The following is a 143,440-nucleotide window of genomic DNA, read 5'->3' as shown; positions in this document are numbered from 1 at the left end:
GGTCTTCCGTGGTACTACAGAGCATTTAGTTTGGCCATTTGGTATTGTAAATACCGGTGTGTTTTTCACATCAACAAATTTCTAAGGTTTTTGCTCCAATAGCTTTTATTTACCGGTATATGAATTATGAGAACAAACACAGTCTAATTTCATCTTAAATAGACACATTAAAATTTGTGACAAAGAAGAAATTTTCAAATTACTCCGCATGTTTAATTATTTAATCTTTTTGCACTCAAACATTTTCATATTTCCGGCATTAAAAATTTAACAAGCAGGAAAATATTTGACATTTTACTTCATTTAAGAAGAACCGTTCACGGTATCTCAGTCGGTAGAGCGCTCGCTTCGTGATCGGTAGGTCGTGAGTTCGTATCTCGGCCGCGACTGACCTAGTCGTTAAAATGGGTAGCAACTGTTCCTTCGCCATGCGCTTTGAAGTGAAAGTTGCGGGTCCTTCGGATGAGACCTTAAAAACCGAGGCCCCGTGTCAGCGGCAGGCGTTGGCACGATAAAGATCCCTCACTGCTCAATGGCCCTGAGTGCCGAGTAAAGGTCAAAATTTGAAGCCCTTCAATTCACCGGCATACGGTGACGTCTCTATATGAGTGAAAAATTCTCGAGAGGGACGTTAAACAATACACCATCAATCAATCAATCATTTAAGAAGAATGGTTAAAAATATTGCAGATATTCAGAAAAGAAGTTAATTTAATAGATAATGTATGACCAGTATAACACGCTTTACTGCACAAAATAACTCTGAGGGCAGGCTGCAAGTAAAAAAAAAAGGAATAAAATTTTCTGGTCTTTTGACTGCTCAGGCATTAAATAATTGTTTTATTACCTAATTCCATTTTCACTTTTTAGTGTTTTTAGTGTTTACAATATATAACATAATGTTTCCGTACCATTATATATTCAAATCATTGTAAATAAATACCTAAATGTGGTGCATCTGTAATATAATTAAAGTAACTTTCATTATATAAAATATCCTACCATTGAAATCTTTTTTTTTTTAAATCATTATCAAAAGATCAAATAAAATGATTGTTTACCACTGCCGTCTTACCGGTACTCCTATAAGTAAGAGCCTCGGTTAACGTCCATATGCTTCTTATATGCCTCGGCGCCAAATCAAAAGTATCTCGTCATGAACCTCTTGCAGAACACATACGAAATAGATCAAAATATTAAATATCTAATAAAACAAAATTCATTTGATTAGGTAATAAATATTTATTACCTAATCAAATGAATTTTGTTGTTTTATTAGAGATAATAAAACAAAAAAATCATTTGATTAGTTAATAAATATTTGATTGGCTTGACTTCATGATCAAGAATATGTTCCCTATGTTTCATAATTGAAATAAATACATCACAAAAGCAATACCTTAAATTTTCTCCATAGCAAAATGAACCTAACAAAAAGCGGGCAAATCAAACAACTGACAGAATAATTTCTGTTACCCTCCCCTTAGATTTTATTTGTTAAAGACATTCTTACAAAATGAACAGATATTCTTCGATTTGGTACTTTTCTTTATTGATTCCTTTATCCTCAGAAAGTGTATATACATGTATATATTCCATATTTTCTTGTTAGCAAAGCTTATGGCTAGGAGATAGGATAAGCTTCCATTTATACCTTTCTCTTGGGATAATTTCGGATGGAAAAGCAAGTAAGTTTATATGTAAATAATTATTTGCATTAAAAATAAAAATCCTTTAAACATTCAAAACTTGTGATTCTAAAATTTAATTTTTAGACGAAATGTACTTTCGGCAGACAAAAATAAACATAAACCATGTTGATACGTCGTTGTCGGTTTGGTCTGGAATCTCTTCTAGCCTAGCTGAGTGTAGTGTGCGGTGTGTTGACAAACATAACTGTGTTTCCTTCTTGTACAATTTAACTTAGGCATCTTATAAGCTTTTTGACGTAATTCACAATACTAATGGAAGTGTGGGAGTCGGAGATGTCGTTTATTACACGCGGGAAAGTAAAAGCACTCGTTTGGGTACGTAAAACCTTGGAATTGGAATATTTTTTAAATGTATCATTACATGTACTTTTATTATGATTATAATATTGCTCGACAAAATCAGGTAAACTAATTGCGCGAAGAAATGATGACCGTTATAATACTAAAATTCATATTTGGTTATAGATGTAGTTCAGCCATATGGACAAAAACCATCTTCAAGCAATCACTTAATGGTGACTTAATGGTGTCTAATAAGTGGCTTACAGAAGTTATTCCTTTGAGCCACCATCAAGCCGCAGCTGCTTAATGTCCAAATTCCTTGAACTTCCATTAAGCTACCTTTAAGTTGCAGCTTAATGGTGACTTGATGTCCAAACATAATTAAGTTATCTTAACGCATCCTTTATCAAGTATTTAACTAAAACTAATTTGTTATGGGTAAATTTTGTTGGCATATCATTTATACAAAATTTTGTTCAATTCTAAATTTTGTCCCGTTAGTTCTAATATCTTTGTCAATGCGTATGAACTCGGACACTGAAAACAGCTTAAGGTTCATAAACCTTCTGCTCACTCATATGAAATTTTTAACTTTTATAATTTTCCAAAGAAAATGTATATACTGAATAAAATACCAACAATATTATAGCATGGGTTGCGGGGCAAAATTTGACAAAATAGGCACTCAAACTTGACAAATTTATAAAGGAATAATGGACATTTGTGTCATTAAGAGTTATTTCTCTTATCAGAGTATCAATGTACCTTAAAATCAATTTATGTAATCCACAATAGTTTTACTCTGTTTGATAAGAAGAAACAAAAATATGATTGTGTAAATAGAAAATATAAAAACACAAAATTTCATGTATGTTAACATATACTGCAGAGTCAGAAAAAAATGAACAATTGTATGATTAATTTGTTCCAATAGGTATCAAAGTGGGTATACAAATTCGCCACATTATTGTGTTTGAAATTTATACGTGGGGTAATTTATGCATAACGGGCTTCGACTGTTATGCAAATTAACCCATGTTTCCACGTATCGTTGATGCCCTGGTATACCCAACAAAGTAGACAATGAATCAATAAATCTTTTTTGTGATAACTGGAATAAAATTTATAATTTGAAAAACTTAAACCGTGTTGTATTTTCACCTGCAAATAAACTAAAAAATGATGTCACTTCAAAGCAATCTGGATGACACATAAAATTCACTCCTCAGTGTAATAGAAAAACGATAAAATGTTCTATTTGGTTTAGATATAGATAAATATCAGTTTAACTGACATGTACGAGAGATAAAATAACAATTTCATTAAGATGGTTGTATATACTATGATCGACAAGGTCAATATATAAGAGGTTTGTTTACTAATCACTACATTTTTGTGGGTGTTTAATAAATTTTCGTTGTTTTCGAGGTATGAAGAGATCTACGAATACATGACCAACACGAAATGTAAAATTTCACATGCGTTACTACACAACAATTTTCCAACAACGAAATTAAATCCCAACAAACCAACATCTTTTTCTCAAACCTCTAAAATTCGATCTAATGAAAGTATGTGATTTTAATGTACATGTATATTATTAATATTTGTATATTTCTGGAAATTCCAAACTTAAGAAACTATGAATGTAACTATGAAGACTACACATTTTAAAAAATCACTTTGCTTTTTTTATACCGAAGATATTGTTTAGGTGCAAAAAAGCAAAATATCGTATATGATAAAGATGTTGACAATGAAATCCAAAAGAGAACCCAGTTGCAAACTAATATTCATGTGAAAATAAACAAACTTAAGGTATACGTGTCATATTCCCTTGCTTGTGCCGACCTTGCTCAAAACGTTCACTCTGCATGTTGAATGGAGTCCTACTGAACATTGTAATACAACAACTTCTCCATCTATTTCTTCATTCAATATCTTCTATTCCATTGATTTTATTATCCATAATCTTCTATTCCATTGATCATTTGTAAAGAAAGAAATCAGGACAACTGATAAATGTTTCTATGGTGTACGCTGGTGAAGTGCGATTTACAGAATTGAACAAAATAAGTAATTATCGCTTGTAAATTACGACTACCTAGTAAATCAAAGTCTTATTCTCTCAAAATAGCGTTTGTTAACATGATAAAAAGAAACTAAAGAAAGATATAATATGGAAAGGCAATTTAAAATTTGAATTTGAAAATAAAATGAATTTGGAAATGGTTATAAATAAGGAATGTTTATGGGATAAAAGAAGTCACTCAGGTGATCTATTGCTATCCGTTTTCGTCCGTCGTCGTGCGTCGTGTGTTAACATTTGAACATTTTCAGCTTCTTTTCTGAAACCACTGAGCCAATTTCAACCAAATTTGGTATACAGCATCTATGGGTGAAGGAAAACAGATATTTTGATTTTTATGGTCCCCGCCCCCCCCCCTGGGGCCTGCAGATTGGGGCCAAAACCATTAAAATTAATGAAATCTTTAAAAACATTCTTCTTTACTTCTGGACATCAAGCAGTCAAACTGTTGGTATGAATGTAATGTCCATTAAATCCTCTACCAAAATAGTGAAATTCATGGCCCCATGGTCAGGGGTTCTAGTGCTAGGGCGGGGCTATATTGATTATGTAGTGAAAATGCATCAATTCTTTGAAAATCTTCTATCCTCCTAGATATTGAATATAAACTATGTACATAGTTATGATGATCAATAATGCCTCTTCAAAACTTGTGAATTTTATGGCCCAAGGGTCAGGGATTCTGCTGTTAGGGCGGGGCTCTATTGATTATAAATTGAAAATGCATTAATTCTTGGAAAATCTTCTTCTTTGCATCTGGGTTTTAATTAAAATAACTAAGTACATAGTTATAATGAGCAAGAGTGCCTCTACCAAAATTATGACTTTTATGGCCCCAGGATCAGGGGTTCTGGTGTTAGGGCGGGGCTCAATTGATTATATAGTAAAAATGCATACATGTATATTCTTTGAAAATCTTCTTTTCTGCTCTTTGATACATTACATCTTTGAAAATATTATTCTCTACTCCTGGGTAATAATTAAGCAGATGAACTACCTATACAGCTGTATAGTTATGATATGAAAGGGCTCTTCTTCCAGAATTGTGAATTTCAAGGCCCCAGGGTTAGGGATACCATAAAAGGGTGGGGGAGGGCTGTACTTATATACTGAAAATGAATTGTTTGAAATCTTCTCCTTAGTATTTATCAAACGTTTTTGATAAGCAGGTGTGCCTTTTCAAAAATTGTGCAATGCATGGTCTTAGGGACAGGGGTTCATGTGTGGTAGGGGCACTTCTGATTATTCCTGAATATTGCTGATTAGTTGAAAAGCATTTTTGTTCCCCAACCCTGCCTATGGGTATTAAGTAACCAAAGTAAGCAATTGCTATGTGTATAGTTATTATTAGCAATGGTGCCTCTTCCAAAATTGTGAACGCCATAGCATCTAGCTTAAAACATGAACCAAAGTCAACACTTGAAAGTTGTTGCATGATGCTCAGATGACCTATAAGGCCCTGGGCATCTTGTTGTTGAAAAAATAATTCAACAGTCTACTATATACAGATGGTGAAGCTTGTCCAGGTGATTTCTTATGGTACAATAATATATGTCTGACTCTGCTTCATCAGAAAAGTCTGGATTGGTCTGACGCAATGGTAAGATCACTTCTTTATGGTCTTTGATCAGTGAGGGATCTTGTATGCCAGCACCAACTTCAAAACGGGACCTCAGCTCAGTTTATATGGTCTCATCCGAAAACCGGTTTTCGCGTTTTGTATATTACACAGAGATTTGAAATTCGCGACGTAAGATAAACTACTTCTGCGACTCTAGCGTAAACGCTCTGACAACTGCGCCACCCAAATTATTATAAACATGTACGTAAGGAAAATCAATATTTTTGAACAAAATATGCATAATTCTATCAAAACTTAATTTAAAAATTTACTTTCAGATTTAGGTCGAGACTGAAAAAAGGAAAAAAAAGTTCAATAATCTATATGTTCTGTTGGAGAACATACACCAGAAATATTGCTGAGCTACCCATGTCTTTTTATATTATAAAGAGGGGATTAAAAAAAATAAAATATTAAATCACATCTTTTCTAAAATTTAAAGATATACATTAATCCATTGATTTATATACATTGTTCTTCAAATGTGAGCCGCGAGGTAAACATGCATTTCCAGTAAGATGAATATATCATTATTTCAGATTAATGTTTAAAATCAAAGCAATCCCTATCATACATGTATCTATTAAATGCAGTTACGTTTTCCGCAAACTCCACGGTCAATATATGATCAAAGTTAGCAAATACTGGTACCATCTATTGTTAATTCGAATGTTGACTGACTTTTTCAATAACACTATACATAGGCCAATGCATGCATTTTCATGCTTCATGGTCATCGAATTTTTACATTTGTCCGATTATGATAAGGAACTCAAGGGGTGACCGATCGGCAAGGGATGCTTATCCATCCATGGCACTTCTCTCTTGTTATTAGAGATCTGTGTTTGTTCCAATGAACTTTTAAGCTTGGTTACAGTTTGTTCTGTTCATATTTTACTTTATTCACCAGTAAGATCAATTTTGGCATGAAAACAAAACAAATACGGATTTTATCATTAGATAATGCCAAAGCACATGTCCTTAAATGTTAGATATAGTCAAGCCCTTTGTTAAAAAGTATGCTAGAACAATATTTTGTTGTAAGTATTTTAAGAATCATGGAAATTAAAAAGTCATACATGTAAAGATTTTTGAAGTATAACCATGTTTCCTTCTTATCTTCCATAGTACCAGAATCTTGTCAGGATATCGCCTGCAGTACAGGATTAACGACGGATGGCGAGTACTGGATTTATTTTCAAGCAACGAGCAGAAAAAGGGTGAAGATATTTTGTTACAACATGGCATCTAATCCATCTGAATATATAACTTTGGGGAATCTCAATTCCTTTATTCAACACGATCAATCGAACTGGCCATTTATGTGGCAACAGTGTCAATCTAGTTACACACTACCTTTACAGAGGGTAAATTTCAACAAAGTTGGAATAAAAATTCAGGTACATGAAGTTATAACAATGCTCTGCTTCCGTTTCTGATAATCGTCACATAAATTCAGTTGATGTTAATTTATGTTTGCTTACGTCTTTACATCAAGGGTACATCAAAAATTTCAAAAATGATATTCTTTGAAATCAGAATTCAAAAAGCAAATCAAACAATCTAATTTAGTGTAAGTTATTTTCTCTATATAGAATATGGAAGTCAATGGATTGGACTACACCTTTACATTGCTGACTGGCACGCCTACGATACCGTATGGAGAAATTACAGATTGCAATGGTGAAGCATTTCGGAGTCCCTGTCCACATTTCGCAAGTGCAACCATCAACACTAAAGGAACAGGGCTGGTTATTGACCCCTCTGTAAGATTTCGTTTTCAAACATCTTAACAATTAAAATAAATTTAATATTTACGTCTTGTTTAGTCAAAATATTTTTGAAATAAATTCCAATGCTGCAAATCACAGACCCTTATATATAGTTACAAAAGCATGAGTTTTTTGAAATTTAAAACAAAAAAAAAATTGAAATTGAAGATTTACAAACTTTAAGCTTGATGTAAATTGATATTCTACATGTTCCTTTCATTTTTCCTTTTTTTGCAGTTAACATGGGAAACTCTTGATGGCAGTTACCCGGAGATGAGAGATTTTAAAAAATCAACAGATTCCGAGATTTCCTTTACCTGTGCAGAATGGTGTGCAACGTGTGGACCAAAGTCAGGACCCATTACATTTCAAGTGTCAAACGAATTTAGTTAGCATTTTCCCTCATTTTTATTTTCAAATCATTTTAAAATTAACGACAAACCCTTTGGATAGTTACTGTTATAATGATAAATTTATTATATACCCCCTTATAACTAGCTAAATATTGCAAAATAAAACTTTAGAGATCAATTGTTTGATATTTATCCATTAAACAAAGCACAAAAACAAAGGGACTTTTTAACGTGCAAGAAAAATAACGTCATGTTTTTGCGTGTTACGTCATCAGTTTCAGAGAGTGGTGATATGGATTCAGAAAACCACAGTGTGGTGATCCGGAAAGTCGGATCACGACGTCACGTGATTGCGTAAATTCAACAGTAAAATTGAGTGATACACGTTAGGTATATAATAAAAAGGGATATTGATACTCCGATACGAGAGATAACTTTTAATGACACAAATGTCTATTATTCCTTTATAAATCTGTCAAGTTTAAGTGCCTTTTTTGTCAAATTTTGCCCCGCAAATCATGCTATAATTGTTTGTATTTTATTCAGCATATACATTTCCTTTGGAAATTCATAAAAGTTAAAGAAAACTTTCATATGAGTTAGCAGAGGGTTAATGTACCATAATATTCCTTAACAGGATAGACTTTTTGTGAATAATCTGCTTTTTCTAGTTAGTCAACTAAAGCAATATAAATGAAAGGGGTTTTTTCCCCTCTCTTTTCAGTATCAGCTGCAGATGCTCAAGCCGTGGTCTGTCATAACTAAACGTTTACATACACTTCTCTATCGCTGATGAAGACTGATCAATCCAGGAATAACATGTATGGATGTCTGTAACAACGAATCCACCGCTTTATTATACCCCCGCTCCGAAGGAGAGGGGGCCCTTACCAAAGTAAAATTATTGCAGCAATATTGCCGCTATATAACGGCAACATTGCAGCAACACATTTTTGTCACCAGAAACAAGCTCTTTGGGTTAGTGAAATATCACCGCTAGCTGCAACAACTTCTGGAGATATTCTGGCAATACTGCCAGAAAAAAACTTTCTGGCAGTACTGCCAGAATGTCTTCAAAAGATCTAGGATTACCCATTAGGCATTTGTGAGCATGCTCAGTCATTTTCTTCCTCTGTTTAAATAAAATGGAGGGAATGCAAAGGCAAGCATGTTTTGCTTCATTATTGAATGGTATCTAGTTAATCGGAGTTGTTAACTGTGTACAATAGGATTAGACATGATGACTAGTAAGACTGAATAATGTGGAATAGCTAGAAAAAAAAGAATTTCAGCAGGCATGGCCTTTTGAAAGAATTATAGGAATGTCTATACTCTGTTTTCATCGTATATATATCAGATTTGGTAAGTCAAAACCATATTCTTTTTTAGATGAATGATTCTATGAAGATATAATAGGAAAAATTATATGCATTTCAACTAGTGCTTGTGATGCATGTATAATATAGCTTGTATGTATATATATATCATACCATTGTTGCAGGAAAAGATGAATTCATGTTATCAATTAAATGCATGAACATACATGTATATAATTAATTCATTGCATAAATTTGAATACTTCCAAGAAAATAATGATTCTATATATATATATATATATATGTTGGAAATGACAAACAAGCTATATATTACACATTATACTGATTGGCATTTGGGGATATGTGATTGGCAGCTAATTAAGGTTATTTGAAAAATAATGCAGAGTTGCTGGACATTTTCACAGTGGCATATTAATATTTTTATATACACATATTGTGTGCCCAAATTGATAGATTGGGGGTGCATATTGTTTTTGTTCTGTCTGTAAACTTTAACCTTTGCAATAAGTGATATCTTTTGAAATAATGAGAGTTAGAGACTTCATATTTGGTATGCGTTCTCCACTTATTAAGTCCTTTCAAATGACATCAAGGTCAATGACCTTGTGACCTTGACTGTGACCCATATGCTAAAAATAGTTTTTTTATTGAAATTTCGTCATAATTTAAGAACCATGAGAAATAGAGACTATATATTTAGTATGCATACTCAACTAATTTAGGTCCTTAAAATGACACCAAGATCTTTGACCTTGTAACCTTGACTGTGATCCATATGCTTAAAATAGATTTTTTGAACATTAGACATAACTTTTTGAACCATGAAAGATGGTGACTTCATATTTGGTATGCATTCTCCACTAATTATGCTCTTTCAAAGACACTAAGGTCAATGACTCTGTATGCTAAAAATAGCCTTTTTAAACCTCCACCATAGATTTTGAACCATAAAAGATAGAGACTTCATATTTAGTATGCATATTCCACTAATTAAGTTCTTTCAAATGACACCAAGATCAATGACCTTGTGACTTTGACTGTGACCTATATGCTAAAAATGGTTTTACAAACTTTGTTGCCGTGTTTCAAAAACACATCAATGTTCCCCAGCACAGTTTGTTAATTGTTAGATTGATAGATAATTATTTCTATTAAATACCAATTTAGATTTAGTGTTGCCCTAATATTGCTGCAGCAAAACCTAAAATAATACATGTACTGCAATTACTTTGCAGCATTATTGCAATGGTTTATCAATAGACGATATTTATTTTCATTCCTAAGCCGTAGGCTAATCAGATTTCTGTTTTGCATTCTTCACAAGACATTTGAGCATGATAAATATTAATTGTCTTCATATTTTATTGTTATGGTTAATTCCATAGTACGTAAATAAATGAGGGCATAGATCCAACACATCCCTTTATGTTTCAATGTTTCACTGGAAAAGATGTTGACGAAAAAATCACAACTAGATTTTACAGTATTATAATCATAATGAGCTTGATATCCTGTCTTTAAATTTCATTTTTATTGCAATACTACAATGTATTCATAAAGAAATATATCATTATCATCTGCATATTAAATATTACTGGTTGTCATGAGATGTTAATTCTTTCAAGGCACTTGATCCCTCTATTTTCAGAGGTCTGGGGCCCGTTTCACAAAAGAACTTACGACTAAGACCAAAAACTTTAGATTGTTGTAATATTTTGCAAAATTAATATTTCTCTTTGAAATTGTTTGTGTAATAATATCATACCACATTCCTCTAAAAAGTTTGAAATAATTTTCGATATAATGTTTATTAAAATGTTATATGAAGAATTAAATTTGTCTTAAGTCGTAAGTCCTTTTGTAAAACTGGTCCCTGCATTGCGCCTACACATACGTTGTATTGTAGCAAGTAAATGGAATATCTAGAATACTCTTCGTAAATTATCTTCACGTTTTGAGGTTAGAATTTTTTATGAAGAATGTGATTGCTAGTAAAGCAATACTTTAAATTTTCTTCATAGCAAAATAGACCGAACAAAAAGTGAGCATAAGCTGCTGACAGAACAATTTCTATTTGCCCTCTCCTATATTTTGTTTGTAAAACACATTATTATAACAGAAATAAGTTTTAAAGAATGAATCCGAGATTTTCGTGCCATTTGAAGATTTCAAGAGAGTCATTGTTTACAGGAAAACGTTTTAAAGTGTTTTGGACAAAATTTACTTCGTACGTACCACTCTGAATGAAGGATACTCTTTGATTTGGAACTTGTGTTTATTGATTCTTTTATCCTCAGTTAATGTGTATAAATTTATGATTTTCTTGTAATCAAAGCCTATTGCCAGGAGATGGAATATGCTTCGATTAGGCTTCCATTTATGTCTTTCTTTGGTGATAATTTCGGATGGAAAAGCAAGTAAGTTTAAAGATGAATAATTTATATGAATACAAAAATAAAAATCCTTTGTTTAAAACTTAATTGTGATTTTAAAAATCATTTTAGACGAAATGTACTTTCGGCAGACAAAAATAAAAATAGACCATGTTGAAACGTCGTTGTCGGTTTGGTCTGGTATCTCCTCTAGCCTAGCTGAGTGTAGTGTGCGGTGTTTTGACCAAAGTAACTGTGTTTCCTTGCTGTACAATTTTACTGAGGCATCTTGTAAGCTTTTTGACGTAATTTACAACACTGATGGAAGTGTGGGCGTCGGAGATGTCGTTTATTACACGTTGCAAAGCGGAGGCACTCTTTTGGGTACGTACAACCTTCGAATTGGAACACTAGTATTTTTTAATGTATAATTACATGTATTTTTATTATCATTATACTTAAGACAAAATCAGCTAAACTAATTGCGTGAAGATATGATGACCATTATAATACTGTAATTCATATTTGGTTATATATAGAGTTCATCCAAAGGGGTAAAGACCATCTTTAAACAATATTACTTAATGGTGACTTCATGGTGGCTAAAAGGTGGCTTATAGAAGTTTATTCCTTTAAGCCACCATTAAGCTGATGCTACTGGGTGCTTAATGTCCAAATTCATGTAGCTTGATGGTGACTAATGTCCAAATTAAACTATCTTAACGCACCCTTTATCAAGTCTTAAAACTAATTTGTTATGGGTAAAGTTGTTGACATGTCATTTTCACAAAATTTTGTTCTATTTTAAAAAATTTTGTCTCGTTATTTCTAATATTTTTGTCAATGCTTTTGAACTCTGGTACTGAGAACAGCTTAAAGTCATTTATGTAAATCCACCGACAATAGTTTTAGAAAATGATTGTGTAAAAAAAAAAATTCAAAAGACACAAAATTTTATGCTTATAAAAATATACTGCAGAATCGGAAAAAAAATGAACAATTGAAAGATATGATTAATTATGTTTAAGGAGGAATGCCCACAACCTTTTATTTTATAGATCTCTGAGTCAACCTTTTTAAACAATGCTTTCAGCATTGAAAGGTCGACATTAGCTTTTAATTATTTTACATGATTTTTTTTTTTTTTTTTTTTTGTATTTTTCAAAGAAAATTTAAAAAAAAGAATATTTACTTCCTTAAATGGGTATCAAAGTGAGTACAAAAATTCGCCACATTATTGTGTTTGAAATTTATACATGTGATAATTTATGCATAACAGGCTTTGACCGTTATGCAAATTATCCCAAATATCGTTGATGCGCTGGCATACCCAACAACCTAGAACAGTGATTCATTAAATCTTTCTCATGATAACTAGAATTAAATTTATACTATTAAAAACTTGTACCAATTTGTATGTTCATCTGCAAGTGAACTGACGAATGATGTCACTTCAAAGCAGTCTGGATGAAAAGTTTAATTCACTCCTGTAACAGAAAAACGATAAAATGTCATGTTGGGTAAGACCTAGATAAATATTGGTTTTATTGACATGTACGAGTGATAAAATGTCAATTTCATTATGATGGCTGTATATACATTTGTAAATATGATTGACGCGGTCAATGAACGAATTTAAGAGAATTTTTTATATTGTTAATATTTGTATATTTCTGACAATTCCAATCGTAAGGAATTATGAACGTATGAGGACGTCAAATCAGAAGAATTCCTTTGCTTTTTTTTTACCGAGGATATATTGTTTAGGTTCAAAAAAAGAGCAAAATACCGTATATATGATAAAAATGTTTACTATCATATCCAAAGGAGAACCCAGTAGGAAACTAATATACATATCAAAATGAATAATGGTATTTATTATATAGTCTATTTATAGTCCCTATATAATCTATATAAACGCAAACAGTTCATAACACTACATATTCACCGGATTTTAGGCCGTATTCACCGGAGGGTCAATGCGCGTGCAACGGCATTGTGACGTCACAATGAAAACATCAAACAACGTTGTAAACAATTGTTGCAACGGCAGCAGCGAGCTACGTATCTGATCAGGAAAACAATTATTCAAACCTATTTCAGAATTATTTTTTAACATTTAGACGTCTTACACATAGCGAAACTCGGAAAGGAAAACACGGAGGTTACAAACAGTAATCTGGAGACTTTTTTAATTTTCAACAATGGAAGATCGCAAATGAAAATAGTGTCGTCATACAGCCTTCGATGTCTTATCTATTCAAATCCGGACTATATAATAAAACAATTATGGACTCTTTTGGTGTTGAATATGGTTTATTCACCAGAAAAATATCCATATTGACCACGGCTTCGCCTCGGTCGATATGAATAAAATTTTATGTTTCATAAAATGTTTTATATACAATCTTTTTTACATTGTGTTTGACTTGTTTAAATTAAAATTGCAGTTATTGAATTTTATGTACTGGGGTCGACTGGATCGGGATCGAACTCATGTTTGGATCGGGTTCGGCTTGATCGGGATCGAGTGCTCAATTAATTCAATTTTGCAGAAACACGAGGTGAAGTCAATTTACCGCCACCTCCATCCTCCTCCCATATAATACAAGAAAACATTGATGTAACCATCAATTGTCGCCCGGGAAGTATATAAAGTAAACAATGAAATTGAGTCTTGATCATCAAACCGCTTCGATATGTATGAAAAGGCATGCGTCTAATTGATGGAGACGATAGCTGCGAATATTTTGAAAACTTCTAGTCGGATAAAAATCAAACCAAAACGATATCATTTTAAACTTGATCAATTCCTCAGGTAAATGTTGACTGCATAAATATAAATTGAAGTTAGACACATGCATCACCTATAATCAAAAATGTATTAATTTTCAATTTTAAAATATAAAACACGAACTGTGCAGAGTACGTTTTTATGCGAGAAGTAAAATTCGATGTTCTGAAAAAAGGGACCTGTCGTTTTTCTATAGTAAATGATAAACAACTTTATATATTAAATATGAAAACATATATATATTTTGACAGATTCATTTTATGAAGTAAATATATTATGTATCTCGTAATTTATAAACAGAAAGAACTTCTGATTAACAATCTTTTCAATATTTAGAAAACCTTTAATTCTTAATAACTACTCCCACCCCAATCCCCATGCACAAACAATCAAACTTATATGTATAGAGCAGCCCGGTCCTCCGGGCTGCAATAAATATCTGAAAAGGAAATTTTTGATTGTTGAATTTTTGTTGTATAGATTTTTCCTCATTGTATAAGATCAAGCATTTAGCATGCTGTGTGGCCTCTTTGTTCACGCCACCTTCTTGTTACACAAACTTGGTAATCATTATATAACAATAGCTGGGATAAGCACTAAGTCGCAATATATCATATCTAAGTTGAAACTATTCATTATTTGGCCTTATCCCAGCTATAATTTACATGATTGTGTGTAATATTGTATATTTATGTGCTTTTGTTCACTTTCGTCATTTATCTGGTCAATAAATGACATTTTCACTCAACTCAAGTTCTCGTGTCTTCTCTAGTGTTTCAAGCAACAAGAACAAGCTACGGAAAGGCTTTTCATATTATGAGATTTACTTTTATTAGTGGAAAAGTTGTGGATATAAACATTTTTCTGGTGAATAACAAACCATATTCAACACCAAAAGAGTCCATAATTGTATAGTATTGTATATATGCCGAATACAGTTCTGTAATAAAAATATCAGACAGTTTGAGGCCCGTTAGGGCCGAAAACTGTCTGATATCTTTTATTTACGGATTTAGCTACACTGAAGAATGTATTTGAAAGAATTTGAAATGGAGAGTGGGGAAAAAATTTTTATTCATTAAAACAAACACGGAGATTAAAGCAGTGCAACGAATTATCAGGGTGCGTCAATTTACCCAGTTGGAACCCAAATCGAAATAAAATGAACCCAAATGGAATATTATATATATATTATATCGTATTCTCAAGGTTTTACTTATTTAAAACATAGAAAATCATGAAATTAAAACAAAAAGAGAATATTTTAATATCATTATTTTCTTCAATTATATTTTTTAAAATGCGTTTTACTTCTATTTAGTAATAAATAATTGAATACAAAACTGAAGTATTTGATAGTTTCTATGGCCGTAGGAACGGATGGGGGGAAGCCATGCCCCCGTCTCTACCCCCAAATAATTTTGGCGGTATATTGAATATACTATCAAACCTTCATGTTTCAAAATACAATATTAGAGATTAATAATATAAAAAAATCATTTTTAACTGTAAGTTCATTTATTTTCCTCATTTTAAATAAGTATTAAAATACGATAATACATATCTAATATTCCATTTGATGTTCATTTGGGTCCATTTGGGTCCATTTGTGTTTCCATATGGGTCCATTTGTGTCCTTTTGGGTAAATCGACGCGCCGAATTATCATACAGACAATCTAGTGAATGATGAATTTGGAATGAAATGCCGATATGAAAAATATCCACTGAAAATTAAGCAGATGCTAAAGGTACACTTCCATTTCATTTTTTTATGTTAAGCGTCTACGTATACCTTTGTTTTTGATGTTCCATTACAGAAAAACAAACAAAAACAATAATCTAGGAGTTTTGAGGAAGGCGTTGAAAATCTTCAAATTTCTTTCAAAAGTTGCCAATCTGTCAATTAAGTATTAATTATCATATACTAGGCTTAGCTACCTTGATTTTGCATCTAGGCATTTTTTTTCTGTGAGAAAAATGAAATCAAATTGTCGAAAATTTGTGTTTTATTATGAATTTATTTTTGGGGCTTTGAAATTTTATGCACTTTTCTGGTGACCCCCAGTGTGTCCAATCTTTTTCAAAAACCAGAAAAAGGGGTTGAAACACTTCCCCAATTTTAATAGGTTAATTTGAAGTTTACCCGGTTTTTTTGTGGGTTTTTTTTTTTTGTTTATTGTTATTTGCATTATTTGGTTTGCCGTTTGTTCTTCTACCTGTCACAGTATATTCGGTGTAATTGAAAGTTTAATTTCTTTATTTGGCAATTCTGTAAGATCAATGTTTCTAAATCTTCATTCTATGTGAGAAATTATTAAATTATTAAATTTCTGTTAATTTAGTATCACACTTTCTATTTATTCTGTTCAGTAGCAGTCCAATTTTGAAGGATATCAGTACTGAGACAGTCAGATATTACGATTGATATCAGACTGCTCACTATAATGTCGGACTGCCACAGGTAATTTTTTAGACTCCAAAAACAAAGAAAGGACATCACAGCAATGTTTTAAACGTATCATATTCCCTTGCTTGCGCCAACCTTTCTCAACACTTTCAATCTGTATGTTGAATTGATATCGGATCCTGAATAATTACATCCTAATGGACATTGGAATACACGAATTCCTGAATTTATTTCTTCATCCATTACCTTCTATTCCATTGATTTTAAGTTTATGATCAGTTGTAAAGAAAGAAATCAGGGGCGCTAATAAATGTTTCTGTGGAGTACTCTGAAGTGCAATTTACAGAATGGCGTATATGAAAGCCCAGAAGGCTTATTCGAGATTCAAGTTTCGAAATACGAGATTCGAAATTCGAGATTCGAAATTCAAGATCCAAACTAACCAATCAAAAGCGGGTTCAACATTTGATTACTTCCTTTTGTTATGTTTTTACTATCAAGAAATCGTTGAATATATTTATAACAAATGGGTCATTTGCTAAAATGATAATGCAAGAAAAAAGTTTTATGTATTAAAACGAAATAAAAATAAAACCTGGATTACATTTTGAAAAATACATATATGATTTTATTTTTCTCATTAAACAAAATAGTAAATACATATATATGGAATATTATATGGTCTTATCGTTGACTTGCAGAACTTGCAGAACAAGTAGGCCGACTATGTTTTTTTAATCAGATCATTGCTTAGGGAAAATATTGTATTTGATTATAATTAAATATGAAATACTAGTATTATGAATCAGACTGCACAGTAATTGAAGGGTATATATTTCATTACATTTATAAAGGGTACATTTGTGCAGTGAGACTTGACTGCTGAATCGAACTGTAGCGTTACAAGGTTAAAGTATATTTCAGTCTTTGGTCATAACGGTATGGTCAGAGACTAAAATTTAAAAGCATAACGCTATAGTTCTGCATCTAATTTAAACTCATCTACTATTGATATAAGATAAAATAAATTCCAAATTTATTTTAATTCATATTGCAAATCTGTGTTGTATATAAATAATTTTTAATTAATTCAAGAAATCAAAGCCTTAGATGAAGATAAAAACTTAATTTTTATGTATTTCCTCTATCAGGAAAACGAACGCGATTTTTGTTTTTCAATACTACGTCGCCTTCCAAGTTTTACAAAGTAACATTTTCAGTGTTTGGAAAATAGGCAGATGGGGTTGGTAGGGGTGGGGTTATTGTTAAATTTTAGACACTTGACACTTACTTATAACTTTATTTTTATGTCGTCAACAAAGTAGACAATACAAAAATATATATACTCCTGATACGCCATAATATAAATTGAAGTATATCTTGCTGATCAAAAATCCAATGATTATTTAAATTTCCTTTAAATATATATAACACTCTTTCTTGCATTGTAATTAAAATCAAATGACTCATTTGTTATTAATATATTAAACGATTTCTTGATATTAAAATCATAATAAAGGGGAGTAATTAAATGTTGAACCCGCCTTTGATTGGTTAATCTGGATCTCGAAACTCGAATTTCGTATTTCGAACCTCGAATCTCGAATGAGCCTTCTGGGCTTTCGTAATTGAACAAAAAAAATATTATCGCTAATTAATTACGACCAAGTAGTAAATCGTAGTCTATTCTCTCAAAATAGCGTAACTTAACATGATAAAAAGAAACTAAAGAAATGGAATGGCAATTTAAAATCTGAATGCGATATATTATGAATTTTAAATGTTTAGGACTGTAAATGATAAAAGAAATAATAGAAAATGAAAGCTATAAATATGTTAGATATTTTTCATTAAAATACATTTTGCAATATCTTTGTTGAAAAAAAGTAATTCAACACTCGAAGAAAATCTTCGTAAAGCAGTTGTCGTGATAGTAATCTTTCAGTTTACTGGCTAAGATAGTGAGTTGAAGGGTGGGGTCGTATACATACTTAGATATAGATACCTAGTGAAATATACTTATCAATTCTAGATTTACTAACATATATACCCAATACCTAAAACTACTTTAACGGTAGTGATTGTATAGACAGTAAATTTTTCTAGTCTTCTTTGTGACTTAAACTAGTTTTTAAACCAGTTTTTGTTTACAGTGAACAGTCCTTTACTATATACAGGTGGTGATGCTTGTCCAGATGATTTCTTATGGTACCACAATGTATGTCTGACTTTGCCTCAACAGAAGAGTCTGGATTGGTCTGACGCAGTGGTAAGATCACTTCGGTATAAATCACAAAACATTGCTTTGAGTACATGGTACTCAAATAATAGTGTTTGCAAATGAAACTTTATGAATCAATAGAGTTAAATGCTATCTCAAAGAATTTAAAAACTTTTTTTTTCTTATATTAATTACAAAATATTAAATAAGAGACCCAGGGGTACTTACTCATGTACGCTAACCATTCTGAATTTCATTCAGGCCTGGGGGCCATAAAATTAGACCAGCTCACTTTTGATCTCAGTCTCACTTTCCCGCTTTATATTCTTTTGGTAAAAGTGAGATTGAGATCAAAAGTGAGCTCGTCTAAGTTTTATGTCCCCCAGGCCAGATGTACATAGGTCTGACTGTCTATGAAACATACCTTTAGAAACTTTTCACTCATACTGAATTGCTACCATTTGCCGATGGAGGGCAGCAAATTAATAATTGTACTCGGCACGTTGGGGTTTTGATCAGTGAGAGATACTGTAATTGCAAGCACCAACTTCAAAACAGGACTTCGGTTTATATGGTCTCATCCGAAAAAACGGTTTTCGCGTAATATATATCACACAGAGATTTAATCCGCGACGTATGGATAAACTACTAGCTTACACTGCGACTCTGGGGCAAACGCTCTAACAACTGCGCCACTATAACGAATTATGAACATGCACGTAAAGAAATTCAAACCATATACGTAGGTTTTATGGGCTCAGTGACTTTTTTAAAATAACAATTTCTCCAAATTTTGTTTTCTTGTCTTCTTAAATTATTTCCTCTCCAAAAAAGGGCTTTCATTTAAATAGACCTGCATTTCCATAGCCAATGAAGCATATGAAGATAGTGAACAGTATCCAAGATATCCAAATTCAAAAGTCCATAAAACAATACAAGCAAACCCGGACCTCCACATCATCAAAGGTGGTCTCAGGTGCCATGGAGGAGTGAGCATCCCAATTCTTTCCCAATTAAGCGCTTGGTAATTTTGATGTGAGTATTGTCTTTTGGATGAGACCTTAAAAACCGCGGCCCTGTGTCACTGATAGCGTTGATCCGAACCTCCATTGCTCAATGACCCGAGTGTCTAGTAAAGGTCTAATTGATGTCCAATCACAGCTATACGGTGATACATGTATCTGTACATATGTGAAAATTCTCGAATGGGGCGTAAAACAATATACAACCAATTTTGTCCTACTTCAAACAGCAGTTTAAAGTAGATATCCATTTTTCCTATAGCAGAGTTGTCTGAGACTTTGTGACATTCAACGTCTCAACTATTGCTGAAAACAGGCTCCAATTTTATTTCATTTATCTTTGATATTTCACAAATTAACAGTGTTGAAAAGGGTCCTAAGTTGACCTTGTTGTTTGATGGGAATATATATATATTTTAATTAGGAGAAATGTCAAGACATCGGAGGATCACTTTCTACAATACACAATGCTGGCAAACAGCAAATTCTGGAAAATTTCATCTCCGAACACTTTAAAGGTACGAAAAATTCTCTTCTCTGTTTCTCAATAATAAGATGTCGTCGGTGAAGACTTGCATTTTACAGAGTGATGTTTATCTTCTTCAGGATCCAACGAGAACATTAATCTACCTCCTAAATACAGATATCATTACTTAGATGACTACCTCACATTTCATTCTTTTATAATAAAAGAAAAACGCATAAAATTTGAAGTAATGGGATGTAACGACGCACATTTAATCCTCTCAGAAAGCAGAACTGATTCTGTAAACGCCTATGAAATTGTAATAGGGGGCTGGAAAAACAACCAATCCGTCATACGTATAGACAAACAAGGACAAGCAATGGCCAACGCTTCCCACAGTCCACTATCTTGCAATACATTCAAACCGTTCTGGGTGAGTTGGGAAAACGGAACAATTGAGACTGGAGAGGGTAAAGAAATCGGTAATGGCAAATTTATGAAGTGGACAGACCCAAAGCCACACACTGTTAACTTCATAGGAATTTCTTCTTGGCACACTGCAGAAGCGCATTGGAAATTCAACAAAGGTATTTTCCTTCCCATCTTGGAGTAGTTCTTGTACTTGATGTTTCTAAACATATGATAAAATGATACGCATATTTTACATGATATGGTTAATATATTATAGATCCATATAACGCCACATTTTGGCTCGGTGGTACAGATTTAGAACACAGCAGGCATTATACAAATTGGCTCGCAGATGAACCTAAGTACCCCATCTCTGATGGACATTGTATTCACCTGTCACTCGATAGAGACTTCCGATGGGCTACAGACAACTGCACGCTGAAAAGAAATTTTATTTGCGAATTCGATACAAGTTTGGTTTCGACAAACGCAGATTCTGGTTAAAAAGTAGAAATATGATTACACAAGATGTATATTAATAAAATCATTTTGTTGGCTTTATCTTTTGTATTTGTATTCATATTTATTTTAAATCATCATGCATGCAAAGAAGAAGTAACAAAAAAATTGGTCCAAAAATTGGAACTTTAAAATATCAATCTTTGACACCGGGAAACAATAATATACCCGAACTTTCTCTGAAAAGTGCGAGTAAAAATCTTAATTACACCGCATAGACAAGAGGACACGGACTTATCATATATCTTTAACTCACTCGATGAATCATAACTTCATTGCCATATTTTCTGGAATGAAGCTGAAATTATATGCTCTCTTCTATCATTCTAGCTGGTTTTATCAACGAAATATAGCATGTATAATACTTTGGCAATCAAAGACAACTTAAGCTGCATTCTATTTTAAATCTTTTTACCTGGGGCCCGTTTTACTAAAGAACTAACACCCAAGACCAACATTTAATTCTGCTTATAACTTTTTATCTTACATTAATCTAAATGGTTTTATTCTTCCTGAAAGAAATTGAAAATGATATTTTATGCTAACAATTTTAAAAAGAATACAATCAATATTGTTAAATATTATAAACAATCTAATGGTTTGGTCTTATTCGTTCGTTCTATTGTAAAACGGGCCCCTGGTACATAACATATACAAGAACTGTGAAAAGATTTTAAAAACTATCAGGGGTCAAAATGTCATTTTTGTCCCACGCTTTTGAGAAAGCGAGGGGACATTAAATCTAATTCGTCTTTCCGTCGGTCAGTCTGTCCGTCCGTCACAAAAACTTTAACCTTGTCAATAACTTCTGATTTAGTGGACCTATGAATTTCATATTTCACATATATATTTCTTGTAACAAGACTTTTCTTTGGGTACCACTAAATTTGACCTTTTGATCCTGACCTTTTTTGGCCCACTTTTACAAAAAAGTTTGAAAGTTTCACTTTGGCCATAAATTTTGAACAGTAGATACTTTTTGTGGAAAGACTCCTAGGATACAAATAACTTTGACCTTGGTAATTTCTGTACTTATGAAAACAAGAGGCCCATGGGCCACATCGCTCACCTGAGTAACTTGGGTGATGCAGTTCTTTACCAGATTTCCCCTCTTGCTATACCTATCGTACCCCACTACCCTCTTCCCTTTTATGATTTTAATACTTTAGAATCTACACTACCCCAGGATGCTACGACATTAAATTCAGCTTTCCAGTCTCAGTGGTTCTTGAGAAGAAGATTTTTAAAGATTTGTTCTATATATTTCTATGTAAAACTTGGATTTCCTATTGTGGCCCCGCCCTACCCCCGGGGGTCATGATTTTAACAATTTAATATCTACACTATCCAAGGATGCTTCCATATAAGTTTCAGCTTTCCTGGCCCAGTGGTTTTTGAGAAGAAGATTCTTAAAGATTTTTCCTTAATATATCTGTGTAAAACTTGGATTCCCTATTGTGGCCCCGCCCTTCATCCGGGGGTCATGATTTTTACAATTTAATATCTACACTATCCAAGGATGCTTCCATATAAGTTTCAGCTTTCCTAGCTCAGCTGTTCTTGAGAAGAAGATTTTTAAAGATTTGTTCTATATATTTCTATGTAAAAATTGGATTCCCTATTGTGGCCCTGTCCAAACCCTGGGGGTCATGATTTTAACAATTTGATATCTACACTACCCAAGGATGCTTCCATATGAGTTTCAGCTTTTGAGGATCAGTGGTTCTTGAGAAGAAGATTTTTTTAATGGCCCCACTCTATTTTTGTCTTTTCTTGATTATCTCCCCTTGCAAGGGGACTTGGCCCTTCATTTTCACAATTTAAACTCCCCTTCACCCAAGGATGCTTTGTACCAAGTTTGATGTGAAAATGTGAAAAGTTTACAGACGGACGGACGACGGACAAAATGTGATCAGAAAAGCTCACTTGAGCCTTCGGCTCAGGTGAGCTAAAAACTTTATCCTTGGCCAAAACGTTTTAACGGTAAAGACTACGGCTTTCATACTTCACATTTGTGATCCTTGTGAAAAGACCTTTTTTGGCTACCAAAAGCTTTGACCCTTTGACCTTCGAGTTTGACCTACTTTTAAAAAACAAGCCTTGACCATCAATTTTTATAGGTTAAGGCTAGGGCTTTCATACTTCACATATTTAATCCTTGTGATAAAACCTTTCACTGGAATAAAAAACTCCGACTCTTTTAACTTGATCTTGGAGTTTGCTTTACATTTTAAAAATCTTAACCTTGGCCATTAACTTTTGAACAGTAAGGGCTAATTTTGCACTCTCTCTCTCTCTCTCTTAGGAGCTTCCAAGCCATGTAGTATATATACAATTAACTACTCAAGTCATTAGATAAGCGATAAAATTTCGTCATCTCTTCTGCCGAATTTGACAATGGAGCCGCTCGCTTAACAATGTTACAGATAAATTTAACCATGGCGCCCGCCATGATGAATACTTTGTGGAAAACCCTAAAACTTCTTTTGAATGATAATCAGACACGATATGATAGACAAGAGTATTACAATATGGCAATTGATTTCATCGTTGAAATGATTATTTCACCCCATCTAACAAGAATCCGTTGTTCACAGGGTCTCATTCTCTGATTGTTTTTAGTAAAATTGCAACCATCGTAATATCATTTATATGATGAATTACTGATAAAACAGTTTCTCAAAAAAAAAATTATTTATTTAAAACAGTTTCATTGGAAAATTTGTACATTAAAATAAATCACAAGTAAAATGTTGAAATCAACATGTATTAAATTTCCATTTTCAGGGGAACATCCTTTCTGCATGGTATCAGATATTAAATCTATACAGTAAATGTTATCAAATATTTATATTAAAAGGATAAACAAAGTGAAGCGAATATCAAATATATTGCTTTTACGTTTGAATTTCAAAATAACAAATCAAAACCCATCATAATCAATTATATTCATGAGTAGGGGTTTTCCAACAATCTGTTAGAATTCCCATGGGTACTTATTGTGACCCTTTTATGAGCAAATCTGTCTCTGTATTCAATTGAAACATACCGTATTTACCTCACACCCTACAGGAAAACGACGTTTTATCAATAGACAACATTTACTTTAATTTCTAAGCGCTAGGCTGATCCCACCTCTGATGTTTCAGAGCTTTGTTCTCCTCCTGTTTTGTATTGTTAAAAAGACTTTTGGGTATGATTAATATTCGTTATCTTCATATTTAATTGATTCTGTTAATCCCACTGTACGTGAATAAACAAAGTATATTATATAATATACATGTATATAGGCACAGATCCAACTTATCCCTTTATATTATACATAAGTTGAAGAGAGGAAATTAAATTCACCATGATTATCATTCAGGCAGTAAAGTCTAGTTGTCAGTTTTTCATCAACATCTTTTCAAATAAAATGTTGAAATATAAAGGGATGTGTCGGATCGATGCCTATATACATGTATATTATATATGATGGGATATGTTTCGATTAGGCTTCCATGTATGTCTTTCTTTGGTGATAATTTCGGATGGTTAAGCAAGTAAGTTTAGATATGAATAATTATATGCACAAAAAATTAAAATCTTTATTCAAAACTTAACTGTGATTTTAAAAAAAATATTTTAAGACGAAATGTACTTTAGGAAGACAAAAATAAAAATAGACCATGTTGATACGTCGTTGTCGGTTTGGTCTGGAATCTCCTCTAGCCTTGCTGAGTGTAGTCTGCAGTGTTTTGAGAACAGTAACTGTGTTTCCTTCTTATACAATTTTACTGAGGCATCTTGTAAACTTTTTGACGTAATTTACAACCCTGATGGAAGTGTGGGCGTTGGAGATGTCGGTTATTACACGCTGGAAAGTGGAAGCACTTTCGGGTACGTAAAACCTTGGAATTAGACTAAAGAACTACGAACGATAGTATAGTTCTCCCGCCTACCTTAGAGTCAATTTTTAAAAGTTAATATATTTGAATGGTTTTTAGCTCTACTGGTCAAAGACCAGAAGAGCTTATTCGATAGTTAGGTGCCTGTCGTCCGTCCATCAGTCTGTCTGTCTGTAAACAATTTTCAAAATGCTACTCCTCCTACAGTTTTGGTCTGATTTCAAAATAACTTGGCAATCAAGTAGACTACACTAAGATAAATAATTCAGTACATTCACAATTAATAAATAGTTTTAAATACATGTATTTTTATTATCATTATAATATAGCAAGACAAAATCAGTGAAATTTTAAACTAATCGTGTGGAAAAATGGGAGGGACAGTCATGATGACAGTTATGATATTTAATAATATCATCAAAATTAAGAAACAACCAAAAAATGTCAACACATAGTATAATTAACAAAACAAAACCACAGGGGTCAGAAACATGCTAAATTTAAATTTAGGTAATGGCTAAACATACAAAAAGAGATGTGTATATATAGTCATTACGAAAATTCAAATTTAGCATGTTACTGGCCCTGTGTACCAAACCACAAATTTTCGTGTATGGGAGGTTAATTTTCGTTGCTTTCGAGGTATGAAGAGACCCACACTTTATGTCCATCACGGAATGTAAAATGTTACATACATAACTACTAAAAAGTTCTCCACTCACGAAATCAAATCCCCATGCACCAAGTTTTTTTTTCTCAAACCACGAAAATTTGACCCCCCCAAAAATATGTGATTTTACAGTTAACTCATTTACATGTATCACAGCAAATTAAGATTATTACTAAAAAAAGTTTTTTACATCCCTTTTAATGTCTCAACTCTTTAAAAAAAGATTGTCAAATTGATTAATTAAGCTTGAATGATATTATAAGTAAAACAAGTAAAGCTTTTTAAAAAAGCTTAGTACCGTCTTTAGCAACAACCTTAAACAGTTAACTAATCTACATCTTTCAAGTTTTATAATTCTTTTGAATTTCTTGATCTCGTATTTCTACATTAGATTTTTACTGGTATTAGCCCTACCGCGGTTGTCGCTCGGTCATCTCCGTAAACTGACTGAGACCTTCGGCAAACCCCGGCCGATCCGTTAAATGTTACCTTCTTCAAACAAATAAAGGGAAAAGAATAAATGCAAATTGTAAAGCCAGCAAGCAATAAAACTCAAATCTTATTTGCAACTTGATGAAAATAAAGAGACCTGTTTAGTTATTGCTATTAAAAATATTATTATTTAGAATTAGTTACTGCTGATTTTGCTGTTCGTTTTGTCATTTTTTTAAGATTGGGAATAGGACACAGACTACCAATTATTTTGCTATACATTCCTTTATACTATAAAAAATGATTAAAAAAATTACACCGGCTCAACTTACCTGAAACTTGGCACAGAGTAAGAAGAATTCAAGTCCAAAAATTTTTCAGACTCTCAGGAAAATTCATCGCATGCAGTTCCTGCTAAGGCATCGCAAATAACCCCTACCCTGCTTTTTTCACTTTCTCTTCGGGGAAAGGGTAAATATGGGCCTCTTTACACCCTTCCTACTACGCGCGCAAGTGCAAAATTTCACATATTAACAATTTTATATTTTTTGTCAAACCCTCTCCTTTCCATCTATACCCAAAAATAACATCAGTCCACCCCATAAACACCCCAAAGAATTTTTAAGAAAAAACCTCTATTTTTAAACTGGAACTACTTGAGTGGTCAATGAAATGGGGGTAAAATTAGTAGTCTGTAACCTAATAAGGACACAAACCTTGTCTGATTTTGCTGAAATTTGACATGCTGGAGTCTTTTGTATCTACAAAATGGCCGGTGAAGTTTCATTGAAATTGATGATTCCTAAGCAGAGTTATGGCCCTTTAATTGATGTGCTGGAACACCTTAAATCAGAGGGTAAAATAAGCATTAGGCACACAGTTCTCAGATTTGAAATGCTCACAGCTCACATGCATGACAGTTATTTTCTTTCCTTATATTTTTGTATACTAGATATATATGTCCTACACAAATTTCAAGAACAAAACTTAACCTATTGCATAAGTAAATATTTTAAACAATTTTTCAAAAAAATACCTTCAAAAAGCATAAAATTCTTGGAAATATTAAAAATAAAAATATTTAGCACATTTTAATTTTAGTAAAACAAATATTAAAAAATTCTACAATATATAGGCTATAAAAAATTAGTATAAAAGTTAAGGGAAAGAGATTAATACCTTTGTTATAAGCAGATTATCCAACCTGGTCAATTCAGCCTCTGTCAGGAAGTGGTACTTACTACTCTAATTGGATTATCCCTGGTCATATTAAGACTTCTTTGATGGGTATTTCTTGTAACAATATGCATTATTAGATAATAAATACCAAAAATTCTGTGAAATTTTGGATTTTATAATTCTGAATTTACAAGAAAAGGAATTTATATATGCATTTTACCTACATACATTCTTCAGGCTGCTGTAGAGAAAGGGGAGGCAACTCTGCACTGTAAAGGTACCAAAAAAAAAACAAAATGATTAAAAAGCATGTCTATATACTTTCAATGGTTCAGCACAGAAAATATACCATGCCTGTGTCACCTATAATCACTCCTGGAGATGCTTGGAAGCTAAAACAGGGGGGGGGGGGGGGTAGAGAAGGTTCTATTAAAATGGAGTACATAAATTCTGTCTGTCTTGTGTATCACTATTTCTGCACAGTGTTTATCCAAAATCTTGAAAACACATGTCCTTGTCAAAAAATGATGATTTTGTCTGATATGCGACCACTGACAATGATGTCCAAGAGGCCACAAGAGTAGAAGAAGTCAGTAGGACCAAACATCCCATATGAAATGTTGAGCACCTTACTGACCTCCCCTGTCTTGGACAATCACAGATCAGTGCCAGCAATCAGACAGCAGATATTCAATTCCAAAAGAAGAAGGAAAAAGAGAAAGTTTCAGAGAGTACACATTGATTGGCAAGAGATGATGATGACAGATGAAAACAGTGTAAAAAAGAAATCAAACACACACACAAAAAAAAAATAATACAAACTTAAGAGTCAGTTGACTATATACCTTTAACTTGGCTGTTGTGAACTGTAATATTGTTGACAGCTGTATCTTGTTTTCTGAATGGTCATTGTCTCTGCTACTGGTACAAAATTGTTCACTTCTGACTGGCAACTGGCCTGATTTTTTATGAAGCCACCCATCCAGGCTATAACTGCTTGCAATCCCACATCAGTCAGCTAGAAATGAGCCACTGAAAAAAAATAAATTTTTAAGAATTTCAACTTTAGTTCACATTCATAATTAATAAGTAATTGTGTCAAATTAATAAGTAACTGTGTCAACTATAATTACAGACACCAAGTAGCCTAAGTTTTGAGAAATTAGGCATTACTTTCCTATTAACAACAGTGTAATCTGAGCTATCAAATGTTTAAAACATACCTTGGTTTTTGAACTCCATTTGGCATTTAAAATAGAAGGATAGGTGAGGAATGGGTTTTATGTCACCTACAACATTATATATAGAATCAAAATTCATATTGCATAAATGTTTGACACACATCAATTGCACACATTACGTCATCCCTTTGACAAGCTGAGAGCAGGTGCCCCCCTCCCCCTTTTCAATTATTTAAATCCATTTAACTTCTCCAAAATACAAATTTTTCCATAAAATTTGTCAACAATTTGCATAATTAGTTCCAAATTATCCAAAAAGTGCCAGTAAATTGATTAACGTGAGATTTGACCTTTGACCTCATAGGACACAGACTACCAATTATTTTGCTATACATTCCTTTATACTATAAAAAATGATTAAAAAAATTACACCAGCTCAACTTACCTGAAACTTGGCACAGAGTAAGAAGAATTCAAGTCCAAACATTTTTCAGACTCTCAGGAAAATTCATCGCATGCAGTTCCTGCTAAGGCATCGCAAATAACCCCTACCCTGCTTTTTTCACTTTCTCTTCGGGGAAAGGGTAAATATGGGCCTCTTTACACCCTTCCTACTACGCGCGCAAGTGCAAAATTTCACATATTAACAATTTTATATTTTTTGTCAAACCCTCTCCTTTCCATCTATACCCAAAAATAACATCATTCCACCCCATAAACACCCCAAAGAATTTTTAAGAAAAAACCTCTATTTTTAAACTGGAACTACTTGAGTGGTCAATGAAATGGGGGTAAAATTAGTAGTCTGTAACCAATATTGAAAAATTGTTAAGTCGTACGAAAATTAGACCATCAGAAAGTTGTCTCCCTTGCCTTGAACAGCATTTCAACCAATGAAATAATTGAAAATTTTCTCATCATGCAATTTCTACCAATCACAGAAGACAGGAAGTGCATAGTCCGAAGACTGTAAAAAACTTCAACTATATAATACCGTCTTCCAAGGAAGACGGTAATAACTCCATGATATCTATATCTTTATTGTGATAAATGACATTTAATGTATCATTTAAAGAACACTGATACCAATCTGCATGTTCACCTGCAAATGAACTGACAAATGATCTGACATCACTTCAAAGCAGTCTGGATGAAACACAAAATTCATTCCTGGAGTAAAAAACGATAAAATGACAATATGGGTAAGACCTAGATAAGTATAGGTTTTATTTACATGTACAGATGTAATAGGAGCGATAAAATGTCTATTTCATTAAAATGGCTTTATATAAAATGACTGACGCAGTTGATGAACGAATTGAAGAAAATTGCTTTTATTGTTAATTATAATATTGGTATATTTCTCGCAATTCCAGATCTTCAGAAATTATGAACGTAAGAAGTTTGCTTTAACTTTGTTTCAATCGAGAGAGAGAGAGAGAGAGAATGGTAAAAGCACCATTATGCATACTCTTTAGACATATCAAGTCTTCCAAAATATTGCATTTGTCATTCACAGATCTAAAATATAAATTCCAGCTATTTTATACTGAGGACATTGTAAAGCAGCAAAAAATAATGTAAAATACCGTGTATAAAAAATGTTCACTAATCATCAAATCTAAAAAGAGGACCCTGTAGCAAACTAATTTTCATGAAAATCAACAAAGGTATGTATGCCATATATCCCTGTGCTTGTGTCGACCTTGCTCAACACTTTCTTTACCAAGCAGTCAATCTGTATGTAGTATTTGAATGTCGGATCCCGAATAATTTTAACCTACTGGACATTGAAATACAACAACTCCTCAGTCTATTTCTTCCTCCATTACCTTCTATTCCATGATATCCTTGGAAGCGCTTCTTAATAGTAAACCTCTAAATACTTAATGAAAAGAAAACCCCAAAAATCATATTAGAAAAGAAAAATCCCAAAATTGTTTTTAAAGTTCATATAACATAGCTTGTTAACGTATATCTACATAAATTTTTGTTTAGATATATAACTCATTGATCTCCAAAGACGGAAAAATTGTTTCCCCTCCCACTACCCCAAGGTTTATATAATTTTTTTTTTTTTTTTTTTGCAGTACCCAGGTCTTGCCTGGATCTTGTCCATTTTTCTGGATTAAAGAAGAATGGGGAATACTGGATATATCCCGAAGCATTAAATGGACAACGAGTCAAGATCTATTGCCACAATGTGCAGTTATTTCCATCTGAATACATAACTTTGAAAAATCCAAACTATTTCATTCAACATGATCAATCAAACTGGCATTTGAAGTTTATACAATGCCAATCAACAATCAAGCCACCTTAAAGAGGGTCGATTTTTCAAAAGTAAAAATAAATATTCAGGTACATATATATTTAAGTGTCAGCAAAAGTAGTATACAATTGAAAGCTATGTTTAAAAATACTAAACATGACATAGGAATTAGTTTTTGTCTCCAATCGGTTCTTATTAGACCCTTCTATGTATGTATAAAAATAACAGCATGAGTTGAAAAAAAGCGGAAAAAATATTCAGCTTAGTTCATTTAATAATATGGAAATTTACTTTGTATTCTACTATGTTGGAGTCAATGCATTGCAATACCTTGATTTATATTGATAATCTAGAATATGGAAATATATTGCAATGATTACACATTCACCTCGGTGACTGGTTCACCCACGATTGAGTACGGACAAAGCACTGACTGCAATGGCGAATCTTTTCGGAACCCCTGCCCACGCTTCTCAGAAGCTGTCATCAACTCTATGGGGACAGGGCTGATCGTGGATCCTACTGTAAGACCTGATTTTAATTTTAATTTTATTAATGTTGCGAAACAACGCCACAGATATAATTTTATATAGTATAATCACGAGAAACTTGTTAATTCATATTCAAATGTTTCAACTACATGTACATTAATGTATCTGTAGATACCATATACTTATTGAGGAATTCCTAGATAACATAATTATGAATTAATGTATCTACAGATAAAATGGGGTAAAATAAGTGGCTGGTGGGCAGAAGTGAAAAATTTGGATCGGTCAACAGATGGTTCTCAGATATCGTTTGTGTGTACTGGATGGTGCGGCGAGTGTGGCCCAACATCTGGACCAATCACACTACAGCCGTCAAAAGAATTCAGTAAGATATGTATTCAATCAATGCCTTTTTATTAGAAGTTGAAATGTTCCTTTTCCTCAAATCTATAATATATTTATTGTAGTATAACAAAGAGAAATATTTGGTGAAAATGGAAATTATAGCTGTAATCTGATAATTGTTTCTAAATTGCATGCTTTTACTTCATGAATATTTTTTTTCAGTTTCAGCGACAGAGGCGAAAGCTTTCGTCTGTAATTTCAGTTTGTAATTTGATTCTGCTATAGCCCTTCCCATTATAAGCATTATTCAAACAATATGACAGAAGGTATGCAAAAACAACTTTTTTGTATACATGTACTTGAAGTAAATAAATATTTAAACATGTTAGTGTTTTTAAGGAATTCTTTATTTCTTAAGGTTAGGTTAGGAAGCGTTTTCTGTTGCTTCAGAGATATTTATTTATCTCTATAACTATGTTCTATACCCAAACTGGACTGTAACTGTCTTGCCTGACATGTATTCGATGTCCATCATGCTTATAATTTTTAAAAAATATTTTTTTCTTGAGCAAAATTTGGAACCAACATTCAAGTTTTTAAAAGTCAACTTTTGACGTGAAGGTAATGGGGTAAAAAATCATTAAGGTATTTTTTGAAAAGTATTGTCACAGGTAATGCATAATACAAATATATGAAAGCCTGTCCTCCTTGTAAAAAAAATTCTACAATATAGATTTTCTCAAGCTTCAAGGTTAAGTTCGTAGCTGAGGTCAAAAATCACAGTAGATTTGATAACGTCTTGCCAAATGTAGTGTATATTTTAAGAAAGCCCCTCCACTTCAAAACAAGAACAACGAACAAGGTTTGTTTTAAGATTAATGTTAAATGGTACTATTTACAGGTAGTTTTACGCAAGTTTCAAGGTCAACATCACGCAGTTAGTATTTTGTATATACGAGGGTTGTCGAAAAAGTTCGTGGACATTTAAGTTTTTGTTAAAATAAATAGTTCTATCTCTCTAATATATATCAAAATATATCTCATGAAAATCCAAGTCAGGTAGATTTTATTTTTATTGATGTAACTTTATATTTTTGTAAAAATCGGGGTCTTGAAAGGCCGCGGATAGTGCGCACGGACCAGTCAGACGTTACACTAATTTCATTATAACGTCAAACATTTAGATAAATTTTTAATACATGTTCATGGACACACTCTATTTTTTCTTTATTATGTCACACTGCAAAATGCTAGCAATAATCTTTAAGTATAGATTACAATTTGTTTAATTATTAAAATTTACAACAATACACACTGATTTTCAAGCGTCATCAATATAATTGCGCTAGATTTATAAGAACGTCATGAATAGAAATATCCATTTTCATTAAAAAGAACCATGTTTTTAAATCCTTGTTGTGTCTTCGAATTTGTACGCACCGTTGAAAAATCACATATACCAAATTCTAAAATCAATAAACAAAATTTAATCAAACAACTTTGAGTTGTCTCAACAAATATTTTGTCTTTGACTTCGTTTTAGCCGTATAAAAACATTTTTTTAAATCACATGCTGTCTCGTTCGGACGACCGACCTTGCTTTTTCTGTCGTGTTTTGACACATATTTGTCAGGGTTTTGTTTAGTATTTTCACTGTCTATTTAGTAACCGATACTTAAGATGTCAAAAATGATTACAGTATAGCCTCTTTATTTCTGTTACATATATACTCAACAAAAAAAGAAACGCATATTGTTTTACTCATCAAAGAAATTTTGAAAAAGTATATGGAACAACTATATCTTTTTTATCATTGGATACATGAGACCTATTTAATGGACAACTTTTAAAACCTAAGAGTTTAATTACTAAGTATTTCCCTTGATTGATCATGTTTATGAAAATAGTGTTTTACATGATTTCCTGTAAATCGGAGGTCTATTTTCATTGATATTTTGGATTTAGAGAAACAATAAACATTCCTATTAAACCCATATTTAAAATTTGATTGCAATGTTGATGCTGCAATGTCACGCCTAAACAAAGATGAATGCAACCGAGCTAGTTGGAGCTACGTAACAGAAAGACACAACTGCATTTGGTATACATCAATCGTCTTTTCAGCGATCAAACGTACGTTTCAAGCAGCTAGGAACACAGATGATAGACCAAGTGCTTCTGGAAGGACTGTGAGGGGCAGGTTCATGCATTCGTACACGGTGTCCGTATTTTGGAAATCCACTAGCGCTGAGACATAGCAAAAGACATTTGGAGGCGACGACAATGACTTCAACTTAACTTTTCAATGCGCAACATAGGACATGTTTAATTTTTATCACAACACACTCTAGGATTACTTTTAAAATATAGGGTTTAAACTGAAAACTTAGATTACAATCTCCCGTCTCTCTCCCACTCTCCCATTCTCTCTCTCCATCTCTTCCCACTATCTCTCTCTCCCATTCTCCCCACTATCTCTCTTTCCACTCTCTCTCTCTCTCCACTCTCCCCACTCCCTTTCTCTCTCATTCCTCTCTCTCTCTTCACTTTTCCACTCTGTCCCATTCTCTCCCACTCCCTCCCACTCTCCACTCCCTCTCTCCCAACTCTCTCCCTCCCTCTCCCCACTCTCTCTCCCAATCTCCCTCTCTCTCTCTCCACTCTCTCCCTCTCTCTCTCCCACTCCCTCTCTCCCACTCCCTCTCTCTCCCACTCCTCTCTCTCCCTCTCTCCACTCCCTCTCCCTCCCTCTCTCTCCCACTCTCCTCTCTCTCTCTCCTCACTCTCCCCTCCCTCTCTCCCCACTCCCTCTCTCTCCTCTCTCCCCTCTCCCTCTCTCCCCCACTCTCTCTCTACTCTCCTCTCTCTCTCCCACTCCCAACTCTCTCTCCCCTCCCTCTCTCCCACTCTCCCCTCCTCTCCTCCCTCTCCTCCCCCTCTCTCTCCCACTCCTCTCTCTCTCTCTCTCCCTCCTCTCTCTCTCCCACTCTCTCTCCCACTCTCCCCACTCCCTCTCTCTCCCCACTCTCTCCCCACTCCCTTTCGCTCACCCACTCTCTCTCCCACTCCCTCTCTCCATCCCCACTCTCTCCCCACTCCTCTCTCTCTCTCTCCACTCTCCCCACTCCTCTCTCTCCCACTCTCTCTCCCCACTCCTCTCTCTCTCCCACTCTCCAAACTCCCTCTCTCTCTCTCCCATTCCCTCTCTCTCCCACTCTCCCTCTCCCTCTCTCCCACTCTCACTCTCCCCTCTCTCTCTCGCCCACTCTCCCCACTCCCTCTCTCTCCCCACTCCTCTCTCCCCTCTCTCTCTCTCTCCTCTCTCTCCCTCTCTCCCAACTCCCTCTCTCTCCCCACTCTCTCATCTCCCTTCTCCCCACTCCCCTCTGTTCCACTCTCCCACTCCCTCTCTCTCCCCACTCTCTCTCCACTCTCTCTCTCTCCCTCTCTCTCCCTCTCTCTCTCTCCTCTCTTCTCTCTCACTCTCTCTCCCCACTCCTCTCTCTCCCCCTCTCTCCACTCTCCCCACTCCCTCTCTCTTCCTCTCTCCTCTCTTCCCACTCTCCCCACTCCCTCTCTCCCCACTCCCTCTCTCACCCACACTACCAACTCCCTCTCCCCATTCCCTCTCTCCCCACTCCACTCTCTCCCACTCTCCAACTCTCTCCCCACTCCCTCTCTCTTCCACTCCGTCTTTCTCACCCACTCTCTCCCCACTCCCTCCCTTTCTCACTCCCCACTCTCTCTCCCACTCTCCCCTCTCCCTCCCTCTCTCCCACTCCTCTCTCTCCCACTCTTCCCACTCCCTCTCTCTCCTGTCTCTCCCACTTTCCCCACTCCCATCTCTCTCCCCATTCCCTCTCTCTCCCACTCTCCCTACTCCCTCTCTCTCCCACTCCTCTCTGCCCACTCCCTCTCTCTCCCACTCCTCACTCTCCCCACTCCTCTCTCTCCCACTCTCCCGACTCCCTCTCTCTCCCCACTCCTGTCTCTCCCACTCTCCCCACTCCTCTCTCTCCCACTCTACCAACTCCCTCTCTCTCCCACTCTACCAACTCCCTTTCTCCCCATTCCCTCTGTTCCACTCTCCCCACTCCCTCTCTCCCACTCCTCTCTCCGACTCTCCCCACTCCCTCTCTCTGCCACTCTCTCCACTCCCTTTCTCCCACTCCTCTCTCTCCCCACTCCTCTCTCTCCCACTCCACGAACTCCCTCTCCCCCCATTCCCTCTCTTCCACTCTCCCCACTCCCTCTCTCCCCACTCCCTCTCTCTCCCACTCTACCAACTCCCTCTCCCCATTCCCTCTCTGTTCCAGTCTCCCCACTCTTCTCCCTCCCACTCTCCCCACTCCTCTCTCTCCCACTCTACCAACTCCCTCTCTCCCACTCCTCTCTCTCCCACTCTCCCCACTCCCTCTCTCTCCTGTCTCTCCCACTTTCCTCACTCCCTCTCTCTCCCCATTCCCTCTCTCTCTCTCCCCACTTCCTCTCTCTCTCCCTCTCTCTCCCCACTCCCTTCCTCTCCCTCCATCCACCTCCTCTCTCTCTCTCTCTCTCTCTCTCTCCCACTCTCCCCACTCCCTCTCCCACTCCTCTCTCCCCACTCCTCTCCTTCCCATGCTCCCCGCTCCCTCTCTCCTACTCTCCCCACTCCTTTCTCTCCCACTTCACTCCCTCTCTCTCCCCACTCCTCTCTCACCCCACTCCTCTCTCTCCCCACTATCCTCCCCTCTCTCTCCCACTCTCCTCTCTCCCCACCCCTTCTCTCTCTCCTACTCTCTATCTCCCTCCCATTCTCCCCACTCCCCTTTTCTCTACCACTGCCTCCACTCCCTCTCTCCTATTCTTTCTCCCCTACTCCCCACTCTCACTTATCTAAAATAATATTAATTTAAAAAAAACTATCAAGAAATCATTATGAATGTTTTATTTTTATCAATTTACTTCAAGTTTTACCTTTTAGCAGAATTGTATATTTTTGGGAAAAAATAATGTATTTTTAAATTATAAGGGGAATAAATTTAATCATCACAAAAATACTGCTTCCCTATTTGCAATTTGCTTGAATAACAATATTTATATGCATAGAAGCTTTAGAAGAATTAATTGATGTCCTTGGCTTCTTTTTCTATATCATCTTCCATAATGAACTTTTCCAGGGATACACAATTCTAGACAGAATTTGAATTTCCAATATAGTAAATTACGTCAATAGTTTACTCACATGTATCATTTGAATTGAACTCAAGATATTTCACTGATTTCAGAACTTTACTTTTCACACCCCAAAATGTATTGTATCACTTTGATTAACATCACAAATATCATATACAGGATAAATAGAATTTTTAGCAAGGATTTTATTTTGGCATTATTAGCGAGGGTGCTGAGATAATTAAAATTAAATATCGCTAAAAATTAATTGCGTTTTATTTCAAATAGCTACTTTGATGTGCATTTTAAAATCGCTAAATTAACATCTCGCTAAAAATAAATTTCCAGATTTTAAGAACAAATCGCTAAATTTGTATCTTGCTAAAATTTCCACTTATACAGTAATTGATTTAATATGATAGACTGTTTGCTTTGAATATACCTGCTAGAATGTCAAAAAAAACATCTAAAAAATCAAAATGAAATATACTTGAAAAAAAGAGGCCCAGTGCCCACATTGCTCACCAAAGCACTTTGGCTAAGAAAAAGCAGAAATCAGTTTAGTAATGAAAAGTTTAGATATTTAAAGTGGTTCAGGGAGGTATGATTTGAAGAAACTTAAAATCTCCACTTCTTTTGAATTAATATGATGGCTTTGCTGCTTTGCTGTTCTTAAGATGAAAATTTTTATCGATATATCCTTTATAAGCTCACCTGAGCTGAAAGCTCAATTGAGCTATTCTGGTGGTCTGTCTCTGTCTAGCTGTCAGTCCATCTGTAAACCTTTCACATTTTCGACTTCTTCTCCAGAACTACTGGGCCAACTTCAACCAAACTTGCCACAAAGTAATCTTTTGTAAAGGGGATTCAAGTTTGTTCAAATAAAGGGCTACACCTTTATTCAAGGTGAGATAATCAAGAAATAGTGAAAATTTGGTGGCATGTTTTAAAAATCTTATTCTCAAGAACCACTGGGTAGGGAAAGATGAAACTAATTTGGAAACATCCTTAGATAGTGTAGATTCATAAGTTTGTTCAAATCATGACCCCTGGGGGTTGGGTGGGGTGAGTTTTACATAGGAATATATAGGGAAAATCTTGAAAGATCTTCTTCTCAGAACAATAAAGCAATGGTTGGTCATATTTATATAGAAGCATCCACAGGTAGTGAAAATTCAAGTTTATTTGAATTATGACCCCCTGGGGTTAGGTAGGGTCACAATGAATGACCAAAGTTTTACATAGGAATATATATGAAAAATCTTTTAAAATCTTCTCAAGAAGATTGATCATGATTTATATAGAAGCATCCTCAGGTTGTGTAGATTCAAGTTTGTTCAAATCATGGCCCCTGGGTGTAGGGTGAGGCCGCAATGGACAACCAAAGTTTTACTTAGGAATATAAGGAAAAAATCCTTAAACTTTTCTTCTCAAGAACAACAAAGCCATGATTGGTTTATATGCATGTTTATAGGGAAGTATCCTCAGGTAGTGTAGATTCAGGTTTGTTCAAATCATGACCCCCGGGCGTAGGGCGGGGCCACAATGGACGACCAAAGTTTTACATAGAGGAAAAATCATTAAAAAAAATTTCTTCTCAAGAACAACAAAGCCATGATTGGTCATATTTAATTATAAGTATCTTCAGATTCACATTCGTTTAAATCATAAATCCCAAGGGTAGGGTGGGGCCAAAATAAAAGTTCAAACTTATAGGAAAAAAGCCACAGTAAGTCAAAGAAATAAGTAAGCACTCTTTGTAGATTAAAGTTAATTCAAATCATTCCCCTTCTGCCTTTAAGGGGTAAGTTGGGACCACATGTATTTAAGCTTTTCAAATCTGGAATGATTATTTCTTTTTTCCTAGCCACAGTGCTCAGGTGAGTGATGTGGCCCATGGGCTTCTTGTATTCCTTTAATTTGTAAAACTATGATCCCCTTGTATGGCCTCTCTATTCTCACGAAGGGTTATGATTTGAGCAATTTTAAAATACTATAACATTATCATCTGCTTTTATATTATGGTACTTTGATACCCAATTGTGCACAACTCTACCCCTGGGGGTCATGATTTGAATGAAAAAAACTTGAATCGACACTATCTGAGGATGCTTCCAAATCGGTATGTCTAATCATGACTTTGCTGTTCTTGAGAAAAAAAAATTAAACATTTTTCCGTTATGTTTTCAATGTATAACTTTGTTCCCCCCTTGTAGCCCCATCCTACCCCCTAGGGTTATGATTTGAACAAATTTTGAATCTACACTTGACAATGATTACACATAAGTTTCATATTTTCAAGCACAACTGTTCTTGAGAAAAAGATTTTTAAATGATGCTATTAACTTTTCATAAAATCATAATAATCTCCCCTTGGAGGAAGAAGAATCATTTGGAAAAAAAAACTGTCAGTGAGCTTAAGGGGGCTGACTGGGGTTTTATTGCATGAAAACTGCAATAGCGAAACTCTTTAATTTTATACTATATAAAACTTACATTGACTAAAGTGTACATGCCAAGTTTGGGGAAAATCTACTGTCCAGGTATTTATAAGTGACTGTCTCAAAATACAGGTACATTTTTTTTGGCACTTTTTAGCAAATTATACAAGTACTACAATAGCCTTTTTTGCTCAAACTATAATATATGATGAGTAACATTATGTTTTACATTATATGTAAGGAACACAAAATTCTACCATTTGTTAAGAGAGGGGACATCTCAAAATACCAAAAATCAAGGAATTTTCCTGTTCTTATAGAGTACTACAAAATATGACAAACACAAAGGATTTATACAAAAAAAAAATAATAAAAATAAAGGGAAGATTCTCAAAATTCTATGATTTAAATTTCAGGAGCATGTATTCATTACTATTTCTTTTATAACATTTTTATTACCCCTTTTTTAAGAGTTTCACATTATCGTAGCGTCGAAAACACAATTTAACGACGCCAATCTACCTATCAGTTGGAAAATCATTTTGAAAATCAGACATGTCAGATGAATGAAATTGAAATTAAATTTCAATTTAACCTATAATTTCTTAATTTTTTTCATTTTTTTAATTCAGTGAAAAAATTGCTTATAAACAGTTAACAAGCTTTAATTTACTAGGTCGGCATATATTGTGCAATGGAAACTACAGTCGAGCCCCTTAAAAAGAAATTCAGATGCAGAACGGTTATGCCATTAATGAACAGAATAATCAAAATCACCAATGTAAGCAATAGAATTTCAGAGAAGCTATTATATAAATAAATGTCACAGGTGAAAAAATATTATAATAAAAAGCAAATTAACTCAAAGAATTGTGGTCCCTGTTTTTCAGGTGGGATTCAATTATTTATGGATATTCTATGTATCAAATATGATTGCTTTATCATATGTAAGTCTAAAGCATCTAATTTGGATATAAATAATTTTCTTTCATTTTCTTTGAAAAAATGCAAAAAAAAAAATCATATTTAATAATTAAGAGCGAATACAGTAATACTCGGTTATAGCGAAGTCCTTGGGACCTGTGAATTTAATTCACTATATCCGTAATTCGTTATATCCATAATTCGTTATATCCGTATAACGAATTCGTTTAACCATTATAGCGAATTCGCAATATGCATGTTTTCCTTCAAGTATTACTACCAAATATGTTAGGAAAGCAAATATTGCAAAACATATCTTCGATAACTAAGGTTTTCTTTTGAATTGAATGGTATTTACAAATGCTAAAAGGAAATAAAGTTTAAGTTCAATTTATCATTTTTTTTATAATCTTTAAAGTCCGTTATAAAAGATGTAAATTTTATTATATTTCACCTCAAGGGGACTCAAAATCGGTTCGCTATACCCGTAAATTCGTTATATCAGAGTTCGTTATAACCGTAAAATTTTACAAAGATTTGTTAAGAATTTTGCCGGGGACCCAAAAAACTTCGCTATATCCGTGAATTCGCTATATCCGTGTTCGTACTAAACGAGTTTTACTGTATTGGTCTTTCAATGTTGAAATCATTGTTTAAAAACTAGGATGACTCTGAGATGTGTAAAGTGACATTCTTCCTTAATAACTTACTCTGAAAAGGGCAATAACTCTAGTTCACTTCAATTTGGTCTAAATTTTGGATACACAATTGAGAGAAACAACAATTGAAAGATGTTCAAAAGGCAATGGCAACAAAATGAATGTAACATACACAATAAAATTAAATACAGTGAGTGAAATGAAAATTAAATATGAGCAGATGAAATAATAAAATATTGGCAGTCTTATTCAAATCTACTCTCTATATAGTGAGCAGGTATAAGGGAGATATTCTCTACTCAGTGCCAAAAATTTCAGTATACATGTACTTTGATATTCACTGCAAATATAAACTAATGACAGACAGACAGACACATGTAATCTATATATACCCTTACTGTTGTCACACACCTACTTTATTTCACTTGATCAACATGCAAACATATCTTAAGACCTATCATAATACATGTGAATATACATGTGACTAAGTAGGGCAAGGGGGGTGGGGTGGGGGGACATTACCTGTACCTATTATGTACATTCTCCCACAGCTACCACAGCTCTGTCAACATCTGTTCAGTCCAGTCAGCAGTTGTCAAATAATATACATATGTATCATGCAGTGCAGTGCAAAGGTGTTAGTATAAGAATCTGAAATTTATAAAACTATACCTGTATATCAATTACCAATACCATAAGGACAGGGCACAAATGTTTTGTTTTCAATTAACATGTTGGTCACTCTGTATAAAGAAGATAATACAAAACCGACAGATAGACGAATGTACAAACAGGCATATCCAAATTGCCATAGCAATATATACCCTCCCACTTGTCAGGCAGGGGCATAAAATTCTTAACTATATACTGCTTAAGTAAACAAGTGTTGTATGGTAGACTTTCTTACCAATCACTGGTGGAATAATTCCGATTGAATCACAACAGAGTCAATGCACAGAGAAATCACAATATAAAAATCACAGTTCACAGTGTTGATCACTATTGTACTTAGGCTAAGGTCAGCCAGCACAAAACTCTCACTGTTGACAGTTAAAACATATTGTAGCTCTCACAAGGAGGAAGGTAGAGGTTGACCATCATTCGTCAGCTAACTGCTTTATCCTGTGTTAAGGCACCATCCATCATCAGCAACCAACTAGAGCACCAAATGTAGTAGTGGTCTTGTGTGAAGAATATAATACATGCATAATAATGGGTCCATTGCAGTGTTGATATGGGTGGATTCAGATGTAGTGGTCACAATAACCCTATAATAGGAATAAACAATATTAGGCATAAACAAGATGTGTTTGTGAAACAACTGATGCTCCCACGTAATAGATAATGGTGAGGATTGATGTTTCTCAGATGCAAGTCAAACTCCATAGGCCAAGGTCAAAAGATTAAAATTGTTAATATCCAAATGGAGGTCTTGTCACTTAGAACATACCTGTGAAATATGAAAGCCATAAGTGCTAACTGTTCAAAAGTTATGACCAAGGTTAAAGTTTTCAAAACTCAAGGTCAAACTCTTAGGTCAAAGTCAAAAATATCTATACCCATTGAAGGTTTAGTCAAATATTAATTAATACACATGTTAACCTAGCACCAACTCGGGGCTTGATATTCCTTAAATCCAGGTCTTGCAATTGAACATTAACTCTTTTTCCAAAATTTCGATAAAATACACCTGATTTATAGGCAAATTGACTTTTTCTCTGCTTTTTATCATACGAAAACTTAAATTTTAAAAATTTCAGGATTTATTAATGTGTGAATAGGGAACAAGCCTTCAAAGTATCACTTTTTTAACTGTAAAACAAACAAACAAGCAAATTCAAAGAATTGTGGTCCCCCGCTTTCGGTGTCTTTGAGGGTGGGATGTCATTTGTTATGACATATTGTGGCAAATCTTGTCATAGGTAATGCACATGTCAGATATGAAAGCCCCATCTCTTCTTAATCAAATGTTAAAAGGAAGTGAACCTGATGACCCTATATGGCAAAATAGCGATCGAAGATTCAACTTTTCTTAAATGCAAATTAAATTATATATATATATATATTGGTAGTTTCTTAAGAAAGATCTTGCCACAAGTATTACATATGTGAAGTATGAAAGCCTTGCCTGAACCGTTCAAAAGTTATAGCCAAGGTTAAACTTTTTAAAAAGTAGGTCAAACTCCAAGGTCAAAGGGTCAAAGTTCTTTATATCCAATGAAAGGAAAACACGAGGCAGCTCCTGTGAAATATGAAAGCTGTAGAATTTACAGTTTGTATGTTATGGCCAAGGTTAAAGGTTTTTTTACAAAGTGGGCCAAACTTTAAGGTCAAGGTCAAAAGGTCAAATACTTTTATACCTGTTGAGAATCTAATCACTATGAATAAAATTATATGAAGTATGAAAGCCTAAGCACCAATTGCTCATAAGATATGACCAAGGTTAAAGTTTTTTAGCTCACCTGAGCCGAAGGCTCAAGTGAGCTTTTCTGATCACATTTTGTCCACCGCCCCTCTGTCTGTCTGTAAACTTTTCACATTTTCGACTTCTTCTCAAGAATCGCTGGGCCAATTTCAACCAAACTTGCCACAAAGTATCCTTGGGTGAAGGGGATTCAAGTTTGTTCAAATGAAGGGCCACGCCCTCATTCAAGGGGAGATAATTGGGAATTAATGAAAATTTAGTGGCATATTTTAAAAATCTTCTTCTCAAGAACCACTGTGCCAGGAAAGATGAAACTTATGGGGAAACATCCTCAGGTAGTGTAGATTCAAGTTTGTTCAAATCAGGACCCCCGGGGTAGGGCGGGGCCAAAATGGCCGACCAAAGTTTTACATAGAAATATATAGGAAAATTCTTTAAAAATCTTCTTCTCAAGAATGACAAAGCCATAATTCATCATATTTATATGGAAGCATGCTCAGGTAGTGTAGATTCAAGTTTGTTCAAATCATGACCCCGGGGGGTAGGGCGGGCAAAAATGGCCGACCAAACTTTTACATAGAAATATATAGGAAAATTCTTTAAAAATCTTCTTCTCAAGAATGACAAAGCCATAATTCATCATATTTATATGGAAGCATGCTCAAGTAGTGTAGATTCAAATTTGTTCAAATCATGACCCCCAGGGGTAGGGCCGGGCCAAAATGGCCGACCAAAGTTTTTAAAGATATATATAGGAAAATTCTTAAAAAATCATTTTCTAAAAAATAGCAAATCAATGATTGGTCGTGGGACTACTTTTGGATTTAAACTTTACAATAAAAAGCCATTTTCTACTTTTTCCTACCCTTAGTGCTCAGGTGAGCGGTGTGGCCCATGGGCCTCTTGTTTTTTTGTTAAAGTTGGTCAAAATCTATAGTCATGATCAAGAGTTCGAATTTGGTGGTACCCAAGGAAAGGTCATGTCACAAGGAATACAATGAATACACCTGTGAAATAAGAAAAACTTATAGTCCCATCCAATAAACAATTATGGGTAAAGTTAGTTTTTGTCGACAAAGACAAACAGATAAATGGACGGATAGAACAAAAACTATATACCACTGCTTCTTGATTACAGGGGCATAAATATTAACAATAAACTTACAAGGTAATATGCATATTACAAGGATGATAGCTCTTGCTATCTCCTTTCATTTTGAATTAATTTACAACTTATTTCCCTTGATTGCCAAAAAGTATATTTTTTAAAGACATTAATTTTGAAAATTAGTATTATTCATATATAATATTACGTAATATACACATTTCAATGCAACTGTTTCACATTACATTTACATATGATAAAAACATTATAATTCACATGAATATCCAATAATCACCTGTCTCTCTGGCGGATTTAGAGGGGGACAAGCCCCCCTTCTTTGTATCCAAAATATTAATGAGATTTTCTGTGGCTGTGGCCTACCCCGACCCCAAACTGCCCCCCCCCCTTAAGATTCTTTTGTTCCGTCACTGTGAGGTAAACTCAATAAAGCTGCATGAATATGTCTGGTATACTATACATACATACATATACATACATACCAATAAACTGTCAGGTTTCAGGTTTGTCAGGATGGTTCTAATATGACAGACTTCATAATAGATACAGTAAGCTGAACATATACACTAATTAGAGCTTTCCTCAAAGAAACCTGTCTTTTTGATGAACAAAGGCAGTTCACCAATAGCGGGGAAAATTCTAAAGTAAGCCTATTGGTTCTTCAAACCACATGACATGTATCACATGTCTGAATTTGGCCAAATACGTAAAATAGCCATAGGCATTATATACCGATTGAAAGAGTAATGATCATTCAATAGCACAAGAGAATAGGGCAATACCGGAATGTGTATCCAATTGTGTTTCAACTCAAATCAATGGCGGATTTAGAGGAGCCAAGACCCCCCCCCCCATTTTTGTGTCCAAAAAACTGTTAAGTTCAATCTAAAAAAGTTATCTTTTAAATTTTTATATCAACCCAGTGATAATATTTTATTGAACAAAAACTAAAATTCCCATTTCGCCTTAGTACTTTGTAACTTTTTCTTAAACAGCGGTAGCACGCGATTTTCCCGCATCTGATGGTCATTTTTCGACTATTCATCCATTTGAAGGGACCGTTGACTTTAGATAAAACATTCATTGTTATGTTTCATATGAATCATATCAAACGTAACCTATCAAATTTGACCACAAGGTCTTCTTTATATCTTGACAATTACATCAAATATGCATTTTCCCAACTCTTCGAGAGCTATTTTATGTTTGCGTAGAAAATATCCAGAAAGCTATCTTTGTTGTTATGACAGCTATACTTTTTCCGAGTATTTATAGCATTTAGTGCAGTTGGTAAAATATTTTTTATTGATGATACATTGTTTTTACAGCAGTATTGTGCAGTATTTTCTTCCCCAGACTCCTCAACATTACATTTCAGCATTGGCCGAGTCATCTTTTGGAATATGACTGGTGGTGTTATGTGCATGCAAGGTTTTTTCATCCATATGAACAAGGAACACAAGTTTTTTCCTCAAAATTTTTTAAACAAAATCTTTGCTTCATTCTTTTAGAATTTCAGACTTTTAATGCATTTATTATAGAAAATACTTACATAGGAGGTCCATGGGTCATACGCTCATGCACTAGAGCATTTTATGCTCAGTGTGATACATATGTATTTATATAAATTATAGAAAGTAGTGTGACTTCTTATGACTTGGTTAGTTACTGAAATACGAAGGAGAGTGCAAACATTCTGAACCCTTTTGAAAGTATATTTGTTTCAAAACAAACAGGAACAGGACAAGAACACCCCCCCCCCCCCGATATTCAACCCTGTGGCTTGTTAGATATTTTTTTCACAAATTATACTAGCTATCACACTTATTCATCATCTGTACAATAGGGAAAATCGTCAAAACCCAAAAATAATTGCTCCACGAAAAATACTCCACTAGATGTACACATGTATAGTGCAGTATTTCTTGTGGAGCGATTCTTTTGGGACTTTGACGGTTTTTTCCTATTGTACAGATGATGAATAAATGTAATAGTGCAATCTGTTTAAAAAAATTTCCAACAAGCTCCAGGATTTAAAGGGGGGTGGGGGTCCTGTCCACAAGGACATGTGCGTATACAATGTAAGATGAAGACAATTACCCGCTCTGTGATGGAAGTTTTATTTTTCTAAAATTATTTTGCCAGTAAAGTACGAAAGCCTATTAGGATCAATCTAGAGAGAAAAAAAAATTAAAAAGGCGTTATAACGCCTTTTGAAAAGGCGTAATAACGCGAAAAAAGGCGTTATCACGCCTTTCCATTCCAAAAGGCGTTATAATGCCTTTTTATAAGGCGTTATAACGCCTTTCCATTCTAGAAGGCATTATTACGCCTTTCCAAAAGACGTTATTACGCCTTTCTAGAAGGCGTTATTACGCCTTTCTAGAAGGCGTTATTACGCCTTTCCATTCTAGAAGGCGTTATTACGCCTTTCTAAAAGGCGTTATTACGCCTTAATTCCTAAAAGGCGTTATTACGCCTTTCTAAAAGGTGTTATTAACTTATTACGCCTTTCTAAAAAGCGTTATTACGCCTTTCTAAAAGACGTTATTATGCCTTTCCAAAAAAGTTATTATGCTTTTTGAATAACCGTTATTTTGCATTTAACAGGCCCGTGCTTTTAATACCACCCACCCCCCCCCCCCCCCACACACACACTCCACTGGCCAAATTCGTGGGGGAAATACTCGGTAAAAATTTATTTAAATGCAATTATTTGTCACAGTTTTACATACTGCAACAAAATGTTCAGGAACCAAGAAACCAATAGTTAATTATAATATTTAAAATGTAGAAAGACTTTTCCTCAAAAGTGTGTATGTTTGGAGGGAGTGTTTACCCTATTCGCACTCGTATTACTGGCCTACATGAAAAGGAAAAGGAAAAAGCGTTATCTTATGTTAATAAATATAGAAAGATTTAATTAAAACCATCTTTATTTATGCAATTCTCTGTATTCCTGCACATCTCACTGACAACTTTTTGCATTCGTATTAAGAGAAGGCAACACTCTACTTGTGAAGGTCTAGAATATAGGCAGACTTATCTTGGAGCTTTGCTTGCCATGTACAGTGTATTAAAATTTATGTCTTTTGGAGATATTTTTCTCTCTTCTTAGAAAAAAGCAGGCAACTATTTGCATGGGTATAATGAGCAATTGAAATCAATGACCCTTGGTAGAGGTGTGCCTGGTATGAAAGAAGGACTTAGTTGGTTCTACATTGAAATATATGACGCATTTAAAAATCTTTTTTCCTGGAAATCTAATTGCTATCTGTTTAAATTATTTTTTGAGAAAATATTCCTATATCTAATTGTGAAATTCATGTCCCAAAGGTACGATTTCTGCATACATACGCCCCCCCCCCTCGGTTGGGCTAAATATGTTTAGTTATGTATTGAAAGTAAAAGGCGTAATAACGCCTTTTGGAAAGGCGTAATAACGCCTTTTAGAAAGGCGTCATAATGCCTTTTGGAAAGGCGTAATAACGTCTGTTAGGAAGGCGTAATAACTATGGCACACCAAATTCACAAAAATGAACAAATCATAGTTTCACAATCGATAAACTAGGTTTATCGGTTGTAAACTAGAGTTTACGGACTGTAAACTATAGTTTACAACGTTAATCTATATTTTACATCTGTAAACTATAGTTAACGCGATAATCTATGTTTCACAACCGTAAACTATACTTAACACCGAAAACTATCATTTGCGATTGCAAAACATAGATTATCTGATAAATACAGTTTCACGATTTGTAAACTATAGTTTACATCCCGTTAACTATAGTTAACGATCTGATAAATATAGTTTCACGATTTGTGAAACTATGATTAACAACTCTTAACTATAAGTTACTATTGTAAACTATAGTTTACAAACTTGAATCTATGTTTATCAACAAAATCTATTGTTAACGCTTATTACAGTGATAAACTTAGATGTATTCAAATAAACTATAGTTAACAACCGTTATATTTTACTTTTCCAGATGAAAACTATTTTAGAAGTTAACTATAGTTTACGGTTTGTAAACAGTAGTTTACAGTTGATAAACCTAGTTTATCAAATGTGAAACAAGGTTTATATCATTTTTGTGAATTTGGCGTGCCATAAATAACGCCTTTCGGAAAGGCATAATAACGCCTTTTGGAAGGCTTAATAATTTAGAATGGAAAGGCGTAATAACGCCTTTTGGAATGGAAAGGCGTAATAACGCCTTTTCAAAAGGCGTTATAATGCCTTTTTTACGTTATTACGCCTTTTCGAAAGGCGTTATACACGCATTCTCAATTTATAGTCACAAATCGATCTTAGGAAAAGTCAAAAATTAGTGAACTGAAATTAACACTTTTATACGTCATTTGAAACATGAAAGTGTATAGTTATTAAAAATCGCAATTTGATTTACATACTTCATGCATTGTTTTGGTTGCCACACATAAATAAAAGCGGTTGGATCAAATTTTACACCAAGATATTTACGTGATGTTGAAAAGCCATATTTGGAAACGAAAGACTTTTTTTTTAAATACAAAATTAATATAATACACATCAAATTTTGTTAACTATAAACATTTATGAAACGTTTAAGCACATTTGTAAGCAAGGGGTGTACAATCTTTGATTCAATTATTAGTAAAAATAAAACGTACATAATTTTTGCATTTAAATGAAATTATTTTCTTTTATTTTAACAAGTTTTAGCACATTCGATGATAAGCTTAATAATGATAATATTCCCTAAAATGCTACATTAATTGATTCTTTATTAATCTGCTCAGAGAAACGCACATTATTTCCAATATAAAAGGTTAGATATCTCTAATAGCCATTACCTGATTACGAAGTGTTTGTTAAATATCACGTAAATATCGCAAATAGATATCATACAAAAATAAAAGTATATTGCGGGAAAAATAATTATATTATTTCAAATTATTGAATTTTATGAATTTTCTAAACTTGTTCTCTACAAAGGGTTGAATTGAAAATTCAGGTTATAAATGATTTATCTATAGCAGGCAAACAATGTAATTTTTAACACCCCCCTTCCACCATTTAATCTGTTGATTATTTCAAATGCAGTCATTCACATAGCATCGTTTTTGAAAGTGTATGTGTGTGTATGGGGGGCATGGGGTAGCCAGAGAATTTTTTTTACTTACCTGGAAAGTTGACAAGGCAAAAAAAGGGGCGGGGTGAGAAAACTTGCTCAAAGTCGAAAATCCTAAGGGGGGTGGCGACTTTTTTCAATGCCAACTACATTCAGTACCAATTATTACACTATATTTTCCGTACATCACTATTAGTGGGGGTGGGGCAACCAGCCTTTCACTGAACATTTACCCAAATCCACATCTTCTTTCCAAAGAAGTTGAAGTAAGGCTAAACAAAACAAAACAATATCAGGGTTTGCCTGGACGATGCTCCCCCCCCCTTGTTGCTACATACCAGAAATGCTTAATTGTTTGTGAAAACTTTATCGTCAAATCTCAAAAATAAAACAAAGATCGCCCACCACCCTTAAAAAGTTTGTCAATAATTACAGTTGCACATCACATGTGCTCTATAGAGCAATATACTTTCTACGTTCATATAACGTAAATTGAATTTTAGACTTAAAGCATAGACGCATACCTCCTAAGTCATATGTCTATGCAACAATGCAAATGGGAAAAATTAGGTGCAAATTTTATACATGTTAATAAATGTATTTCTTGCATATAGCAACAAAATTGGAAATGGATTCAATTTCAACCAGTATCTTGACACACAACACCCACAGCCGTCTTTCTTTTTTTACCCGATGGAAATTACCCCCCCCCCTGCATGTTATATTTTCTGGAATTATATTTCCTACAAAAATGTGATATTTTTTTCTTCAAAATATTTAGCTTGGTATACAATTCAAGTGTATATAACCATTTTTTAAAGTTGACCATCACTATCAGTTCAAACAAACAGCAAAATACAGAAATGAAGAAAGTTTTGTTTCAGATTTATGTTCCGAATGATAACGTGCATTACACTTGAAACTATGCAATATTAACCAATTGCTCAAAATGGATTCAATCATTAAACCACGATTCTACTTGTGAATAATATTATGTCAATCCAATTTTCAAATCACACGGATGCACAAGATATTGAGTAAACTAAAAATGTTCACCTTTGCATGTGCACTTCCATTTGCATTTCTGCACTCTTGTTACAGAAAAAATGACATTTTAAGAAACAGTGTATATTTCTTCATGTTCTTAAGTATTTACATCATAAAGATTCACTCGCAAATCTGTTCAAACAGCTTTAGAAATTAATACTTATTTACTTTAAAACATGGTAACGTAAATATCGGTAACGTAAATATCTTTCTGAGATTTATCGTAACTTTTAATGCCATTGTTCAATTATTCCACTGTTAATCAAAGGCATATTCTAGTGCTTGAGTGTAAGGCAATTTGGCCCATAGGGGACAGTGTAGTTCTCTTACTTAATTTGTGAATAAATACTAACACGTAAATATCGATGAATTTTTTAACCATTGGACTTATAAGAAAAGGGGGGCTATTGTTCATAAACACAGATAAACAGTGTCTTTTTTTACCTTTCCATGCAATAGAAAGGGTGCTCATCATGTTAAAAAGTTACAGCTTAGTCCTATTGAGTTAGTTCATCATTCCTTCCAGTCCTTTTGAATTTTTCAATAGAAAAGTAATAATTTTGCGGTGAATCAAAATTTGATAAATATATTAACATTTTTAAAATATGTGACACGCATATGTGTGAAGGGTGTGATATTCAGAAAATATAACTCAAATGTAGTACAATCTTACTCAGAAAAAGATATGTTAATGATTTAAAAATTCTTTTCGGTTTAAAATAAAAACTACACTATGATCGGCGACAGTAACGTAAATATCGATTTCTGCTATAAAATGCGATTTTCTCCTAAGACAATCATTCAAGCTACAACAAACAATTGTTATATTTTAATCAACAACCAACAAAGGTTCGTAAGACTGGCAGAAAATAAAATTTATTTGAAATATTATATTACTTAAAACGCGGTACATTATTTAAAGCAAATTGAGACTATAAATTGAGAATGCGTGTATAACGCCTTTTAAATTTTTTTTCTCTCTAGATTGATCCTAATAGGCTTTCGTAGTAAAGTCATCTTTAACATATTTGATTCATTTATTTTACTGAATGACATACTGGGTGATTTTTTTTAAAAAGCATATTTAGTGGAAAATGGGTATATTAATTGGATCTAGCCATAAGAATTCATTTTTGAATATGAAAGGATCAAGTTTTTATTCTAAGACTTGCGTTTAAATGACGGAAAAGGAAATGTAAAATCCATTGTATGTTTTTTTAATGGAGTCTGAACCGCCATTCTGTTTGAAAATCGAGCTTTGATTGATGTCCAACAATCTACAGAAGCAGGGCATAAATATACGGAACCCCGGAAATACTAGAGGCGAGAGCAGGTGCCTAGGACGATAAAGCATCCCTTGTTGATCGGTCGCACCCGTTGTGAGCCCTATGCATTCATCAAGTAAAGAGAGTATTCCGTAATCAAATTTAGTATAAAAACAAAGGCCTAACAACTGGATGAAAGAAGTAGGCCAAAAACGACCCAATGACAAATTATATATAAAAGGTGGAAAAACATCATTTGTCTCAACAAATTCGTTTATTAGAAGCAATAAGAGATACTAGTATATCTCTTTGGCATAGATAGATATCTCTTCTAAGCTTATATAGAGATATCGCTTTAACTAAAAAAGGTTTGATTCTACACTACTATACCTTAGGATGATTCTATATTAATTATTAATCATGGCATCGATGTTCTTGAGAAGAATATATTAATTGAATGTTTTTAATATGCATTCCATTGTAACCTTTGGTCGAACATAGCGGCTCTATCGCCGTAACTGTACCTGTATCCTGGAACCCTACAATGGACTCCTACACCTTGTGTGATTGACTACCGTTGTCCCACCCCTTTCCCTGTGGGCGATAAAAGTGATGAAATTCAATCAATCTACAAAAATAAAAAAAAAAATGAGAAAAGAAAATGCATTAGGCTAAAATAAAAAATACCTTTGTTTCCCCTAACGCGACCGACCCAATTAAATCGCGCCGACTGAAAAGATTTTTTAAATAAGATGATTCAAATATTTTTTTTTATTGTTAGCCAAGTTTTATAAAATACAATTTCATCAAAATCAGTTTTTATCTGAACGGCCGACATTGTTCTTCTGTGACTTTCAAGCATTTGTTGGAAACAAAATGACGTCCAGATCTGATTACAGGGCATTAGCTCTTCATAAACAATGGCAACATCTCAATCTTATGCTTTTAGCTAATTGGAATTCTTCACTCTTGAAACAATTCGATAATGAAATTTACCATGACTAATTAAGAGTGTCTCGGAGGTGTCTTGGCGTCTCCATGTGAGTGAATAAATTTTCGAAAGGGACGTTAAACAACAAACAAACAAACCTGTCTTTGAATTTAAGGTACGTAATACATGGTAAGGCCCGCCTCATGAGTAGATGAAGGACCCACCTAGTGAACACATCATTCAATTTCACTGCATTTTATTTAATTTGAGTTTAAATTTGATCTGATAACCAATTCATCTATGTTCCTATGTTTACTATATGCCATTATGGAACCATAGGAGTTGTTGTAAATATGTCTGCATATTCATCGTGATAAATATAAATCAGATGTCCTTTCTTCATGCCTTTATTAAGTGGTTGAACTTCGTGACTATGACGTATATAGCATATAGCATTTTGATCATTTGTAGATTTTGGTTCATTTAAATATTGTTAACATACTCTTTCCAAATAGTTTTGAAATAATGGTTCAGCTTCCTATGACGTTCAGTGTATTTTTCTTTATTTAGGCCCTTGAAGATTGTTTGTTTCTTTGCTTTTAATTCTTTCGAGATTTGTTAGGATGACATTTAAACATTTCCCCATTGCTCCAGATTTAGACGTACTCAGCACTTTTTTTTGCCATTAAGCAGTGGGGATCTTTTTTGAGCCAACATTCACTGGACATAAGTTTTTTTGGTCCCCTTTGAAGGACCGATTTCAACGTTACTCATTGGGATTCGAACCTGCGATGTAAAATTAGCCACTTACTCTCCAAAGCAAAATACTCCAGAACCACTGCAAATCTCATGGCCCTCAAAAAGGACATTGATCGTCTATAAGCTTTGAAGGCTAATGAAAGATTTGAAAGAATATACTCGTATGTCTGGTATTTGTGTATTTGAGAATCTTGTCTATTTTATTCAATTTATATACATGTAAATGTAATGGCGTGAGATATTTCACAAGTTCAACTAAGAAACAGTTGTGAAATATTATTATAATCATGAATTTTGCTTTTAAACGGCATATGTGCGATACTTAGCATTTTGTTCACAAATCGCTTTCTTTTGTACTTTTCTTATTTTATAAAAGTAATTTTCCATTGAATTTTAGAATTTATTTTCAAAGCTGCTGTCAAAAAATAAAATTGTTTACCTAACTACCGACCCAACTTAAGAATTTAGGGTCGGGTTAGGGGAAACAAAGATATTTTTAATTCCGGCCTTATGATTCATTAATCACAAGAAGACACCTGTGAATTAGTCATGTTTTAAGGTGGGGAAGGGGGGGGGAAGAAGGGAGAGGTCAATCATAATTTAAACAATTAAAAACAGAATCAGTATGGTTCACCTTCTTTCTGTTTTTTTAAGCAACAAACAAAACTTCATCCTTGACACATGTCTATCTTGGTTCCCTGGCTGCTGAATTAGCTCCATGTTTATATCTTCTTCTTACTGGACCGACCTTGTCAGTCAAACATATTTGTAAATAGTAACAATGGAAACAAGTTTAAAGAGGTATGTCTCGTGCACGATGTCAACTTTGCGATGTGGACGATGTCAACATGATGGTGAATGAAAACAAAGTAGACGATGTATTATGATATCGTTGTTGACAATGTCAATATAGAAAAACTGACAATGTTGACGATATCAACACTATATCGTGTTTACACTGTTTACATTGCGATGCCAACAATATCTATTTGATAAAGTGAACTGGATATGAATGAGTTTAAAAGGTTAGAAAGTATTGAAATATTTTTCTTTTACAGATCGTAAATATCTTAGTTCATTTTTCTACGAGCTCTATGTTGACTTTACACGAGAATGTTGATGTCCTTGTTTCATCCACTTGTTGTCTAGAGCTTGTACTTCTTCTGGCGGCCGCCACATAAATAACTGGAGGCCGCCAGATACCGTGGTACATTGTAATTATTTGGCAGTCGCCGAACATGCGCGGATCTAGGGGGGGGGGGGTTCAGGACCCCCTCTGGAATTTACCCGGTTAAAAAATGTATATACTAAAAAAAAAACAAGAAAAAAGTTACACTGGACCCCGCTTGGAAAACGCTGACCCACCCTGGTAAACGCGAATATGTGTGAAATGGGTATGAAAAGTGAAAGATTTGAGGCAATAGAAGTCACCACTACCCCCACCCCCCACGAAATAGTTTTTTGACGTTTGGGCGAGTTTTTTTTTTTTTTTTTTTTTTGCTTGTCAAGAAATTTCTGGGATTGGATTTTCTTTTTGACTGGGGTGGACCCCCCCCCCCCCCTGGAAAAAATTTCTGGATCCGCGCCTGCCGAATAAATATTTTCTTACCTTGCTTCTATCCGCTACCGTTTATACACAGGTATTGTTAATTGATAAAATGTCGATATATCTAAATGTTGAATTGGCAAAAACTGTTACGATATGAATGAAACCTTCTCCCAAAATGATAAAATGTTTTAAAGTAAATTACCTGTCCCTGATCATTCTAATTTTTGAACATCCTTGCTGAAAAGCAGCATCTGAAACCTGAGGGTACAATAAACATCATCAAGGTACAATAAACATCATCAACGGTAGATGCACCACTTGTTTAACTCTGATCAATACTGAGTGCATAGCACAAACAGGTGGATTTAGAGTACAGCATCAGATAGTAAAGCCACCCCCCCAATTTCTTTCAGATGCAATTCTAAGCATCAGTTTCAATTTCATCCAATTTCACTACAACTTAGTACACTGGAATAAAACAAGATGCATATTTTTTCTATTGGTTATTGACTCCAAAAAACATTGTTTCAATGGTAAATAAAAAAAAAGAGTAGTAAACAAAGAAATTGTTTCTAAAAAGAATTCAGCTCTAATTTTTATACAGTTTTTGACTGATTTAAGGTAGGTGCAGAAGAATAAATTATGGTACCTTAGTCTGCACATTAATTATTAATTCCAACGAAGAATGCTGCATTTTTTTTTTACAGTTAACAAAAACAAATAAAAAAATAAGGATATAAAATTTCTTTATTGAAATTTATTTCGATATAAATTAGCTAATTGATTTAAAGTAGCATGGAAATTTGATTTTATTTCTTTCTTAAGCAAAATGTGCAATGCTGAACAGTTTTATATAAAACTCCAATGACATGAATAATTCATCTTGGAATTGGAGCTGTATCTTAAATTTTCATAGCCATTAAACTATTCATGATTTAGCTAGCACATTATTACACATTTTATGCAGACATACATGTATTTAAGATCATACATGACTATCTCTGTATAATTTTGAAGAACATTTTACTTAAAGCATCTATTTAAAAGCCTTACAGAACATGAAGGGTTTCGATCAGTGAATAATAAAGTCTATAGTCAATAAATAATATCACAATCATTGCACAACTTCATGACCAATCTACTCTGTAAGTTCAGGTGTCACTTTCATCTGATGAATCTAGGGCTTTAGTTTCTTGTAGCTGTCTTCTTCTACAAAATATAGTAAAGCACCTTGAAATTTTATCTGAATATACCATCATGTATCAGGATTTGGTTGCACATTCAGTTTATACTTAAGCTCAAATATACAATTATCTTAACCAGTATGTACACTACAACCTTCCCTGCTCACAACAGAAAGAAAAAATAATTCTTTGAAAAGACAACTAAGGCAAGAACGTCATAGCCCTCTCTACAACACAGCACGACTTAAAATTTTTGACATGCTTGCTACATGTATACACTTGTTTTCATGCTATGGTACTTTTACCTTGCTTCAAGCCTTGAACACTTTGGACATTTTCCTTCTATATAACACGACTTGTGAAAACAAGATGAACAGTCTGGAAAGAAAGGAGAGAATAATAACATGATATGCTTTGTTAATGATAGTGATATAATACATGTAGTATGATAAATATTTGTCTGAATGGAATATCTAATTAAACACAAAGTGTAACAAACCTTTACAAACAGTGACTGTATGCAGCTGGAATGGAAAGATGACATCATTTTCATCTCTACAGAGCTCACAAATATATCCAAATCCCTGGCAGAACTACAAAATTAGACAGGTATAAGAATATCCATAGAGAAGTACCACAAGAGGCCCATGGGCCATAACACTCTCCTGAGTTACTATGACATTACCGTGAATGATTTAGTGTGGTCTAGCCACTTTGAAATACCGGTATTTCTTTCTACATTCTGCCTTGTGAAACTAATCACATATTCTAGCTTGATCTGATCAAATACTAGTATAAATCAACTATCTGAGGATACCTGCAAATGAGTTTACTAATGTTCCTTTGTATACATTTGATCCCCTGCTGTACACACTACCCCATGGGGTCATGATTTGAACATATTTAATTGCAGTTAATTCTACACCATGTAATAAAGATTTCAAAAACAAAATAATCTTTTCTGGCCAAGCTGAAAAGAAATACTTTTGAAGCTGCCATTTAATTTTTACAAACACTGAATTACAAATGTATCTCCCTTGAAAGAGGACTTGTCCACCTGAACACACTTCGGTCCTCTTTATGCTGTGTCGACTTTGGCTGAAACTGACTAGTGATTCTGGGGAAACTGGGAAAAATTTACGAGGACACTGACAACAATAACATGCAACAGACAGAGCTTGCTAAGAGCTCACTTGAGCCTTTTGGCTCAGATGAGCTAATTAAACAAAGGTACAGTTCTCAGATGAGTCAAACGTGTATAGGTAAAGAATGTGGGTTAACACCAGGCAGAGTCTGTCTTACCGTGCATTCCTCTATGTGATCTGTGGCTTCTGTCACCAAATCCCTGAGCTTTGTACACATGGAATTATTTTTTATCTGAAAAAAAAAACATAATCCATTTACTTATCCATAGTCTTAGTACAAAAAAATAACTCAACCTTAGACAAAATTTCAGATTATAAAACATCCAGATTAAACAAGTTCAACTGTAAATATTAAAATCTTTTCTTTTTTAAATTGAAATACAGTAGAATATCAAATTGTCACGGGGTTAAAATTTTGTTGTTTTGCCATCCAAGATGGTTTTTTTGGGCATCAAATTTCGTTGTTTTAAAGAGTAACCCTAAAGTCATATAAAAAATTTCGCTTTGGGGGGGGGGGGGGGGGGGGGGGGGGAAAATGTACGAAATATTTGAATAAAATCCAGGTCTTTTGGCAGCCATAACACATTATTACACATTCCTATGCTTTAAAGAACAAATACAATGTATTATTTCGAATTATCAAAGAAGATAACTGAAAAGTGAACTTACATTGACAAGATCACAGATAGAATACACATCAACATCCTCATGCCAATGGGAAGGCTCTGTCTTTATCTTGCTAATAATACTGTGAAAACATACAATTTAAATCAAGAATTATTAAAATTTGAGACATGAATGTTTCATTTATTACATGTAAAAAACTTAACCAATGTATTGTAATCTCAAGCAGATAAGTCACAGTAATGTTTTTTTTCAAACTTATAATACTACTCAAATAAAACTTTACCAATGATTGTAATTTAGCATAAGATGCTGACTATCATTTCCTAAAGTTTTAAATTAACTATTATTTTTGTGATTCAATTTCCCACTCAAATGTTCAATAATCAAGAAAAATTATATAGATTAAAGAAAATACATTTTACCTTTCCGAATATTTACAAATTGCAAGGAATTTACACAGGTACATAAGTTGTAGTCGTAAAGCGTGAATAGTATCCAGTATCTTCACTTTTTTGAACAATGATGGATTAATTGTCAATAAATTAAAATAAGGTTCGTTAAAAATCCTTGAGAGTAGGCGCCAAGAAAAATCAGACACCGGATATTGCTTGAAATCCCATTTCCTAATTATATGTCCAGGAATGTAATTGACTTTGTTTGTGTGACAACACTGACAGAAATATTTCCCAAGATATACACAGTATCGGAATCTCTTCATATAGGCTGAAATGCAAAATTCATAAAATAAGAACCTCATAACATAAGTTGAAATAAGCTTCAATCCTTATAAATTAATTTCAGTGTAGACAATGAGACAATTTTTCCTCCGGAAAAAGGCTTCAATTTAACAAATTTTATAAGTAAAGTCAACCGGAGTAATACATGTTTGGCGTAACTCGTTGTGACATAGACAAGATATGTTATATAAAATGGATTAAATCTTTTACCCAATCAAATGACGTTTTACCACTAAAATTTGAATTATTTTTTGATATCCCATTCAACTACTTTTCAACAACTGAATGTATCAAATTTCTTCGTTAAAAGAAAAAAAAAATAGAAAAACAAACACTGCATATATGTATACACAGTGTATATCAAAAGGAAATAATTTTTATACTGTCTATAAAATATACAAAAATTTTGCTTTCTAAGAATTTAATTAAAACCAGTTCTCAGTCGGTTTACCTGGTTCAACTCTGGTTCCACATCCAGCACACCGGAAATTCTGTTTTTCCATTACATCCCCTCTCCTGAAAATTCATCAAATTACATTTGTATTTAAATAAACTTTTATCTTTTGTCTATTATATTTTAATGTACTGTACATTAGGGGTATTTAAAATTAACTCTCCTTTTCACAGTTGACACAAAATAAGACAATAATGCTCTTAGTTTGATTTCAAGTTTCACTCACTTCTGATATGGATGAATGTCAAAAATTATCTGAGATCGGGGAGGGGCCCATTCATTGTTTCCCCTCAATCTCAATGCCTGAAAAAAAAGCACTGCAATAAGATGTCAGACCAAAAAGTGTGGCAGTCTTAGAAAGACTTTTTTTTTTACATGTAAATAAATACATCTTATGCAACCATTAAGTTGCCATGTTTCTTACCCCAATCACAGAGTTTGTAAATCCTTCCATTTCACTTTCCCCATCATCAGGGGATATTGGATAAGACTTTGGCAAGGGAAGTAACTGCAAAGCAAAAAAGAAATATTTCAAAAAGTTCAACTAAATAGATTTTGATTCCACATGTCACGGATTATCTGCGGATTTATGTATCGTACGTAACGTTATTGTTACGTCACAATACTGTACGTTATGTTTCTATAGTTAATAACAGAGTCTAAAATAAACCACTATATGATCAAGACGCATTTCTATTCTTTCCACAACAACTTATTTGCCTTTGGGCGTAATCATATCGTGACTGAAGATTGCTGTTTTTAGCATGAAAATGCTCCAAGTGAGTGCTGTAGGTCTTGATATTAACAACTTGATTCTGTAATTCATGAACCTCGTTATGCAGACGCCCGTTTTCGTACGCTAGTTTATTTATCTGTTCCATCATATCCTTCAATAGTCTGAAAATTTCTTTGTTGGTCAAAATTTAACAATCTCTCTAGCAGGGTACCATTTTCTCGTTCCAAAGCGTTAATCCTTTCTGTCTTAGACTTCAGCTCTGACTTAAGTTGCTTTATCTTGTTAGTCAGCTTGCTACGTTCTTGAATGGAGTCCACAGTCCGACTCACAGAAGTGGAAGCTGATTTCCATAAAACACTTTTATGTCGTTGTTCAACGTTTATTTCTGTGAGTTTTGGTTTGCTCGTTCCTACAATGTTGACAATTGTTGATTTGGTGGGCTCGTCTCTGTCCCTCGTTAGTTTCATGTCGCATATACTTGTGTGGTGTTTCTTCTGGCACTTTTTACATCTGTTGCGGGATTTACAATCTGTGGCGCGGTGGTTTCCTAAGCAGTTGAAACATAATTTCTTCCATATTAAGATATCGAATCTTGTACTTACTTCTGTAACTTTCTTACAGTCCCCTGGAAAGTGATTCTCTGTGCAACAATAAATGCATGGGCGGCTCTTTATCTCTGTTCTTTCGACATAAGGAGTTGACTTTCTTGTTTTCTGGTTGTGTCCATTATGAACATGGCGTTGTTTCTTTGAGGCTCCGGTAAGAAACATTGCTGTTGCGTGGAATTCATCGCTGTTTTCAATCTGGCCTGATTCAAGGATTTTGACTTCTTTGCTGATAGCTTTACGAAGATTGTGTAGTGAAATGTTGTCACCATCGTACTCACGTGCAATGTTTTTCCGGATTTCAGCTGGTAGCTTGTTGATTATGACTGGAATAAGTAAAGCTCCGTACATCTCTTGTTTTTGTCCTAAACACTCTAAACTCCTGACCTGAGATTCCAAGCAGTCTCCATAATTTCTTAAACTTATGGCGTCGTTTCTCGGGGCATGCAGTTCCATAAGTGCTCTCATGTGTGCATTGATAATTTTTTGCGGTTGACCAAACCGTTCCTTGAGCAGGTCTATGGCGGTTTCATAATTTGCGTTTGTGAGAGTAAATCCTGCAATGGTTTGTGCTGCTGCGTCCTGTAATTGAGCCTTGAGATACGAAAACTTCTGAATTGGTGTTAAAGTTTGGTTGCGGTGAATTGTTGATTCGTATGAATCCTAAAATGTATTCCATTCTAGTATATCCCCGTCAAAATGTGGAAGATTTAGTTTCGGTAGTCGATGATTATTTGTGGCCTGGTTGGATGGTAATGACAAAACATTTTTCTGCCAATCGTGGTTACTTTGTTCATCGAGATCAGTGGCAGGAAAATTGTTTAGAATATTCTCACAAGCCGTTTCACTTGAGTTGATTGCAGCTGCTGTGTTTACGTTACTATCATGAATTTCTAAGGCGGGTACAAAACACTCAGCACTGGCGTTCAAAGTTTTACATGAAACCTTATCGTAAATTTTTCTGTTTTCTTAATTTTGCAGTCTAATTCGTACATATACTCATCTGTGTTTGTGATTTCTTCTTCTATGTCCTCTTCAGATAATGCGTCTAATATGCGTTCATTTAGTTCTTGTAGAGTTTGTCTTTTTTGCGTTAGGGACTTTCTGATTATTTCGATTTCCCCCGTTACTTCACTGGCTGTATTTTCTTTCAAGTCCAAAAATCGTCCGAAAAGTTTCGTCACCGCTGATCTGTTACCGGCCCGTATGGCTTTCAGTCTTCCTTCCATTTTACGTATTATGTAGACATTCCGTCGATCACGGCACCAAAATTGTTGTGGAAAGAATAGAAATGCATCTTGATCGTATAGTGGTTTATTTTAGACTCTGTTATTAACTATAGAAACATAACGTACAGTATTGTGACGTAACAATAACGTTACGTACGATACATAAATCCGCGGATAATCCGTGACACCACACATTCACTGACATTAATGTGCTCGCTCTCTCTCTCTCTCTCTCTCTCTCTCTCTCTCTCTCTCTCTCGTGCTCTCACCTCCTGCGGTGCCTCAGAAATTGGAACAAGCCACTCTAAATCAGATGCCTTGGGAAGCTGCTTTTCTGAGAATTTCTTCAGTAGAAGAATGGCCACAGATTCTGCTGATACTCCAGACTGGTCTGAAACCTCCATAGAACTGCACAACAAAGACATAAACCTATAGATTTTAAAATCTTTAGAAACATCTGTTTTAAATGAGTCTTTGACCTCGTGTCCAAACTCAACTCAGATTTTTACTCTAGCATCGTGCATGGTTTCAAAAATTTAACTTTATTGTTACAATATAGCACAATGGTAACGAAAAATCATACATTCAATACCATAAAACTTACCTTTGTCTGTCAGGTTTAACCTTTTGTAAATCAGCATCTTTAAAAGAAAGTGGTCATTCAGTAAATGTAATTAAGCAAATATACTGGAGATTAATATTCTGACTTCATTTGGAGGAAATGATTTTAACATTAATTAAGTTTTTTAAAACAAAATAAAAGCAATTTTTTCTTGAAATCTTTCACATGCTCAGTGCATCAAAATAACAAGAGGCTCATGTGCAACTACACTCACCTGAGTAGCACAAATTGGGATAAATAAGGTCTTTTAGGATTTCCATAAACTGTTTAACATCAAATTTTTGCTTTCAACTGATGTACATTTCTTGTTTTGGAGAAGGATACAGATAAACAGACAAGTGACAAATAATTTTTTATCAGAAAATTTAAAACTTTGACAGACTCAATCGATTCTCTGTCTTGGTTGGACTCGAAATCAAAACTTTGCGAAGTAAGCAAGCAGAGGTAAGGTTTGGACTGAAGTGCATACCTGAGTATAGTGAAGCCAGGGATAATGAAAGCCCTTTGGATTTGAGTAAACTCAAATTTTCCTCATTTTCTTGTTCATTATCTGAAACTGTATAATTCAGTTGCATTAAAAGTGAATTGTCAGAAACTGATTTTTTTTTCATTTTCACAATCATCTGTCATCACACCATTTGTATGGTGCTTTATTTTAGATTTGTTTCTCTTTTTGCTGAATGGAAAAAAATGTATCAGTATTCCATATGTAGTATTCTATTTATCATGATGTTACAGCTATTCTGACAAGTCTGTCTTTTATTTTTAACATACAGAATTACAACTTGAATTGTTAGTAATTAAAATTTCAGACTCCTGTATGGAAAGTGTTGATTTATTTTTCCCTGAACAATATATACAGAAGCTACATGTAGACGTTAATTAGCACTGATCTGGGATGCCATCATGGTACATGTAACAGGATTTAAATTTTGTAGTGCTGAGTGTTCAGGTAATGCTTGGTATGGGGTAGATGTGTGCAACCTAAGGTGCCTTTGGATTTTACATAACTTCTCTTTATTTGAAGTTTTTTTTAAAAAGCCCTTGCACAACCCATTTTATGAATAAAGTTTATTGTAATTTACTAGATTTTTAATTTCTAAATACTGGTGCATTAAGTGAAAGACAACTTACTTGTAAACTCAATTTCTTCCACCCCAGCTTCAGAATCACTGCTGTCTGAGAAGTGAAATAAAAGAGAAAAGTTAAACAAACATATGCAGGAAATAATGATATTTTATAATCATAGAAAGAAATCATTGAAAGTACATATGTATGTTTCGTCACGAAGTGAATACAGTGTATGTATTTCTGAATATATCTGATTATTTGATTAACAAATGTATTTACATGCATTAAACTAAAAGATGTTAACTAGTTCTTAATTCACTCAAACTTCAACATTTGAATACAAATATCAATGCACACCTGTATTATTTTGGAAGGATGAACTTAAAACTGATGAAGGACTCTTGCTAGTAGTAGCAGCTGATAAAATGAAAATATAGTGGATATTAAAAGCCCAAAAGTACTTATAAAACAAAAGTATGCTATACTATACAAATAAAAACAAATATGAAATTATATTTGTGACTAGAATTCAAAGTACAAAAAAATTATCAGTGTACATAGAAGCAAATAAACAAAATGAAAAAAAAAAAATCAAGTGAGAGTTGAGTACTTCTTGTGAAAAAGTGAAATTATGAATTACTTACTTTCAGTCAGTCCATCACTTGATGTAGGGAAAAATTTGGCTCTCTGTGAAAGAGAAAAAGTAGAAAAATTTTTTGCTTATGGACCTTAAATTTCTTTTTTTTTTTTTACCCCCCTTACTTTCTATTGGTCTTTGATCCAGATTCAATGTTGAAGTTTATTTTTCTTACTCACTAAGTTTCTACTGATATCTAATCCAGGTTTATTGTTTAGGATTTTTTCCGTACCTCCCTAAGTTTCTGTTGTTTTTCTGATTTGGATTCGTTGTTTGGTTAGTTGACTTACCTCCCTGAGTTTTTGTTGCTTTCTGATCCGGATTAATTTTTTTTTAGTTTGTTGATTACCTCCCTTGGTTTCTGTTGCTTTCTGATCCGGATTCGTTGTTTTAGTTTGTTGACTTACCTCCCATAGTTTCTGTTGATTTCTGGTCCGGATTCGTTTAGTTTGTTGACTTACCTCCCATAGTTTCTGTTGATTTCTGGTCCGGATTCGTTTAGTTTGTTGACTTACCTCCCTTAGTTTTTGTTGCTTTCTGATCCGGATTCGTTGTTTTAGTTTGTTGATTTCCTCGTCTGAATCCTCTTCATCCACATCCTCGCGTATTTTGGGACTTATCACATGGTTCCACTTCATCTGCTCAATGGCTGCTATTAAGGCCTCAGAAATACTAAAATGGGCATTCTCCTGTAAATTATAAAGTAAAACAAGAAGGATTCACAACTTATTGTAATATACCTCATGTTAATTTTCTTTTGAATGAAAACTGATATTCTTAATATGAGAAATTAAAAATTTCTCTTATGAACCTTCAATTTCTAAAATGAAAAATCTTTTTCACAACCATTACCTCTTTACAGGTTTTTAAAAAAAATAGGATTCAAATAATAGTCAAAATTCAAGCACCTGTTCACTGTACAATTAAAATCATGACATTATACACATGTACCTGTAATTTCTTACCTTGTCTAGATTGGCACAGGTGTGGAAATCCTGGGAGGACAGGTAATTAATGAGGGACTGTCCCTGTAGCGGTTGTTTAAATGTTCCCTCCCCTGGTACATCTTTAATTAAAAAGCCACATGATGTATAAAAATTCGATATTTAAATAAGGCATAGACTTTTCAATATCCATTTCAAAAATTTAATTATTTCAATATTTGAAACATCATTTCCATGTAATATCCAACAATTTGTTGTATGGGTTACTTATAACTTTAAAGGATACATGTACTGTATTTGCAGCATAACATGCAACTTAATAATATATCCATAAGTGAATGTCATTTGTCATAAAACTTGTGTTGGTTGATTGATGTACTGTATAATACATGTTCATGTTCCTTGATATTTATATGTAGGATAAAAGTTTACAAACCTTTATTTTCATATATTACTACTCCTTTTCCTTCTGCTGAAACCTTATTCTCCTTTTGTGTCATTTTCTCCACCTTGACCCCTCCTTGATCTGACCTTGACCTCTTATGTCCTTTTGCTTTCACTTTGGCCTTTTCCTTTTCTTCTCCCTTTGGAGGACATTCAGAGTCTGAGAAAATGTCTTCAAGTCTACTCACAGACGCCGGTGTTTCGTGGCTAAAGTCCTCATTATCTTTGTATATATTTTTAATCACAGCCGAGGTTTTGGAAATTCCCATATCTGACTGGCTCCTGACAATGACCTTTTTGGACTTATGATTGACCAGCTGTGGAGTGGACACCACTTCCTTTAAGGAGGGATCCCTATGGTTCATTTCATCACTGAATTCTATATTTAGGAGAGGATCACTATTTAAATTGTCATAGAAACTAAAATCTGGAGCATCCCTTGTTGGAGACTCGGAACCAGATTTACGTAGAACTGTCCTTAAAGATTCCCGCGCCAAGGTCTTGGTTTCTTCTGGACTTGTGCTTTCTCCTGTTATATAAAGCCCAGACTTACACAAATTTGAAAAACAATTTAGCCTTCAAAGCACAGACTTGCATATGTGGCAAAAAATTTGTCAATATAGTTTTGTCTTTGAGATCAATATTTTCAGTTTAGACAGTGCTATATTACAAATGTAACATGTTAGTCAATTTGATCCTATAAACAAATACCATAATATTACATTAAAATCAATATTTATATAATACAGGTATTATTCAGTCATCATATGCTTGTACATCCTGTATATCGATATATGAATTGATCTACACATATGAACATACCACTTAGCTGCTGAGTATCAGGTGTTTTTAAATGACATAAGGTAATAATGGTAATATGTTGTTCATTACACTGAAGTGATATTTGACTGGGGCAGTGGGATAGAATTATGAATAATACTCCTGTAATTTTAGGATTCAAGATTACAAATAAAGGAATTAGAAAGCAAATACAAATATGTCACGCTGTCGAAAATCTACATCATCTATTACGAATCAAACAACTCTAAATATTCTACCGGTAAATGAGAGTAATATTTTCATACTTATGGAGGAGGGAACAGCATGCTCATCAGACATGCATAAGATGCTCTCCTGTTTTGGAGATGCAAAAGGTGGTGCAAGTGCCATAGCATCATGGGAACTTGACTTCCTATCACCAACTGAGTTACGATGCTTTCTTTCTGGTACAGCCCAGGATCTACTTCTGGTTCCCTTGATATCATGGTGGTCGTGACTTAGCTAAAAATAGATAATTTCATTAAAATAAAATGCTAAGACAAGGCTGGAGTAATATAATCTATAAATGATCATGAAATACATTTAACTGATAAAGTTATTCATGAACTGTTGATCTGTTTGTACTTTGCCTTTTTCTCTTCATGGATCAAAATAGATACAAATGTACACGAAAATAATATACATTGTAATAAAGTTCATTATCTCTCTCTCTTCATTCTTAAAAATGTTGCCTTTGATTTGATTTCTCTCCACTTTAAAAAATATATAATTAAAATGCACATAATGTACCGGTAAGTATACCTTGCGGGGTTAAATTTGAAAGAAATGGCTATCTAGCTTGATAGTTTTATAAAGGAATAATACCGGTATTTACTGGTCACAGTAAGAGTTATCTTTCATTGATCAGAGGGTCAATGAACCTAAAGTTGTCCATTTCCTAACAAAAGTTGGCCAATGTCATAAAACTGCAGAAATTACCTAGCTATTACATATTGTCTGGGAATCAATTCAATTTCTGTGTATAATACTGTAAATCACTTTTTATTCGCGAGAACTTTATTTTCGCGTAATTACGCGAGACGGAATGCTCACGAAAATTTCATTCTCGCGTATTATAGAATTTCTTAAGATTATATAGAGCAATGACCACAATTCGTGAAAATTTTGTCTCGCTAATAAAGAGTCAATGACTATCTCGCGAAAATAAGGTGTCGCGAAAATTAAGTGATCTACAGTAGTTAAAACAGCAAAAACTAGCTATACTTATATGGATCAAACTTTATAAAATAAATTTCCTGTACCAATTTTAGATCCAGCTCAGCTAACATGGAAATTCTATTGAGCTCAATGGCTTTAAGACAGACACACAAAGCCTTGAAGTACTGCTCATCATTAAGGAAAGCAAACTCTGAAATTCCAGATATTCCAATAATCTTAATCAATTCAAAACAATACAAGCAAAACCACATTATTAAAAATAATAAATTTTAACACACTGATACTTACCGAAGTAAAACTTGCTCATCAGTGCCTTGTTGGACACAAGGGTAGATAACTGGGAGGATAGGGTGTGGTCCCTTAAGCTCTCTCTAAGCCAGGTGGTTCCCTTGTTTCCTCCTGATCTATTGACCTTGTCCAGTGCGGGGGCCAGGACAGGGTTCAATGTCTTCAGACTGTACACAATTGGCCAGAAGTCAAGCTGTATGCCCAAGTCTCCCTGTTTAAATGAATTTTATTTTTATTATTACTGGATATCATAGTAAAACATGCTTATTACCATAATTGCAAGGGAAAAAGAATTTTGCTTCATTATAAACAAAGTCCATTAAATTAAGTTCAAATCATATTTTAAAGCTCCTAGTAAAAAGAAAATCACTAAGCTGTAAGCATCAGTTCGTAACAACTTAACAAGCATGCTCACTGTAAACATGTTTGATTGTAATATTATTCATCATTTCTGGTTTGAAGAATTCATGAAAATCTGCATTCCAAACCAAAAACATACTTTAAAACCACCAAAGAAAAGGAAGCCTACTTTAAAATGCTTTCAGTGAAACACAAGATAAAATAGAACCTACAACTAAAACTTAAACCTTTTTCCATTGACATCCTAAGTAGATCTATATTAAACTTTTTGGGGAATCTCCTTTGATCTTGATGCTCTTTACATTTCTCCAGACCTACCTTGATGCTCTTCAGACCTATATGTACCTTAATGCTGCTCATGCAGACCGTGGTACATGATATACTCCCTGATCTATCTTAATGCTCTTCAGACCTTGGGACATGATATACTTCCTAGACCTACCTTAATTAATGCTCTTCAGACCCTGGTACATGATATACTCCCTCACCTACCTTATTGCTCTTCAGACCATGGTACATGATATACTCCCTGACCTACCTTAATGCTTTTCAGACCGTGGTACATGATATGCTGCCCTGACATACCTTAATGCTTTTCAGACCTTAGTACGATATGCTGCCCTGACCTACCTTAATGCTTTTCAGACCATGGTACGATATGCTGCCCTGACCTACCTTAATGCTCTTCAGACCGTGGTACATGATATGCTCCAGTTGAGCACACATCCTGTTGAGGCCTCCGTGGATGTTCCAGACATTACTGCTCTGTCCAGACAGCAGTCCCTCGGTCACTGTCTTCAATCCGAACAGCAAGCTCTTGTGTTCTGATCTGGAATACCGCAGACAAAATTTTCTCTTTCATGTTGAATTGTTAATAACACTATCAAACTGTTATACAGTAAAACTCGGTTATAGCGAATTTACTTCGCTATATCCATAATTCGTTATATCCGTATAACGAATTCGTATAACCATTACAGCGAATTCGCAATATGTGTGTTTTCCTTCAGGTATTACTACCAAATATGTTAGGGAAGCAAATATTACAAAACATATCTTCGATAACTAAGGTTTTATTATGAATTGAATTTTATATACAAATGCTAAAAGTAAATTAAATCAATTCAAATTTTCAAATTTTTTATAATGTTGGAAAGTTCGCTATAAAAGATGTAAATTTCATTATATTTAACCTTAACGGGACTCAAAATCAGTTCGCTATATCTGTAAATTTGTTATATCAGAGTTCGTTATAACCGTACAATTTTACAAAGATTTGTTACGAATTTTGCCGGGGACCCTGAAAAACTTCGCTATATCCGTGAATTTGTTATATCCGTGTTCGTACTAAACGAGTTTTACTGTAGTGCATGGCTATTATGTATATATGATGTCATATGGATTTTATTTTCTAAATCTAAAATGTGCATGCTGTCAAATTATGAAATTTATGCACAAATTTTGAATATAAACACTGAAGTATAAATACACATAGTTTTCCATCTTCGCTAGCCAAGGGTTTCTGATACACTACTCTCCTCATGATTATGAAGAGAGTAGTGTATCAGAGATCCTTGGCTAGCGAAGATGGGTTTACTTTCCTTATTTGTTTTGTAAATGCTACAGTACTATATAATGACAGAGACATATAAATTTTTAAATGTCTCTGGTCCTTTGTTTATAAGACCAAGTATAACATCTTGATCAGCTCCTCCATCATTTAGAAGTTCACAAAAAGTTATTTCTGTGGTTATGACAAGAACTCAAAAATCAACAATTTTGCACCAATTACACTGTGACTTATTAGATTGAACACCAAATACTAAAATAGATCTCCTGTCTTGCAGGAAATGGATGGGATCGCCACGATTACATGTTCGTGCCGAGTGGTATTACGCTGAGTGGTTTTGCCCCATTTAACTACAGATATGTTCTTCTGTTAAGTGATTTATTTTACGTAATTAGATCATTGAATATCATTTTATGCCTGATATAGAGTGAAATTCTTTAAGAATTTAAAATTAATTAATGCAACATATATCGATTCATTTATTTCAATAAAACAAATAAATAGGACCTATATAAATAAATATATAGATTTAATATTTTGGTTTAACAAAAAAAATACTTACCTACATTTTCTTAATGGATTCATCAATGGATACAGAGCTCTAAATGAAGCCATATTTGTAAAAAATTTTGGTATATCGAATAAAACATCGGTATAGATAGAAAAAAAAACCCACAAGGGCGGCCTTTCATCTTTAATTTTTATTAAGCTGCTCATATTAGTCTGCTAATCAAGGGGCGAAACCATTCCGAGCGAACAAGGATTCAGGGCAAAACCACCCGCATTCGTCTTGCATGAGGGAATCAGACCACTCCAGTATGCTAGAGGCTCATAAGAAGATACACGTTCTTTTGACGGTGCTGTGTAACTGAGGACATATAAGGAGCGTAGGGATGTTAACCAAGATTCATACTTGTAGGATATAGATCAGACTATAAATTATATTATTCATATATTCTTTGCAAACTGAACAGAAAACAAGGGCACCGCTAAGCGGAGCAACCCCTCGCGACTGGACATTCACTGGAAATGGCAATCTCTCATAAGAGAGAAATTCTTTCGAGGAACGTTAAACATGTTAAAGATTGATAGTACAAAGCATTTTGTTTAATGTCCCTCTCAGGAATTTTTTGCTCATATGAAGGCTTGCAAGTAGAGAGCTACACATTCTTTCCTATGATAGGAACTGTCACTGATGATCATTTAGCAGTGAGGGATCTTTTTGTGCCAGCATCTATTGGGACATGGGCCCGTGGTTTACAAGGTCTCATTCGAAGGACCAGTCTCCAGGTCCCACAAAAGGATTTAAACCCGCAACATTACAATCAGCTCCCTTACTCTTGACAAAATTATTGTGTTGATCCATTTTTTTTTTACAAAATACAAAATGCATAGCGTCTTGGTCAAGGGAGGGCATAACAGGGATACCTAATTTGGGGCAGTAAAGTATAATATAAGATATAAAATTGTTTTTCAGCACTTTTTATTTATTAAACAAAATTATCGGGGTGGAGGATGTCTATTTTTATCAAAAATCAAATTGCATATAATTTCAGGGGGGGGGGGGGGCATAATATGCATACGTAATTGGGCAGTTTCCCTTATACCTAGCAGAAACTTTCACGTATGCTATATGTAAATAAGTTTCCGTAATTTTAATTATTTACCTACCTACAATGTACATGATGTTAGTATATCTCACAGTTCCAGGCAATATGTATTTTTTCGTAATGAAAAATAATAATGTACATGTACATCAAGAGGTTAATTGAACTTGTGGATTGTATTACAGCTTTCGGGAATAACGTGCACTCCAAATTCCTTGACACTTGTTGCTAATCTGCTTCACGTAACTTTAAAACTGGCTCTTAAACTGGTTCCCTAGCGGAAATGATTATTGTCAATTCGTACATAAAATGTCAGGGTTTCGAGACAGTGAAAATGCCATATATGAAGAAATATTTCAACAATGAACTTGAAAATGAATCTAATAGGCTTCATCTTTTTATACTGTCACACAAGTATGTAAACGCTGAGAGTGGTTAACGCAAAGGTTCTCTGTCAATCTTGCCCACAAATGATTATTGTCAACTCGTACATAAAATTTCAGGGTTTCGAGGCATTAAAAATGCGATATCTGAAGAAATATTTCATCAATGAACTTGAAAATGAATAGGCTTCGTCCTTTTATACTGCCACACAAGTATGTAAATGCTGAGAATGGTTAATGCAAAGGTTTTCTGTCAATCTTGCCCACAAGGTGTAACACACACACTAACACACTAACACACACACATACGCACATTCGCGATGCTATATCCCCTCCGCAACTAGTTGCGCGAGGGGATAATAACAGGTCCAGCACAATCTCTTGATTAAGCTATATAGCTTGATTTAGCTATATAGCTTTATTAAGCTATTCGGAATAGCTTGATTAAGCTATTTTCTCAGACTTTTTTCTCAAATGTGCTATTTTTTCAACATGTGCAAAAAGTCGCACCTAGGTGCAGTGGAAATATTAAACTTTGTTCTCTTCTGAATACAATGCATGTAAAAATCACTCACCACATTGTGTCTCCTTGAGAGACTTTGTACTCCAAGTTTTAAAAGTTTTGGGGCTATTGATGAGTGACCACACAGTTATTTCTTGAATGAAATTATTAAGGAGGCCAGTTATGGCCAACAGGATAATCAATTAGTAACAGTTCAGCACAATGAGAAGCAATCATACTTACCCACGCCTCACCGCACACACAGTTACTCAAACAATGGAAATTTATATTTTGCTTAAAGTATTCAACAGCAGCAATGTAAGAACTTTCTATGATTTAGGTTGTATTTTTGATAGTCCATAGTACATATATGAATAGTCAAATACTTGCGACTTTTTGTTTTTTTCTTTCAAAAAACGTTTATATAAAAAAAACTGCATATAAATAGCTTTATCAAGCTATATTGAATAGCTTAATAAAGCTATATAGCTTTTTAAAGCTATCTAGCTTAATCAAGAGATTGTGCTGGACCTGAGTAATTCTGTAATCCTATTCTAAGAAACATCAAAAATATTCCAATGACCTTTGGAGATTTATCCCTTTCAAAAAAAATTGAGAAAATTTTACTTAAATTTATAGACTTAACCTTTGTATTCTTGGCTGGCTTACAATTAGCATGGTTGAATTGTCAAAAATTATAGAAACACAAAATAATAAAAAGTTGTCTCCGCCCATCAATCGCATCATATATTTTTGTTGATTTTCAATATTTACATTGATTATCTCTCAGAGAATTTTAATTAACCTGTAATTATGATCCGTGTGTACTTCATCTGACATCTTCTTGCAATTCAAAAGTCTACGTCCTTGATGATATATTGAATCAGAAATCTCAATAAATTTGTTTACATTTTGACTGCTATGTCGGAATTGTCATGTGTCTATTCAAGTCATTTCAGTCTTCAAGTGAAATAAGTTAAACTTTCGTACGAGTAAAACGTTTTGGTGATCCCTACACGTGTCTTTCGGGTGTCTTCGAGAGTTAACCTTCGTAAACATTAACCTCTCAAAAGAAAAACAGGAATGTAGTCTTATGAAACCTTCAAAATGCCAGGATCTTTGATACTTTTATGCAGATTTCCAGCAAAGCGATCACTGGAAAGGTGAGAGTTTTTACGGAGGACATGTATATCCTCTTTTTAATTTGGTCACACTGTCTCTTGCAGTTCGAATTTCCTCAGTTTCTGTAACCCCTTATGCAATGTTGTGGTATGCTTTTTTACACTTGTAATGGGAATGAATTTGTGGACCAATCTCTTCATGCCATTAAAAACAAGAAATATTAAATTACCACCAAAATCGGCGAACGATCATGTGAATATAAAATTAAAACAGTTGCTACTGGCATGAGAAAATTCCAGAATGATTTCTTTTGATAAGTTTAGACGAAACTTTTTGAGTTGGGCCATTTTTAGTCAATCTGCTGAGAAATGGAAAAAAAACTTTACAAGAAATTATTCGACCTTGGACATTGAATCAAATTTTTAAAAAAATAATTGGCGTCAACTTCACTCATAAAATATTCCAATTAATCCATTCTGTCATTATACATTTATGTAATGTGTGTAATTGAATGTTGTGCACAGTGCATGCACTTATGAACTCTAAAAAGAATTTTTCAATAAATTATTGCTATTTTTGTCTCTGAAGTAATTCAAGTTATTTGGTTGCAGCATTATTGTAAACATGGTAAATTCATGCTATATTTTATGTTTCAGTTTAACATCTTTATGCAAACACAGTCATGTTTTCAATGAAGCTTGTCAAGGAAGACTTCTCCTGCCAAAGGGAAACAACTGTTCTTTTACGCACAAACAGTTTATCAGAGGGGCTCGGGGCACAAAACTTGGTCCACATCAACCTTTTGAGAGTGACAGTTCTCTTCTCATGAAGCATTTCCTATTAACTGTCACAGTAAGGCTTAATTAAAATTGTAGATTTAATGGCATATTCTACAGACAGACAATTAAAGAAGAAAGGAACAGATAATTTATGATCTTTCTTCAGTGTTCATATCATAAGCATGATAAGCAATGTTCATTCTTTCCTTTTTGTTTCTATTTAATCTAATGTTAAGACCGCGGAACATTAACTGGCAAAATTGGAAATATACAGCTTACGTCATTTCTATCTGTTACAATCAAAACATTCAGTGATAGACAATGTAATGGGCAGGTACAATTCGACGCGGACGTTTGGAAAACATCGGATTCATTTTCAATCCACCTCAGCTACGCTAGAAGGCACATTATTACTGATTGACCCAGAAGACAAATAATTTCAATTTTGGTACAGTTTGAATTTTTTTGTCTAGTGTTTTAAATGAATAACTATTTAAGGGACAAATATTTCATTTCTGTTCGGTATATACATGTATATCTTAGTGTTGGTGATGGTGGTGGTGGTGGGGGGGGGGGGGGTGAACGATTTTTTAATAAAGTTGTCCAACAGTTTTCAGCGAAAATAAGTATAAAACTCATGCACTCTTATAATCCTAGAAATAAAATATATTGTCATGTTAATTAAGCCATGACCTGACTCGACAATTTTTACCCCCCCCCCCCCCCCCCCCCTTCTAGAATCAAATATCTCCTGAAAAACAATCTTTGTCTTGTATGACCTTTCTCGTTCTTAAAATTATAACAACAATATGTATTTGGGAGTTGAGATATAGTTGATTTTTGGATCATACATTCACTCTTTGCTTTCAAAACATCTCAGGTGGATTGAAAATGAATTTCGATCTGCAATTTCAATCCGATGTTTTCCAAACGTCCGCGTCGAATTGTACCCGCCCATTTCGTTATCTATCACTGAATGTTTTGATTGTAACAGATAGAAATGACGTAAGCTGTATATTTCCAATTTTGCCAGTTAATGTTCCGCGGTCTTATTTAATATTTTTCAATTCCTGAATCAGTTGAATTATCAAATTAAATTTATTATATAAGACTTGCTAGTTGCTGGTGCTATACATATTGACAATAGGATATCATTAGTTCAATTACATTTTCTCCTCTTTCTCCTCTTCTGTGAAAATTGTCTTTGTTTCATTTCATTTTCTAAATTTTTCATATCTTCAAATAATTTTTTCGTACATTTAATGTAGGTATGTGGGTGCAGTTTCACAGGTGCCATGATTTGGGAGTATGAAAACATAAAGAAAAAAATTCAAGCAATGAAGCAACAATTGTACTTCAACCATGGAGCATTCAAAAATCACTTCATAGAAGTTGTAAGTAGCAGTAATAAATCAATATACCAGCTGAGGGTATGTGTTATGTGATGTAATACCGGTATGCTTTACTTATACAAGTTAGAAAAAAATACACTGGTAACTTTTTGAATAGAAGTATAATGGAATATTTTTCATGCCCCCTTAGAAGAAGGGAGGGCAAATGCTTTGCTGCTGTCTGTCAGTTGGTCGATCTGTCAGTTTGTCTGTGGGTCCACCACCAGTTTCCGTTCATTTTCTTTACAGAGGTTGCACATATTGAAATGAAATTTCGTATACAGATTTATCGTTAGAATATCAAGATCAAGTTTTGTTTTGGGTAAGATTGGACCATTTTGGACAGAGTTATGCCCCTTCAACTAAGAAAATTCTAATTATTTGGGTGACAGGGGCATAAGTGTTTTACAAACATCTCTTGTTTAAAATAATTTTTATTTGAGGAAATACATTGAATCATATGTAAATGAATAAAGCAATTTATATTTTCTTCCACGACAAGATTTATTTTTTAAATTTTACTTGCAGACAAACCTAGTGAGTGGCATTGTTGTGATCAATGCTTTTGTTTACGTTTTATGGAAGATTCCCAGGATTTATCCCTTTATGCAGAGATATTTTTTATGCTCTCCTTGTAAAGGTATATAGAAAGTAAAACATTGATGCTTACTGTATTTTCTCACCATTGTCAATAAATATTAAATGCTTGTACTTTAGTATAACAAATTACATTTTAACTATTGTATGATGTCAAAAGTTACAACTTTTATAATTCAAATCAGACTTGCTATTTTCTCACTGTTGTCAAAGAATATTAATTGTTTGTTCTTTTTCAGAACAGTCCGTCCTGGGGAGCTTTTTTGCGGCCTTCAGCCATGAGAACTTCCTCCACCTGTTCTGTAATATGTATGTCCTGTTGAGTTTTTCTACTGTTACTCTTAGCATGTTTGGAAAGGAACAGTTTCTAGGAGTTTATCTGAGTGGTGGTTAGTGGTCTATTTATATATATATATATATACTGCAGTTTGTTAAACGAGAGGAGCCCATTCTTTGATTACTAGTAATCAATATTGTTTCCTTTTAAAGCATAAAAATATCAATTTTATCTCTCTCTGTAGAACGTAATGACAATCACTTTCAAATGAAAAAAAAAGAAATATTAATGTGGGAAATATTTGAAGCTAAATAATGACCATAAACCTTTATGACATTATAGGGGCATAAGTCTGTTAAAAAGACTCTTAATAAGGATAATGTCCTTTAAATACTATACTTTATCATGTTTATGTGTATAATTCTTAAAGGGCAGATCTGTAATAATTATAATGCCTCTTCTTTGTGGCTTTAAGGGTTTATGAGTGCCTCTTATTTGCCAGTGAGTTTTTTTTTAGAGGAGATTTTTTCTATTTAATTTACTAATCTAATTTGTTTTCTTTGTTCTTCTTGTAGCTGCTGTTTCATCTTTTGTGAGCATGTGTAACAAGGTTGCCTGGAAGATTCCAACCCCTTCTGTAGGAGCGGTGAGCTGATACTAAAACTTTACTAGCATATCATATTTTCGTTTTTAGAAAAGCATACTTTGTCTTGTAGATTCTATCAGATTTTTTAGTTATTAAATTTGCTATAAATAAGTTCTTACAATCATAATTTGAAATATTCAAGTTCCAGAATGCATTATCAGTTAAGGTCAGTACAGATTGTCTGCATTCTTTTATTGTGTTGTTGAATGGTATTTTTTCTGTCGTTTAGTCAGGTGCTATATGTGCCTTGATTGGAGCCACCTGTCTTACCTACCCAGATAGCCAACTCAGTATAGCGTTTATAGACCAGATTATCCCACACTCATTTTCAGCTCAGTCAGTGAGTATAGACATTAAATCTACCCAGATAGTCAACTCAGTATAGCGTTTATAGACCAGATTATCCCACACTCATTTTCAGCTCAGTCAGTGAGTATAGACATTAAATCTCCCCAGATAGTCAACTCAGTATAGCGTTTATAGACCAGATTATCCCACACTCATTTTCAGCTCAGTCAGTGAGCATAAACATTACATCTACCCAGATAGTCAACTCAGTATAGCGTTTATAGAACAGATTATCCCACACTCATTTAAGGCTCAGTCAATGAGTACATATATAGACATTAATTCAGTTGTATTTTTTTATCAAACACTTCATTCCTTTAAATTCTTGCTTGTACATGATAAATTTAGCTTGATTGATTTAGAGGTGAATCATTTCTAGCTGTATCATTGTTGTACATAAAATAATATCAGCTGATTAAGTATTTCTTCCCAGTAATAGTATTACACATGAAACACTGACCAACAATAATAGTTATTGTATACTTGTGTTGCACATTCTTTGCTCTCAGTTGAACGCATCTCATTCACAGAGTCATTTAAATTCATCCTTCAAATAAAGATCTATATACCCGGTACTAGAAAATATTCAAATGCCTCTCTATTCTGATTTCCCATGAATATCAGAATAATATAATACAGTATTATTGCAAATGTATTTTCCATCCCTAGGGTCTACTAGCATTGGTGACCTTTGATACCTTGGGAGTTATATTTAGATGGGGATTTTTTGATCATGCTGCACATTTAGGTGGAACCTTATTTGGCATGTAGGTATTTTTCTTGGAACTATATAAAATTTCAGTATTTTAAATAATTTTTTTTTGTGATTTTACATGAATCCTGAAAAGGAAATACAAAAACTGACACTTCACGACTTTTGTTTTTCAGATGGTATATGAAATATGGACAGGATCTTATCTGGAAAAAGAGGGAAGCTGTAATTAAATGGTGGCATAACATGAGGAAACCTTCAAAATGACTGCACTTTTTAAACTAATAAAATTTACATTATTTATGGCATTTTGAAAGTCATTGTTATGAAAAAAAACTTTAAAAAATTAAATAAACATGTGTATGTGTCTCTTAAACCTTTGCGTCGTAGTCTGAGGTTAATTAGAGAAAACAGTACCAGGATATGAGTACCAGTTTGAAGTGATCTTACTTCTAAAAATCAATACATTAAGTGATACTCAAAAATAATGACAAAACATAAATTAATTGTAAGATTTGTTGCAACACATACATTTATGTATAAATGACCTTGGAACCAAAATTATCCATTCAGGGTCAGTGAAATACATAAAATGGGGCTGTGTAAAGAATATGCATCATGTGTCAAAGTTGTTAGATCTGTGTTATAGTTTATATTAAATTTTGTCAATCAGACATTAATACTGGAAACACTGATTTCATATCTACCATAATCACTTGTAGTGTCATTGTGCACCTCCTATATATTACTATTAGATTGACACATATTTCTTTTTTGGTTTTTCATAGCAAAACAGGGATACAACCATTCTATTTATAATATTGAAGGGTACCCATCTCTTATCCGCAACTCCTCCTGTACCACTGAATAAAATTTTTTATGACATTCACAAATTCTTTCTTACATAGTGCCATTGTGACGTCCTGTTTTATTTACTTTCTGATCTGACACTTATTTCGAGTCTCCCAGAGGAAAAAAAGTATTTGCCATTGTAATCATATGGGATGTGGTATCGTTTTGTGAGCTCAATGCTCACATTGTCTCTAGTCTCGTCAATAATTTTGAAACATTCGCAACTGCACGAAGTGTATATCATGTAAAAACTATTTGCCACTTTTTTGCGAAAAAAAGTATCTATGTGATTTTGTTTCTTGAGGAATACCTAATGTATGTATTTTAATCTTAGGACTAGAGCAATTAAACACAGGTGCTTGACGTTTTTAACCTTTCTCTTCATAAATAAAAATATCCCCTGTACTATAATAATATAGTACAGGAGATATTTTTATTTACGAAAAGAAAGGTTAAAAACGTCAAGAGCCTGTGCAATCAAACTGATAAGAATATAGATCATCAGAATATATTGTTAATCGGTCGGTGTCTTAATATGGAAACAAGTAACATGTTATGTATTCTTTTTGGTTTCCTTAATGTAATCTGTGTTTTGGGTCACCCGGGATTGGAAATCCACTCGGCAGATGTCGAAGGGAAAAAGTTATGTTCCGATGAGAAATTTTTTCACATTCAGCAAGAAAAAATTGACTTTCTTATGAGAAAAGTTTCTGAACTCTCAGCTGGTTTTCAACAACAGAAGACGGAAATAATCAAACTGAAAAACGAAAATAAATATCTGATTGGTGCTTTGTCGGACATTGAGAAAATGTTTCAAAGTAGTCAACGCAAAGATGACCATTCGAAGTTAAAATATGAAAACGGATAAATTAAGAAGAGTTCATTACAACAAGTGGAAGAAGATAGAGAGTCGACAAAAGCTACAGAAAGGAAGGGTATCTCAAAAATCAGAAAAGGTATAGTTAATATTGACATATTACTCAAAAATAAGCGTCAAAACCGAGGGGGTCTTAGCCCCCCCCCCCCTCCTCCCCCCGCTTTTTTGAAAAGATAGACAAAATAATAAAGGCATTGAAAATTGCAATTTGGGTCCCCTCCTCTTTTTCATAATACTTTTCTGTATTTATAAAATCAAATTTCACTGAATTCAAAGTTGTTGATGGTCTTCATTAAATGGTTTGCTGCAATCACTTTTAAAAGAAACTTTTTCTCCACAGAAAGGCTATTGCTACCACTTCCTACAACCCATGCACCTCCTACAAGTATATATAAAGACGTCATAGCTTTTTATGCGTATATGACGGGTGACAGCATTGACCCTGGTGCCTCGCGCACTCTCATCTTTGATAAAATAATCACCAATGCTGGAAACGGATATCGCAATACCACTGGAGTTTTCATCGCTCCCCGAACTGGCTTTTATGTTTTTTCATGGTCCATGCGTTTATTCAACGGTTCTTACCACCGAGCGGAACTGGTGCACAACCACAACGTTATGGGCGTGGTCTATCTCTACGCCCCCACCGGAGACCACACGGTCAGTCGTACGGTAGTCATTCACGTTAACCAAGGGGATGAGGTTTTCATCAGAACACAATCCGGGGCCAATTCTGGGAACATAGAAAGTGGGCCTGGTGGACGTACGTCTTTCTCTGGATGGAGACTAAATTAGACTTTATTGACCACAATGACTTCTTCTGCAAAGTTTTCATCAATACGAGAATAATAAAAAGAATGTTTAAATATACTTCAGAATCTTCATCTACATGTTATTTCCCAAAAATATATTAAAATTATATTTTCTTTCCATTTAGATTAAAAGGCTTTGAAACCACTCAGAATGTGACCCGGCCTTGTTTATAAAACATGGAAACAACCATCCTATCTAGTATAATATTGAAGGATACCCATCTCTTTTCCGCAACCTCTCCTATACATGCACCACTGATTAAAATTTAATGTAACTTTCACAAATTCTTTCTATACTTTTTGATCTGATACTTAAACTAAGTCTCCTAGAGAAAAAAGTACATTGCCATTATAATCAAATGGGAGCCAGGAGTATCGTTTTTCGAACTCTGTGCTCACAGTGTCTTTAGTTGCGTCAATAATTTTGAAGCATTTGCAAATGCACTAAATGTATAGAATCTAAATTTATTAGCCACTTTTTTGTGGAAAAAAGATGCATTTATATTATTCATAGGCTTCGGAAGCAAATTGAAAAGGGGGGGGGGTTGGCGGGGCTAAACCAACAAAAAAAGGTAAACCCCAATTTTCAATGCCTATACTATGTATTTGTTTGCAAAAAAGGGGGGGATAAGCCCCCCCTTCCTAGCCCCCTGGTTTCGACATTATTTTGTTTCTCAAGGAAGACCTTTGTATTTTAATCTGACGGACTAGTGAAATCAAACTGATAAGAAAATAGATCATCAGAATATATTGTCAATCGGTCGGTGTCTTAATATGGAAACAAGTAACATGTTTTGTGTTCTTTTTGGTTTCCTTAACGCAGTCTGTGTTTTGGGACACCAAGTTCACTCGGCAGATGCTGAAGGGAAAAAGTTGTGTTCCGATGAGAAAATTTTACACATTCAGCAAGAACAAATTGACTTTCTCATGAGAAAAGTTTCCGAACTTTCAGCTAATTTTCAACGACAGGAGACGGAAATAATTCAACTGAAAAACGAAAATAAAAATCTGATTGGCGCTTTGTCGGAAATTGAGAAAATATTTCAAATTAGTCGACGCAAGGACGGCCATTCAAAGTTAAAATATGAAAACGGATTTAAGAAGACTTCATTGCAACAATTAGTGGAAGAAGACAGAGAGTCGACAAAAGCTACAGAAAGGAAGGGTATCTCCAAAATCAGAAAAGGTATTGTTAGTATTGACATATTACTCAAACATAGGGGTCGGAACTGAGGGCCCCCACCACACAAACGCTTTTTTTCAAAGAAAGACATAATTAAGGCACTGAAAATAATTGCAACTGCTCCTTCTCCTCCTTCCCTATTGATATGTTACATTATTTTTTGTCTCCACGGAAAGGCTATTGCTACCACTTCCTACAACCCATGCACCTCCTACAAGTATATATAAAGACGTCATAGCTTTTTATGCGTATATGACGGGTGACAGCATTGAGCCTGGTGCCTCGCGTTCTCTGATCTTTGATAAAATAATTACCAATGCTGGAAACGGGTATCACAATGCCACCGGAGCTTTCATCGCGCCCCGAACTGGCTTTTATGTTTTTTCATGGTCTATGCGTTTAGTTAACAGCGCTTATCACCAAGCTGAACTGGTGCACAACCACAACGTTATGGGCGTGGCCTATCTCTACGCCCCCACCGGAGACCACACGGTCAGCGGTACGGTAGTCATTCACGTTAACCAAGGGGATGACGTTTTCATCAGAACACAATCCGGGGCCAATTCTGGGAACATAGAAAGCGGGCCTGGTGGACGTACATCTTTCTCCGGGTGGAAACTAAATTGAATTAAAAATTGACAAAGATAATTTACCAAATTTGATTTATTCGATGTGAAAGAAATTATCCAATGTATTTATATCTTTGTAAGCATTTGACATAGATGTTAATGATGTATGAGAAATTAATAAAAGACGAAGAATACACCTTTTTTTAGTTAATCTACTTTCTCATTTTTTTTTTACAACTTCGTACACGTTGATCAAATCAGTAAAAATCAATTAGTTATCGACCACACGTGATGCGTGATTGTTTATGGTAATATTCTTTTCTACAAGATAAAAGTGTAAATATCGACAGATCCCCCTCTTTAACAGAAATCATCACCGTTCCTGTTGTCTGAAACACGTGCTGGTCACATATAAATCTCTGTGTCCAAACAGAAAATGACGTCATGATCGAACAAACATCAGTTCGACAGAAGGTGAGATTTTTAGTTTTTTTTGAAAGAGAATGGAGCTTTTAAAATGTCTAGTCATGTGTACAACTTTATTTTGTATTTTTGGAATTTCAGCTAATGCACAATTAAGTAAGTAAAAAAGTTTTTATTCTTGTGTACTTCAGACTATCTATGGTCATTTCTTGAGCATAAAAAATATATCAGATTTTCACAAAAATTACGAAGGACAAAGAAATTTTAGTGGATTTCGCTATACTTTGAGGCAGTTTTAAAATATGATATAGTTTGGTAAGATAGAGGGGATGTTCATTTTATCATATTTTCCAAATATCAGCTGGATTGGTTACTTCTCTAAATTCTATATAATTTTTTTTAACTGCGTTCAACATATTTTTCACAAACAGTACATATACGTTTATTAAACCATCATGTTTTTTTTATGTAAACCCTTTTGCAATAATATTCATTTTTGATGTGTCTACACAATTAGTACTTATATAAATGTGAAATGCTTAAATTTTTGCCTTTTTATCGGAACATAGAGCATTAAGCTCTAGCTTATCGGAAAATTGATTCATCTATCAATTTCGGTATTTTTTTTTTAAGATGAAAGTACATTTAGAGAGCTTGATTTTAGCAACCTTATCAGTAAACATGTTCTACCAAAAATGAAGGGGCACATTTTTATGCCAGAAAATGATACTACAGTCCAGAATGACACAGGTGAGTGTGGCAGATATGCTTTTATAAGATTTATATTATAAATGTTTAATTTTAATTATATATAGCTAAATAACACTTCTTGTTAAAAAAATTGAGTTTTAAGCAGACTTTAACATTATTTTTTGTACATGCATAGCATTCAAATCGGTACCTTTATTTTCAGAGATAGTTACACCTACTACCAGGAAACTAGATTTTGGTAAGATATTCATTATGTTTTTGTTTAGCATCCTACGAATATATTTTTAAAATAAGTCCTACTATTTCATTTTATTTATTATTTATTTATTTATTTATTTATTTATTTATCTATTAATTTATTTCTTTCTTTCTTTATTTATTTTTTCTTTGTTTGCTATGATACTTATAATAATACAATAATACAGATGCTTAATATTGAATAAGTTTTACGTACTTTCTTTCATTATCTTATTAGATCTCTTGAAATGTTAAAATGGTATTGATATATATTTTTGATCACAAAATAAACGCAAATATCCGAGATTCCAGAAGATACGAAGAACTTAAAGTTTTATCTTAGTTTTATTTAATAAACGAGTTACCTTTTCATACCTACAGACACACGTTGGATTATCTTTCTTTGAAGATCGCCGCATTAATACATGCCATTAACAGAATGACCCACTTTTATAGTGTAAACGTGCTTTTAATGCTTATCCTTTAAGTTGATATAAAAGTTTATTAGACAATAATTGACATCATCAATTTGATGTTAAATCTAGTTATGCAGTATTAGAGTTAATACTGAAATGGAAAAGAAAATATTAAAGAAATTCTTTTCCATGTAAAACTCATTACTTTACCACTGTGATATATGCAATAAGTATATAAGTGAACACAGAACCACGTGGCGGTAAGATCATACTCTTAGGGATCATTTCTATAGTATGTATCGCCGGGACACCAGGTAAAACTGTGTGAACCAGAAACCACGACGATGAGTCAGAGTGGCCCCTTCTGAGCGTGAAGCGGGCGAGGGCTGCTGGGCTTCACCGCCCAGCCCGGCCCTCGTCATTGATGACCGTTCCTCTCTCCCATAAGTGGTGAGTTGGAGGAAGGGGTCACATTCTGAGTGGTTTCAAACTTTTTTAATAATTAAAATAGAAGGAACTGCAAACTTTATCTATTTTTTGGTTAATTGGTTAATTATTAAGTACTGTATCCCTCGGGAATACTACGATGAGGATCAACTCTCAATAAAATTTGGAAATTGATATTTCGACATAAAAAAAAATTGTGTACAAATCATGTACAATGAAGCGCATTGAAGTGGTAAAATTTTCCGTTCGAATGGAACGTTTTGAGCTATATTTAGAGTGTTTATTGTCATCTTTTGACACGCCCATTTCTTTAGAAATTGATAAAACGGTCAAGTTGTTTCTTCAAATACCTGTAGAACAGGTTTTCCATAAATATAATAGCCAATGAAATTGAGGATCTAAATAAACACCGAGTAAACACGTGTTCGACCAAAACATGTGTTGTGGTAACTTCAATAGACATGGATAAGTTCAAAAATATGCATATATTCGTTGCAATTTGTGTTTAACAGAAGCGGGGAGTATCTAACTCCCTCTTCTATTTTTTTAAAGCTCCATTTCAGTGTAACTCATGATGCTTGTCGCGAAGAATGGGATGTCCTAAAACTACGACGAATATTACTTTCTCGTTTCTAAAAATATGGGCGTGTCATTGTGTTATAAATGACCTTCAAAACATGACTCAGAACTTTTCATCCAAACGGAGAATTTTACCACTTCAGTGCGCTTCATTGTATACGTAAAACCTACATAATGATTAAAGTATACTGTAATGGTGGTGGTTACAGCACCCAAAACTAGAGGTACTGTGAGCACTGAGCCTACTAAATGTTACACCCCCCCCCCTTCCTGCCTCCCATATTAATATAGTGGCGAAATAGATGTTTTGCTCCGGGAGATTCTAAATAAGTGTCAGATCATAAAGTAAAATATAGGAGGTGGACCATGGCATTATGTTATTTAAAGAATATGAAAGTATCATCAAATTTTATTTAGAGGCGTGGGAGGAGATGGATACCCTTCAATATCATAGAAAGAATGACAGTGTCCATGGTTTGCTATGAGGAACTCGAAATATGTTACCGATCAAAAAGTAAAAAAGGAGGTGCACAATGGCAATATCTAAAAATGATTCTGTGAAAGTTTCATTAAATTTTAATCAGTGGTATAAGAGGAGTTTCGGATAAGAGATGGGTTGACTGACGAGGTATCATTTAGTAAGCTAAGTTCTCACAGTACCTCTAGTTATAACCCCCTCCCCCCTCCTGCTTGAAAAGCGGGCATACCTGTAAATTGTGGTCGGGATGTCCGTCCGTCTGTCACGCTTTGGGGTACCCATCTCTAATCCGCAACTCCTCCTATACCACTGAATGATTTTTGATGAGACTTTCTCTTTGTTACATAGTGCCATTGTTCACCTCCAATTTTACTTTTTGATCAGACATACATTTTGAGTTTCCAAGAGCAAAACATGAACACGACTTTTCTTTTTATAATTTTGAGGGGTATCCATCTCTTATCCACAACTTCTCCTTTACCACTGAATAAATTTTAATGATACTTTCACAGATTCTTTATTACATAATCCCACTGTGCACTTCTCATTTTACTTTTTGATTTGACACTTATTTCGGGTCTTCCAGAGCAAAACATGGACTTACCATTATAACTATATGGGAGACAGGGATATCATTTAGTGAGCTCATTACTCGCAGTACCTTTAATTGTATTTTACTCAATACAATCAATCACACAAAAATCTTTCTTCATATCAAATGGTTAATAAGTTAAATATGGAATTAACACAACTATTTATTTATTATATAAAATATTTGTCAGTGTGCAACTTGTTTGATAAAGACACAGAAGGTTTAAAATCATCTTGTTGTATATTTTTTGTGATACCAATCATTCCAAATACGCTAGTATTTAAGTAAATTAGTCTATTTATGCTGTACATTCTATAAAAATATACGCGAGCAATTTATTTTCTACCAGAAGCAAGGATACCGAAATTTATAAAAATGTTTTGATTATAATGAAATACATGTAAAACCATTAATAAACTGCTGTTTTGGATATAACTACCCGCGAATTCTTTTTTTTTCTGCGATTTTACTTCTACATATTTTCTTATTTAAAATATAATTCCCATAACTTATAAAAATGAGGTATTGGGTAATTTATTCTATTCATTAAAAATGTTTAAAGTCAAGTTTCTATGAATTAATTAACAATATCTGTCCATCCATTATAACCCCCCTTTCCCTTCCCGCCGCTTGAAAAGTGGGAGGGTATATATGTTTAGAGATCTAGATGTTCTTGCATCTCTTTGGAGTATACTCATCTCTTATCTGCAACTGAATGAAATTTAATGAGACTTTCACAGATTATTTGTTACATGGTGTCACTGTGCATCTCCAATTTTACTTTTAGATCGTAAGCACATTTCGGGTTTTACATAACGAACCATTGACACTGCTATTTTTTCATTAATTAATATTGAAGGGTGTCCATCTGTTATCTGCAACTCTTCCTATACCACTGAATAAAATTGAATGATAATTTCAGAGATTCTTACATAATTTCAGTGTGCACATCCTATTTCATTTTTGATCTCACACTTTTTTCGGGTCTCCCAGAGCAAAAAATGGACCCATTATAATCATATGGGACGCTGAAGGTAGCATTTAGGGAGCTCATTACTCACAGTAATTGCCGAACCTTTTTAATAGGGTAGACATAAACATGATCAATAAAATGAAAAAAATTATGAGCTTTGAAATATCATAAAAGTGACATTTTTTCTAATAATTGTATGTTGTATTCACTACTGACCTGTGATCTACAACAGACGCCCAGCTGGCTTGTTTAATTCCCCACGTTCTAAACAGCACCAAAACAGACGAGAACGCATCACATGCCGACCTAAAGGACAAAATCAACTGTCTAAATCCACTGAGTAGTAAGAGAGCTTGTCTTATGTCATACTTGTTCATTAGTTACATTTTTAATAACTGCATTTACTGAGTATCTTATAAGACCTTTAACCTTTAAAATATAAAACAATTAGTTTTCGCCACATTTTTCGTATGATGGAAGTTTATATATGTTAATCACATTCTTTGGGTACAAGCATAACCTGTAGTTCATGGTATATTTTCAAACTATTCTTTTATAATTAGGTATATTCCAGCCCCCTTACCCTCCTGTCGCAGATGATCCGCTGACCACCTATGGGTGTCTTCATCTAAATGGTAAGCTATCTACCACGTGGAATAGGTTTGTACTATCAAAATAATACTTTAAAACAAAGATCTCAATTAAACAAAACACAGGTAAAAAGGGTATTAATAATTTAAGAAATTAATGATATAGATCTTTGATTTTTTTGTTTTGTGGACCATAAACTTAGTGAAGGTGTTCTGCTTTGTATGCAAAGCTTCCAAAATACATTTGAGCAGAATTAAAATTTTAAAAAAATCAATACTTAAATAACATGCTAGAACATTTAAGCCAAGTTTCTATTAAAAAAATAATCTCTGTATTTTACCGATGTCATTAGTTTCTCTTTGTTCACATATTACCGGTAATTTGGAAATTTTAGTTCAGTAATATAAATTTTAATTTAAAGTTTGAAGAACTCAACCTTTCTCTTTTGTTATCATTTAACTTTCGCAGCTAAAAACATTGTCATGTTATTTTATAAAATCGATATGACAAATAACTGATCAATTGCAGATTCTCCCAAACTCGAGTTTCAGTGTTTTATGGACCACATGAAAAACAAAGAACCATTAGAATCGGCGAATTGTACAACACCACCACTTCCAATAAATAAAACAACCCTGGGTAGATACAATTGTACAAATATCACAGGTAGGATTCTAAAAGAAATACATGTATTTAATTAAATAAAAAAGATGACAATATTTTACATTTCTGAAAAAAACGAACAGTTTTTGAAGGATTTGATCAAAGTATATTGAAATTCAGTATGGAATCGTTTTTATAAATAAAGGGTCTTTTTTCAGAATAAGATTTTTTTTAATTTGAGCGGAAATAGTTTCAGATTCAAATCGAATGTCCCATAGTAATAAGTTGAATACTATTTCCAACAAGCTAATTCAGAGAATTCGTGTCCCCCGCTTAGGGAAAAAGTCGGCTCCCCCTGACTGAATTTGTAGAATTATTAAATGTATACATGTATACTGAAGCAAATAAAATAGGCCTACATGTATGTCAATATGCATATAAAGATTTGATTGTTTATTCTTCATTATGTGTATAGAAGATTTTTTATATGGAATTTTTATCACACTGTAATGATGATTTTATAACCTCATAAATTTTTCATTTCACATGCTGAATACTATCATTTAGTAAAAAAAAAAATAATTTAAAAAAAAAAAAAAAAGAAAGGTTCGACCGAGATTCGATCCCGGGACCTCTTACATTTGAAGCGAGAGACATAACCACTAGACCACAGAATCGCTATCAATGGCGTGAAGTATATGCAGTAGTGAAGTCACATACATGTATATATTCATGTTTTCATGTTCGGTATTCCCAAAATTTTACACAATCCATGGTGTTTGATTTATTTAGCCTTTCTTAAACAGTTCTAATAGATGTAATAAGAACATAAAGTCCGCCGAGAACCTGTTTTATACGCAATAACTCTCCTCATGCCCTTGCGCTAAAAATAGCGACATGTAATACTATAAATACTAATAAAACAAACGGGGCGGAGCACTTTGAGAGGGGCGAGAGACGTCCTAGGGAGTTTTGATATAAAATTACATTGCATAAGTTCAAAATCTTCTTGAAATATCGCCCGGAAATAATAGTATTACACAAAGACAGAATGTATAAATTTACGACCTTGAACTTTGACCTTTTGACCTCAAAATCAATAGGGGTCTTCATTAGGCCACAGGGGGTTGTTATATAAAATTTCATTGCAAAAGCTCAAATAGTTCTAGAGATATCGTGTGGAAACGAAAGTGTTTTAACAGACAGAATTTGCTTATTTATGACCTTGACCTTTGACCTTTTGACCTCAAAATCAATAGGGGTCTTCTTTAGTCCATAGGGAGTTGCTATGCTAAATTTCATTGCAAAAGCTCAAAGGGTTCTCGAGATATCGTGTGGAAACGAAAGCGTTACAGACAGACAGAAAGACGGACGGACGGACAGACGGACGGACAGACCCAAATTAATATTCCCCACTTTTCAAGCGGGGGACAAAAATGAACCTTAGAGAACATAGTACATTTTGATTATACAGCAACATCACTTTTGGATCAACCATCACTTTTGGATCAACCTTCACAAAATCCTAAATCAAACAAAAGGTTAAACGCTTATATTACGGAATATGATTAAGGTACTTCAGCCAGAAAGGATAACTCTTTAATCTATAATTTAATATGATTAAGATAGGATGAATGTACACATTTCCCACTGATATCTTACTTGTGTATCTTTCAGATATCATACACGCCATTAATCTGTATTATGACGCTAAGGATGTGTTTGGAGGAATAAATATATCCGCCATTCCTCCTCTGCCGACACCCCCGGTCACCACGACCCAGACAACGACTACAGGATCCTATATAACACGATCTTCTCACATTGATCTCGATACAGTAATTAATTAACTACCTTTTTTCTCATCAATATTATGCTAATCAAGTGTTTCGTTTAACTTCCATAGAAAGAAATAAACACAATTTGCAACTCGAATAAGTGATATTAATTATATTTGATTTATATTCAAAGGAAATAGACTGAAGAAAAACTAGTCTTATGTAAATTAATTAATAATGGTCTACATGCAAAAGTAAAGGACATGTTTGAACTATTTTCCAATGAACACATTCGCCAGATGTGCAGCTGCGCCAAGCTTTCACCCTTTTTAAGGGATGCAAAATTGACTTTCAGTTAAGGTAATTTGTATATCTTAGACATTGAAGGAAAATTCCAAGCACAAAAGCTGTGCTTTTTTACAAATAAATAATTTGAAGAGTACTTTGGTGAAAGTTACTTTTCGGTTCTTAGATCAAGGAACAATCCAATAGAACCCTTAATCCAAACATAACCTTAGAGGAAGTCAACGAATTAGCGACACAACTGGAGGTCGTTGTCAGTAGCAGCGAAACTGACACTAAGGTCGTGACCCAGATCTTGTCCCACATGTCGGAGGTGGAGATCACCAACTCAGAAACTGTAGAGGTAACAGCCGATTATCTACACAACCTGTATCTCTTCTTTACAAAGTAAACATTAAAAGATTTAATTTACTTTGCAGGTCACTCGCTCTATTATTGTAAAATATAGTTTTAATTATACCGTACATCACTTTTCCATTTCAGACATTTTCAAGGATTTCTACAACGGTTATTCATACATACAATGATACTGTGGCTAACGGTGACAACTCGGAGGTAAATGTATAGTTTGTAACTGAGTAAAATTCCATTTTTCCAAATTATATTTCTTTTGAAACAAGACGACAACAATTTTTGATAATTGAATTTTGTTTGAGACAGAGGAAAATGTTACGCACATATGTGACTAATAAGTCATCCTCACATACCGTATAATGGAAATTTTAGCGCGACGCAAATTTAGCGATTTGTCCTTAAAAATGGGTATTCTGGTATTTTATTTTAAGAGATAAGCAATTATAGCGATTTTAAAATGCTCATTAAAGAAGCTATTACAAATAAAACGCAATTAATTTTTAGCGATATTCAATTTTAGCGATCTCAACACCCTCGCTAATAATGCCAAAATTAAATCCTCGCTAAAAATTCTGCTTAAACGGTATGCAAAGTATTTAAATTATTTATATCTGGTTATTTTTAGATGTGTATAATAACATTTTAAAAATTGCATTTTCTATTAACTAGATTATTATGCCAAACATATTGTATTCAATGGAAAATGTGTTATCGTCAGCCTCACCGAATGAAAATATTTCTATGGAAACCTCCGAGATGGGTAAGTTTTATATTATTTACTTACGATACATTTTTGATGTTGAACAATTTATATAATGCTTTTCAATTATTAACTTTAATTGTCAGATATTTCTGTATCATATGTGGAGCGAAATTTGAGTAACGGTGACGTCATCACAATAAGCTCAATAGTTGGAACTATCGTTATGCCCATTACGGTTTTCGACGGCGAAACTTGTGAGTATTGAATCATTTTTTTATTGCAAAACATGAAACCAAACATTACTAATTTGCAACTATTTAGGAAAATAACTTATCTATACAGGAAATTTAGAGTTCAAATATTTGTTGACCACCAAACTTTTTGCACTCTCTAGCTCGTGTCTCAACCATAATCTACAAAACCATAAACCAGAAATGGAGCGTAAAGAAGGGATATAACTATGCTAAAATCGGAAGTAATGTTATGTCAGTGTCTGTTCAGAACATCGACAGGAACCAAACCGAGAAAACAGAAGTCAACGTCACCGGCGCCATCACTATTGTTCTTCCTACAAATGTCACAGGGGTAATACTATGAAAATAGCTTTGGGAAGTATATTTTTCAGTTATGTTATTGTTATAATTTTATAATTCGATTGATATACTAGTATATTGTTAATTTAAAATACAGGTGGAAAAGGAAAGGTTTTGCACGTTTTGGAATTTTCAGAAAAGGTATTTTCAATATTTAGTTTACTATATTCTTTTACAGCAAGATTGAAACTGAAATTTGTGTAAAATAAAACTTTATTTCTCAATTTATTTATCTATAATCAAACTTCTCACTTCCTTATTCGTGAGTCAATTTTAACCCCTCTTAAGATACTGGGACACTTACGGAGGGACAGTTGTGGAGAAGAATGAAACTCACACCAAATGTAGATACGACCATTTGACCAACCTAGCGGTCCTGGTCCTCTACTACAAGCCAGAGGAACCGGTAAATAGTCGCAAGAATGTTTTGCACTATAAAATGTCTCATGAGATTATGTTCATTAAAATTATTTTTCAAATAAAAATTTACACAATGAATGAGACTGCACAAGTCCCATGTGTAAAAGCTTTAGAACTTATAAGGTATTGAATACCAATTTTACATGTACAAAGGTAGCGATCATCTTGTAAGATTTACCTATCATTTTGCTGTATTTTGTATAAATTTGCATAAAATTGCATAAATTTTCCTTCATTTGCATACATTTACATTAATTTGCATAACGTTTCCTTCGTTTGCATAAATTTGCATCAAGTTTTGTATACATGTATGCACTTTGCTTTTTAAGAAAAGATTGGCAACTTAACTTTTGCCATTTTTACTTGTGCACCAAAGCCTGTGAGGCACAGTTTTAAAATGTTAAAAATATAATATGTAGGATATTTGTTGTCCTAGAAGTAAAAAATTCATATAAAAATAATATCCATGAGAGCTTAAACTTAAATTGAATTATCCCAGTAATGCTAAACATTATCTATCATATTTTTTCAGATGACGAAAGAGCACCAAAATGTGTTATATATAATGACAACTCTGGGTTGCAGCATCTCTATCGCCTGCTTAGCACTCACTCTGATTATATACGTGTATCTAAGGTATCAAGAGTCAATCATGAGTCAAAAAATTGATTTCCGCATTTGCACATGCACTCAGACATTTAAGAAATAAGATATTATTTTGCGAGTTTCATTGGGGTATGATATGAAGTCGGTCAGGTGATCAAATTCTATAACGCCCGAAGGGCGTTATATGTAATTTAACTTCGAACAAATATATATATAACTTTTGTCTTCCAGGGTCCTGAGCAATGACACAGTGTTGATTCACGCCAATCTGTCAGTAGCTTTGATGCTTGGTCAGTTGGTACTTGTTACATCAGATGGCGCTGCCAAATATATGGTACTTTCAATGATAGACATATATATGCCTTAAGTATCAAACATAAGCCAATGAAACTGAATAAGCTGAACTGTACAATCTTATGGTCTTATGGCATCAAACGATGTATTAGTATTTATAGAAAAAAATATACTAATATATGCATTGTATTCTCTTATACACATTTAAATTTAGAGTCGTTTAATAGTTGGTGGCATGATTTTACTTCAGGCCGCCTGTAAAATTGTGACTGCCCTTCTCCACTACTTGTTTATGTCAGCGTTTGCTTGGATGTTGGTAGAAGGACTAGCATTATACTTATCCTGCACGCGACCAATCAGCGCGTACGGCGACATGCGCGTGATCTACTCTCTGATTGGCTGGGGACTTCCCGCCATTATCGTTTTGATTACACTCGGCAGTAATTTCCAGGACTACGGAGAGGGAGAGTACAGCAGGTGATTCTTACAAGCAATATTAAAGAAAATTGTTTTAGAAAACATATCATTTCCCGAATTGTGAGCTTGAAATCTGTTTCGACCTTTTTTTCGACTGGGAAATTATTGCACTAACAGTGAAATAAATAATTCGCAGCGAGAAATATTTGCGAAGAAAAGCAAGTCACGAAACTCGCGGAAATTTTTCGCACGCGCCTCATCTTATGGTGTCTGCAAGTTGCTTTAAAGCATGTTTCGCTGATGATTGATTATCATTTTAATTAACTATGTGTGATAAAAGAATATTCAACTTAAAACAATTTTTGTTAATGAATTCATTTGCTCTTTCAGTTGTTGGTTGTCAATAGATGACGGACTAATATGGTCTTTTATGGGGCCCATGATAGCAATTGTTGTGGTTAGTAGATGCTGTGCCAAAGTTGCTACGAAATAAAAGCAACATTTATTTTAAATTTTAATTAATTGTGGATGCAATTAATACTATCAGTGCCTTTTTGTTTTGCGAATCTTCTCGATGATTTGAGATGTCAAAATCTGAACAGAATTCCTCTCCGAAAGAAAATATGTAAATTTAAGTAATACATGAATATATTCTAGTTTCAATTTTATTGTAAAAGACAAAGCAGAAAATGTATCTCACGTACATGAACAAAATTCATTCCATATTTTAGCAAACATATTTTTTTAAAAAAAAAAATTGTGGGATGGTCAGATATTCCTCAATGGATTTGCCATTTAATCGTCACTGGACAAATGAAAAATTGATTGGATTGATTGATTGAACGTTTTAATTTACGAATAAAGGAAGAATTAAATGGCTGTGAGGATTTGCCAATGTCCTTTCCATCCTTGTTTTATGAATTACATGTAGTAGTGCATTATTCAATCTTATACTGTATTTATTTTCTTTTCCCTAGATGAATATTATCGTTCTTGGTTTGGTTCTGAAGGCTTTTCTTACCTTGCGAACAAATTCCAGGAAAACAGAGGCAGCTAGACTTTTGTAAGTCATAAATCAACGAATCCTTCAACACATTCACTTTGCATAAACGTTGATTAATCAGGCAAGTCTTCCTTTTTCACTATAACAGTGCCAGTTTTAAGGTGATGGTGACACTGTTACCTATCCTTGGCGTGACCTGGTTGCTAGGGATTCTCGTTCCTCTCAGTCAAGTGTTTCACTACTTCTTCATTATCGGCACATCCATGCAGGTCTGTTCTGAAATGGAGTAGAACTTTTCTGTAATGGGTAGAGCGTTTTAATATTCTAAACATCATCTGCATTGATTTTTAAATCAGTAAATAGAAATAGTTATTAGAACAATAAAAACACTTGGATATATAAACTGATGCTCAGAAATCCTGCACCTTAAATCTTAAACGTTAAACGTGGAGCTCACCGAAAGCATTCTTTTCTTTTCCAAGGGCACGATGATCTTTTTCCTGCATTGCTTGTGCAACAACGTTGTAAGTTAAACATTCGGTCATTCTTTCTATCAAATTCAATTGACCTTGAAACAAATAAGATGTTTCTTACATAAGATTTGTTTCATTTTATGATTTTTTACAGGTGAGGAAGAAGTACAATGAACGCCGCCGTCGGAACACGTGCTCCTCCAGCGATGCTTGGTTTGGATCCTCGTCCGGTTGGACAGAGCGCAAACATGTAATTTAACCCAAGTTGAATCGCAAAACTTAAAAAAATTGCATTCAAGTTTATTTTTTTTATACTGATACTACTGATTCAAAATCATGAGTCTGAGCATTTATTGCATGCTTAATAAGCGTACTAAAAACAGTATTCCCATTTTGCATTCTCCGATAAAAATTTTGTCAGCAAGGATCACAAAAATTGTTGGATAACACAAACACGCATAAGGCCACACCAACAGATTTTTTTCTATATATATAAGACACATAATGCAAAATGGAAAGTCATTATAATGGAAAAAAGATCAAATAAAAAGCAGGGATTTGAATTTCAATGTTTGGTCAGAGTTTATGAACACTCATTAAATTCAAGATATTAACAGTTTGCCTACTACAAGGACAAAGGTGCATTTATTTTCATAACGCCATCTTATGGTCTTAACTTTGACCTGACTCTGACTTAGGCATTAATCTTAAAAAACTGGCAAAGGAATGGTATCCAGGGAAAAGTCTTATCACAAGGAATATACCTCTGAAATATAAAAGCCTTAGGTTTGCACCAACTGTTCAAAAATTATGGTCAAGGTAAAAGTTTTTCAAAACTTGACTAAAGGTAAAAAATGTTTATACCCATTGAAAGGTCTTACCACAGTGAATATACAAGTGAATGATGAAAGCCCTTCCACCAAATGTTCAAAAGTGATGGCAAAGTTAAAGTTTGGTAATTTTTTTGTAAGAGTGTGTCAAACTCCAAGGTCAAGAGGTCAAATTTTGGAATACCCAAAGAAATCACAAGGAATACACTTGTTAAATCAGGCACGTAGCATCGTTTTTGAAAGTGGGGGGGCCAACCTGAGAAATTTTTTTTTTACTTACCTGAAAAAGTTGACAAGCAAAAAAAAAAAAAAAAATTAAAAGTTGCCCATAGTCGAAAACCTATTTCGTGGGGGGGGGGGGGGGGGGCAACTTTTTTCAAGACCGACTATCTTTCAATTCAAACTTTTTGGGGTAAATTTTCTTTATAATACTACACTGTGATTAAATGTGGGGGGGCCAACCTTCCTTTCAGTAAACATTTTCTATAGTAAAGGTAATGTCGGGAGAAAAAGTGGGGGGACCAGGCCCCCCCTGGCCCCCCTGATACTACGTGCCTGTAAATATAAAAGCCATAAAAACTTTAATCTTTATCTTGGGGTTTGAACTTAAAAGCCTTGGTCGTCTTTTGAATATTTGGTGCCTTGGCTTTCATATTTTAAAGGTTTACTAAGACAAGGTCTTTCTTTTAAAGGTAACATTTTTTATCTCTTGAACTTAGAGTTCGACTTGTATTTGAGAATTTTTTATTTTGACATAAGCTTCTTGAAAAAGTAATTTAACAAGTGAACCAAGCTCTGTGATAAACGTGATGACTTTAACTTTTCTATCGCCAACTTCCCTTACTTATCCAGCAATATACCTTCGTCACCTGCATACGGAGTTTATATATCTCAGTTGATTCGATACGCAAAAGCATGCTCTACGAATGAACAATTTTTAAAACGAGGTAAGTTATTGACAAACAAGTTGATGAATCAAGAATCTCAGCAGTCTTGTTTAAAGTCATCATTTTGTAAGTTCTAGGGTCGATACAAGGACCTTGTCAGCAAGTACAATATTTATCATCGAGTCAAATGCTGACTGGCGTTTTTCATACTTATTGTTAGTCCATTATATACACACTGTATTGACGACGGATTTTCCGTTATTTCCCGATCATGACAAAGAGCACATGGCGGGTGTGACCGGTCGGCAGGGGATGTTCACTCCTTCATGACATCTGATCCCACCTCTGATGTTTTGGAGGTCCGTGTTTGCTTCTATTTTGTATTGTTTTTTCGGGCTTTTGAGCTTGATTATTGTTCGTTATCTCATTTCATAAGAACGCATTAATTTTATTCACTTTGTGATATAACATTTCATGCCGTTGTATTCAAAGATTCGGGAGATAGAATTTGTTATATGACCATTCATCTGTCTTTCTGGCTGGCTTGTCTGTTTCACCACAAAAACGTAAGTTTAAAGTTTGAACCACATTTGCAAAATTATATTTATAATAATTTAAACCTTGGTCATAACTTGTAAATAGTTGTTGCTAGAGTTTTCTATGGAACGCCGTCACTGCCTTATAGCAGAACACTACAATTGCATTGTGTCAACTTTCCATTACATTATGTCAACAATTTGTGACATTTACTTACAGTACTATTGCATTGAGTCAACTTTCCATAACATTATGTCAACTCTTTATGACATTTACACACACTACTATTGCGTTATGTCAACTTTCCATTACATTATGTCAAGTCTTTATGGCATTAACTCGCACTTCAATTATATATTGCGCCAATCTTCCATTGCATTATATCAGCTCTTTATGACATTAAGTCAAAACAATTTAACGTGATGTAAAGACGTTTTCATATAATTTCAACTCATTATTACATTATGTGCACTCTCTACTATTTGGTCTAAGTAGTTCATTACATGATGTGAATTTATCTTTAATTCAATATCAAGTCGCTATAACACGATGTCAGAATTTCATAACATTATGTGAAAAAATTGTCACATGTGTCATCAATATGCTACATGACGACAGGAATCTATTACATGATGTCAATTTTCCCTTACTTATTCACAAATCATTATTATGTTATGTCATTGTGTCTTTACATTGTGTCTAGAATGCTTAGCCTCTTGTCAGTATACATGTATATTAGAATATTTCAACTCTATTGTGTGACGTAAGGTTTAGGTTATGCCTAAAAGTTCGTTTTGTGTTTTCAATATTACATGCACATATGTTAAACATGCAAATATTTTTAATTAAACATATCAAATATTAAATTATACACAAGACATAATTAATTCTTAATTAGATATCAGGTTAAAATTTATAAATAGGATTATGTTCCCGTGGAATCTTTATTGATGTTTGTTTAATTCAATGCCTGTTTAATCTCATAATTATCGCAAATCAAATAGTCTGTGTCATGCAGCAATATTTTTCTTTTTATTTTGAATTGTTTTGAAAAGGCCGAAACTTCTGATCTAACTACAAAACACTGTCCTAAGCTTTTTATCCGTCTTTAACCCTCCTTTAAAAAAAAAGTGTAAACACATCGTATTTCATACGTGCACTGGTCACTGGTGGGAGGGTGGGGAGAGGGGGATCCCGCCCTCCCATCTTTAGTGACCAAAATATGCATGAAATTAATCAATTGATTTTACTTTGTAGCACATTGCATTAGTTTCACATAAAGTATAACTGAAATAAGTTGAAAACGTTTTATTAAAAAAAATAATAAAGCCTGAGAGCTTCCAGGCTTTCACCCCCTGGTCCCGAACTTAGACACCATACCGTCCCCTATAGCTACTCTTTTCAAGAACCCAAGATCGCCACTGATAGTGATATGTGTCCATGTTTACTGAGGCATGGTCAATTGATTTTAGTGAGGGACTGGTAGATTTTTGTAACAGAATTCTGGTCCTGGAATGGTTGAAAAATGACTAATTCCAGTGAAGTTGCATCATTTTTTAAAGTTGGGGGAGGTTTGTCAGCCAGAAAAAAATAACGTACGAGAAAAAGCCAATAAAAATGTCCAAACTCGAAAATCCTATATCGGGTGAAGGGGGGGGGGGGGGTTCCAACTTCGATCAGTCCTAAAAAGAATTTCCAGATATACTACATTACCCTCATACTTCAGCAAAAAGTGGGGCGGAATTTCAATGAACATTTTCTATGATAAAGTTATGTCGAAAAAAAAGAGGAAGCCAGACCCCCCCCCCCTTCATATAATGTGTCTATAATTCGTCCTAATTAATCAGGACCCCCCCCCCCCCCTTTCCCAGTCGTGAAAACACGATATTTAACTTTGACATAATGTAAATGTATTTTACAGCACATAATGAACATTTGTAATCAACATGATAAAGAGTTAAAACAATGTAAAGATAATTTTAAATCACTTAAGAAAGAGTTAACATATTCTTATTAAATATCCACATAAAGGAATGGAGTTTTGACATAATGTAATAAAATGTTGATATAATATGGAACGCCGGGACTGTCTCCATAATATATGTTCACATTATGTTATAAACCTTTTTACATCACGTAATAAAGCACTGACATAAAGGTAAGATGTATTCACCTCACATTATGATGACCTCGGCGTAAAATAAAGATACATTAACATCACGTAATAATGCTTTGTTATAATAGAAATATGAACTCACAAAAGGGAATGGACTTTGACTTAACGTAATGATAAATTTAATCATAGAACACATGTAAAACGAAATTAACTTGACGTAATACAATTTTGACCGCACATATTAAAGAAATGAAATAACATAAAGAAACATTCATTTCACGTAATAAAGTTCTAACACAATGTACACATATTTTCACTTCACATAATGAACTTTGGACTTCAAGTTATAAAGTGGTGACATAATGGAAGAATGTGTTTACTTCATGTAATGCAGCATTGACATGATGTAATTAATTATATAACATTACCGTATTGTTTATTATGTCAAGCGAATAATCAAGGAGTTGCAAGAATATCAGTAATCTAAGACTAAATGTAAGTTCAAACGTATATTGTAATGTCAAGAGTCAAATGTATAGTGTAACATATATGTGTAAATTCTAAAAGACATATGTAATGAAGTACAAAGCAATAGAGCTTTGTAAAGTCATAAGATGAAATTATGAAATTAAACAATTTGCGATAATTAAAGTTGACATAATGTAATGAAATTACACAATGAATTGTATGTTTGCTATAAGGCATTGCGTTCATATTACAATTATCATTACATATTTAATTTAATAAGTTAAGAATAATACTTTAAAATGATTAGTGTAAATGGTAATGTAATTTACAATAATTTAGTAGTTATTAACAAATTTTGTATACAGTTTTCCAGAAACTTCTTATTAAATTAGAATACTTATTGAAGACCAAGGAAATAATTATTAAAATGTACATTGACATTATAAGGATGCCACGACATTCTGTATCATAATACCTCTTCTTGTTTTTCCTGTACCAAATTAGATCATTGGATGAGCCTAATTCACTAAAATCGTGTACAAAATGGGCTAGTCACCGTTCGTAAGTCAGTAAAATTCTCACTGAGGGCGCAAAGCCAATTCGTTATCCTGTATCCTTGTACATTTAACCTTTATATTGGTATGATACATTCGATGGCATGTTATCCCACCAGTTTGTTCAGTAAGCTAATATCTCATTTGAAATCAACTGTCTAAAATTCTTTCCTAAGTTTACGTTTGTATCAGTATTATAAAAGTAGTTAAAGTATATACATATAATTGAATGAGATTCAAGTTCCTTGATGAGGACAGGATCTCGCAGTTTTGCCTTGGGGAAATTGGACTTATATCGACCTGATTCGTAAACTCCCTCAATGCTGCACACTTAAAGTATATATTAACGTCATACAAGTACAAAATTCACAGATTTATATTGTTATTTTATCATTCTATTCAATGATGGAATATTTTATTATGATATTTACATGAATAAAAGCTCCAGTGATAAAATTATTTAAAAGGGTATGAAAATGTTATTGCAAACATCATCATTTCGTTTTAGTCGATGGCCAGTGGTTATTGGTTCCAGATGGAACCTGGAGTAAATGTTCCTCTTCTTTTAACAATGAAACCAGGACACGTGTTAGAATCTCGCAGTTGTTCTGAACCAGCTCCATTGTATTGCGGAAAACCATGTGATGGTCAGGCTATGACCATGGAAAACGATGGCACTGTAAATTTGAAAACCGGGTGTTGGTAAGATTTTGAAGCTTCATATTCATACATTTTACGATTCAAAATTTCAAAATTTGATTTTCAGAAAAAAATATTCTTTGCAACAAATTTCAAACAATTTGCGTGTTTATAATTTGACTGTGTTTTATCTAAGTATACAACGCTTAATTGAAAACAAATTCTTCGATTTTCACTTGTTTAAAATTTCACAGTACTGTAGAAAATATTTAAAGAAGGGATGGAAAAAAGCAAGTCAACCATAGGACGGTTTTCCGCTTCTTTCAGTTATGTAGTCTCACGAATTGCGTATTTTTTGTAAAGCATGTACAAAAAGGTACCAAGAGTCAGCTGTATTTATGCGTTCCATTAATATAAATATCTGGGCTTGTATATTTTCTCGAAAATAAAAGTCTCTAAATGGAGAGAAGAGTATACGTCTTACTGTGTTCTGAAACTTTATTAATATTCTACAAAATACTGATGAAGAAAACAAATATCTTCTATTAAAAAGCAGAAGAATTTAGAAATTGTCTCGATTACAATACCTACTGCGAAATACTGGTAGAACGTATGATTTCACGTCGTGGAGTAAGCAATTCAACAAAATTTCGTGAGACGGAATCCCGTTTGCAAACAAAATATCCGGTCATTCAGCTCGAAACAGTAAACCAAATATTCCGTGTCGGGAGTATTGTTGTTTATAAGTGCTTTCAAGTTCCTTCAATCTGCCACGTCTTAATTACTTGTACTCGTATTCAATTTCTACAGATTTATACTGGTAAGTATTTGCGTTCTATATATTGATTTAAAAAACACGGCACAATGAAACATGGTTATATAATTTCAAGTCAACGAAGTTAACGAACAAAATTCACATAATTCATGTTCAAGTGCATGATAACGAGCGCAAGTCATAGGTTAGTGTGACGTACCTAGAATGTTCAGTTACCGTGCTGACTAGGTTTAAAAATGGCTTATTCACATAATGGTTGTTTCAATTAACAATTATTTCAAATCACTACCTACATGTATTTTGAAATCTATGTTATATGGTACTTGTTGTCATCATACTAAATACAATTTTAAATACTATATTTTTGGTATAATTAGCTTGTGTTTTTGTTCTTCTACGTTCATCTATATTATTGTAAAATTGTAAAACTTTTTAATATTTGATGGCTTATGACATTTTGTGCATGGGAGAGGACTATGAAGTTTTCAGCACTTTTGTCTGATTCCTTTGACATGTTGTCAATAAAAAATATATTTCAAAAAAATATAATTGTACGGAAAGATTGTGTCATAACCCAGAAGCCATCATGGGAGAAGCGACTTTTCCAAAATGAATAATGGAGAAGGTATTGAACACACTACCTTTCCCGGCGAGTGCATTTATGAAGTACAAGCGTCTATTTTTTTTTTTTTTTTAGAAAAATAGATCATTGCAAATCTCGTCAAATTTTTTTTTAAAGACAGTGTTCTTTATTTGTTTTATATAGTAGTAAGAGGACTGCTTAATCTCTATCTCCTTTGCGTTATCATCGTCAAAAGACTTACAATGGATTCCGCGTCCTCGTTGCAAACAACTCCATTGGATGTGATACACGAAAGCTGTAAGATCACTGGGCATGTCAACAAGCAAACAACTTTGTGATTGAAAGATTTTCTTGACAATCTGATGCAAAATCCAATCACAAAATATGTCGATATTAAGGAAATGAATGTATTTCAAGATTTATATAAATTAATCTTTGTTATGTTCATGAATAGTTCAAGATACAGTATTAATTAAGTAATTAATTAATTTTTACTTGCAAGTTTTTCTTTCTTTTTGGCATTTAAGATAAAGATTCTTCGATATGTATTGATCATTAAATTTAATACTGGTGTCGTGAATGATATTTTCATGTTCTCACCTACTTGTGATTTGCATATTGCCTGATATAAATTACAGAATCAGTGCCATGCTGCATTCACCGTCAAAAATAAGAGAGCATTTAAACGTGGCACAGTACAATTGTAACAGGAGCGACTACATCGGCTCAAAACGTAAAATGAGTACTTATTCCAAGCTGTATAGTCACAACAACTTAATGTGATATCTTGATACAGATATTGGTTAAAAGGATTGATTGATTGATTTATATTGTTTAATGCCAAGTCGGAATATTTTAGTGATATTTGGCGGGCAGCTGGTCATCTACCCCTAGTTTCAGACAAAGGACATACTGTATTTATTTGGTGTTAATTTTTAACATGTACAGAAAGATAATTTGTACTTGTTTAAGGGAAACAAAATAGTTCTATTGTTATCTATCTATCCCGTGATTATTTCTTGGGTTTCTATTTTAGTTACTATTTATTAAAAAGTTGTGAAAAACATTTTTTATTCTAATACATGTAATTGAAAATATAAATAAAAAACTCACCACATTTCTTATTTTGTACAACACATGTATTGATTATGTACGTTTAGGGGAAAAATAAAGGAAAAACACCTGATTGCATGGTAATTCAACAGAGGAAAATCAATTAAAAAGTCGACATTTGAGGTTGAAAAGTTACAACAATTCTGGTTTCAATCAGTTTGATCTTAACAAAGGACTAAACACATTATGTTATGTATCAATGTTACACATCACTGCAGCTGCATGTTCATCAGTGCAACTCAATTTGATATTAAGAATGAATCCCCGTGGGGATCCGGGTTACAATAGGTCCTCTCAGCACCCCCTTGCTTGTCGTAAAAGGCGACTAGTGGGGCGGTCCTTCACTGAGAATCCTACAACCGAGGCCCCGTGTCACAGCAGGCCGTGGCACGATAAAGATCCCTCCCCTGCTGTGAAAAGCCCAGTGCCGCAGCGTAGGCCTAAATATGCAGCCTTTACTTGAATGGTGACGCCTCCATATCCAGCCAAAAATTCTGGAGCGGGACGTTAACAGTATACAATCAATCAATGATATTAAGAATGAAATTTTTTTTTCAATAAAATGTGGGAATACATTTTTTTTTTTTTTGAAAATACCATTTATTAGAATTTTTTATCTTGAAAAATTTAAAATGAAAAATAGAAGATATAACATTATTTAAAATACTGATGATTAATTTAAACAACAAAGTTCTGAGAAATGCGTGTCCTGTGTAAGCGGGTAAGGGCTACAGCTTTTTTGAAAAGCTGTAACGATTATTTCCTTCTTACATACAAGAAAGGTATTTTATTGATTATATCTGTAATCGTTTAATGTGTTGTAGGGTTTAGTATAAATAGTGTCTTATTGATATGTTCGCCATGATTTGTTTGATTGATGTAACATTACCTATGAAAGAGGAATATTAATGATGTGATGAAAAATAATTTTTATAAAGAAATAAATGAGATATATAATTATTTAGAATTTAGCTGTGAAAATAAAAAAAAATGAAAAGGTAACACTAAACTGCTTTTTCCATTTGATGCCAGATTTTCTATGATTGTTTCTCTTGTACTTTACATACAATATTTTTGAAACCAATTCAAAACATCTTCACATTAGAATTTCACATTAGATTGATTGATTGTATGTTGTTTTTATCGAGGATATTTCACTCATGTAGAGGCGTCACCAAAGGGCTTCAAATTTTGACCTTTACTTTGCACTCAGGGCCATTGAGCAGTGAGGGATCTTTATCGTGCCAACGCCTGCCGCTGACACTGGGCCTTGGTTTTTAAGGTCTCATCCGAAGGACCCGCAACTTTCACTTCAAAGTGCCGAGCCCATGGCTAAGGAACAGTTGCTACCCATTCTAACAACCAGCTCCGCGGCCTGAGATACGAACTCACGACCTCCATCAGAGCGAGAGCTAATTTCACATTAGAAGCACAATTTATGCAAAATCTTATGCATGAAAAGATGATAATCTTGTGTGGTCTTCAACTAACTTTCAGATATATCGATGACATATTGTCAATTAACAATTGTTATTTCCACTCCTACGTGCAAAAAGCACTTATTTGATTAACTCGAGGTAAATATATATAAGATCAGGTCAATATCTGGAAACTTGTAGAACGTCAGGATTTCTTCTTGATGCACAAAAACAGGAGATCACTAGAAGGAGGTTTGAGAAAGAAGTTCAAAATGGATAAATAAAAATAGGTTTCTCCAGCCGTTTTATCTCCCGTGACCTAAGCAGTCCTCTTGGGTCAAATTCACTCTAGATAAATTTAAATGTCCTTGAAAAATAAATTCAACCTTTGTGCGTACTGTAAGAAATATTTCAACACCGAGATACAAGAGGCCTACAATAAAATTGTGCATTATTTTAATATTTGTGTTTTCAAAAGTTTCAAAATCCATGACGAAATTTTTTAATACAATAAAATATCTACTTGGAGAAACCATTTATAAAAAAGGGATGATGAGTTCTTTAACTTCGAAAACAATTTCACTGATACCCTTTAGGAACAACGCCATCTTTTTTTTATATAAAAAGAAATTACAATAACATTCATTCAATAAATTTAAATACTTGTGCAATGGATCATTAAGATGACACAACAAATTAAAGACTTTATATTCATAATTAATTTCAATTCTTAAAACATTGCATAAAAAAGAATACATTACAGGCAAAAAAGGCAATTTTTGTGATTTGATTTTCTCCATAAAGACCCCACTAGTTCGGCAATACAAATTGTCAAATATATTAAGTATTTGATAATGTTATGAATATTATTCTGTTTTCGAGAATACGCGAAAATACTCTATAGAGGAAATTTTAGCGAATACTGTAATTTAGCAATTTCTCTTTAAAGATTGGTATTGATTTTTATCGAAAAGCATTTTTAGCGATTTTCAGAAATGCCGACAAAACAACAATGCAAATAATAACGCCATTTAATTTAAAGGCCATATTCCTTTTTAAGCGATTTCAACAGCCCCTGCTAATAATGCCAAAATCGAAATCCTCGCTAAAATGTTCAACTACTACGGTTCGTCACCTAGTAAATAAATTGCCGTGAAAAAAATATTTTAGAAAAACGATATATAAATCGTTTCTCATAACAAATAGTGTAATTACAGGTACCTACTTATTTCAGTCTTTGTTCGATGGCAAATCGATATTATAGGCCCATTAAATTCTTGCCAATTCATCCACACCAAGACTATCAAGTGCTACAATTCTCATCGTTGAATATGCAGAGTGTCCACTGCAGCTAGTTGTTAGAAAGTTTGCAGACACATTGAAATTCGGAAAATCTATCTGGTACTGTAAAGTATGACCTACCGGTATGTCTGAAATAATTCAATATTTTGTTTATTTGTATGTAAAAAATCAGATCCATATAATAAAATCTTGAAAAATTACAACGATTCTTACTACAAAGTTATGAGATTCACGGACAATCACTTGACATCAGGCGACGTAACAACCAGATTTTCAATTAATTTGTTCAGTTCTATATATCTTTAGATTTTTCTGATCTTTTTTCTACTTTAAAATTGAATATCATATCACGACATGTTACTTTTCTTCTACAACGTCTTTTTTACTGATTGTATATTATTCGAGATCTTAAAAAAGTTGATGCAGTCGATCAGTTTGAACCTTTTAGACATTTTCAGTCTACATACATAATTTGTAATGAGCGCAGTGTCCACGACCGTCAATGACGTTCCGATTTTTGGCTGTGTTTGTATGCAATGATCATATACAAACGGCTATAAAACAGTCATATACCCTCCAATTTAGTCAAAATTTTTCTTAGTGACGTTTTTCACCGAAAATATTAAAGCGGCAGGTAAAATATCATAAATCTCTTTGAGCTACAATTGTGCAATTTTTAATTTTGATAAAAAGGACTTTTTGATGTAAAGGTGCCAAAATGTAGCATGCTCCGTGAAGCAAGTTTTATCAGACTTAAAAAAGCTGTATGTTTTCTTAAATTCACTGCAGAGCAAAAATTTCTTGTATATTTATCGGAAAAAGGTAAAGATTCTATCTGGAAAGTTTGACTGCTTTTCGTGGAACAGGCGCGTTCACAATTGAACTTGTCCGCGAAGTTTTCTGACACCTCGTATAGTACATCCTTTGATATCGATATTTTATTCAATGGATAGACAAAGTCCCGCAAAAAATTTTGACCCTGCAAAATAAACCCCATATGTTGAGAGGAAAATTTTAGTGAATTGCCTATTCAGAAGACTGACTACATTTGAACTTTTTACTCTAATATACAGGTTATTTAAAGTACTCACACTGGGCAATGCACTAGAAAATAGAACTGTGTAGAAAACAACGGAATTGTTTTAAGACTTGTAAATGCTTTTACTAATTTAATGATGGTTTAAAAAAGCGCGAAAATAACCAAAGATTAACTTTAAAATCTTTTGGAATGCTTTGTGCCTTTAACCAAAAGACAATTTTCTAATACATCTAAAAATAATATAACATTTTTTACTTATATATACATTAGTTTATTTTACTCTCATGACCTTTCCATAAATTGATAAATTTTTAAATTAAAGGACAAATGTTTAAAACAAAAAAATAATAGTACAATGACTTTCTTTTGATAGTTGTTAACTTACAAGGGCCAAGATTTGTTTCACAAATTGACTTTTTTTAAATTTTGATAGCCAGAATCTTCTGAATGCAAATATACATAAATTTTGAAAATATCTCACTTTTGCACTCCATTTGATAAATTTTCTTCCCTGCGCGCACTCCAAAAAAACTTTACAATTCCTCATTAAAAACGTAACGCCAGGTCGTACTGCTCTTAAATCAGTTTTCAAAAAAAAACTTAAAATCTTTGCAAGTTATTTGGCCATATGCTGGGCAAAGGGGTTTTCAGAATTAAAAACAGCCGGAAAATATTTTATTTTTTCTTCCAACTTACTAGTATGTAACTATTCAAAATCCATTTTGTATGTTATTGCTATTTTGCGGGACAATTTTACACAGGCATTTCAGTAAATAAGCGTAAGGGAACTTTTTGCAAATAAAAACGGTATTATAACATAAATTCAGTGTGAAAATAATATTTGTAAAATCCATACAAAACTTTTTTCCAATAATATTATTGACAAAAATAATAATACTTATATAATAATTGAATTGAATTTATAGAATATATAGAGCACTTTTAAGATGTAAAAGAATTATACATGTATATACAGAATAAATATTTTGATAAAAAATGGGACAGCTCCTCGCAAAAAAGTACATCGTTTACTGAGATAAAAAAGATCTTATGGTCACTCAAAACAACAGTATGTAACTTTATTCATAACTCTTAAGATAAAAATTTATGTTTTTCTGTATCACCCTAAAACCATGAGGTAGATAGTATAGCTAGAAATAATGAATTCTATACGCTAAGAATTATGTAAACTTGTTTTTAAATATATTTTTAATCCTTTTATAAAGATCCATAAAAAATATACCATAAATAAGAATAATCTTTCAAACTTATTTCCTTTTTCGAGAATTGTCAGCGTAAAAATTAATTGTCCAGAAAATTGTATGCACTTTTCATAAACCTAATGAAGGGGTACGTGACAAGAAAAACACAACTATAACGAATGGAAAAGTTCATTGACAAATGAATTTTTAAAGAGAAAAATTCTCATGTCATGACTGTTAAACAAGAAAGAAGGCCATTAACATGTATGTCATAAAATTCGATATCAACATTATCAATGCACCACATACACATATATAAAAATGAAAATAAAAACATTACATTATATAAGATAAGAAATAATGAATAAAATTGATTTGTTGTCGCGACCTGAGTTAAGTTCATAAAATACAAGATTTTGAAATATTCTGAAAAGGACTGCTACTACCATCTAAAAAAAATTGTAATGCTACATAACTTTTGTGTAAATTAATTCAAGAGAATGGCAATAAACGTGCGACACACACAGAAACATACATACAATAAAACAGTCCATTCAACTTTCGTTTCAAAATATGTAAAGTTCCATAAAGATTTTACAAAATTGATTCGACACTTTTCGAATGACTTTGGTAGCGAGCATACATGTTTCTTTTGTGGAAAGTCAATTTTTCCGGAGCATGTGGAGTGTTCGGATATCTGAATTATCAAAAACAAGAAAAATAACGTTACTTTAAAACTTTCGATCCGATGAAAACATGTCCAGTTAATAAAGCTTGTAAATATTTAAAATTTCGGATATCTGAGGTCCCATTTTTTTCGCAAGAACGTTAAGATTAGTCATTTTCAGTTGGCTTTGGGGCTGGAAATCAGTTGTAGGCAATTTCAACCACTAAATTATCACTTGATAACAAACAAATTTGCAACGGTGACTGAACGGTCATTTCATTTCTTCTAGAGAAAGAAAATGGCTTTTTAACTCGAAAAATTTCACATTTCGATACGATTGTCTCATCCAATAAAAACAATTATGACAAAACTACTTTACACACCAATGAGGTGATGCTGTTATTAAGTTTCTCAAATTCGACTTTCCTTGGCTGTTTTTTAAAGCAACGAATTTTTCCCAAGTTATTACTTCAGAACAAACCCAACAGCTCGCAAAAAAAAAACAATGACTCCTACATCCTTCAGTTTGTTTGTTTTTTCTGCACGACTTTTGTTCGTAGGAAGGGGTCTCAGCCAGGAAAAAATGCTAATTTGCCTTTGACGATATGTCATCCAAAAAAGGGATGAGAAACTCGTTTCAAATTTCGGAGCGCTATGGTGCTGTGGATATCATATAAGTTGACGTACTTCTTTTAACCGTATAGTAACCCTATGGTGCACGCACTTCTATTATATTCAGCAAAAAAAGTGTGTTTACATGTGTGTGTAGCTGATGGTTGCATGGCTGGGCACTTTCACTACTTAGGTTTAATCCCTACCCCCTACCCCCCGATTTCCATTGTCTGCGCGGATGTAATACCTAAGATTCCACAAATGGTAAAAACGTGGCTTCCTTTGTTTATTAATTGCTTTCCGTAGAGTTTGTTGGATGCTTGAAAATCTTATCTGGTTTTTAATGAACTTTAGAGGAATTAATGTTGAGATATGCCTGCAGCTATTTTGATACATGTATAAGAGTTGAAGATTTCAACGCAAAAGCTATTCCACTTATTTATTTCATATCATGAATTCAATAAGCAGTGATATATATTTTCACGCTCATCAAAGTTTTTAAATATTTGTCCCATATTTGTAACATTTTCATAACTGTCTTACACCCATAAGATGCCTTGCGTTACATACTTTTTGCTCTTTCAGTGAATATATTTTCAAAAGATGTAGCTATATATCACAATGTCTGCGTTTGAGGAAATTTGGACAGGGAATCGTCTTTTTCCCTAACAATACTTTTTTTCCTTTTTATAATTATCCTCATTCATAATTTCCGTTGCACTGTCAATGTTCATCAGGGGTTAATTTCTTCAACATTGTGTAATAATGCTTTTGGGAAAAAGTCTGAAATAGCTTATTACTTGCATACATCCAGAATTACGTTCCATTTCCTTTCATTCATTCATTTCATTAGAACAATAAAGAAAAAGGAAAACATATATTTAATTTTTACCACACAATTCCTTTGACAATATTTTTTTTTATCATTCCAAATTATTTTTTGTAACAAAATTTATTTTGAAAATTTTGACAATCCCTGCATTTTTTTACTACTAAGACAAATCATTTATTTTTTAAAAAGAAAAAAAATATTGTTATGCATTAGATGTAGAAGGTTTGGATCACCCATGTTACCAGCATATCTTTATTCAATCAAAGAGGATTGCGTTCTTAGCCAGTTCAACTCTAACTGGATTTTTTGTTATTCACAATTTTTTTTTGGCAATGTATATCCAACCCCCCCCCCTCCCTTTATGTAAATCAACAGTTCACCGAAGGCTTGTTATAGGGGTACATTCAGTACTATTAACTATGGATAAAAATTAGCATATCACTCTGTTTTACGTTTTAAATTGTGGCTACAGATTTTTAGGAAAAAAAGTAGCGCATATCAGAACCTAACTACTATATGTGTGCATAGACTTCTCACTCGCTCTTCATCTCCCCCCCCCGCCCCCCTCACTCTGAAAAAAAATATGCGTAAATTATATACAATATACCTTTTAATATTTAAGATTCTTAAAGAATTCAAATTTTGTAAATTGCTCAGAAATTAAAAATACCAGCATCTTTTAATTAAGTCATTCATAGGTCTTCATCGTATTAATCATAAATGTGCATGTCCAATGTCCCGTATATAAAAAAATGGCTAAATACAAATGTTTTATTATATACATTTAGTTTAATGTTCTTGAAAAAAAAATTATACTAAGTGATTTAATTTATTAATTAATGTACTCCTCTTGTTTTTTTTTTGTTTAAAAAATATTTAATTTGAACTTTAAATATAAATTGATGTTTAATACTTTTTACTTGATAGTTTGTGTATAGTAAATAATTTAATTGACTGCCGTCATGAGAAAAGGGCCCTTGTACTTTGACGTCACAATGCTCAGAAAACGACGTCAAAGTCGCGGTATTGTAAACACGGAAGTAATTTTTGTTTACCGAATTTTGAAAATCGAATTTCAAAGTGTAACTAAAATTTGAAACTTGATGCGGACATTTTTTAAATGGAATATGATATTATTACAATTTAGTACGTAAATTTATTCATAATTTTGTTTAAGTATTTCATTTGATGTTGATATACGGGACATTGGACATGCACATTCCTAGCTCTGGAACAGCGATTAATACGATGAAGACCTATGAATGACTTAATTAAAGATGCTGCATATTTAATTTCTGAGCAATTTACAAATGCTTAAATTTGAATTCATGTTAAGAAGTCTAAATATTAAAAGGTATATTCCATATAATTTGTATATTTTTTTTCAGAGTGAGAGAGAGAGGGGGGGGGGAGATAGAAGAGCGAGTGAGAAGTCTATGCACACATATAGTATTACCGTTCTTATAAGCGCTACTTTGTCCCTAAAAATATATACCACAATTTAAAACGTACAGAGTGTATTTAGTTATTTTAATTTTTATCCATAGTTAATCATACTGATGTACCCCTATAACAAGCCTTCGGTGAACTGTTGATTAAAAAGGGAGGGGGGGGGGGTTAGAAGACAAGCCAAAAAAAAATCTCAGTATAAAAATCCAGTTAGAGTTAAAGCTGAGAAACACAATCCCTCTTTGATTGAATAAAGATATGCTGGTAACATGGGTGATCCAAACCTTCTACATCAATTAACAATATTTTTTTTCTATATTAACAGTACATGTATTTAAATATGCTAAGGAAAAAAAATACAGTTGATGGGGATGCCACGAAAATTTTGCCAAAATAAATTTTGTTACAAAAAATAATTTGGAATGATAAAAAAAAAATACAATCAAAGGAATTGTGTGTTAAAATTTACGATTGTTTCAAATTTCGGAAATTGTTCTAATGAAATGAATGAATGAAAGCCCCCTGGAACCTATATTGCAATATGTTAAGGAATTAAATACAGCTATTTCAGACTTTTCCCAAAAGCATTATACCCAATGTTGAAGAAATTAACAATATTACATTGACAGTGATATTATGAATGAGGATATTTATCGACCAAAAGGAAAAAAAGTATAGATTAAGCAAAAAGACGTACGTACTTCTGATAATATCAGATATATAGCTACATCTTTTGAAAATATATTCACTGAAAGAGCAAAAAGTATGTAACAAATGTTTATGGGTGTAATTTTCAAAGGTTATGAAAATGTTACAAATATGTTACAAATATTTAAAAACTTTGATGAGCGTGAAATATATATCACTGCTTATTGAATTCATGATATGAAATAAATAAGTCACATTTTGCGTTGAAATCTTCAACTCTTATACATGTATCAAAATACCCCGCATATCTCGACATTAATTCCTAAAAGTTCCATTAAAAACCAGATAAGATTTTATATCATACTCCTAACTCTACGGAAAGCAATTAATAAACAAACACACGTGCACGTTTTCTTCTTTTAAAGAAAATATTAGGTATTACAGTCGCGCGCAAGTAGCAACGGGGGTAGGGGGTAGGGATTTACATTGAAAGTTCGGTCCCCTTACCCCATGCAACCACATACACACACATGTAAACACACTTTTTTGCTGCAGTATGGTCAAATGCGTGCACCATAGGGTAAACTATAGGGTAAAAGAAGAATGCAGTGTATTATGATACTGTAAGAAGACTGACCCCCCCCCTCTCCACAACGGCGAAATTTGATTCGAGTTTCTCATCCCTTTTTTGGATGACTTTTTTAAAGGCAAATTAATTTTTTCCTGTCTGACCCCCCCTCCTCTCTTTTTCAAACGAGTTGTGCAGGGACAGGCTAAGGTACGAGTCATTGTTTTTTTTTTTTTGATATGTTGGGTTTGTTCTGAAGTAATAACTTGGGAAAAATTGGTTTGCCTAAATTATTTCAGCCAAGGAAAGTCAAATTAGAACTTAATTAACAGCATCACCTCATACAAAAAACATTAAAGTATGTTTGTCATAATTGTTCATTATTGGATGAGACAATCGTATCGAAATGTGAAGACTATTAATGTATCAAGTTAAAAAGCCATTGTCACGGAGGAAAATGAAGAAATGACCGTTCGTGGCCGTTAAAAATTTGCTTTGCTTGTCAAAGAAAATTTGGTGGTTGAAATTGCCTACAACTGAAAAGAAAATACCCCCCCCCCCCAACTGAAATGACTTCCTAAGGGTCTAACGTTCTTGCATAAAAATACAGTGGACCTTCAGATATCCGAACGCTACATATTTGGATGCTTTATTAACTGGACTATTTTTCATCGGATCGAAAGTTTTAAAGTAACGTTATTTTGTCTTGTTTACCTGATAATTCAGATATCCGGACGCTTCACATACACTTCCGGAAAAATTGACTAGGAACTAAAGCATCCGGAAAAATGAGGCTCCACTACCAGTATTCATTCAGTTTAAGTGTCAAATAGATTTTGTAAAAATCTTTATGGAACTGTACATATTTTCGCACAGAAAAATCGAGCACCTTTTAGCGTACATATAATAAAATGAGACAGGAACGGCACAATTCCCATCTCTTTGATTAATTTACACAATACATGTATTATAGCATTACAATTTTTTTTTAGATGGTAGTAGCAGTCCTTTTAAGAAATATACAAATGTTGTATTCAAGTGAAACAGGGTACAGGTGGCAGAAAAAAGGGGGTTAATGTGCAGAAATATTTGTAAACTATTTCAATTGTGATTAACTTTTAAAAAAAAAATAAGTTGGTAAAAGGCTTTTTAAATTTGAGGTATAAATTCAAAGGAAGTTTCAATTTAAGGCACGGTATGTAAATAATTCATTTGTCCTTTATTTTCCATTGTTTATACAATTCTTTTTCGTCACCTGTCTTAGTTATGGAGTAGAAACATAGTAAGTAGGAAACCTAGAGCTTTAATCATTTTTAATAAAATATTAAAAAGCGTAAAAAAAAAAATTAAATCCGCTTGCACGGAAGATTTTTTATGGATCTTTATAAAAGGATTAAACGTTTTTAAAAACAAGTTTACATAATTCTTAGCGTATCTGAATTTATTTCTCGTTTGATTTTTTAGGGTGATACAGAAAAAACATGGTTTTTTTATCGTAAGAGTTATAGGGAATAAAGTTACGTCTGTGTGTGTTTTGAGTGACCGCTGTCTCATAAGATTTTTTTTATATCGGGATCGATGTACTTTTTGCGAGGAGTGTCCCATTTTGCGAGCGGTGTCCTTCTGTATATACATGTATAATTCTTTTAATCTTAAAAGTGCTCTATATATTCTATAAATTCAATTCAATTATTATATAATTATTATTATTTTTATAATAATATTATTAAAAAAGAATAGCTGGTATGGATTTAAACAAATATTATTTCCCTACTGATTATGTTATAAACCGTTCCTACATTCTGTCTAGACCCCCCTTTTTTACGCATTTACTAGATCTGCTCTAAAATTAGTCTGAAAATAGCAATAACATACAAAATCCCTTTTGAATAGTTACATACTAGTCGTTTGGAAGAAAAAATAAAATATTTTCTCATGTTTTTAATTCTGAAAACGATTGAAGTTATTCAAATAACTTGCAATTTTAAGTTTTTTTTTTGAAAACTGAATTAGAAGCAGGGGACGTCATTACGTTTTTAATGAGTAACGTCAAAGTTTTTTTGGAGTGCCTCACTAAAATGCTCATAAAATACCGAAAAAGTGAGATATTTTCAAAATTTATGTATATTTGCATTCAGAAAGAGTCTGGCTATCAAAATTTACTAAAAAGTCAATTTGTGAAAATTTGACCTTAAGGGCCCTTTTCTCATGACGACAGTCAATAAATAAGTCATTGTACTCCTCGTGTTTTTTTGTTTAAACATTTGTCCTTTAATTCTAAATATTTCAAAGAAAAAGAAAGAATTTTCTCATAAAATAAACTAATGTATATATAAGTAAATTTATATTATATTATTTTTATATGTATTAACAGTGTTTCTATCTGGTTAAAGGCACAAAGCATTCCAAAAGATTTTAGATTTCTGTCGCTCGTATCTTTGGTTATTTTCGCGCTTTTTAAACCATTAGATATTGGAACATTTACAAGTCATTAACACATATTTTTTATTCTACACAGTTCTATTTTCTAGTGCATTGCCCAGTGTGAGTACTTTAAATAACCACCAATGTAAGTAAAAGTTCGAATGCTAAGTCAGTCTTCTGAATTAGAATTCACTCTACTTTATCCTCTCAACTTCTATGCATTATACAGGGGTTTATTGCTATGCAGGGTCGAAAAATGTCGTAAGATAGGATCGGGACTTGGTAGAACCGGCGTAACTGAAAATATCGATATCAAAGGATGTACTATACGAGGGGTGTTAGAAAACTTCGCGGACAAATTCAATTGTGAACGCGCTATTTCCACGAAACCGGTCAAACTTTCCAGATAGAATCTTTACCTCTTTTCCGATAAATATACAAGAAAATTTTGCTCTCCAGTGATTATTAAAAAACATACAGCTTTTTTATTTTGATAAAACTTGCTTCACGGAGCATGCTATATTTTGGCACCTTTACATCAAAAAGACCCTTTATCAAAATTAAAAATTGCACAATTGCAGCTCAAAGAGATTTATGATATTTTACCTGCCGCTTAAGTATTCATGAAACGTCACTAAGAAAAATTTTGAACTAAATTGGAGGGAAAATGTCTTATAGCCGTTTGTATATGATCATTGCATACAAACACAGCCAAAAATCGGAACGTCATTGAGCGTCATGGAGCACTGCACTACGTACAAATTATGTATGTAGACTGAAAATGTCTAAAAAAGGTTCAAACTGATCAACTGCATCAACTTTTTTTAAGATCTCAATAATATACGAATCAGTAAAAAAGACATTGTAGAAGAAAAGTAACATGTCGTGATATAGATATTCAATTTTAAAGTAGAAAAAAGATCAGAAAAATCTAAAGATATATAGAACTGCAACAAAGGATAAAGGGTTGAAATCTGGTTGTTACGTCGCCTGATGTCAAGTGATTGCTCCATGAATCTCATAACTTTGTAGTAAGAATCGTTGTAATTTTTCAAGATTTTATTATATGGATCTGATTTTTTACATACCAATAAACAAAATATAGGAATTTATTCAGACATACCGGTAGGTCATACTTTACAGTACAGAATAGATTTTCCGAATTTCAATGTGTCTGCAAACTTTTCTAACGACCCTCGTAGTTACATGAATTTATCTGTGCATATTCAACGATGAGAATTCTAACACTGATAGTCTTCATATGGTCAATTGGCAAGAATTTAATGGGCCTATAATATCGAGTTCCCATCAAACAAAGACTGAAATAAGTAGGTACCTGTAATTTCACTCTATTTTTTGTTTACCCGATGAGAAACGATTTATATATCGTTTTTCTAAAATATTTTTTTCACGGCAAATTTATTTACTAGGTGACAAACCGTATAAGTAGACATTTTAGCGAGGATTTCATTTTGGCATTATTAGCGGGGCTGTTGAAATCGCTTAAAAAGGAATATCGCTTAAATTAAATGGCGTATTATTTGCATTTGCTTCTTTTATGAGCATTCTAAATCGCTAAAAATGCTTTTCGATAAAAATAGAATACCAATCTTTAAAGAGAAATTGCTAAATTTGCGTCTCGCTAAAATTTCCTCTATAGAGTATTTTACACATATTCTCGAACAAATAATATTCATAACATTATCAAATACTTTCATATATTTGACAATTTGTATTGCCGAACTAGTGGGTACTTTATGGAGAAAATCAAATCACAAAAATTGCCTTTTTCCTGTAATGTATTCTTTTTTATGCAATGTTTTAAGAATTGAAATTAATTATGAATATAAAGTCTTTAATTTGTTGTGTCATCTTAATGATCCATTGCACAAGTATTAGATTTATTGAATGAATGTTACTGTAATTTCTTTATAAAAAAAAAGATGGCGTTTTAACTGTCCTAAAGGGTATCAGTGAAATTGTTTTCGAAGTTAAAGAAATCCGACTCATCATAACTATTTATGAATGGTTTCTCGGTCGATATTTTATTGTCTAAAAACTTCGTCATGGATTTTGAAACTTTTGAAAGCGCGAATATTAAAATAATGCACAATTTTATTGTAGGCCTACTTGTATCTCGGTGTTGAAATATTTCTTGCAGTTCGCCGCAAAGGTTGAATTTATTTTTCAAGGACATTTAAATTTATCTAAGTAAGTAAATTAACCCAAGAGGACTGTTTAGGTCACGGGAGATAAAACGGCTGGAAACCTATTTTTATTTATCCATTGATTTCTTTGTCCGAACCTCCTTCTAGTGATCTCCTGTCTCTGCAGTCAGAATGCCTAACATTGTACAAGTTTCCAGATATTGACCTGATCTTTATATATATTTACCTCGAGTTAATACAAATAAGTCTTCACGTAGGAGTGGAAATAACAATTGTTAATTGACAATATGTCATCGATATATCTGAAAGTTGAGTTGAAGACCACAGCAAGAATTATCATCTTTTCATGCATAAGATTTTGCATAAATTGTGCTTCTAATGTGAAATTAGCTCTCGCTCCGTGATCGGGAGGTCGTGAGTTCGTATCTCGGCCGCGACTGACCTAGTCGTTAAAATTGGTAGCAACTGTTCCTTCGCCATGGGCTCGGCACTTTGAAGTGAAAGTTGCGGGTCCTTCGGATGAGACCTTAAAAACCGAGGCCCCGTGTCAGCGGCAGGCGTTGGCACGATAAAGATCCCTCACTGCTCAATGGCCCTGAGTGCCGAGTAAAGGTCTAAATTTGAAGCCCTTCACCGGCATACGGTGACGTCTCCACATGAGTGAAAAATTCTCGAGAGGTACGTTAAACAACATACAATCAATCAATCTAATGTGAAATTCTAATGTGAAGATGTTTTGAATTGGTTTCAAAAATATTGTATGTAAAGTACAAGAGAAACAATACATAGAAAGAAAATCTTTCACATCAAATGGAAAAAGCAGTTTAGTGTTACCTTTTCATTTTTTTTTATTTTCACAGCTAAATTCTAAATAATTATATATCTCATTTATTTCTTTATAAAATTATTTTTCATCACATCATTAATATTCCTACAGATCTCTTCATAGGTTAATGTTACATCAATCGAACGAATAATGGCGAACATATCAATAAGACACTATTTCATGTACTAAACCCTACAACACATTAAACGATTACAGATATAATCAATAAAATGCCTTTCTTTGTATGTAAGAAGGAAATAATCGTTACAGCTTTTTCAGAAAAAAGCTGTAAGTACATATTACCCGCTTACACAGGACACGCATTTCTCAGAAGTTTGTTGTTTAAATTAATAGTCGTATTTTAAATAATGTTATATCTTCTATTTTTCATTTAAATTTTTCAAGAGATAAAAAATTCTAATAAAATGGTATTTTCAAAAAAAAAAAAAAATCAGTAGAATCTATTCCACATTTTATTGAAAAAAAAAATTTCATTCTTAATATTGATTGATTGATTGTATACTGTTTAACGTCCCGCTCCAGAATTTTTCACTGATATGGAGACGTCACCATTGCCGGTGAAGGGCTGCATATTTAGGCCTACGCTCGGCACTCAGAGCCTTTGAGCAGGGAGGGATCTTTATCGTGCCACACCTGCTGTGACACGGGGCCTCGGTTTATACGGTCTCATCCGAAGGACCGCCCCACTTAGTCGCCTTTTACGACAAGCAAGGGGGTACTGAGGACCTATTCTAACCCGGATCCCCACGGGATTCATTCTTAATATCAAATTGAGTTGCACTGATGAACATCACGGTCAGTGATGTGTAACATTGATACATAACATAATGTGTTTAGTCCTTTGTTAAGTCCAAACTGGATTGAAACCAGAATTGTTGTAACTTTTCAACCTCAATGTTCGACTTTTAATTAATTTATATATTACAATTACCATGCAATGCAGTATTTCCTTTATTTTTCCCTAAACGTACATAATCAATACATGTGTTGTACAAAATAAGAAATGTAGTAAGTTTTTATTTATATTTTCAATTACATGTATTAGAATAAAAATGTTTTTCACAACTTTTTAATAATAGTAACTAAAATGAGACCCAAGAAATAATCACGGGATAAGATAGATAAACTAATGGACCTTATTTTGTTTCCTTAAACAAGTACAAATTATTCTTTTCTGTACATGTTAAAAATTAACACCAAATAAATACAGTATGTCCTTTGTCTGAAGACTCAGGGTGGATCACCACTGCCCGCCAAAATATGGCTGAAATATTGCCGACTTGGCGTTAAACAATATAAAATCAATCAATCAATCCTTTTAACCAATATCTGTATAGAGATATTGCACATTAATTTCTGTGAGTATCACTTGGAATAAGTACTCATTTTACGTTTTGAGCGATCTAGTCGCTGCCTGTTACAATTGTATGTCCACGTTTAAATGCTCTCTTATTTTTGACGGTGAATGCAGCCATGGCACTGATTCTGTGATTTTATATCGGCGATACCAAATCACAAGTAGGTAGACATGAAAAATATAGATTCACGACACCATATTAAATTTAATGGTCAATACATATCGAAGAATACTTTATCTTAAATGCCAAAAAGAAAGAAAAAGTTCCAAGTAAAAATTAATTAATTACTTAATTAATACTGTATCTTGAACTATTCATGAACATAACAAAGATTAATTTATATAAATCTTGAAATACATTCATTTCCCTTAATATCGACATATTTTGTGATTGGATTTTGCATCAGTGTCAAGAAAATCTTTCAATCACAAAGTTGTTTCTGTTGACATGCCCAGTAGATCTAGCTTTTCGTGTATCACATCCAATGGAGTTGTTTGCAATCGAGGACGCGGATCCATTGTAAGTCTTTTCACATGGTAACGCAAAGGGGATCATTCACGTCTGTCTCTATATAGAACAAATAAAGAACACTGTCTTTAAAAAAAATTTGACGAGATTTGCAATGATCTATTTTTCTAAAAAAAAAAAAAAAATAGACGCTTATCTTCATAAATGCACTCACCAGGGAAAGGTAGTGTGTTGAATACCTTCTCCATTATTCATTTTGGAAAAGTCGCTTTTTCTCCCATGATGGCTTCTGGGTTATGACACAATCTTTCCATTACAATTATTGTTTTGAATATATTTTATTGACAATATGTCAAAAGGATTGGACACAAGTTCCAAAAACTTAGATAGTCCTCTCCCATGCACAAAATATCATAAGCCATACAATATTTAAAAAGTTTTACAATTTTACAATAATATAGATGAACGTAGAAGAACAAAAACACAAGCTATTATTGCCAAAAATATATATTAAAATTCTGTTGATTATAATGACGACAATTACCATATAACATAGTTTCAAAATACATGTAGGTAGTGAATTCAAATAATTGTTAATTGAAACAACCGGTATCCTGAATAAGCCATTTTTAAACCTAGTCAGCACGGGTAACTGAACATTCTAGGTACATCACACTAACCTATGACTTTGTACACTGGTTATCATGCACTGAACATGAATTATGTGAATTTTGTTCGTTAACTTCGTTGACTTTGAAATTATATAACATGTTTCATTGTGCATGTTTTTTTTAAATCAATATATCGAGACGCAAATATTTACCAGTATAAATCTGTAAATTGAATACAAGTACAAGTAATTAAGACATGAGCAGTTGAAGGAACTTGAAAGCACTTACTGCAACAATACTGCAACACGGATATTTGGTTTATACTGTTTCAACTGAATGACCGGATATTTTGTCTTGCAACGGGATTCCATCTCACGAAATTTTGTTGAATTCTTTACTCCACGACGTGAAATCATACGTTCTACCACTGTTCCACTCCACTCGCAGTAGGTATTGTAATAGAGACAATTTCTAAATTCTTCTGCTTTTTAATAGAAGATATTTGTTTTCTTCATCGTCTTATTAGATATTAATAAAAGTTCAGAACACAGTAAGACGTATACTCTTCTCTACCATTTAGAGACTTTATTTTCAGAGAAAATATACAAGCCCAGATCTATATTGAATGGAACGCATCGATCCAGCTGACTCTTGGTACCTTTTTGTACATGCTTTACAAAAAATACGCAATTCGTAAGACTGCGTAAGACTGAAAGAACGGAAAACCGTCCTATGAGTTAACTTGCTTTTTTCCATCCCTTCTTTAAATATTTTCTACAGTACTGTGAAATTTTAAACAAGTGAAAATCGGAAAGAATTTGTTTTCAATTAAGCGTTGTATACTTAGTGATAAAACACAGTCAAATTATAAACACGCATACTCTGAAATTTGTTGCAAAGAATATTTTTTTCTGAAAATCAAATTTTAAATTTTGAATCGTAAAATGTATGAATATGAAGCTTCAAAATCTTACCAACACCCGTTTTCAAATTACATGCCATGGTTTCCATGGTCATGACCTGACCATCACATGGTTTTCCGCAATACAATGGAGCTGGTTCAGAACAACTGCGGATTCTAACACGTGTCCTGGTTTCATTGTTAGAAGAAGAGGAACATTTACTCCAGGTTCCATATGGAACGAATGACGACCACTGGCCATCGACTAAAACGAAATGATGATGTTTGCAATAACAGTTTCTCATACCCTTTTAAATAATTTTATCACTGGAGCTTTTATTCATGTAAATATCATAATAAAATATTCCATCATTGAATAGAATGATAAAATAACAATATAAATCTGTGAATTTTGTACTTGTATGACGTTAATATATACTTTAAGTATAGCATTGAGGGAGTTTACAAGAATCAGGTTCCCCAATATAAGTCCAATTTCCCGAGGCAAAACTGGGGGGAATATTCCTGGTCGAGAGGAACTTGAATCTCATTCAATTATATGTATATACTTTTAACTACTTTTATAATACTGATACAAACGTAAACTTTAAAAGATTTAGACAGTTGATTTCAAATGAGATATTAGCTTACTGAACAAACTCATGGGGGTAAGGTCCATCAATGTATCATACCAATATAAAGGTTAAATCTAGAGGATTACGGATAACAAGGAATTGGCTTTCGCCTCAGTGAGAGTTTACTGACTTACGAACGGTGACTAGCCCATTTTGTACGATTTCTAGTGAATTAGGCTCATCCAATGATCTAATTTGGTACAGGAAAAACAAGAAGAGGTATTATGATACAGAATGTCGTGGCATCCTTATAATGTCAATGTATGTACATTTTAATAATTCCTTCCTTGGTCTTCAATAAGTATTCTAATTTAATAAGAAGTTTCTGGAATACATTTTTGTAAGCATCTTTGTACAAATGCTAAAAAAAAATCAAATTTAACTCTGTTTCCTTTTAAACGAAAGAACCCATCAGGGCATGTCTGTAAGTTGCATGCCTTCTCCTTTTTATCTTCATTAGGCCCCTCACAATCCCGTCCCCAATTTCCTGGTTCAGGGTTGTTACAGACCCTTGTCCTCACACTCTGTTGAACTCCCCCACTACAGGTAACTGTGCAGTCACTCCAGCTGTCATATGGACCCCAAGTTGACCAACCACCATCTACTACAATAATTATAATGACCGTAATAATCAAATATAAAAACTTTTACACAATTTCAACACTTTTTCCCCGAGCAATAAAATGAAAGAATGTAAACCACTGATTAAAAAATCCAACAGATACGAATCACGTGATCCTGATCTCTGATCACCATTATGATAATGGCCTTTGAAAAATATAACAAATATACAAGCTGAATTTTCTGATTTATGCAAAGCAATGATTATCCGATAAGACGTTGGGTATTCTTTCTGAAAATTGGAAAATAGGCATTGTAAAATAGTAAAATAGTCATGGGGACTTGGCGAAGACATAGAAACTTGCTATTACAAAACGAATTGTTTTGTCGTGTTACGTGCATCAGCTCATTTATTTCCACAAATTTATCATGCATCTTTTAACTTTAGTTTTCTTTGCTTAAACGTAGAATTAATCTATGCATGTGATGAGAGCTTTGCGAGCCTAATTAAAATACCTTCAGCCGAAGCGAAAGGTGTGATTGAGAAATTTGATATAACTGGAAGAAGGCCTTTTTTTTTTTTTTACAAATATATACATAATATAGACGATGAAAATTGCAGTTAACTTTTTATGTTGGTTTCGTCCCCTATCCTTCCCACTTTGACTGATGACTTTGACACATACCAAAAAATTGGAAGGATGTTTTATTTAGTAGTTTACACTGTTTGAAACAAAAGAAGCTTGGTACCTTATGGTCTTCTTAAGTTTTGAAAAAAGACAGCATGTGGAATATCTAATCAATCGCCAAATCGAATTCAAACAGATAATGCGGATCGAATCTACTGCTTGAAACGCTCCAACCAAATTAACAATAGGATGCACAAAAGACTAATGTCTGAGAAGCGGAAAGAATTTCAAAAGTACAAAAACATGTTGGTATGGCATTTTCTTACACTTTACATTAGTGGTTTCTTGTTTAATTTTTATTCTAGGAGGCAATTAAATTTATGGAGAAGTCTAGAAAGCGGTGTTTTGCAGAAAAAAAATCAAAAGGTTTATGAGACCAGTTTCAGGAATCCACTACATTAAATATCTTTATTAATACATCAAAACAAAAACGCCATGAAGAGTAAAGGAGTTTTGGGAATTAATACAAAAGTTGATATAACATTTTTGAAGGAGTTTCCCCATTATATCACATATAAATATAATATTATCTCCATATGAAAAACTGCCAAATCACGCTGGATATATTTATGTTCCATCGGAAACAGTTATGTTGACCTCTTTACGTAGAGTTTTTAGATATGTCCATTTTATTCAAATAATTTAATCAGGAAAAAATATCTATCGCCCGGAAAATCATCTTTCCTTATAAAAATTGCGTCATTTTCAAAAAGTCATGAATGTCTTCAAAACGTAAAATCTAATTAACACCGATTAATAAGGCTAGAAAAGATTACAGATTCTGAAAGAATAGAAAATTTTCTAAAAGATGATATTATACAATCATGGACTTCAGTGTAGGTCGATATATGGTAATAAGGACTCATTGCAATTGATATTGACCGAATACACACCGAGCCAGCGAGGTCATTTTCTGTGTCTGAGGTCAATATCAATATCGCTACGAGTCCTAATAACTACATATTGGCCGTTCACTGAAGTCCATAATATATATTATAATTTATATAATCACTCAAAATGAATGCACTGACACAGTCTTAACTGAACAGACCTGGCTCTCAATACGTCACAATGGTTAAAACACGCTTCTTATATCATTTTGTGACGTTCTATGTAACTTTGGTGCAACCGAACAGTGTGTCGTGCAATATCATTTTCCACAGACGCACTTTCTCGTCGACATTACAAAAGGAGGGATATCAAGTGACATTCTTTCAGGCAATGAAAATTTAAAAAAAAATAATCTTACATAAGATATAGATTATATTCCTTACAATCGATTTTTAAAAAGATACGGGGATCCTTTAATCACGATGTCATATAGACCGAAGTGGTTGGGATGGGGTTAAGAAATAAGATATCATTTTTAGAGTTTCGTTGGGATATAACTTGACATCGGACATGTGATCAAATTTTCGGGCCTTTTAGCAAATTTGATCACCTAGCTACCGAGTACCCAATTCATGCCATTTCCAATGAAACCCAATAAAAATGATATTTTATTTTCTATATTTATATCTTATTTTTTTTCGCGTGAAAAGGAAAAAAGGCACTATTTAGAATTTGTAATAGAAATGCAACATTACGCTTGTACGACATCACGTGACGTCACCATCTGAACTTTCCAAATGACTTGTGAAGTTTGCTTTCCATATCCAAGAAAATCTGATTATGTGACCAATTTATGTCATGGAATATTGACATTTCATTATCATTGTTGTATAAGGAAAGACAAAGCAAAGGTAAATATTGTAGTTTATCATAGAGCAAAATGAGAGATTGTCTCTTTATGACGTTGCTGTGTAAAGCTTAATACACGAATACCATTCTATTCCAAGTAGTGACGGATCCTGAGAAAGGTACCAACCCTCCATATATAGACCTTTGAGAAAGCATATCGACCGCGGTCTATATGTTGAGGGATTGTACCGAATCAAAAGGCTATAATTGTTTATTAATTTTTATCAGGTAATAAGAAATGTCTTAAAATCCTTTTTTTTATAATACTCAGTACTTTCTCATACAAGGCATTGTTATGTCATTGCATCATGACGTCACCAGCTGCAGTATCTGTTTTTAGAAACATCCAGTCAATAAAGACTATCGTGGCGTCATCATTATTGTTGCTTCACAGAAGAACGTTTCCAATTTTAGAAACAGCAGGTTTATAAATTTAAAATAGAAGCATCCAGTCTGTAACACTTTTTATACTTGATCATGTGATCAAGTTTGAGCCAATCAGATAGTTGGAACAATATAAAACAATCATAAAAATAAATAGGCAATGAACAGTATTATATTTTACTCAACCGTTTTATAAATTGTTATAATTGCTAATCATTATGAAATACATATAAATGAATGATTAAGATATGCTTTAAAAATGCATTTAATACATCAGCAGTACATTTATCAGCATTGGTAAACATTTATTGCGAGAATTGTCTTAGAAAACGTAATCATTTTTAGCCGGACTTATTGCTCAAGGAGCAATTGCCGGCTTATGGGATCCTGTTCAAGGCAGAATTTTAACCCAATAGTCGCCATTTTAAAGGTACGTGCAAAAATATAGTTCTTACTCTCAACCGCTTTTGAGATAATACAAACGATAAATAAAGCAACAAAATTAAACGAAGTTTTATCTAAATAAAATAAACATTAGTAGTAATGATTTAAAAACTTCATAAATCAAAGAACATAGTTAACTATAGTAAGTATTTTTGATAATCAGTTTTACCGTAGTTCTCTACACATACGAGGTAAAGCAAGAGAGGGAATGAGACTGGCCTGTTTGTTTACATTCAGCTGCGGTACTAAATTAATTCTGATTCTGACAAAATCGGGCCGTGGTATTAGGATTGAAAAACTCAATGTCAGTGTCTTATCATTTATGTTGATAGTTTTAAAATATTTGTTTTTTTTTTCATTAAAACATAAAAGTGATTCATGTAAGAAATCCATTCTACTCTTAAAATGAGCCCGGCTCTTTGTACTTCTGAGTACTTTGATTTTTAGATGTTTTTCACTCATACTTTAAAGTTATCAATTGATAATTAAACACTATAATTAACATTTCTTTTTAGTAATGCGTAAAAAATCAATAATATCTCTCAGGTAAAGGTAAATAAACATAACTTTGTCTGTGCATCACCTACGACGTCAAAACAAAGCTCTCGCGGGTTATTAATTTCGAAAAAGATGCAGAACTGTAGCTCTCTGCTTGGGAAAATTCGAACAGATAAAGCAGAGAGCTAAAGATCCAAGCATTGTAAAAACTTTTGATTTACGCCGCCGATTGTCGCTACTTCAGGTATTTTTTTCGTGAAGTTTAAGCTTTCTCTGGCCTTTAGAATGGTATCCTATAATAATTTATATATTTAACCCTTATACTTCATACTTTATTTGCCTTTTAACGGTCCGAAACAGTCCTGTATATAGTTTCATAATGTCGGTTAAAAAGCATCCTCTTTCGACGTTAGTGACCACAAACAGCCATTTTTTGTGTTTAGAGGTACGTATATATTCAGGCATCGACGTTTAATGTATAGAAAATTTCAAAGCTGTGGAAGTATAAAATATAAGAAATTAAAAAAAAATGTAGTGAGCGACGCAAAATCGTCGGTGTTAATCGAAGGTTTCTACAACGCTAGGATCTGTGCTTTATCTGAATTTTCTCAAGCAGAGAGCTACAGTGCTGCAGCTAATTTTGGAATGGCTTGAAAAAATGATTGTATGTATGCTGTTTAACGTCCCTCTCGAAAATTTTTCACTCATATGGAGATGCCCCAAATTGCTGATGAAAACCATCTAATGTTGAATTATACTTGGCAATCAATAGGGACCTTTTTCGTGCTAGAACTTACTGAGACAGGGTATCTAGGTTTCTACGGTATCATCCAAAGGACCGATCCCCACGTCCTGCAGTCGGGTTCGAACCTGCGACACAAAGATCAGCTTCTTACTTCCCCACTCTACAGCAGGCGATCTAAACACTGGGCCACGCGGGCGACTTTTTGGGAAAAAAAAATCGACACTGTATTTCATTTTATGCCAGAATTTTCTGACTAAAAGTGTTTTGGCATATACATAATATATTTGTCATTTTTTTTAAATATCAAATTTCTGATTTTCTTTTAAACATGAATACTGTATACCTGATTATTTTAGCGGGGTGCTTATTTTGGCGTTTTGATGATGATCCGCTTAAATTGTTATCGCTAAAATAGTGGGGATTCTTTTTAGTGTCAACCTGCAAAAAGCTTATACCCCACGTCCGCTAAAATTAATTACTCTAAAAATATTCCCATACCTTTGAGTAGGCAAAACGACAAATTTTACACACGCCAACAGACCCCTCTTAACAGTATTTTTATTGATTTTTTTTTTGAAAATTTCATGCAATTTTGACAAAACTCTTACATGAATTTTACACTAAGAGTAAATCGCATATATATATATATACTGTAGTGAGTATTATATAGGTGAGACCAGTAACACCCTCCGTACCCGGGTTCGTACCCACAAGCAACAGATTAACACTCCGGAGTATAGACAAATACCATTAAGTGAACATTTAGACGTGTGCGGACAAAAGAAATTTACGATATTTCCGTTTTATAAAGTAGCAGGAGGAAATGATATAAGTAGACGTCAGAAAGAAAAACATTTTATTTGTGCGTTAAAACCAAAGCTTAACAATCTGATGTAATGTATATCAATTAGATTTAATTATATATGCATATGTATATCTGCATTTTATTAAGAACTTGAAAATTTCCCGTACTTTTACCTGTGCGCAAAGAGCTGTTAACTATGACGTCATAGTACATTTGACTTCATAATAACCACTGTGTGTTACCGACACCGGATATTGCTACCATCGAGGCGAGGAGTTCTTCACGTTTGAACAGGACACAGGTTGGAATTTATTTTAATTTGTCAAAAAATTCGTCCACATAAGTCTTCTATATGTATTTCTGACATAAAGAGTATGCTACACTTTTAGATTTTATTCGTTCCGCAGCGTTTGGCAACGTCATTTTATTCAAACTCATCAAAACATGACACCTGGTACCGGAGGAAATTCTACCTGAGAAAGTTTGAAGCTGCTTTCTCAATTGTTTCAAACAATTTAGTAATGTTCACACACGCATGTCCTTTTAAACTATATTTCTGAACTTCTTATATCAAAGTTAATGATACAAACTGTTTATTTACATCAAAACAAAGCAAATATTATTTTTCAGGGTGTACGGCTTATTGTAAATTGTTTCAACAACTGTGTACGGCAAATTGAAATTCCACTGTACGGCATTTTGAGATTTTAAACAATCTGAAGCAACAGTTTTTAACATTTTGAACTTTAATTTTTCATTCTACTACTTGCATTTGTTATGTTTGTATGAGAATAAAGACAGTTTTGAATATCTCACCCTAAAAGTATTTTTTACAAGCCTATGAAACCTTGCCAGACCAAGTACAAATAAACTAGAGCTCATTTAGAAAATATGTATTTGTAAAAATTGTAGTACATCTTGCGGTACCCAATTTGGACTTTCACTCCACAGGCAAAAGAAAATACACTTTATAATTTGAAGACATATCTAACATTTTATATGGTACACGATATATTAGCCAATCTCTTTATTTCAGGTTTCATATGTGTATCCGTATCTAACCAAGTCAGTGTTGCGTTGGAAAAAGTTAAATTCTGCAAAGCCGAGATGAAAGGACCAGGATCAACAAAAATTTTAGCAGTAACCCTTTCATTTGTGGAGTACGTGTGGGACATCCTTCTTGGGGAAATACAAACTGCAGGGACACACTAACTATATATGGGCATTAACGAAAGGACACTGAGATATATCTGCTCCTGTGGGGTATAAATTAGCGCTCCTCATTAAAAGATCCATTGGGGGCTTCAGTACATCCACCAGACCCCCCTTGCCTTCTAATACACAAGCGTAGACCTACAAAAAAAAACTGACAAGAAAAAAGGGAATAATTATGTGCATTGTCAAAACATGAAAATCCTATTTCGAAAAGGGGGGGGGATGTTAGGTTCGAACTTCTTTCAGTACCATTTTTTTTTCAAACGCTTTCACTTTTCTCATTTTTTTTTTACCTACACTGCAACATATGTATACTGCCCCCCCCCCCAGCCCTGCTACAAAATTCCTGGATTCGCCACTGAAATGCCATCAAAAGTTAGTAGACAAAAATATAGCATATCCTATCAGGGAGTTGGAAAAGATCAATTACTGAAATTTCTTGTATAATTCATGTTGGAAAAGATATCAATTAATGAAATTTCTTGTATAATTCATGTGGGAAAAGATATCAATTGATGAAATTTCTTGTATAATTCATAGAAAATCACACAAAAATTATTTAAAATATATTTTAGATGTTTTGTTTATCCAGACTTGTTAACTAGAAGTAGTGTTCAACAAATATATATAGAAAATAAAATTCCTATAAGTATTGACACTCCAACCCCAAAGAAAAACACAACAAAATTCAAACTTTGTTTCGTATGTCCTTAAGTTTTAACATAAGGATTGCTTGTGTGTTTTTTTTATTCCCTTTTTTCTTTGCATAAGTTCTGAGACATTTTTTACTGGAAATCATTTTCCATTATTATTTTTTAAATAATAAATGAGATAACACTTACATTAAAATATTAAATTTTCAGGCGCAGATGCAAGAATTTTTTCCGAGGGGGGGGGGGTCACCTAAGTCAACAGTAAAAAATAATCCTACCCAAAATTTCTGTAAGAGAGGGTTGCGTGTGTGTGTGTGTGTGTGGGGGGGGGGGGGGTTAGTTGTTGACCTTGTAAAACTTTCTACCAAGAACTTTTCATTCCAACTGTTTTCAGAGGTCCGTGTTTTCTACAGGAGACTTTAAGGTCACTTTCACTTTCCGGGCATAAATGTCTATTTTGCAAGGATGTGTGAACCTTTCTTTTCATGATTGAATTTTTTTTTCACATTATACAGAAATAAAATATGTTGCAAATGTATATTATATAGGGGTTTTTTTTCGTTTTATTTGTGAATTTCATAGAAACGCTGAAATTTATCAATTTTAATATTTTTTCTATGTCAATATTTTGCTTTGATCACATTTATGATGCTGTCGTACTTGCGCAACTCCGTAGCTACATGTATGGGCTGCTGCGTCTAGGGCATCAATGTTAATTTTCTCCTTGCTGCATGTTCTTTTCGTCATTTCTTCGGAATTAAATACGTGGTCCCTGTATATTAAATAAAAAAACATAATGAAAGAAAAGGCTTCTCTGGGGATATTTTTCAAATACTGTACACTCTAAGATCACATTATTAAAAGAGTTGTATAATTATATTGAGTGACGGGGGGGGGGGGGGTAAGACTTACCTAGGGATGATTTCACTTAAGAAAATTTGGGTAGGCCTATATGTATATCAATTTTCCCCTTATCATAGTTTATATTATTGTAATGAATTCCCTATAGCTTGCTCCTGGCAAATGTCTGGTATAATACGACAATTGAAGGAGTGTAACACATTTTTTCTACGATTATTTCTTGTGTATTATGAAATAATATTTGGATGACGATGTCCTCAAAGGAGGACACTGTTGCTTTGCAATAGAAGCAGGCAAACAGCCGTAATATCTGAAATCAAATGAAAAAAATAATCTGTTAAAAATACAGACAAGTTAATTAAATAATCAAAACGCCGTACACTTTGTAATGCGCAATCTAGCAATATGCCGTACTGTTATCCTCAATTAGCCGTACAGTACCCAAAAAAAGTTTTGTTTAGTTTTATCATTAAAAACACTTTTTCATGACACGAATCATACAGAACATGAAGGGCATTTAAATTCTTAACAATTACTGATAGGAAGATTTTTCATTAAAGCGTAGAAATATATCTAAAAAGCACTTCAAACTTTCTCAGGTAGAATTTCCTCCGGTACCAGGTGACATGTTTTGATGAGTTTGAATAAAATGACGTTACCAAACGCTGCGGAAGGAATAAAATCTAAAAGTGTAGCATACTCTTTATGTCAGAAATACATGTAGAAGACTTATGAGGACGAATTTTTTGACAAATATAATAAATTCCAACCTGTGTCCTGTTCAAATGTGAAGAACTCCTCGCCTCGATGGTAGCAATATCCGGTGTCGGTAACACACAGTGATAACGACGTCATATACTCCGCCAATTATTGTGTAACGTTACTATGTTACTACAGTTGTTTATTTTGTAAAGCTTCTGAAGATAGAATGAAAGGCCTAAAGCTTTACTGGAGTTTTTCGTGTTTTTTATTTATTTTAAGTATATATATATATATATATATATATATATATATATATATATATATATATATATATATATATATATATATATATATATATATATATATATACTGTAACATAAGAAAAAAATCACATGAAAGTTTTGATAAAAAGTATTTGAATTCTTATATACCAATTTAGATGATGGTGGAATCTACATGAATATACCATCATATTGCTTGCTAAAATTGTAGCATGGTTTATCTGTAATGAAATGAAATTACACTATATTAATGCCTGAAAAATACGATCGATATATAGCAATTTATTGAAAAAAAGGAAAAAATGGGTTGTTTTTCACTTATTTGTAAAGTAAGCATCGCTAACGTCATTTAACGTCACGTCAGCCGGAGATGGTTTCGCATGTGAAAAGAATGGTAAACCTTTAATACTGTTCTTTCTTTGTTATTACATAAAACATTACAAAAATCAATAATTCTCTTTTCTCAAACTATTCTTTAAAAATGTTTGCTTTTGCTTCCTCGGTGATTTTTTTTTATTTGTGGGAAAGGATGACTTAGAATCCTGCAGTGTCGATTTATGCAACGCAGGTTTAACACCGGAACTATATTATTACCGTACGTAAAAACTCATAGTCGTCAAGGGCTTTTAATTTTACTCTAGTTAAATTAATTGTATAAAAAATTGTATACCAATGAAATAACAAACTATTACACACAATTTTTCTTCTCGTTGTTATTGTTTTAGCAGGCCGTTCAGTCTGGAAAAGAGATCTACATTGCTCTACTCAAAATTTAGGGTCGGCTAGCTGCTCCGCCCTTGACGTCAAAATCCATTTTGTCGTTGTAAGCAGATTTCTCTACCGCGCTAAATTTTTTTTTACGGTCTGCCTATGTCTGATCAAAATTCTATGAAAGTTGCACAACATGAATTTGAAATGAAATTGAAAAATAATGCACTGAAACTGAGCTATTTTCGCTCTTATTATGGATCCACTAAAAGTTAGAAAGTTGGTGTCGCATATTTCTAATATGTAATTTAGTTACTGCTCCGGGTACCCCTACTATTGATATGGAACGCCAACACTGCCTTATAGCATACAAGTATGCATTTTCTATGTCAATTTATCATTACGTGATGTGAACATATCTTTACGTTATGCCAATTTTTTTATGAGATTATGTAAAAATATCTTTACATCAAGTCAATGCTGCATTACATGAAGTAAATACATCCTTTCATTATATCAGCACTTCATAACTTGAAGTCGAAAATTCATTATGTGAAGTGATAATGTGTTTACATTGTGTTAAAACTTTATTACGTGAAATGAATGTTTCTTTACATCATTTCATTTCTTTAATATGTGAGGTCAAAATTGCATTACGTCAAGTGAATTGTGTTTTATAATTAAACTTATCATTACATGAAGTCAAAAATCCATTCCTTTTTGAGAGTGTATATTTCTATTATATCAAAGCACTATTACATGATATTGGTTTATCTTTATTTTACGGCGAGAGCACCATGATGTGAGGTGAACACATCTTACCTTCATGTCAGTGTTTTATTACGTGGTGTAAAAAGTGTATAACATAATGTAAACATGTCTTTATATTATATCAACACTTTATTACATTATGTCAAAACTTCATACCGTGATGTTGATATATAATTACGTTATGTCAACTCTTTCTTATGTGATCTTAAAATATCTTTATATTGTGTTAACTTTTTCTCATGTTGATTCCAAAAGTGTATTACCTGATGTACATGTAAAAATACATTTGCATTATCTCAAAGCTGTATATCTGGTATAAAATGAATGTTGACGACCGTGTTTTTATGACTGGTAAAGGGGGGGGGGTCCTGATTGATTAGGAAGAATTACAGGCACAAAATACCAGCCCCCCCCCTCTTTTCCCAGACATAACTTTACAATAGAAAATGTATAATGTTCATTGAAAGTACAGCCCCCACTCCCACTTTTTGTTAAAGTATAGTCCACTGAGGGCAATGTAGTATATATGACAAAAAAATTAGAACTGATCGAATTTGGACCCCCTCCCCGATATAAAGTATTTAAGGCTTGGAGTGGACAATTTTTTTTGCTTCTCAATTTTTTTTGGGGGGGGGGGCGAATATTTTTTTTTCTGGCTGACCCCTCCCCCCTTCCTTCCTCCTTTCAAAAAAGATGATACGTCACTGGAATTAGTAATTTTTTCAACCATTCCAGGACCAGAATTCTATTACAAAAAATTTACCAATTCCTTATCTAAATCAATCGAATATGCCATAGTAAGCATTCATGGACACATATCAGTAGCGGATATGAGAATATCGAACAAAAAGAATTTTCCAAGCCCGAAGGGGGGCGGTTTATGATTGGAGAACGAGGAGGAAAACGGAGATGCTATCAGGCTTTATATAGTTTTATAAAAAAAGTTTTCAACTTAATTCAGCTAAACTTAATGTGAAACTAATGCAATCTCCTACAAAGTAAAACCAAAAAATTTATCAATTTTATGTACATGTAGATTTTGGTCATTAAAGATGGTAAGGCGGGATTTCCCCCTCCCCTATTTCACCAGTGCACATGTTTTATACGATGTGTTTACACTTTTAAAAGAAAGGAAAGTTCAAGACTGATTAAAAAAACTTACAAAAATGTTCTAAGTAAGATCAGAAGTTTAAGACTTTTATCCAAAAAAAGAAACACAAACAAACAATTCAAAATAAAAAGGAAAAAAAAAATCTGCACAACTCATAATATTTGATTTATTAAATTATCAGATTAAAGTAAACACCATTTAATTTCGACGTGACTTTAATTCACAGTCGTAGTGTTAAGGTTTTTCACGTTTCAAGATTGTCAATCCTTTGTCGCTTATTTTTTTAATTTAAAGATGCCATTCCCAAATCACTGAGTTTTCTTCTACGACAATTTTCTCTCCCGCCAATATTAGTGCTTGCGGAACGCGGAAAATACGTTATGCTCATATAAAAGCCGAGGATACCCGTGTTCGCATAACGTAATAGTGAATCGACATAATGTAGTAGTATGAGATAATATCATAAAGAATTGATATAATGTATTGATAGGTTGACACAATGTAATTGTTGTTTAATTAAATGTCGTGAACAGTAAACATAACGAAATGCAAGAATGTGTAAATGTCATAAAGTGTTGACATGATGTAAAGGAAGGTTTACACGATGCAATAGTAGTGTGCGATAATATCATAAAGAATTGACACAATATAATGGGCGGTTGACACAACGCAATAGTAGCGAGAGTAAATTTCATAAAGAATTGATATAATGTAATGGAAGGTTGACACATTGCAGTAGTAGTGTGAGTAAATGTCATAAAGAGTTGACATAATGTAAAGGAAAGTTCACACAATGCGATAGTAGTGTGAATAAATGTCATAAAGAGTTGACTTTATGTAAAGGAAAGTTCACACAATGCTAGAGTTGTATGAGTTAATATCATGTAGAGTTGAAATAATGTAATAAATGGTTGACACAATATAAAAGTTGTGTGAGTAAATGTCATAAAGAGTTGACATAATGAAACCGAAGGTTGACACAATGTAATAGTAGTGTGAGTAACTGTCATATGGAGTTGACATTATGTAAAGGAAAGTTCACACAATGCAATAGTAGTGTGAGTAAATGTCATAAAGAGTTGACATAATCTAAAGGAAAGTTCACATACTGCTATAGTAGTATGAGTTAATATAATGTAGAGTTGACATAATGTAATAGAAGGTTTACACAATGTAATAGTTGTGTGAGTAAATGTCATAAAGAGTTGATATAATGTAATGTAAGGTTGACGCATTGCAGTTGCTGTGTTCTGCTATAAGGCAGTGACGGCGTTCCATATATTATACATTATTGTAGAGAAAATATTTAACATTAAATTTTGTAAAATATTTCTTGCTTTTATTAATACTACGTGTATGTCAAACGTATATACAAATTTTTACCGAAAGACGTTCATTAAAAAACAAAATATACACAACGTCTCAATAATTTTCAAACAGCCCTCGTAGCTTAAGTATTATTTTTTTTTAATTTAAACGTGGACTGAAAGCAAATATTTCAAGTCGGTGACTAGCATTAATTGTGTCTGATTTCAGAGTTAACGACGGTTCAAATTATTACACAACTGAATCCCTTTTGTGTTTTTCTTATGTCTTATAAGGTCAATATAATTAATTAGTCATTATCAGAAAACCTGTTCTGATCTCATGGAGCAATAAAATACCGGTACACGTCACACTACACAAAACTTTCATGGATAAACAGCCTAAAGTGTTTTAACATTTCTCCCGTTCTTTTATTCTATCATTTTCTAGCACTGTTGACTATCGTTTATACATGTTATACATGTAGATAATGTAGATAATCTTAAAATAATGTGATTAAAAAAATGTACCATGTATAAGAATTTTCTTGGCGCATACTTCAATTGTTTCATTTCTGTTTACATTGATAACACAGTGGTATTGAAATTTTAAAGGATCTTCATTACAGTTGCGATTATAACTGTTCCAAGTTTTCGTACAGTTTTTATCTCTAGCTAACTTGTATTTCTCATCTTCATTTGATGGACAGGAAGCCACTATCTTCATTGTTTGAAAAGACAATTCATCACAGGAGAGTGAGGATGAGGTGTAGTCCTGTATATAGAGAAAAAAAATAAAACCATTCAACAATATCTATGAAATTCTATATCATAAACATAATGGAAGCCATAATCAGTATGCATGTACAATTTACATGTTTGTATATTTTATTTTTTTTTAATAGAGATTTTATCATGAAAGTAATGCAACTGTTACAAGTTTAGTCTCAGAAAAGGAGGTACCTTACCAATTATTTGTTCAACTAAATAGCTAAGGATAGTGTTTTTATATAATCCTTTCGAAAAAAAAAAATTAAATTGACAAATTCAACAAAAATACATTGTAAATTTTTACAGACAATTTGAAATTAGTTTATGAATCCCAAGGGTATTAAGATTAAAAAAAATTTATATACTACCACGATTTTCAAAATAGATATCAAAGTATCATATAAAGCTTAGATACATATCTTACATGTATTTTGTTTATTGAATACATGTATATCTTACAACGTTGAGTTGATGGGTTTATACTTAAAATGGAGTTTTTAAAATGGATCATCGGGATGGAAATTGAAATGATGACGAAAGACACAGAATTAAGCATGTTAAGGCATGGGAAATACCCTTCAAGATGAATAAGCTATAAAACTTTTAAATAAAGTTCTTAAAGTTGGAATAATATAAAACTTTTGTACTGATGCATGTATTTCTGCATTTAGGGTATCCTAAAGAAAGTAAATATTGAGAAAAAATAACTTAAACAAATGTGTGCAAAATTATTCCCGCTGATTTTAAAGTCAGTTTCAATTGACACGTTCTATATAAATTAAGGAATCAAAAGAGTAGGCGCGTGCTGAGGAACTAAATGTAGTTTCATATTACGGTATGGTTATGTGAAATATATTGAGATAACGAAAATTATTACATTTTTACCCGTGAAATACTGTAATTTATCCATTGAATAAAAATGATATCCTGTCACAGTGTGAAATATATCAGAAGTGGGGGAAAAATCTCGATTTCCCTTCCCATAACAAAGATTGTTGTAATAAAAATCTTCCTTGGCCTAATATAAGATAGATACATGTAGAAATGAAGAAATCATCCTGAAAGCAAATAAAACTGTCAAAATTACCAAAATATGTTGCTAAATCCATGTTTACAGTGTTTTCACCTAACATAGCTATGACGTTTCAACCGCTCAACTATGACGTCATGAGCCTATGACTGTCTTACAAAAAGACAGAAGCAAAGGACAAATCAAAGATTTTGTTCAAAATGTAATAAACAGAAAATTCAATGTTTTGTAGTTGAATAAGGAATTTATTTCACTCGTGAGACAGGATTTTTAATATTTTCACTCGTGCTTTGCACTCGTGAAGTTATCAAAACTCCTGTGCCACTCGTGAAAAAAATTTCATATTCAACTACAAAACATTCAATATCCTCTATGTATTCAAGCTCAAATCTCATAAAACAAATACAGAGTAGGAACAGACCGAACAGAGACCTCCGAAACATCAGAGGTTGGTTCAGGTGCCATAGAAGAGTGACCACCCCCTATCGACCGGTCTCAACTGCCTTGTTCTCTTTTTCATGATCAGGAAATAGTTGGGAAAAATCAGTCATCAATTCAGTGTCTAAATAATGGACAAACAATTAGTACTATGGAAAACGTCAGTCAGCCTTTTACACACTGATTAATTGAGTTTGCTGATATGGTCATTGTATCGACCATAGAACTCACGAAATGATGACTTTAGAGGAAACTGCTGATTCCATTGTTTCAACAACTTGTTTGTCAATTGTCACTTTCATTTAAAATGGTTCATGCGTATAGCATGTTCTTGGGTATCTATTCAAGTGAGAAATATAAACTCCTGATGTAGGCGATGAAGGCATATTGATGATACAACAGTTAAATTCATCACATTTATCTTATAAGCTTGGCTGTTAGATAACCATGAACGATTTTTTTTTCAATTAATATATCCAAGTATGAGTAGATGTGTTAGATTCTGTAGTATCATTTATCTTAATCTCATAAGGATATATCGTATCGCCAAATGGAAAAAGATATAATAAAAAAAATGTTTGAAAATGCTTTTTCAGTATAATGTCATCTGTTTCGTGTTCCTGAATTCCCCTATAAAAATCAGAAGCAAAGAACCGTAATTTCCAATACATTTTTAACAGGACTTTAATACACGCTGAACTTAATATAGAAATATTTCATATTTCATCTTTCTGTTTCAAAAATAAAAAAAAATTGATAGAAGTTTTTTGACAAAATATATAGACGTTTTTTTAAAAAGATTCGCAATGCAAGAGTTATTTCCCGTGGTATATGTAAATATGCTACATGTAAACATCTCACACTATCGGAATCCTAGTAGAATAAATACATTAAAGATAATTAATAGGACAATAAACTAACAACTTTATTTTCAAAATGAAATTCATTTTCGCCCCAAAACGTATTATCTAGATAAAAATCGGCTGTATTATTCAGGTTGAATCCACGTTTCTATTGATGCATTATTGACGTAATATACCTGAGTAACATTTTGTAACAATTAAATAGTTAAAAATTTTTCCAGAGAAATTTAAATTCTTTGAGTAATGAGAAAATTAAAATGATTGAAAAATAATAATTTCTCTTTTTCTTCTCAATTACGTTTTAGAGTGCATTATTCCAAATAATACGTATTTCATATCAAAATGTATTTCATTCATGGGCGACGTCTCAGCCATATCATGTGTTAAACAAGTCCGTTTTTTAAAGTTATTTTGTACGTGTCTGCGAATTATTTTTTTTTGACTGATGTTTATAATCAGCATTTATTACAAAATTGGGATGAAAGAAGTTTTATTTTCTTATGATTATCCAGGAAGCATTAAATTAAACGAAGTTGTTGTTATCACTTCATGATATTTAAAAAGAAATAAATATATTCATATAATTATGTAGTCAAAATAAAAAATTCTAAGTACGATTATTACTATTAAAAAAAACTATAAAAATAAAAGAATTTTTATTGAAGAAAATTAACGCTGAACTCCCCAATTAAATTTGGCACGAAAAGGAAGATGGTAAATGAAACATTTTTTTTTTTTGGGGGGGGGGACTTTTTCCAATGCTATTTGCTTTTAAAACCAAAATTTTTACTTCAAAGTTCTAAAATACCCTTATTTCAGATTACAGAAGCAAAAAGTCGGGGGGGGGGGGGGCAAACCTTCAGGAAACATATTCAATTGAAATAAGTACGTCTGGTAAAAATTGCAACCACCTAGTTGCTACGTGCCTGCCTAAAAGTATTTTCTGTATTTAAGTACATGCAAATATTATTCCGCCAGTGATAGTTTTAAATATTTAATTTCTGAGCAAAAAAGAAAACTAATTTGAAGATAAAACAATTATCAGGCTTATATAAGCTACCTGCTCTCAGTTGTTGCAAAATACATGTACAAATATATATTTTTTTAATACCAAGTATCAATAAATCAAACAGGAGTTTCATATATAATCTTAATGTACCTTAAAGACATAAGGAATTTAAATATATTCATTTTAATCTATGGATAAAATCATTTTAAAACAGTTGACTGACTGAAAAAAAATAAGAGATAGGCAACATTTTTCTGATAAATTAAAATGAAGAGCCAAGTTAAGTGTACGTTGAACACTTTTAACATTTACTTATGCTTTATGATAGAAATGTTTAATTATATTTGGCCATGGAATATGATTGATCACTTGATAATTATCTTTTACGCCATTTTGAAAATAAAACATTTTTCTATTTTCTAGATGTTTTGATATTTATCTCATCACAATGAATTCATTTTATTTCAAAGAACTTTTAATGAAACAAATCTTATTTGTTTATTTATTCTTAAACATTGCTCTTTATTTTCCGTTTTGCTTTGCAAATTGATTATTTAAAAAAATAGCATTGAAATTATAAAGAAGGTGCATTATCAACCTGGTTTTGTGCGTTGAAAATTTATAACCATATGTCAGATTTTTCCTACATTTTTCCACAGACTTTTGGGAATGGACAATAAGTACATTTGGTAAACCATTGTTACAAAAAATATGATAAAGTCTAACACTAATGAACATTCGTTTGAAATACTTACTATGAAATAGAAGAGATGAAAAAAAGTGAGGTGTCCCCTGTACCACATATCTATTGAAGTGTACAATAACCGGTTCCTGTAAGTACAGAAATGACGAAAAAAACGTGTAATTGACATGTAAGAAATATACTCTCTGGAGCCTTAGATTTAAACTATAATTAAAATGTCTGATGAAAGATGGTACTTACGGAGTGTCAATGGCGGTGTTGATTTACTATGTTGGTTTCTTCGGGAAACCAATATCTAAACTACAAATTCTCGTTTTACAAAGCTCTCAAAATAACAGAGATGCGATTTCCTCGAATATATGTGTTGTTTTTAACCTTTCCTGAATAAAATATTTCCTTGTCGAGTTGTCATCTAATAGGATTTTTAAACAGGAAAACGTGCCTGAAATGATAATTATGTGATTTTTAAAATTATAGAAAGTTCTACATATATTGTTTTTATGCGAATATAATGTAATTTATTTTCTTTTAAGAAATTAACATATTTTTAAGAACTACCATATACGTTACTTCTTGCACAATATTTTTATGAAAGTTATTTATCTAAATTTTATTGATATTTTTCAATAATTCTATTTGTCTTTTTTATCGCCCACTTTACCTGTAAAAAATTCAAATGGAAATTAGAGAAATTCTATATATGTGTAAAGTATATACTATATCGCAAACGACAATTCGGGGATAGAAATATTTTCAAGTTGAATTTTTGATACAAGAAACAATGTTCTATGGCTCAAAGAGTCCCCTCTTAATCGTAAAAAAATAATTATAAAAATCATCGAAAAGTTGCGTGTTCTATCAGGGTTCTCTATCATTTGAGATTTTACTGTGTTGCAGAGTTTACTAATATTTCGCGGTATTTTCGCGAACAAATTCGCAACTGAATCACACTTCATTATAATTACGAAAGATTACAAGCACACATTTATATAAAATCAATAATTCTTTACACAAATGATATGGTCGTACATGCTGATAAAAGGGAACAAATATTCTGAAAAGCAGAGGAAATTCTGACCGATAGTCGAACTACTTAACATTTTTGAAAGTAGATTTGCCGTGTTTATATATCAGGTTTCTGAATCGAGTTACAGCATTACAAAAAAAGGAACTTCAGAACAGGAAAATATTTTAAAGAGTTTCTTGAACATGCTGAAATTTCAACATTTTCGGCAATTTATTTACATCAATTAAACGACTTCGGTACGATGTATGTTTGACTTACAGTGCTTACATAATTCTAGAACTGCGGCTCTATAGGAAAGACATATTTAAATATTTTTCATAAATAATACAATGTATTTTATTGCAACTACCAATACCGAATATCGGAACTACAAATTTGTGGAACTCTTTTAAAAAAGAAGTCACGAAAATGACGCGTAACTTGGGCAACTTTTGTAAACAAATCGGTAGCTAAACTAATGGCAGAGAACGAATCATTTCTTGTGCAAAAATCTTTGCCCGAATTAAAGAAATTGTTGACAGATCGTGGTATAAGGGTATCGGGCTACAGAAAACATGAGTTATTAGACTTAGCTCGCGAAGCGTTTAAACAAAATGTACAGCCAAAATTCGATTTAGCACATGCGACTGAAACGTAGGACTGTGCATGGCGTAACATATCCACATCCCAATTCCCCAAATATACAATGGGATGAATGTTTAGATAAAATACCGTCCATCGAGGCGTATGATATTCAATATTATTTAAAAACCACTTGTCTGTGGACAAATGAAAGACTGAAAAATTACAAATCCGACAACATCTACCGCTTGCATTCAAATGGTCACATTAGTAACGTGGCCATGTCTAAACTCGACTCTAATCTCTGTTACATCAGAGGTTCATCCACTCCAGAGGAACGACAGACAGCTGAGCCCTACAAAATGTGGCTGTTGGTACAA

At 33.3% G+C, this 143,440-nt stretch overlaps 7 protein-coding genes and 1 non-coding gene across 11 annotated transcripts; 7 read left to right on the top strand and 1 right to left on the bottom strand.

Annotated features, from left to right (window-relative positions):
- Positions 1–7,302: 7,302 nt before the first annotated feature.
- Positions 7,303–7,869, top strand: LOC134262734 (uncharacterized). The gene is made up of 2 exons (XM_062745096.1): positions 7,303–7,470; positions 7,714–7,869. Exons 1-2 carry the CDS (start codon positions 7,303–7,305, stop codon positions 7,867–7,869), a joined length of 324 nt encoding a protein of 107 aa, XP_062601080.1.
- A 12,713-nt stretch (positions 7,870–20,582) lies between these two features.
- Positions 20,583–21,364, top strand: LOC134262722 (C3 and PZP-like alpha-2-macroglobulin domain-containing protein 8; the record flags this gene model as incomplete). The annotated part of the gene is made up of 2 exons (XM_062745090.1): positions 20,583–21,036; positions 21,138–21,364. Coding segments are annotated over 2 exons (681 nt in total), but the record flags the coding sequence as incomplete, so codon positions are not given.
- A 9,992-nt stretch (positions 21,365–31,356) lies between these two features.
- LOC134262700 (A disintegrin and metalloproteinase with thrombospondin motifs 9-like) lies at positions 31,357–32,162 on the top strand. Its single transcript, XM_062745070.1, has 3 exons — positions 31,357–31,524; positions 31,723–31,876; positions 32,059–32,162. Exons 1-3 carry the CDS (start codon positions 31,357–31,359, stop codon positions 32,103–32,105), a joined length of 369 nt encoding a protein of 122 aa, XP_062601054.1. The 3' UTR covers positions 32,106–32,162.
- Positions 32,163–56,017: 23,855 nt separating this feature from the next.
- Positions 56,018–73,308, bottom strand: LOC134262750 (run domain Beclin-1-interacting and cysteine-rich domain-containing protein-like). Of its 4 annotated transcripts, XM_062745097.1 has the most exons (23): positions 73,182–73,308; positions 68,990–69,143; positions 67,955–68,165; positions 67,750–67,856; positions 66,754–66,949; positions 65,661–66,197; positions 65,246–65,346; positions 64,796–64,969; positions 64,288–64,330; positions 64,001–64,060; positions 63,707–63,751; positions 63,042–63,128; positions 62,555–62,591; positions 62,220–62,358; positions 59,805–59,888; positions 59,607–59,683; positions 59,378–59,442; positions 58,612–58,912; positions 58,232–58,310; positions 57,720–57,794; positions 56,917–57,010; positions 56,723–56,795; positions 56,019–56,442 (listed from the first exon to the last, which is right to left on the bottom strand). In XM_062745097.1, the coding sequence occupies exons 1-23, from the start codon at positions 73,214–73,216 to the stop codon at positions 56,385–56,387; spliced, it is 2,832 nt and encodes a 943-aa protein (XP_062601081.1). In that variant the 5' UTR covers positions 73,217–73,308; the 3' UTR covers positions 56,019–56,384. The 4 variants fall into 4 exon arrangements, with proteins under 4 accessions (XP_062601090.1, XP_062601081.1, XP_062601095.1 ...); XM_062745106.1 differs by lacking the exon at positions 63,042–63,128 and having other exon boundaries at positions 56,018–56,442; XM_062745099.1 differs by lacking the exon at positions 64,001–64,060 and having other exon boundaries at positions 56,020–56,442.
- Positions 73,309–73,400: 92 nt separating this feature from the next.
- Positions 73,401–78,617, top strand: LOC134262688 (presenilin-associated rhomboid-like protein, mitochondrial). The gene is made up of 9 exons (XM_062745061.1): positions 73,401–73,539; positions 74,155–74,350; positions 75,546–75,671; positions 76,197–76,308; positions 76,505–76,654; positions 77,118–77,188; positions 77,418–77,528; positions 78,206–78,303; positions 78,425–78,617. The coding sequence occupies exons 1-9, from the start codon at positions 73,484–73,486 to the stop codon at positions 78,513–78,515; spliced, it is 1,011 nt and encodes a 336-aa protein (XP_062601045.1). The 5' UTR covers positions 73,401–73,483; the 3' UTR covers positions 78,516–78,617.
- A 2,946-nt stretch (positions 78,618–81,563) lies between these two features.
- Positions 81,564–82,599, top strand: LOC134262711 (uncharacterized). Its single transcript, XM_062745081.1, has 2 exons — positions 81,564–81,933; positions 82,133–82,599. The coding sequence occupies exons 1-2, from the start codon at positions 81,564–81,566 to the stop codon at positions 82,597–82,599; spliced, it is 837 nt and encodes a 278-aa protein (XP_062601065.1).
- A 1,991-nt stretch (positions 82,600–84,590) lies between these two features.
- Positions 84,591–84,812, top strand: LOC134262787 (small nucleolar RNA U3). The gene has a single exon (XR_009991107.1). It is a non-coding gene; the product is annotated as a small nucleolar RNA U3 (small nucleolar RNA).
- A 2,763-nt stretch (positions 84,813–87,575) lies between these two features.
- Positions 87,576–101,633, top strand: LOC134262679 (adhesion G-protein coupled receptor D1-like). The gene is made up of 20 exons (XM_062745050.1): positions 87,576–87,740; positions 87,961–88,032; positions 88,517–88,654; positions 90,269–90,429; positions 90,842–91,015; positions 91,156–91,227; positions 91,696–91,786; positions 91,873–91,983; positions 92,124–92,314; positions 92,420–92,463; positions 92,611–92,728; positions 93,275–93,378; positions 93,580–93,682; positions 93,893–94,119; positions 94,450–94,516; positions 95,037–95,122; positions 95,211–95,331; positions 95,545–95,586; positions 95,690–95,785; positions 101,436–101,633. The coding sequence occupies exons 3-20, from the start codon at positions 88,546–88,548 to the stop codon at positions 101,631–101,633; spliced, it is 2,115 nt and encodes a 704-aa protein (XP_062601034.1). The 5' UTR covers positions 87,576–87,740; positions 87,961–88,032; positions 88,517–88,545.
- The last annotated feature ends 41,807 nt before the right edge of the window (positions 101,634–143,440 follow it).

Source organism: Saccostrea cucullata, unplaced genomic scaffold, assembly GCF_032062105.1.
Source record: "Saccostrea cucullata isolate Sc308-1 unplaced genomic scaffold, CSIRO_AGI_Scuc_v1 ctg3394, whole genome shotgun sequence".
NCBI lineage: Eukaryota > Metazoa > Mollusca > Bivalvia > Ostreida > Ostreidae > Saccostrea > Saccostrea cuccullata.
Note: the sequence above shows the minus strand (reverse complement) of the source record. Positions and strands in the feature narration are given on the sequence as shown.

Coding starts and splice junctions, on each gene's coding strand:
- LOC134262734 (XM_062745096.1), top strand. CDS start 7,303: ATGGAAGTCAATGGATTGGACTACACCTTTACATTGCTGACTGGCACG. Junction 7,471..7,713: donor GGCTGGTTATTGACCCCTCT/GTAAGATTTCGT, acceptor CTTTTTTTGCAG/TTAACATGGGAAACTCTTGA.
- LOC134262700 (XM_062745070.1), top strand. CDS start 31,357: ATGGAAATATATTGCAATGATTACACATTCACCTCGGTGACTGGTTCA. Junction 31,525..31,722: donor GGCTGATCGTGGATCCTACT/GTAAGACCTGAT, acceptor ATGTATCTACAG/ATAAAATGGGGTAAAATAAG. Junction 31,877..32,058: donor ACAGCCGTCAAAAGAATTCA/GTAAGATATGTA, acceptor ATTTTTTTTCAG/TTTCAGCGACAGAGGCGAAA.
- LOC134262750 (XM_062745097.1), bottom strand. CDS start 73,216: ATGTCAGATGAAGTACACACGGATCATAATTACAG. Junction 59,443..59,606: donor GACATTCATCCATATCAGAA/GTGAGTGAAACT, acceptor ATGAATTTTCAG/GAGAGGGGATGTAATGGAAA. Junction 58,913..59,377: donor TGGAACCAGAGTTGAACCAG/GTAAACCGACTG, acceptor TTTGCATTTCAG/CCTATATGAAGAGATTCCGA.
- LOC134262688 (XM_062745061.1), top strand. CDS start 73,484: ATGCCAGGATCTTTGATACTTTTATGCAGATTTCCAGCAAAGCGATCA. Junction 75,672..76,196: donor AAAATCACTTCATAGAAGTT/GTAAGTAGCAGT, acceptor TTTTACTTGCAG/ACAAACCTAGTGAGTGGCAT. Junction 76,309..76,504: donor TTTATGCTCTCCTTGTAAAG/GTATATAGAAAG, acceptor GTTCTTTTTCAG/AACAGTCCGTCCTGGGGAGC.
- LOC134262711 (XM_062745081.1), top strand. CDS start 81,564: ATGGAAACAAGTAACATGTTTTGTGTTCTTTTTGGTTTCCTTAACGCA. Junction 81,934..82,132: donor GGAAGAAGACAGAGAGTCGA/CAAAAGCTACAG, acceptor TTACATTATTTT/TTGTCTCCACGGAAAGGCTA.
- LOC134262679 (XM_062745050.1), top strand. CDS start 88,546: ATGGACCACATGAAAAACAAAGAACCATTAGAATCGGCGAATTGTACA. Junction 90,430..90,841: donor CTCACATTGATCTCGATACA/GTAATTAATTAA, acceptor TTCGGTTCTTAG/ATCAAGGAACAATCCAATAG. Junction 95,786..101,435: donor GTTGGACAGAGCGCAAACAT/GTAATTTAACCC, acceptor ATTTCGTTTTAG/TCGATGGCCAGTGGTTATTG.